At 38.8% G+C, this 117,732-nt stretch overlaps 2 protein-coding genes across 3 annotated transcripts; one reads left to right on the top strand and one right to left on the bottom strand.

The window, feature by feature from the left end:
* Nucleotides 1-22,013: 22,013 nt before the first annotated feature.
* Nucleotides 22,014-117,170, bottom strand: Epc2 (enhancer of polycomb homolog 2). 2 transcript variants are annotated; one of them, XM_041631489.1, is made up of 14 exons: nucleotides 116,730-117,170; nucleotides 91,539-91,698; nucleotides 61,700-61,845; nucleotides 50,371-50,577; nucleotides 44,795-44,943; nucleotides 43,667-43,799; nucleotides 41,538-41,729; nucleotides 38,285-38,374; nucleotides 37,013-37,149; nucleotides 36,554-36,897; nucleotides 27,880-28,016; nucleotides 26,071-26,230; nucleotides 24,959-25,292; nucleotides 22,014-24,035 (listed from the first exon to the last, which is right to left on the bottom strand). In XM_041631489.1, the coding sequence occupies exons 1-14, from the start codon at nucleotides 116,880-116,882 to the stop codon at nucleotides 23,963-23,965; spliced, it is 2,415 nt and encodes an 804-aa protein (XP_041487423.1). In that variant the 5' UTR covers nucleotides 116,883-117,170; the 3' UTR covers nucleotides 22,014-23,962. The 2 variants fall into 2 exon arrangements, with proteins under 2 accessions (XP_041487423.1, XP_041487424.1); XM_041631490.1 differs by lacking the exon at nucleotides 41,538-41,729.
* LOC121433184 (60S ribosomal protein L29-like) lies at nucleotides 104,535-104,999 on the top strand. Its single transcript, XM_041631491.1, has one exon. It carries the CDS (start codon nucleotides 104,535-104,537, stop codon nucleotides 104,976-104,978), a length of 444 nt encoding a protein of 147 aa, XP_041487425.1. The 3' UTR covers nucleotides 104,979-104,999.
* Nucleotides 117,171-117,732: the final 562 nt, after the last annotated feature.

Here is a 117,732-nt window from a genome sequence, read left to right as displayed (position 1 = left end):
GCTTCCTAGGTTGTGTGACTGTGGATACTTATGATGTGTTCTTGGATTTGTTTTTGCAAGTTTTTTGTTTTGGTTTGGTTTAGTTTGATTTTGATTTGGTTTGGTTTTTCAAGACTGGTTTCTCTGTGGAACTGCCTTGGCTCTCCTGGAACTTGCTTTGTAGATCAGGTTGACCTCAAAACTCAGAGTTTCATCTGCTTCTGCTTCCCATGTGCTGGGATTAAAGGCAGGAGCCACCAGCACCCAACAGATTCGCAAGTATTTTTGAATCAATGTTCATAAAAGAGATTTTTCTTTTCTTCTTGCCCCTTTATCTGTTAACTTTGATAAAAGTATGTCAACCTTGTATATCATTTAAAAGAATCTACTTTATTTAATTGACTCCTTAGATTTTTTTTGTGTGTATTTTATTGATTTCAGTCCTGATTTTGATTACTTCTTCCCACACATTATATAAAATGATACAATTTTATACAATTTTCCCAAAGACCCCATTAGGAAATTTGTACAGTTGCTAAACACACTCAACAAAGTATCAGAATACAAAATCATTCTACAAGTGTTGATCAAGAAAATGCACCACAGACATGGACACAGAACAATCTGGTGGAAACAACTTATTGACAGAGGTCCCCTCCTCCCAGGTGACTCTAGCTTGCATCAAGTTAACCAAAACTAACCAGAACACATTGGAGAGCTACTTGTAGAAAAATGAAATTAGGTCTTTAGTTCTCAGCATGCATGAAACTCAATACTAAATGGACCAAGAACCTCAACAGAACCGAGGAAACAGACCGAGACTCGGCTTAGCTTATAAACACAGGAAATGGTGTTCTGAAAGAGACTGATAGCACAGGCATTAAGACCAGCCATTGGTAAGTGAGACCTCATGAAACTGAAAAGATTCTGTGCAGCATCCTTCCCATCATTCAAGTATGTTTACATTGGAGTGCTCATAGAAATTAGAAACCAGTAAGAGACTTGCGCCGACTCTTCTAAGAGAGGGTAGATAGAACTCAGGTGATGGGATAAGAAAATGGGGAATGGAGCAAGAAAAATTAAGTGGGTTAGGAAGGAGATGGGAAGGCACAGAAGATGAGGGAGTGTGGGGAAGGACAACTAACACTAAGGACTTTTGAAAAAGCCAAATGGAACCCTACAACTCTAGAATATATAAGCACATGTATGTTTATATGTATACAATATGTGTTTATATATTACATATCATAATTATATACATATATAAATATATACATGAATGTGTATATATTTCAAAACAGGGTTTCTGTTTGTCAGCCCTGGATGTCTGGAATTCACTCTGTAGACCATACTGGCTACAGACTCAGAGATCTGCCTCTACCTCCTGAGTGCTGGAATTAAAGACACCACTGCATGGATGCATACATATATTTTTAAAGGGGTTTAAATGAAGTTAGCCCTTAACAAGGGCTACAGCACCTCTCCCAGACACAATAGGCTATCAAATATAAAGCCCAGTGCCAACAATGAGTCATCTCTTCAGAAGTTGTTGGTCAGTGGAGTCCCATAGACCCTCAAAAATTATAGGCTATTGCCATTGCTTTTTGTTAACCTCCAGAATTTGATGAGAAGACCCTATTGCTGAAGACCCCACATACGTGAGTCAATGCACACAGAACAATCAAACTGGTACTGACCCAGCACCTTTGTGCCTGCTGGCTAACTATCACGGTGTTGGAAGATGCTATATACACTACCAAGGGAAGAAATTAATCATTAGTCTTATTTACCTGCAACCTACTACAATGGAGGCTGGAAATATGGCTCAGTGGTTGTGGTGGTTTGAATAAAATAGTCTCCATAGGCCCATAGGGAATGGTACTCTTAAGAGTTGTGGCCTTGTTGGAGTAGGTGTGACTCTGTTGGAGGAGGTGTGTTACTAAGGGGTGGCCTTTGAGGTCTCAGAGGCTCGAGCCAGTTCCCTTCCTGCTGCCTGCAGCTGAAGATGCAGAATTCTCAGCTACATCTGAAGCACCACGTCTGCCTGCATGCTGCCATGCTTCCTGCCACGAGGATAATAGGCTAAACCTCTGAAACTGTAAGCCAATCCTAATTAAATGTTTTCCTTTATAAGAGCTGCTGTGGTCATGGTGTTTCTTCACAGTAACAAAATCCCTAACTAAGACAGTGATTATGACCATTGGTTGTTATTCCAGAGGACCAAGGTTCAAAACCCAGCACCTATATGGCAGCTCACAACCATCCACAATTTTGGCCTTCTTGGGTACAGGCAAGCATACAGTACACAAACATGTATGCATCATACACACATTTTTTTTTAAAAAGTAGAAAGATACGCCCAATGGTGCTATTATGGCACAAATGTTATGGGAGTAACCAAACCCTTTCTGATGGAAAACAGGCACTCTCCAGAAGATAGAATGTATGCCTGGCACTGTAAATGGGGACAAGAACCTGAAGCTAGGGTGACAGGACTTAAGGGGAGCTTACTATTATTTTCAGCTGATGGACATAATATTGAACTGACTCATAAATATTTATCATTGTACTCACAGAGAAGTGGGCTCTGAACTCTCAGCAGAGGGTTCTTTCCGTAGCAGATGACAATTGACACAGAGACCCACACGGATCAATGTGTAGAGAATAGAATAAGAGGTTGTAGGGATGCTCAGTGCTAAGTGAGATATCTATATCACAGTCAACCTCCCAAAGCTCAGGGATCACTACCAACAAAAGAGGGGAGTGGGGATTGTAAGAGCAAGAGGATGATTACGGTGTTTGCCAGACACGACAGCACAGTGCACGGGAATTCACATGCATCAGCTGTGGCTGCACGCACAAGACCTGTACAAGACCAAGCCAGACGAAATGCCAGCGTGAAGTGGGAAGGTGGTCAGGAAAGCCTACCCACGCCAGCTAAGGCGCTAGCAGCAATTCATGGCTGCTAGCAGGAAAGTCTGTTTTCTTCAAGGATGTGGCCCCCTGTGCTTTAGCAGATGGGCCTAAATCCATGCCTGTACATATAGCACTGAGGACTCTGTGGGTTTAAAAAAGAGAACTCATGAAACTGAGAAGGAACAATATAGAGGATAGGGGTGGACTTGTTCAAAACACATCTTATGAGCCTATAAAATTCTTCTTTTTTTGAGCTATGCAATGGTGGCACATGCCTTTAATCTCAGCACTCAGGAGGCAGAGGCAGGCAGATCTCTGAGTTTAAGGACAGCCAAGGCTACACAAAAAAAACTCTGTCTTAAAAAAAAAAACTCTTTTTTTTTTCTTTTGCTGAGGCAGGATCTCACAGTGTAGCTCTGGCTGTCCTGGAACTAGCTCTGTAGACCAGGCTGGCCTCAAACTCACAGAGATCTACCTGCCTTTGCTTCCCAAGTGCTGGGATTAAAGGTGTGTGCCAGCATGCCAGGGTCAGTATAAAATTCTTAACCTGTAAAAAAGGAGAGCCTAACTTTATAAAACTAAATGTTATGGGACTGAAGATGTAGCTAAATTAGTAAAGATTGAGTTTGATACTAGATTTGACTCCACACTATACACATACACACACACACACACACACACACACACACACACACACACACTAAACATGCACACAAGGCATGTAGTGATATTTCATTTGTATTTTAATAAATTAAGTTTGCCTGAAGATCAGAGAGTGAAACAGCCCCACTGCTCAGCCTTACAGACCAGGCAGTGGTGACACACACCTTTAATCCCAGTAGCCACAATAGTTGCCATAGAAACTGAGCAGTCGTGGTGCACACTTTTTAATCCCAGCACTAGAGAAGAAAATAAAATGGAGGAGACAGTTCTCAGGCAGTCTCATTCTGAGATTCCTGGCAACAGGATCATTATTTCGGACCAAGGAAGAGGTAAAAGCCAGTGGCTGGCTGTTTTGTTTTTCTGACCTTCAGGTTGAACCCCAATTTCTGTCTCTGGTTTTCATTAATCATGCTACACAGGCACACCCACAGTTATTTATCCTGAAAACTTTTAATCCAGACAAGTATTTACCATGGAGCATAACAAATTCTCAGCAGCTTAAATATGAGGCACATGTACCAACTCATGCCTGATCCATTATTTCTTCCCTGTTATTTTGAGACATATCCCATATATCATACCATTTTATCTGTAAAAATTCCCCCCATTTCAAGGCATATGGATTTTATATATCCAGGTTATACATATGAACCAATGACACTAAATATCTAGAATCTCAAGTGTCTCATAAATGTCATTGTGTTCTTTTTCCTGCAGCTTGTTTGAACTGGGAAACTAAGTTCATACGCTGCAATTGGTTAAAGTAATTGTTTTTTTTTCCAAGACAGGGTTTCTCTGTAGCTTTAGAGCCTGTCCTAGAACTAGCTCTTGTAGACCAGGCTGGCCTCGAACTCACAGAGATCAGCCTGCCTCTGCCTCCCAAGTGCTGGGATTAAAGGCATGTGCCACCACTGCCCGGGTGTTGTAATTGCTTTCTTTTGTTCCATCTTTAGGTTCTCTTCCATGCCCCCCAGTTTATTTGTTGAAAAATATGGGTTGTTTGTGTCATAGTTTCTGAACTTTTTTTAAGGTTTGTTTTATTTTATCTGTGTGAGTGTTTTGCTTGCATGTGTATGCACGCACCACATGTGTGTCTGGTGTACCAGGAGATCGGAAGACGGCATCAGATCCTCTGTTACTACAGCATTTGGTAACTGTGAGCTTCCAGGTGGATGCTGGGAACTGAGCTCAAGTCCTCTGCAAGAATAAGAAATGTTCTTAACCACTGAGCTATCTCTCCAGTGGGCAGTCTGGATTTTGGTGGGTTTGGTCCTTGAATGCAAGACTGAACTATTCTTTCCTCTTTTAATAGTTGGACGGAGCACTATTGAGAAAGTAGCCTCTTGTCTAGAACTGCTTTGCCTTGTGGCACAGTAAATACAAGATTGGATAACACTTAGTTATCTTTCTTACTTAACAGTTTTCCATATGATGGCTGCATTTCCTTCTATCCCCCCAGTGATGGCCATCTAGATTTATTCTTGCTGTCCTTCCATTTTCCTGTTCTTACACACTCGTGCATTTAGATATATTTGGGGTTCTTTGGTCCATTGTGCTTATCCATTGTGGATGTCAGTGATGCCCAGATAGTACATCTTGCTTTGTTCCTGAATACAGGCTAGGTGAAAACAAGACATCAGTGCACCACAGTTTTTAGTCCTTGTCACCATGCAGGGTAAAAATCCACAAGGGAGACTTTCACACTGACAATGATTTCTTTTGTGCAGACCTTAGAGAATGCAAAGGCTCTTAGACTGGCAGGAGGAAGGACTATATGCCTGGAGAGCGTGCCATGCTCCTCTGCAGAGACAAACATCTGGGTTAATGTTCTTTACATGTAAAGCCACTCTACATCTCCTTTCAGGAGGTGCTCCCAATCACCTAGGCAAAAAGCAAGCTATGAACTTGGCAGCGGAGCAATCATCTGCCTCTATCTATTCTTTGCACCGCTGAGAATCTTTGCGAGAAACTGTATCGTCCTCAGATATTCTTTCTAAAGGAGGCATAGCTTGCACACACAGGTCTCATGAGTGTACAGGTTGCTAGTATCATTTTTTTTGCTTTGTTTTGTTTTTGATAAATGCACATTCTGTGTGTCTGTTGCCCTCTCTCCATCCACAAGAAGTCCCCACTCACCTCTTTCCTGTCGATCCTACCCACTCACTCAGAGAGAGTTGTTTTTTTTTTTTTTTTTTTTAAATCACTGCAGACAGCATTTGAATGGGACTCTGTAGTGTTTGGCTTCTTTCTTGTATTTTTTGAGGTCTATCTCTGCTGTTAGTGGCCTGTTTATTTTGAACACCAAGTTGCCAAACATAAGAATTTATTAATCTTTCCACCATCTGATAGTCATTTGAACTGTTTCCAGGTTTTGCCTATGATGAATAAAATTGATACAGGCATTCAAGCACGCATCTTATTATGGACACCTGTCTTCATTTCTCCTGGATGGGAACTGGGCTTGGATTTTCAGTATTATATTCTTTATGAGACACTTCTACCAGTTTTATTTGGAATGGCATCATTCCAAGTGATTGGACCACTGCATCTGGCTACCTTACTAAGCTAACAATCTAATAGTCCCCATCCTCACCAGCACTGGGTGGTACCAGACCATTGAATTCTGGCCGGTAGAGTAGTTACGGAGTAGCTTCCACTGTCTACACTTCCCTCCTGACCCTGCTGATCTGTTTAGGTGCTTGTGAGCTATTCTTGGGTTCTCTGCTGTGGTGTGCCTGTCCTTTGACCCTCGGATGATGTCCTATCTATCTTTCTGCATTCTAGATACAAATCCTTCATTAGATAGATGTATTTTAAGAACTTTCTCGTAAGCCATAGCTTGTTGCTTTCCTTCCTTCTTTTCTTCTTCCCTTCCTTCCTCCTGTCTTGGTAAAGATTGGCATTGCATTCCTAACCACACACATACTACGTACCTGTTTTACCGCTATATTAGTCTCCAGCCTGGTTTTTGTTTTATTTCATGTTATTCTTATAATCCTGGGTCTTCCCTCCACTGTAATCCAAGCCCAAATAGAAGAGTCCATTTCCTGAGCACTAACTTAGGATCCTCTGCTGCGTTCGGTTCTTGATATCCATGTACTACACTTATGGAGGCAAAGAGTGTGTGCAATCAGGCATCAGGGGTAAACAACCTCCCAATGTCTCTAGTCGGGAAGTGGCAGACAGGCCTTGAGCAGTGATTCTCGAACCTGGCTGCAAGTTTGACTGCCTGGCAGCAAGTGAGGTTAAAATGCCTGCTGCCAAAGCACTGATCTCAGCAGCTCAGATTTAAAAGGCCCCGTGGAAGCTCCCAGACACGGATATTTTAAAAAGCTCCTCAGATGATGCTGATGGCCAGAAAGTCTGGTTCAAAATGTTCTTGGAGTCCCCTGCTCAAGGTTTGGCTCCTAAGGGTCGCTCTCCCGTCAGGGCAGGCCAGATTTAAATGGCACGCCCTCCTGAGCCTGTAACCAGCGTCGTCCCCAGACTGTGCGCACCAAGAGCACTCCTAGCTGACGCAGTTCGGCTGTGAGACGGGAACCGCTTTAGGTTTTAATTTAAGAACTCTTGAAAACCAGCTCTGTCTTCCACCCCCACCTCCCAGGAGGCAGCACACCCAGACGTCAGCTCCAGAAACCAGGTCCAATTCTGGAAGCTGCAGCAGCCCCGGGGAGCCATCCAAGGTGTCTCTAAAGTCAGGCAGCCTCCGCTGGTACTCCACAATTGCAGGCGGGTCTCGGTGTTCCGTTGTCAACAGCTCTCTCGTGGACTATTTTCAATTTGCTGTCATTTAATGAGGCTTCAAGGAAGGCTGCTTTGTGGTGGGGGAGGGGCCCCACTTCGCTCTGCAGTGTTCTTCTGACAGGACTGTGGCTTTAGAGACTGAGCTGTATTCCCCAACAGCTAGCAAACATCTTCCTCTAAAATAATACCTGTCGTGATGTACCTCATTGTGATGTTTATAAGCTACTTGCCACGAGCCCCACTGGCCCTCATTTATTCTAGAATCAGAGCCCCACTATCACTTGGTTGAGGCAGGGAGAAGAGGAGTTTCATGAATGACTCCCAGGGAGCACTAAAGAATGTCATCACCACTGGAGTGTCAAAAACACGCGGTATGCAAATGATGCTGGAGGTTTGTTTCCAGGTACCAAGCTCTGCAGTCAGCATGGAAGATTGCTTCAGGGGAACCAAATGAGTCCCGGCAAGACCTGCTCTCTCCAGAAAGCACAGGAGCCTGCTCACCAGAGCAGATCCAGGAGTTATGGGCTGCCCAGGTGGGGTCCCAAGGCCACACATCCAGAGCAATGGTTTTCAAGAGTGATCCATGGGCCTTCGCCGCGCGCATCACCTGGAACACGGCACTCACCGGCTGATTTCAGCTCTCCTACCTCAGAGTTCTGGTTGGGGCTGCCCTCCAGAGATGCTGAGTGCTTATGGACCACTGGTTGAGTCTTGACTGTAGAGAACATCTCTCTTGGAAAGCTTGGGTCCTCCTGAATTGCAAGCAGGAAATCGTCTGAGAGGGTCAACGCCCTGCTCCTGGTGCACCAGGACTGCAGATAGACCCAGAAAGGATGAGCAGAAGTTAGGGAAGTGGGATGATGGGAAGGGGAGTGTCAGAAAGTCTTCCCAGCCCATAGAAACAGACTGAATATCAGCCAGCTGATGGCTGTGAGCCACACGCACAATGGCCAATGGCCGTGCTCAGGAAACAGGAGCTTAAATGAGCTTCGTCCCCAAAGTGGAGAGGCATGGAGAAAAACAGGACAGGCTTGGGGTGAAGATGATCCCCAAATCAGGATACTCTTATGTGCTAGCCGGGTTTAGAAAGACAAACCACAGAGATGGCGACGGTGAAAAAGAAGCTTATTGGCCCTGCAGATTTGGAAACAGAGAGTGAGGGCGTGGTGTCACATAGGGATCTTGGGAAGAAGCCTGGAGGGGGAGAAAGCCTGGGTTAGAGCCTTCTCCTTGGACTCACTGCCTTGCTGTACAGTGTGGTAGGTGGGGCAGGGCCCACAGGCCTAGACCCAGCTCCATGATGGACAGCTCAGGGGCTGTCCTTGGCTGCCTGAGGTAGGTGAAAGGCCTCAGGAGCTGACATTGAAAGGGGTATCAGGTAGCCTCTGCCCGACTGGGGACACTGGAGAGACAAGTGCCCCCATAGGGGTGTGGCTAGGAACCCACAAGGCAGAGCTTCTGGTTCTGTTTCCCTGCAAAAACAAAAGGTCAGTTATTACACAAGGTAGTGAAGTGAGATTCTGAATGCCCGTGCGTGACCACTGTCTTCGCTAGCTGTAGAATCTGCATGCTCTTCAGCCATCACACACTTGGGGCAGGGCCAGTGTGACTGAGGGACTGGATTTTGATTTAGCTTGTGCAGCACGAATTCTAATTGTTCTTAATAATAAAAACCTGGAGTCAGATATTAGGGGGTGAGAGCTGAGCAATCAGAGAAGCTGTGCAGCCAGCCACTAGAGAGACCTTTCACGTTTACCAATGCTCCGATCAAAGGCATTCCTGTCCTCAGATGGGAGTCCTCAAATTGCTTCAAACTGCATCTCAGACTACATCCTTGGACTGCAAGTGTCTCCACCAAACCTCAGACTGAGCTCCTGTCTCCTCCCACCTTTTATATCCTCTCTCTCTGCCCAGCCATATCCCTCCTGTCTCCACCTCCCTAGTGCTGGGATTAAAGGCGTGGGATCCCAAGTGCTGGGATCACCTTTGTGTGAGCTCTGTTTCTCTTTTAGACAGATTCAATCTTGTGTAACCCAGGGTGGCCTTGAACTCACAGAGATCCCTCTGCCTTTGTCTCCCGAGTCCTGGGATTAAATGTGTGTGCCACCACTGCCTGCCTCTAGTGGCCTTTGCATTCTGATCTTCAGGCAAGCTTTATTTGTTAAAACACAAATAAAATATCACCACAGCTTGTATACACACAAACTTGACCAGCGAAGCTGCTAAGGAGACGTCACAAGAGTACAAGGTGTCTAGTCTCCAGGTGAACTCATAGTGAGCACCCAGTCAGGAGAGGCCCTTGGAAAATGGCATACACATCAGGATCCGAAAGGCTTCTGTGCGGTAGGAAGAGGTTGAGAAGGCTGAAAGGGAAAACTCAAATTTCCTAGGCAAGAAAGGGATCTGCCTCGGTGGCTACAAATTGTCAACAGCCGGGAGCCCCAGGCTCAATTCACAGCTTTCTCAGGCTAAGGTAGCCTTCAAGGCAGCAAGCCTGCCTGGACGCATTGTTTGTCTTCCATGGCAGAGGCTGAAACTCTCTGTGTAGAACCAGACCAGCAAAGAGGAACTGACCACAGTTTTTGATGAGCAGAGAACTTCGGTACCCAGCCGCCCCATTTGACCAGCCCTCCCCCAGGCAGCTCTTGTGTGACTGCCAACTCTGGGGAGAGCGTTCGCTCCACAGATGTTCTCAAGGTCAGGTGTTTGGAGCATCGTGTAGAGACATTAGCACAAAAGGTTTCTTGGCGTGATATCCCAGAGCCCTGGCCAAGTTTCAGTAACAGGAACACAGCTCAGCTGATGGGGGTGTGGGAGGCAGAGGAGGCCATGGCATTGGGTGCCAAAGCTGTTAGAACAAGGACAGAGGGCCAGGCTCACTAATGGAGCCCTGAGGTTGAGTAGGGCTGGAGTGGGGTGACTCAGAGGAAAGGTGGTAGAACACACTCCCCTCCCGTGCTCTATTTGGAGGTGAGGCTTGGGGAGGCTGGACTTCTGGCTGGGAACCCTATATATCACGGGCAATGAAGTTGTTTTTCTCACACCTTAAGAAAAACTCACCCAAACAGATCAATGAACCAAGAGCTGACAAACACAAAGATATGACTAAAAAGCCAGAGGATGAAATCTCCATGTCTTTGCATTTGATTATGTACTTTCAGATCATGGGAACCTCAAGTGCATGAGCAACAACAGTGATAATAAACCAAATTTCAAGACTGAAGACTTCCCGTCGGCTTTCTCAGGAAACTAAAAAGGCAAGTGTGGAAAGAGGAAATCATACAGGCCATGCCGCTCTCAACCATCTAATATCCAGGATATAAAGGATTCTCGCGGCCCCCAGCGTGGTGGCAGAGGCTGTGCTACGGCTTTAATGTAATACCATGACCACAAGAAAGTTGGGAAGGAAAGGGTGTATTTGGCTTACACATCCTGACTGATGTTCCTCATCCAAGGAAGTCAGGGCAGGAGCTCAAACAGGGTAGGAATTGGAGGCAGGAGCTGATTCAGAGGGCATAGAGGATGCTGCTTACTGAGTTGCTCCTCGTGGCTTGCTCAGCTTGCTTTCTTATAGAACCCAGGAGCACCAGCCTAGTGATGGCACCACCCACAATGGGCTGGGCCCTCCCCCACAAATCACTAATTGAGAAAATGCGCTACAGGCTTGCCTACCGCTCCATGTTTTAAAGGCATTTTTTAAATTGAGGTTCAATCCTCTCAGATGACTTAGATTTGTGTAAAGTTGACATCAATCTATCCAGCACAGGCCTGTAATCCCAGCACGAGGGAACCAGGGGCAGGAGGCCAACCACGGTTACATAGTGAATATTGTCAACAGACAAAATTCCTATAATTTAACCAAAAAAGGCAAGAAACACAGCCTTTAAAATGCGCAGAGGACTTGAACAGACATTTTTTTTAGAGAACATATACAATTAGTCAACAAGCATATTAAGTATTTGAATTTCATTACTCCTCGGGGAAATGCATAATGGCTATAATTTTTTAAAAGAAAGTTAATCTTGGCAAGGATGTAGGGAAATTGGAAATCTTTACATCAATGATAACAACTTCATATGGTTTGGAAAGAGTTCAGTGAGTCTTCCAAAATTAAACACAGACAGCAACAAATACACACCCACCCCCACACCCCCACAATGTTCATAGTAACATTATCCTAAAGGTGTAAATGGTCCAAAATATCCTCCAACAAATTGGTTAATAATTATGTTTACATATAATATGAAGCCATCAAGAGGATGATGTGCTGAGACATGTTACAAAATCAGTAAATCTTAAAAACGGGGTGCTAAGTAACAAGTGAAGGGAACAGCAGAAAACGAGAGTAGGTGAGAAGATGCTTAGTCTCCTTCATTAGAAGAGAAATTAAACCCACAGAAGCAAACAGGCCTTACTTTTCAGACCGACAAAAACTCCGAAAGTTGAAAAACTCTGTTGGTCATGCTGTGGAGAGCAACCACACACATTCCTGGTGTGAGTGCACACACCCCTTTATTCCCTTCATGGCCACCCGCATGGCTGCTGTATCTGCTTCTAACTGATGGGCTGTCACTGACATGTCAGTCCACACTGGGAGTTCATAAAGATGGAGCCCACAAACAATGGCCTGGGATTTGTTTTCATACGCCGTCACATTGGGGGCTCGGACGTTCCATCTGACTAAAGCCAAGTTTGAGACCAAGGCCATGGCTCCCATTCCATTCTCTCCATCGGTAGACATCCCCGGAGGAGGGGCCGTGCCTTTGGAGCCTTTTTTATTCTCAGTAGTGCCCCCAGGGTGTTTTCATACAGAAACTAGTCAGCAGTTACTGAATAAAATCACAGACAAATAAATAAACGAAGGAAGAAACAGAAGTCACTTTGGTCTGATGTCCATTGCAATCACTTCATCAATCTTAATTTCCGTGTCTTGCCCTGGAGGACTGCCACGCTGCACCACAAACTGCTGTGTGACCTGGAATGCGGCTCAAGCTTACTTTGAACTCATGTTGACCATCCTGCTTCAGTTTCCTAAGTGCTGGGATTATAAGGTGGGCCGCCACAGCAAGAATTTTATAAAGTTTTTTTAAGGTTGTTAGTTGGATTTTAGGCCTGTAGTAATTTACCTCTTCCATTTGAAATATATATGTAATAAAGATAAATATAAAGAAGGGCCTTTAAGCTAATGGAAATTAAGCTAAACTAGTGAATATATTAGAACTTGATTTTTTTTTTTTTTTTTTTTTTTTAAATATTTATTTATTTATTTATTAAGTATACAATATTCTGTCTGTGTGTATGTCTGCAGGCCAGAAGAGGGCACCAGACCTCTTTACAGATGGTTGTGAGCCACCATGTGGTTGCCGGGAATTGAACTCAGGACCTTTGGAAGAGCAGGCAATGCTCTTAACCACTGAGCCATCTCTCCAGCCCCCTTGATTTTTTTTTTATATTTGTTCTAAAAATGGAGTTTGGGCTTGGCATGAGAGTAAATGTTTTTCATTCCTGCTCCCAGGATGCAGAGGCCAGAGAAACTAAGGCCTGAGAGCAACCTGAGCTACTTAGGAAGATTCCACCCAAAAATTAAAACTAGACAAATGAAACTAGATAATTTGACGAGCTTCTACTTAGATATAACAATCTTAAATCTCACTGTAATAGCAAATGTGCATTGAAAAGTATTGAGTTCAAAGCAGTATTTAAGAAGAGTCTCTAACCCGATGATTCTCAACCTGTGAGCCACGACACATTTGGGGGTCAAACAACCCTATCTCAGGGGTCACCTAAGACCATTGGAAGACACAGATATTTACATTATAATTTGTATCACTAGAAAAATTAGTTACGAAGTAGCAACAAGATAATGTTCTGGTTGGGGTCATCACAACAGGAGGAACTGTGTTAAAGGGTCACAGCATTGGGAAAATCAAGAACTACTGCTCTAACCCATACAATATATATGACAAGGTGTTTCAGTGTTATGGGTAATAGTGTCACCTGAATTATAACTAAGAACTGAAAGCCACCGAAGCAATTTATGGGCCTGTCGTTTTGTAAGGGAAGCACGTGGAACTGGCATGTGTTGGCACGGGTCTTGGATTGGGCACATTCAGCCTGGTTCAGATAAGCTCTTTCATTTGTCTGGGGCCCAATTGAGGAACGGATTGCATTATCTGTAGAGTTCTTCTCCAGACATTAAAAAAAAAAAAAAAAATCTATGCCATCTCTTCCCAAAGTCATATGGACGAGAGCAAAGGTTTGAAGGAAAGGGTTTTACACGCGTTTGTAAACACAAAACCAAATTTCCTCAACTCCTTCCGAAGCGGCGAGAGCAGAGCAGTTTATAGATGACAAATCGGCTTGAGCCAAACCAGCTTTGGAGAACCGCTGCTGAGCATCAACCTCTGGAGACAGAGTCCACCCTGCACCCCCTGATGTGGCTTCCCGTGGCTGCAAGCAGCCTCCTTCCACAGAAGTAGAAAGCTGACTGCTCACTGACGGATCACTGTTGCCATGTCACCTTGACAACACCACGCAGAAGGGAACACGGAAGAGGCTGCCACGTGTCTCGCGGGAACCACTGATGAAATGTTACTATCTTACAAACACGACGACCGTAGTGCTGCTGTCAATCTCCCGGATGCTCTCACACTTGAACACAAATACTTAGCCGTATAAATAGAGGCAGAAAACCCACTTTGGGGACTCTTCGGTGCTATTTTCTGCTGCTTTGCACCCACAACCATCTGCTAAACGGTGGAGTAACGAGGCAAAAGATGGTCACTACCTCACAGGAAGGCGTCCCAAGGAAAAGCAAGTTCTGACGCCGAGGGGCAGTCTGTTTCAGTAGGAAACTATTTTAGACCTCAATTCTGCTGGCATAAGATTTGAAGCCATGTTTGGTGGCCACTGCATTTTGGTTTAAAATGATAATAGATTGGGACATGGAAACATCTCCTAAGCTTATTCAAGAGCACTATAGTTATTCTTTCACTTGCTTATTCAACAAAAGTCACAGCAATTACCATGCACCAGGTCCCGTGCCGAGTGCCTGAGGGACAATGGAGAACAAGCCCCTACCACTATGAGGCTCGGGAGACATATGAAAGAGCCAGTGAACGGACAAATAATAGTTATGTTGCTTGTGGTATTCGTAGTAGGATTACCAGGACAGAAAATAATGATCCCCACGCTCCCAAAGGAGGATGGCCAGAGGGCAAATTCTTGAGATGAATCAAGCTGGAGGGGACCAGCAAGAACTAAAAGATAAGAGAAGAAAGAGAAGGGTGCTCTAGGCAGAAGCAAGGAAACAAGCAGGAGGTGGTTAAAGGCAAGGACCAGTTAGGGTGGGAAGCAGAGCGAGGCATAAGAACAGCAGGGGTTTGGCAGTGAAGACAGGATGAGGACTATGAAGGTCTTAAGACCTCGGTGGAAAATGTAATGGGAAGTAATGGGGAGGGAGGAGTTCCAATTATTCCCCTCAATCTGGTTGTTAGAGGGTCATATTTGTTACCAGATTATCAGTGACAGGAGTTGGGAGAAGCACCATGGGGACATGGCTGTAGAAGAGCTGGCCACCACATGGACGAGGCAGAAACAGCATGGACAAGAGAACGGGTGGGCTTAATATATATTTTGGAGCATCTATCAAAAGACTTGAGGCTTGACTGTAAGGGAATGGGGTGGTACCGTACCCTGAGATCGGGAAGTCTAGGAGGGGATAGGATGGAGAGGTGGTGGCCATGACTAGGAAGATAATGGAAAGCCGTGTGTAGGTATGTGTGTGAGATTTTCACACAGAAGTGCCACGGAGGCCTTGGGTGTGAGAGAGTGTGATTTGGAGCAGTTCTGGGCTCAAGATAAACATTTTGAAGCCTCAGGATAAAGATGACAAAACAGATCCTAACCCAAAGTTGTAAGTAATGAAGAATGTCATTCATACTGACTAAAGGAAAAATCCATCCAGAGGACATTACAATTCTAAATATAAACTCACTGAATACAGGTTCAGGAAACTAATACTACTGGACGTGGAGTCGCAGTTCTAGAGGGTAACTTTAATACCTCATCCTCAACGATAGACTTGACTCTCACAAGTCCTCCTCTGATCTCCACACCCTCACCGTGGTGTGTGCAACTCTATGTACACACATGCACACACACTTAGAAAAACACACAATGTAAAAAAGAAAAATGAATGGATTTCTAGATGTATATGACATATCCAAGTCAAGGCAAGATAAGATAAATAAGTTAAACAGATCAATAAGATTGAAGTACTAATTGAATTTTTTCCTCCAACTTAAAAAAGAATCCAGGTCCGGATAGATTCATCGCAGTGTCCTGGTTCTACTTTAAAGATGTACCACTGAGTCTTCTCAAGTTGATCCATAAACTAGAAAAAGAAGGAATGCTTCCAAACTTATTTTTATAAAGCCAGTATTAATTACCTTAACTCCCAAACCAGAAAAAGACACAACAAAAAAGGAAATGATATGCCAATCCACATGTTGAACATAGACACAATGATCCGCAATAAAATACTTGCAAATTGAATGCAAATACACATTTTAAAAAAGAAAAGTCATTGCTGGGCCCAGCAGCATACATCTTAACTCCCTGTACTCGGTGGCAGATCGCTGTGACTCTGAAGCCAGCCTAATCTACATAATGAGTTCTAAGCCAACTATGACTACATAGTGAGACCTTGTCTCTAAATGAATAAATAATTAAAATAATAACATCAAGAGAACATTCATCATGATCAAGTTGGCTTCACTACAGAGATATTGGGAGGGTTCAACACACGCAAATCAATAAATACAATATGTCTAGGTATTCAAGGACTGAAATCTCATGATCATCTCAACAGGTGCTTTAAAAAAAAAAAGGCCTAGCCGGGCGATGGTGGCGCACGCCTTTAATCCCAGCACTCGGGAGGCAGAGGCAGGCGGATCTCTGTGAGTTCGAGACCAGCCTGGTCTACAAGAGCTAGTTCCAGGACAGGCTCCAAAGCCACAGAGAAACCCTGTCTCGAAAAACCAAAAAAAAAAAAAAAAAACCAAAAAAAACCAAAAAAAAAAAAAAAAACCAAAAAAAAAAAAAAGGCCTTTGACAAAATATAACAAAACTTCATGATAAATCCAAGAAGAGAGAGGCTGGAGAGATGACTGAGCAGCTAAGAACACCGGCTGCTCTTTCAGAGGACCCGGGTTCAATTCCCAGCACCCACACACAGCTTACAACTGTCTGTAACTCCAGTTCCAGGGAATCTGGCATGTCATAGAGACATACCTGCATGTAAAACACCAATGCACATAAAAAAATAGGCAAATCATTAAAAATAATAATTTAAAAAGCCCTGAAGGGATGAAAAATGGAGGGAACTTAGAAAAAGCTATATATGACAAACCTACAGCCAAAATCATGCCAAATGAAGAAAAAACTCAAGGCATTCCCACTAGGGTCTGAAGCAAGACAAGCGCTCATTCTCCACTCAGACTCAATTTAATGCCTGAAGTTTTAGCTAGATCAATCAGAGAAGAGCAGGAAATAAAAATGATACAAACGGGAAGAAGTCAAGGTACTTTTATTTGAAGATAATATTATTTTATGCACAAGAGTCCATGAAGAATCAACCAACCTATCCTGATAAATAGTTCAGCTAAGTGGCGGGACACAAAGTTAACACTTGAAAACTAGTAGCTTTTCTGTGTGCTCCTGAGAAACTGAGACAGAAACTAGGGAAACAATTCTATTTATGACAACGTAAAAAACAAAACAAACAAACAAACAAAAAAACAAAAAAACAACCAACACTGAAACAAACCAAGGAGGTGAAACGTTCCGTAATGAAAGTGCTAATGATGAAAACTGAGGAGGCCTATAGAATATGGGAAAACTTCCTATGCTTATGGCTTAGAAGTATATTATAACATGGCCATTTTACCAAAAGCAGCCTAGTGATTCAATGGAGATGTGGTAATTTGAAAGAAAATGGCCCCCAAAGGGAGTGGCACTATTAGGAAGTGTGATCTTGTAGAAGAAAAGTGTGTCACTTGAAGGAAGGGTGTCACTATGAGGGCAGGCTTTCAGGTCTCTTTTGCTCAAGTTTCCCTCAGTGTGACTATTCAGTTGACTTCCTGTTGCCCACAAGATGTAGGACTCTTGTTCTTTCTCCAGCACCACGCCTGCCTGCATGCCATGCTCCTTGTCATGATGATAATGGAATGAACCATCATGATGCCTATGAATCACAAAATAAATGATGCAGTTTTGATTTCAAAAATGGTATTATTTTAAGTATATAAATATATTAAAGTATATGGAAGGGTTTGTGTCAGTCCGTGCAAATTGTTGCGGCATTTTCAGTTGGGACCTGAATATCCAGGATTTTGATACCTACTAGGGTCCTGTGTTGTTGACTTCTTTTTTAACTCTTTGGGGGCTCCACCACTCATCTCCCAAATAATCACACAGAAACTTATTCATGTTTATGAATATCTGGCTTTAGCTTGGCTTATTTCTAGACAGATTTTCTTGAATTTTTCTGTCTACCCTTTGCCTCTGGGCTTTTATCTTTCTCTGTGTCTGTATATATTTTTCTTTTCTTCTTATTCTGTCTGGTTGTATGGCTGGGTGGCTGGATGCTGGCATGCTCCTCTTTATCCTTTTCTCACTCCTTCCTTCTTTTCTCTATCTATTCTCTCTGCCTTCCAGCCCTGCCTGTTTCTCTCTCCTGCCTGCCTATTTGCTACTCAGCTCTTTATTAGAACAATCAGGTGTTTCAGGCAGGCAAAGTAAAACAGAGTTAAACAAATGCAACATAAAAGAATGCAACACATCTTTGCATCATTAAACAAATATCCCACAGCATAAACTAATGTAATACAACTTTGACTAATATTCTACAATAGTCCTGGAACCCATTTGTTTGGTGCCCACTGATTCTGATAACCATTAGGGTCCTGGAACCCATTTCTTTTGCATACCCATTGATGAGCTGAGTAGAGGGTTCCATGCTATCCTGGGCTTCAGGCATCCACTGGAGATCTTGAGATTTATTCCTGGGGACCTAACACAGTGACACACACACACACACACACAGATTAGAGAAGGTATGTGGGCAGAAGTTGGTCTAAAGGGGTTGCAAACCTAGAACACTTGAAAGTGTTCATCATGCTGCCATAGAGGGATAATTCTTTTTTTTTTTTTCTTTTTTTGGTTTTTTGAGACAGAGTTCCTTTGTGGCTTTGGAGCCTGTCCTGGGACTAGCTCTTGTAGACCAGGCTGGCCTTGAACTCACAGAGATCCGCCTCCCTCTGCCTCCCAAGTGCTGGGATTAAAGACGTGCGCCACCACCGCCTGGCTAGAGGGATAATTCTTAGAGCAGAATGTTCTGGAAGAACTTTCCAAGAACGGCATTCAAGAATGTTCATTGGAAGCGTGGATTGCATGGGATGGGTATATCTAACATTTGTGTAGAGAATTTTAACTAACCACATTTTAGATCTGCAATAGATTGCTGAAATAGAGTGTCTCCCCCTAAATCCCAAAAGCTTAAAGTGGGGTAGAGAAAAGCAGTTGTTATAAATCTTTTTATAACCCACATGAATTCTAGTGGCTGGGAACTTGCTCAGTCAGAGGAATTGTCGTATTTCAGGGGAGTTAATGAAGCCAGGGAAATAATTTCCCTCACTTTCACTTGCCAGGCAAGGAAATAAAAATCTGTGCTTCTAAGCAGTAACTTGCATACTAGCGTGAATACAAACCTCAGCTGCAGTCATTATGTGGGAAGGGAACTTGGGAACAAACAGTCAACCCAGCCACGCAACTACGCCAGCAAAGAACTGCAATGATTTAAGCACACACCATTAATACCCTGACTCAATCTTGGTGGCTCCAGTTTAATCAGCCTGGCATGCGAGGGCATATACCTTTCTTCAGTATCTTTACCCCACTTGGATGGGTATTGCTGTGGCCCAGATTCAGCTTCCTAAGTAGCTGGTATTACAGGTGTGCCCTGCCATGTCCTACACACATAGTTCTCAGATCTTTGATGTTCTTGAAGCCCAGGAGTGCTGCACAGAACTGTCCTCAGGCTTTCTCACATCTCCCTACTTGATCATTTCTGTGTCCCAATTTCCTTGCAGATTGCTCCTTTCTCCCACACTGCTTCAGCTGGTTCTATCACCTGGCTTCTTCATTCCTTGGCTACTCCCCCACCGTGCCCACATAGACGCTCAGGCTCTGCTGCTTGCTGTTCTCACTGATTCCAGCTTCCACAAAGGCTTTGGGGTTGTTGATGTCTTTCTTCAGTCCTGACCTTATCGCTTGCCCAATAAAACAGCTGTATTTGTATTTGAGTGTCTTAAATTATTTCTTTATAGAATTTGGCAAATAATTTAAAAGGTATTTTCTCAAGTGACTCTGAACGTTCTAGTGTCCTAATGTCCCGAGTTGAAGGCATGCTGGAATAAATGGTAGCAAGATGCAGTTATCTGATCACTAAGTGGGTGAGGCAGACACACCTTCTAATTCCTGCTATTTATGTCAAAATTGTGCAAGATCACTGACCTGTTTTAAACCAATAGGATATAGCAAATACGAAGGTTTGGAAGATGGGGTTAAAGCCCGAATCACTCAATGGAACTCACCAGGCAGCTGGGTTTGGTTTCATAAACTATGAATTTCACAGCCACAAGGAAAAGAATGGTTACAACCTAAGGAGGTTGGAAATGGACCCTTCTCTATTTGAGCGGCTAGAATAGAACGCAATCCAGGTACCAGGACACTGCAGCAATTCCAAATCTACGCAGTGGTATTATTCAGCAGTGTTAACATACCGGTATTCTATGCTGAAACCCAAAGCCTACATCTTGGCTTTCTTAACCTGACCTCTCTCTGTTACGGAACAAAATCAACTCTCTTCAGTGAGACAAGTGCATCGAACACATTCTTAAAAAGTTGTGTGCCATTATGTCCTGATTGCCCAGATTAAGCGTTCTATATGAGTAGTTACAGGGCTTGAATACCATTGCTCTGGGTGTGTGGCTTTCTGAAATGGTTTGGATTTTCATGCAGAAGATGAAATATTTGATATGGCATCAGACTCTTTTGGAACAACCTAAAATAAGCACCAAATGATTACTGAAATACATGGCTGTTACCTTTCTCTCACCTATGTTAAAACTTTTGACAGCTCTTCAGACAGTATGAAGTATAGGAGGGCACATACCGGACTTGTTATTGATACTGTATGATGGTTTTAAGGCAATGGATACTGACAAGGGCAGGGAAGATAAATTTCTGGAATGCCTTGAGAAGGAGCTGCCTAAATGATACAAATTCAGGAATAAGAGCAGAAAAGGATCAAAACACCCCTCTAAAATTTGTACTCCACATTCTGCATTCTCTGTTGGTTATAGTCATTAAGTTGGTTACAATTACCCTACATGAGTTTATCTAGACGTCTGCTGCAATACACTCACCGTTAGTCAGTTTCTCTGTCATACATGATTCAAAGAGTTCTAGAAACTTAGATCTGACATTGGCAACCTCAGCCAAGTCCTGCTCCCAAAGGTGTATGCAGACTGAAGGTTTTGAAAAACTCATTGGCTACATCTGGAGGACCGGGGACAGCTAGAAGCAAGGCTTGCAAACTCATGCAGCTTGGTGGTGAAGGAGTGGGGGTGAGGTGGAAGTTGTCTGGGGAAAAGCCAAGCACAGGGCAACACAGTGGGGCAGCTCGGGAGGGGACTTTCACATTGGAGGTGGCAGGTATTGACTAGTATGGTAACTACCTGGGTTTATCCCCCGGCTCAGGAGCTCAGCTTGCTCCAAACCTCCTCTGACCAGCAAAATGAGGTATTACCTTGTAAAAAGTGTTTGTCAAAGAGTCAAGGGACAATAAGCACATATTATGTCAGGAGGTGTAATATCATACTCGAATTCAGCTGAACATACCAAGTCAAAGTTTCTAAAAGGTCGACTCTGTTCACTGTTCTCAACTCCAGCCAGCCCGGGCCATATTAACCATAAATTACTCAACAGTCACGGACACTGTGCCCTGTATTTTTCAGCCAGCTACAATGCTATACGTACACACTTAAAACATGCACTGTGCAAATACTTTTATTTCCTTTTGGTCTTTTGCAAAAACATACACTATGTCCTCCGATATACGCGGAGCTGAATGGTAATATTGACTTTGATTTACTGAGAAAGGGGGTATTATGCAGTAAGGCAGAAAAATACAATTTGTCAGATATTCTGCCTACACCAAGTAAAGGATGATCCAGCACACAAGTTACTCTTCTCTAAACCAAGGCACACATACAAGTCAAATCTATTCCTGTCCCCACACCCTCCGAAAGAATGTATTTCCGCAGTATTCTGAAATATTCCAAGAAATGGTGGAGATGGCAGCAGGCTGAGTAGACACACAAGCCACCACCTCTTCCTTTCAGACCTGTTCTGGGAACCACGCACACGAATAACTGGAATACCACTCATGAAGCAGGTACAACCACCAAAGTAAGGGAGGGCTAGATTTTCTATTTTACTTCAAAAGGAACAAATTGGCCATCAGTCTTTGATAAATTCTGGACTTGCTATCACCTCCAGACACTGTACAAATAAAGAGTGCTCTACTTTTAGTTATTTATAACATAAACGCACACACGCACACATACACACATATATCACATAAGGCAAATTAACTTCATGCTTTACTTCAGCAAAATGGGGGAAAAAGCTTTCTCTGAAATTGGCACTGAAGTTTCAAATTCTTAATAGTAAGAAGATACATCCATCTGTAAGCAGAATGAACAGTCATATACATATCAAGCAAACTTATTTCCTTTATATCATCAGCAGTGAACCCCAGAGGTAGTATGGCAGAAACGAGCATGGATCCTAACAGGTCACAACCAATGAAGTAATTTATTTTTTTTTCCCTGTGGTTTTGACCATAAATCGCTTTACATTTAGGATCTGAATAAAAACCACTCTTCAGCAGAAATCCTGGTCCATTAATTTAACTGACAATAAGTTTACAACTTTCAGACTGCAGATATAAAAAAGGTATAAAATTATGTTCAGTTTGAAATGGTTTTAATTGTATTCATTAAAAATATTTACATTTCCCAGGACTTCCAAAACCCCCTTGCAATATAATTCTACACTATATTCTATTTATTTATAAAATGAGGCTCATTTATGAGATTTCAATGACTGCTATACTGCAAATTACCTACATTCTGTAAAATATTTTAAGAACTTTTCATAGCAAAGGTAGTTTATATTGGATTACCTGAAACCCTAAAGTGTCCACAGATGAGCCTCTTAGAACTCTTGGCTTAACGCTTGGGTGCACTGTGAGTGACAAGTGCTACCACGGGCTAGCCTGTCCTTCGGTTTCACTGATCCTGTGTGCACATTGTGAAATAAACACATATGCAGCATGGCCGTGTTTTGATATGTATTTTTTATTTCCCTGCAGTTTTCACTTATCAAGAACAAGTAACAGGGAAAGTTGTCTGAACTAGTGCATAAACAAACATTCTGAAACACCACTACACGTATCTAATTTACAAGAACCGTATAAAAAAAGTCACTAAAACACTACACTATGAAGGTGTCCAACACTTACAGTCAGACTTTTTCCAACCCGTTACTTGCCTTGTAGCCACAGGAAAACTCTCCAAAATTGAAAAGACAATCTTGCCACAACCCTCCCCCCTCCCAAAACCTGGGATGGCTCGATATATAGACTTCCAATAATTATTGCAATGATATAATGCAATACATACCTGGTAAATATCTTTTATGTGGTGTGTTACAGTTTTAAAGCCAGTTAAAATATGCAGTCTTCAGATAAAATGTAATCCATGAAAAATTTTCATATCTGCACAGTTTAAATGTGCTAGATGCATAATTTTCCTAGTCCACTTTTTCTGTGTAATTATTTTTTATAAACTGGTATTATAAATAGAAATATACATTCAAAATATATGGAAAAGTGAGTTACTCCATTAAATTTGCATGTATCGATCCATCCCTTTCCCCTGCACAGTAATAGAAAATACTATTTTGCCTTGAAGTCGTATTTGACAGTGAAATGCCACTAAAGTATTTACCAAAAAGTCCATCTAGTCAAATTGTGAAACAAAATGAACCAAGTGAAAACTTTACAGTTCCTTTAGAAAAAAATTACAAGAATTTCATTTCCTAGCTATGAATCTTTAACTTTTTAGACACAAAGTTGGATTTATTTTTTTTTACAAGATACAAAATGTAAACATGGCAAAATAAATAGTTAAAACAAGTGATGCAGGATCCCATTTCATGCTCATGATCCCATTAAAGAATTATTTTTAAAATCCATTCAGTTGCAAATTCAAGTGCAAAAGCATGATGATGAATATCTACTATTCAAGTAACAGAAATAATATTGATGATACAAATAAACTATTTTACAAGGTAGTGATTTTCCCAATTTTACAAAATATACATCATATATCGATTTAACATCTGATATACTGTAGTCCATTTAGGTCCATTGTTCTGCTCTGTGATCCACAGAGTGTTGCCTTTTGTATTCCGCTGGAATATGAATGACTGCACACCATCCACACAGGTCAAAGCCACATGCTGTAGGTTATGTCACTTCCATAGCTACTGTTGTCTCTGCTATTCCATTTAAACCCAATCTTTCTGGTTCATGGTTCTCTCTATAAGACAAAGAGATAGAATAAGCTTTAGAACTCTTGAGAATTTATGGATAGGCCACATTTTTTAAGTAACTATAACTAAACCTAAAACCCTCAATTTTCATCTTTTCCAGGCAGAAATGAAGATTTTTTTCCTTCAGCCCAAAAATTTTAGTAATTTCTAATACGAGTGATAAAATAGGGAATATATAACATGACTAATCCAAGTTTCTTTTTATTGGCTTATGGTCAAAAACTTATTTACCCGTACAAAGAAATTTACTTTCTGCTTCACTGTCCTTTTTACATAAAAACTTGCCCTGCAAAATATTATTTAGTTTTAGAAAGTTCTTAAAATCTACACACATACACATAATATCAAAATAAAAATTGTTTTTAAAAATATAAAGGTCAAGGTCACAGAGTATGATTTCAATTTAAGCTCTGGTATGAACCAATGACAGCTCCAACCTAGATTATCAGTCTATAAAGATATGATAAAGAGTGGAGAGACGGCTCAGCAGAGGACCCTGGTTCGATTCCTAGCACATAATGTTTTATATCCCTCTGTAACTCCAGTACCAGGGAATCTGGTGCCTTCCACTGGTATCCACAGGTTCCAGGCATGTACACGGTGCACACACATGCATGAGGTCAAACAGTCATACACCTAAAAAAATTATTTATAAAATTAAAAAAAGTATGAGAGTGACTGAAGCTTCTAAAGTATCAGTCAGCTTGACCTTCTCTTTCTACACCTCTGGTTGGCATTTAAGGATGCTACGAGTGTCTGTAAGCACAGACGTTTCTTTCTGTTCTGCAAATCCTCAAGCTTTTTGAAAAATCAAGTCTGTCAGTGCCTTGAGCCGTGAAAAGCCAAAGGCCCTTCTCTTCTTACAGCACGGCTGGTGCAAAGCCCAAGAATGGTCCCCACACCCACACACCTGGCCATGCTGCTGATGGCACTGCTGGGAGTAACCTTTGGCACTCTGTCCATACTGGCAGCAACTGTGGCAAGTTTTAAGGCTGTTGGCGATGGTGCTGAAGTCCGTGTATTGATATGCACATTGACAGGAGAAACAACACTGACGTTATTGAGGTGCACTGCATTGGTCAGGCAGGAATTGTTCATGGGAAGTGGCTGAGGACTGCTTGTGCACAACGCAGGGATCAAGTGGTTTGTAGTAGTGTGGCCAACTGTCCTTACAAGCTGTACAGCCGAAATCCCTGCGCTGGATGATAAAGCCATATTGGTGGAATATAATGTTTTAGACGGTCCTGCAAAAAAGAGGGGAGAAATTATTCAATTGGTGTCATGGGACAAATAAAAAAACTCCTACAAAATTAGGAATTTAGTAATAAAAGTAAATGTACTAATATTCTAGTTCAATAAATTCTAAGCTAACTTTGCATATCACAGTCGTATAAAGAGACTTCACAAAGCATTTTGCCACCTCCTTACATGTCAACTTTGGAGAAAAATATAGTAAGCCAGATGAAAATGATAGCTGTATTGCCCTAAAGATTTACAGGCATACAAGGATGAGCAAGGGTAGACTAAAGGAAGAAAACTTGAGAATTCTGAGTGTGACAGCCGTGAGGAACAGAGCAGCAGTCTCTGGAGCGCAGGAGGTAAGCAGCAGAGAGGCTTTCACAGCCACACTATCACAGGAGGAGGAGTCAGGGGAATTATTCTTATGAACACATGCACATGGGAAAGTAAATGTGACCTCAAGCTTTTCAACTGCGCCATTCTGTATTTGACTTTTTAGTCAATTCATAGATGAATCAATAGGAGTGGCTGATAATGAGCTCAATGGATTTCCTAACATGCGAGACAACTGATAGTCTGAGGATGAAATTGGGATGAATGGAGGCAGGTACACACAAGACAGCGTGAGAATTCTCGGAATCACCCAGCTATTCATCCATATCCGCCCAACACATTCTGAAGAGCATGAACATACACTTCCTCTGTGCACATGATAAAAACCAAACCCAACTTAGTAAGTGGCAACTTCAAGCTACTAAGTATTATGTGAAACCCCAATTGTACCTGAAGGCTGGACGACACCATTCATGTTGTTGTGGCCAGTGTTCTGTTCCTTGGATACCTCACTGCGACTTGGAACGGGAGCACTGACTACTGCAGATGCAGCAAAGTGGGCGCTGGCTGAGTCAAGTGTTTTAGACATACAGTCAGAGGTGCCTGAGCCCTATAGAATGGATAGGAGCAGAGTTCAGTTTTCCATGTTTATTTGTCTGTCTGTCTATCTAATCTAACCCCTCAATAGTAAGGGGGACATCATGTTCATGCAGTAGTCAGAGACAACTGTCAGGAGCTGGTTCTGTCCTTCCACCATGTTAGTTCCAGGAATCCAACTCACGTTGTCAGATTGGCAGCAAGTGCCTTTACCCGCTAGGCCATCTTGCCAGCACCCTATATTCTCAGTTTTGTTAGATGTCATTAATGAGTACATTAAAGAATGTGTGGAACCCAAAATGATATTGTCTAATTGAATAGCTGTATTTAGATTAGAGGCATAAGACTTTAGATTTTTTTGTTTATGAAGCATGAAAATCACTAAAACTAGCAAGTAATTATTTCTGAGAAATAATTTTTCTAAACTGAAAAATCCATGCTCTATTAATTTTTCTAGGTAATAATGAACACTTTTTGATGAGCAGATACCATAAATAAGGTAAAATCACAGACATGATTAATAGGAACTTTTGTCACGCTGTAAAAATCATAGACTACCCCAACTTTGAAGCAGATTGCAAACACTTCAGGTTAGTTATTCAAAGAGACTCACAAAAAAGCAAAGCAAACCAAACACAGTAGCCACTCTTCTATGATTCTGTGTAAAACTGGCCGTTAATAATGCTGACAGTCATAGACTCCAAGTCAAGCCCAGATCTATTGGGACTATCAGAAGTGTGTGGACAGCAACCAGAGTCACCAAGATTTTCATGGTGTTGACTCAAGACTTAAAGGTACCAAGCCATGTGGGCAACATATACTAGAATAATGGGCTAATATAAGTTATAAGAGTTAATAAGAAGCCTGAGCTAATGGGCCAATCAGTTTATAACTTATGTAGACATCTGTGTGATTTTCTTTGGGGCTACACGGCTGTAGGACCTGGTGGGAGGCCAGAAACCCCAACAAGCAGGCCCACATGTTACAATCTACAATGTGAAGTTTATTCTCTGATGATTCAACTTTGAGATTATTTCTTTGTATTCTTGTTTGGCTTTTAATGGTTTAAAACAAAGTATCATATTCTTGCATAGTTCCAGAGGTCACAGTCCACAATGAATCTTATAAGGTTCATGCCAAGTGTTTGCTGTGTTGGTTTCTTGCAATCTTATATAGTATTCTCATTCATATCACTCAAGTCTATATTTAGACGTAGCTATAAACTTCTGGTAGCATTTCTTTTTCCCTTCAGGAAAAAGTGGTTCAGAGAGGCAAGGGGGCTGGCTGTACAGTTTAGATATACTGCACAATTCAATGGAATTCCTTCTCCTTATGCACTATACTGACATAGTACTTAAGCACAAACTTGAGGAAGAGGTTAGAAAAGCCATATTCTTGAAAAAAAAAAAGGAAGTAAGGGTAAGGAGTGATGGTTTCAAAAATATATAATAATTTTATAAAGTCTCAACAATCCTTCCAAGAACTAGTTATTTCTTTCTTAAATCCAAAGTACATTTGGCTCTCAAAATAACCAGAGACTATCCTATAAACTAGCCATTCAAAAATAGGTGAGCTAACTAAGGAAATCTGGGTTATGTCAAACTCCAGAATAGAGGTATAAAATCATCTGGAGGAAATGGGAAAAGAGGAGCAGGAGGTCACCTGTGCTTTTGGATGTGTCTGCTGTGAGGAATGCTGGGATTGCTGCTTTTGTTGAAGCTGCGCAAGTTGCTGCCGTTGCATTTGAACTAGCTGCTGTTGATGTGTCTGGAACTGCTCTTCTGTGATGCCCCCTGTTACTGATGAAGGATAAATAAGCGAGTATTAAAGTATTTTTAATGACATAAGTACAATACAATGCAAACCAATTAAGATAAAAAACCCACAAATCACAATATATATCTGTAAAGTAAAATCATAACGACAAGTCTTTCAGTGTGGTATGCGTTCATGTCTACATCTTCTTCATGCCTTTGCAATTTTGAACTTGATTCTAGCATGAGGAATTTACCATTTACTCAGATTGAATTTTTCTTTTTGACATGATTTGTGTATTTAGCATGTGGGTGTGCATACCACAGTGCACACAATGGAGGTCAGAGACACTTGCAGGAGCAGGTTCTCTCCAGCCACCATCCTGACGACTGGGGGCAAGCCTTCATGGAGGCCTCAGATTTAGTGGATTTATGATTCTCTTAGTTCTCCGCATTAGGGTTCCCGTGGAGTAACAGTAGTAAAGTAACAGTAATAATGATGATAAACTCTCACATTTACTAATGCAAATATTAATAATGACCAAATTACAGCCTTAGTAAGAGAGGGCCACCTGCAAGACAAAGTGACTTCTGCCAGTTTTCATGACACTAAATGAAAATACTTTCCTTTCTGACTCTAAACTGGAGTACAAAACAAAGATATTCAGCAACCATAAGCCCAATACATTCAACACCTAAAATAAATTCTATCAAAGGAAGGGCAGAAAATGAGATTATTTTAAGAAAACTAGAGTCACAATGGACCTTCAGATGCAACCAGCAGTGCTCTGACCAGTGTGTGAAGTTATAGGTTTCAAGTAAAATCAAGAGACCAGTTTTCTTAAGTTGACAGAAGGATCAGCTCAAAAAAGACAATTTTTCTCAAAGAAATGTAAACCAAGTTTCATATTTAAGTGGGTGCTGATAGACTGACTTAGCGAACATAAGGCTCTTCGTAGAAATGAGCACACATTTAGAATCCAATGTCCCACCACACCAGAACACATACATACTTTCAAGACTAATTCTCATTCTTCTTTTCTTTTCTCTTTGCTGTGCTAGGGGCCCACATGCTCAGCTAAGCAGATTCCACCACAGAGCTACATCTCAGTAATAATTTACTATCTATCCCAATGCAGAATGGTGCCCTAGGAATTTCCGTGACTAAAGGGAACGCAGATTAGGAAAAGGGTTAAATAAAGTCCTACAGTTCCTTATGGAAAGAAACAAAGTGCCAGTCAATGTTTGCATATGTGCTAAGGGATCTAGCAATATGAGCTACAGCCAAGGCTACTTTATTCCCCAAAGTTTCTGTTTAGTAAGATCATCAAATGAGAACATTTTAATAGTAATATAGACATATAGCCAAACTGTGTCTAGAAAGTCTTATCTTTTTAAAAAAATATATAAAGAGAATTAGGTCCAGAGATGGACAAAGCTTTAGACATATTTTCAATTCTCTTATATATCATCATAATTTCTACTGAGCTATGAAGGGAAAAATATTTTGTTTCAAGAAGATTTCAAACTCTGCTATATTTATTATACTGTTCACTTTAGAATCTTTACCTGTATTTTTGAAGTACACAATAGTTATTTTACTAAATTAGCAACAAAAATCAAATGTGTTTCTTTGTATATGTTAAATTCAAGTGTTCTATTTTTAAATGAAAAAAAATTAACTCTAAGGTTATAATCTTCAAAATCAAATGAAAATGTTAAGTATTCATGAATTTCCAGTTTGAAAACCTTGGGGAAAAATAGCTTATTAAATATAAAGGCAGGAGGAAAACCCATAAATTTAGCAAGTCTTACATGTCTTCTAGTGCTGGGCCATTTGGAAAGGAAAGGCATGGGATCCAGAGCTAGCTCAGTTCAACGAGACATTGCTCTTTGACTAGAGCTGAGCTTTATATGTTGTGGAAAAGTGTGGCCCATGGTGGTTAACTTATGGATGAAATATAAGACATCACACACAAAAAAGTTGTATTTAAAAACAGATAAGCGGATAAGACTCTTTTTTCCTTTCCAAAGCCTGTGAGGCAGTTGGTAAAAATGGTTCTAATTTAGAATGAAAGACACGTGACTGGCACTGCTAATCAGAAATGCTCTACAGTCCAGAACCTTTTCACTGTACTCAAAGACCTGACACATTCAAAGACTTTTAAGCTGAACACTTTGAATTCCAGATATTCTGACTAGGGATGTTTAATCTGAGCACTGTGAATTCCAGATATTCTGATTAGGAATGTTTAATCACTTAAGTTCGTACAAATATTCAAAAACTTGGAAATTCACAACACTTTGGTCCCCTGAAATATTTCAGATATAGCAGTAAACTATATCTAAATTAGTAAAGAGAATAATTTGTCATTTTTAATCAAATAATTTTTGGCATTGAGTATGGTGGTACCGGGCTGTGATCCCGTTAAAGCAGCAAGGCTAAGGCTAACACAGGGAACAATTATTCCTGAGTTAGTCCATGGCTAACAAAGTACTGCCAACTAAGAGTTCTGCAAGTGGCCTTTTGGGCATATATAGGGTATGTGTTAATGTATGTATATATACATATATATTACTATAAATGCTCATCCCTGATCCCATTTCTGATTAAGAATCACTGATAAAACAACAACAAATAAAACCAACCCCAAAACCTAAAATCAAAGAAAACCTAATTCTACAATATAGACAGGCTTTTAAAATTATACCCTCTCTGCTTTACTCCAAGTTTAGTGTGTTGTTTCCATTCCTGACATCCAGACCTTTACTAAGGTGTTTTGTGTTTCAAACAAACTGATGTTCTTTATCCAGAATTTTCTACAGTACTGTTTAGTATCACTTAAATTCCTTAGAGGAAAATAACAAATGGTAATCAGGATGGAGAGTTACAACAATTATTCCCTCCTAACGCCTTCAAGGCAAGGTTTCACCTCACCCAGGCTGGTCCAGAACTCACTATGCAGTGGAGGATGATCTAGAACCTGTGATCTCCTGCTTCTATTATAAACATGCGCCCACCTACAGCACAAGCATCTTGATTCCTCTGTTACCAGAGAGTGTGGTAAGAGATACAGTTTTCATGCTACAGACATAATAGTGAGCTGTTTCTCAGGGCTCACTACTGGTAGTAAAAGAGTAAAACGTAAGATTAAAAACACTTCCTAAATGGATTATTTTTCCTTTCATAAATTGTTGGATTATTTCGAAGAGATGTGTTTTTTTTTTTTTTTTAACACGGGGTCATCTAGTGGCACAATTAAAATGCATCAGAAAGGTCATAGTTAACAGTGAGTGAATCCACTTGAGATTCAATGCAGGAAAGGAATTCTGCTTTGGTCAGGGTTGTAGTGGCAAAGGCTAAAGTGAGGATGGACCAAATAATAAGCTCCCTTCTCACCTCCAGCCAAATGAACCCTTCTATCTTACAAGTTGGTAGCTTAAGAGGAAATTTAGTTCACTCCCCATAGTTCTATTAGGTCACAATTACTATAAACTTGTCTGTACTGACTGCTTTAAGTAAATGGGAAGCATTCTTTTCCTTAAGTAAATGGCTTTACAAGTCTTCCTGGCAAACATCCTCTGAGAGACTGGTATATCTACTCAAGAATTTCTCCCTTTCTGTATTGAAGTCTGCACAGAGTAGCACCTTTGCATTTCCAGCTGTCTGTGTATTACTGGCAGTGTTCTCCAAAAGCACCCTTTCTATGCACCAAACTTACTACCCCTCTTGTACCAGCATAGTTTTGATTGTTCAAATGAATCCATACACTCTTTACAGCCACCAACCACCATTCTATTCTTTCCTGCTGTATGCTTTCTCTATGGTGCCTTGCTTGGGCTAACCTCCTTGCACTGTTCTCTCCTAGTTTCTGGACAGTGACCCAGGAAAATTACTCTGGGATACTTCAGAGTTTATAGTAACATATTACAAAGTCCTAAGATTGGATCCACAGAGTTATTCTTGTGATTATATGAAATATATCTTAGCATTTCTTAACTGTGTATTGTTGTCCACTGATAAAGAGAAAAAACAGAAACATGTTCTAGATACTCTGCAATAATCATCCTATAACAGAATACTGAATACCAAGCTTTTTTTTTTTAAACTTGTGTCCACCTTTGCTCTTTAATTTTTAACAGTGTTTCTTAAACTGGGCCAAGATGATGTACTCTCGAGAAGGCATGGTTTTTCAAATATTGTCCTAGAATGAGTTTTCAGATTAATGGAAAGAACCTAATGTGGTAAAGATTATGCTATCTTGTATTTTCTATTGGGAAGGTCTTTGTCATGAATTATAGGTTTAAATCAACACTGACTTCACCAGGATTTCATTTTAAAGGACAGATCTGGGTCTGAACTGGGGTAGGCAGATAGGGAGGTTCTGTCTTAAATCTTCAATGTCACAATGCAGAGTAAGTGGCAGTCCTCATAAATGACTAGGGAAGTTAGGGAAGTTGGATTAGCGTATAAGCCTACAAACATTCTATAAACATAACTTCTAGATACAGGAAAATAACTCTAAGTGTTGCAAGGGTCGGGAAATGAGGAACTAATGGATACAAGGATAATGAGAACAGACTTCTGATGCCCAAGCATAGTTGTTAACATTAAAACAGTGCACACTACAATATTTTAATACCTTGGGTCTGAGCCTTTTTCTTACCTTTGAAGGCAATCATAATCTCCCCAAATGCACCTTATAAGTATTTATGTTAGATGTTAAGGCAGTTTCATTTGCTAACACTTTTTACGGTTATAAACACTGCATGGCAATGTAAGAATGGAAAAGAAACTAAGTAAATAAAACCTCAAGAATTCCTCCTGGAACACTGAGCAAATTTTTAATGACAGTGGGGTATCTGTTGGTATCTATTAAAAACGCAAAAGAAAACGGTAGCAAGTTAACTTGACTGTATCAGTGAAACCATGTTACATGTAAATCTGGCCCTTCAAGTTTGAACAAGTAAAGCTGTTTCATGTATTTAACATATTTTTTGAACTTTATACTACAGAAAAAAATCTAAAAAGTTGACAGTATCAGTTAAGTGACTATAAATTAGTATGCTTATATTAAGAATGCAATACTGCCATGTGCTATAAGCTCCTTGAAGATATTTTGTCTTCCTCACTTTTCAACTGTTAAAAACATGCTTGTTGCATAAAACAGAATGTAAACAATTTTGTATTAAATAATTTTTCTGCTTTTTCACTGTAGTAATAAGGGCGGTGGGGCTGCATCCCCAGCACCCCGGCCGACTGCTAGCTTATGCCTGAAATAACAACACACAAACTGTATTCATTTAATCACTGCTTGGCCCATTTCTATCTAGCCTCTTCTAGGCTAATTCTCACATATTAATTTAGCCCATTTCTAATCATCTGTGTAGCGCCCCTAGGTGCGCTTACCGGGAAGATTCTAGCCTATGTCCATCCTGGGTCGGAGCTTCATCGCGTGCGTCTGCCTGGGAGCTGGGAGCATAGCGTCTCTGAGGCGTCTGCTCCGGAGAGGAGAGCTGTGAAGTCTGAGCTCACTTCCTCTTCCTCCCAGCGTTCTGTTCTGTTTACTCCTCCCACCTATCTTCTAACCAATGAGGGCCAAGCAGTTTCTTTTTATTTAACCAATGACCTTCCTCCATCATTTCACTTATTATGTTCAAATACAGCCTGTCTTTACTTCTTCTGTCCTGTTGAGTTTTTAAATTAAGAAAAATTATTTTAGCCGGATGGTGGTGGTGCACGCCTTTAATCCCAGCATTCAGGAGGCAGAAGCAGGTAAACTACTGAGTTTGAGGCCAGCCTGGTCTACAGAGAAGAAGGAAAAAGAAAGAAGAAGAATAAGGAAGAAGGAGGTAGAGGAAGAAGAAAGAAGGAGGAAGATCTTTATGTAGTAATTAATAATGTTTGTCACTTAATTCAAAACAAGTTTTCTGTTTTAGTCTAATACTTAGGGCACACATTTAAATTTTTCTTGAAGCATATAAAAATAATAAATATAAGTTAGATATGAAGGGATACATAGGTAATTAATTCTAGCACTTCAGAAGCTGATGCAGGAAGATCATTGAGTTTGAGGACAGAATGGGCTATACAGAGATCCTGTCTCTAAATAATCAATACATTAAATAAGACATATTTAACACAGTGACTTTAAAGTTAACCATGTTTATTAGTAACATGAAAGTAAGAAGACGCTAGGTCACTTGGCCTCGATGCATAAAATATAGCCCTTACCTGATTTCCTTAACAACTAAGAACATGCCATAACAAACACTACTGCTAAGTACATGAGATTCCATTTCTGCTTAAACACTTCATTTATTAAAATTTCTCAGCTGGGAAAGAAAACTTAGCATTAATAATGTAGAAATATTCTCCAACAGGTAAAAATATGTGCCTGTCTTATTAGTCTTAACAATGTATAGCTTTCAAGACTAAAGCTGACTAAAATGAGTAAATGACGAAATTTAACAATTTAATGGAATTCCCTTCTAGTTGTTATTCAGCTGCTGTTTACAAAAATGACTTCTCATTAGGTAACTACATTCCCATGTCTGACCCTGCCCCTACCCCAGTGGTAAAAGGTCTGCTAGGGAAGTTCTACCACTGAACAACATCGCCAGCCACCAATCCCACTATTTTAAAACAAGTTTTTTAAAATAAAAACTCTCATGATCAAGGATGAAGAGGACCTCAGAAAATCTAGAAGGAAATAAATTCTTTGCATTACCAACAAATACAGAGACCTAATTTTAAGACTGGCTTCTGGGGCTGTGGAGATGGCAGAGCTAGCAAAGTGCTTGCTGTACAACCATGGTGACCCAAATTCAGGTTCGCAGGCTGAAAGCAGGGGGAAGAAGAAAGCACCTGTAATCTCAGTACCCGAGAGACAGACAGGCAGATCGCTGGAATTTACTGGCCAGCCAGCATAGCTAATTTCAGATAAATGGCCATCAGTTTCTTAAAGTTCAGCTAGGAGAAAATAAAATCAGCATATTCGGGTAAATACAGGTCAACTTCCACTCATTCAAACGATTCTAATTTTCTACTGCAATGTTTAAATGGATGAATGTCTACACCAAGTCGGAAAACAGCTCAATACACACAAGATGGTGAACATCAGATTCCAAACTGAAGGATTTCAAAATAACTTTAAAGAAATCTACTATAACTACTATAGCTGCAGATATGCATACATTTGCTTGAAGCCAGCAGCAGTTAATGCAGAGAGACTCAGAGTTAGTCAAGAGGTAAAGAACAACTGACTGCTTTAAACCACACTTGCGAATCACCCCATCCAAGGTTCAGGGAACACCAAGGGAAGGGGATAGAGAGAATTAAGACATGAACAATAGGGAGAGAGGCTGTGAAATATGCCTTATGCTTACAACACTGTGGTCATGTCATTTAGGAAGTCACAACAGCTGTGGCGGACTGCATAGGGTATATACAAGATTGAACCGAAATACAAACATTCACAGAGAGGGGCGGATCTCATGGGCCCTGCACCATCCACAGGAGCTAATGGCAATCTAGGGTTGCTGGAAGAAGTCAGTTGTCTTCAGTGATGTAGCTACTGGTGAGTCATTCACACTCCAGTGGACAGATTCACACCCATGCCCACAGCAGGGACCATGATTAAATCTAGTGAGACCCCAACTAAAAGCACAACAAAACAAAAGGACAGGAAACTGGGATAGGGACTTGGTGGGTAGAAGAGAAGCTTTGAGAGGGCTTGGAGGAAGGCAAGAAAAAGGGAAAAATGAATTATTTTAAAAATAAAATAACACGTTTTATAAGAAAGGCTACTACTTAACAGTATTAAATCACACATTTTACAGAATACCATGCATAATTGCAGTGCACACATTATAAACACATTTATAAATTATATATAGTTGTAAACATGCGATAAGATTATCCACAGAATAAATCAAAACTACATTTTAGAATGTCTAGGTATTGAAATTATTTACAATATATACATCATAAAATCACTAAATTAATTTGACCACAAACTCATATCCTGTGTGTGTATTTTTTTTTGAGCCTCAAACTAGCTATATAATCAAGGATGATCTTGAACTCCTGATCTTCCTGACTTTACCTTCCATCACATCTAGCACAGCACAGTATCTCTTAAAATGAAAAAGATCTTTCTGATCTCAACTAAAAAGGTAAACTATCAGACCAAAATTACTATCCAGTGAGGCTCCTCTAATTTTTTTTTTTTTTTTGCCAGAAAGGCTTTCAAAAGAATTCTCAAGGAGCAATGCTTACATTCCCTCCAAGTTAATGAATATACACTGTTTAAACATAAGTAGACAGCATTGTACGATTATCAGGAGGCAGCTAGTAAGCAGTAAGCTCACAGGGACACTGTTCAGCCCACACATTCGCCATACCAGACATTCACATGCCAAATTCAAGCCATTCAATAGGGTTATGTTTCTTATGCTGAAAACCAAAAATAAATATTTCTTAAGTAGAAGCAGAAAATAAGTCTCCACAATTGATTATGAATTAATTTATCATATAATGGAAATGAAGAGAAGGGTGGCAACAGACCTTTGACGCTCACCTGATATGCCATTCTTGCTGGTGTTCAATAAAGCTACAGATGCTGCAGAAACCCTTCTACTGCTCACAGTCTGCCCTGGTTTTCTTGAGGTACATTCTTCATTTTCAATGTCCTGTACATTTAGTAGCCTTGGCTGGAAACACTGTAGTCGACATGATCTGATATTGCTTAATATTTCAGAAAGGGACAGTCTATTTTCACAAGGTTTACTGGAAGCATTGGTCCGAGAAAAATTAGAAGAAAAGTCTATAGTTTGGGAAGAGCTTGAAGAACCATTCAGCATCTCAGGGTCTATCTGTCTGAGGACTGGGTCATGTTCTGTAGATATTCGGTCCATTAAGACCCTGTAAAACAATAAGACATACATGTGCATGTGTATATCACATATTAAATACATAGCTGTTTTTTTAATCACTTCCCTTTCAGCTAGAAAATGAAAACAAGGTCAAAGTAGCTTACCTTCCACCTCTGCCAATTCGCCTCCGTGCAAACCCTATACATCTTCTTGGAACTGTAAGTGTTGTAAGACAATGCTTATACCTCAACTTATCCAGGTCTGCCAGCTCTGAATTTTCACATGTATGGTCCAAACGAGGCTGTAAAGAGAGAGAGAAAATAGAGTAATTATGAAAGAAAGAAAAGTTAAATCATGATAGAAATGACTGAAGGTAGTATCAGGAGAATAACCAAAATTAAGATGAAAAACTGTAAAACTGGGGTTTAAATGTATTAATTAAACCAGTTAAAATTTATAAAATTATATAAAAAGTTTCCTGTTCAAATTATCTATACCAGATACATTTAGTAATGCATTTTAAAAACCCTAAGAAGAATATATCTTAGTATTTATTTATATACAGGGAGTAGATAAAATTATTAATTAATTTTTTTATGTGATAAACTAGAATGCATTTTTTCAGGGGGTGTGCTAGAGACAACAAAAACTTGAAGCGTATGCACAGGTTAAGCTGAAGCTTTCTCTTTACTTTTAAAGAATGCAGAGCCTATTTCTTGGCCTTCCCATTATATGTATCATTCTGTTTTTCTGTCTTACCACTTTGTCACCCTTCCACAATAATCTTATCTTCTTTTATTATTCTAAATTGAGGACAAATCCCCACCCTTCCTACATTAAGTCTACTTCCCAAAAAGTTGTCTATCTGTACACACAACAATGCAATCACATGGTTTCTATAAACCATGTTAAAAGGGTAAAACCACCTTCACTGTTCTAAATCTCCATGCTTAATGGCATTAGTATTGGAAAGTCAAGGTCATTCTCTCAACACTGCACCCAAAATATGACACTAATAACAAGAGGTTTCTAAATCTGTCTAAAATTTATGGATACAATTATAAGACAACACTCTCATGAAAGAAGTTTAAAAATTATACTTACAGGGAATTTTATACTACACACACACACACACACACACACACACACAATTTCAGTGAAAATCTAGAAACCACCAAAGTTCCAAAAACTACTTAGACATGTGCAATTTTCAAAATTGCTAAAGCTAGAATTAAAGTTCCAAATGAAATAATTTTTAAAATATAAATTGTCTATTTCCAAGTAAAGGATTCTAATATCCTTTGAAAGAATTTGGTATCACATTAAATAAAAAATACCGATGCACTTCCCACTTTTAGACTCAGCCTAAGTTACCTTGATACGAATGCTCTCTTAATTCCAGCTCACAAAAATATCACAAAAAACAAAGTTCTTACAGCGTAATACTGGCATCCTGCCCTCCTTCTGAAAGCACAGGGACCATCAGGATCATTTTCTTCCTCAGGTTCTGATGCTGGAGATGGTACCTGGGTAAAACAGGTGTTCTATTTAGCAGTTATCAAGTTAACTGAAGAATGTACATAATGATCAAAAATAAAATCAGATCACAATACACCTGCCTACGTCCAGTGAGTAGTTAATTTGTCCTAAACATTTAATAACTGGTAAATGTTTTCTGTGGCATTAAATCCATATTTTTAAGATTCCCTCTTGCATCTAAGTACACATGGTATTGTTTTTTTGTTTCTGAATGTAAAGGCTAGACTTAAAAATGATATGTTTATATATCCCATTTTTCTGAACTGTGCAGTCATAAATACTTGATGACAATTATGCTTCCCCTATCAGTAGTTGTATTTTTATCTGAAAACTTGTCAAATGGTAGAAAATAGAGGGTATTAGATTCCTGGGAACCAGAGAAATAGCAGTGAGGCACATTGTAGGTACTGGAAAAAAACTCAGGTCCTCTTTAAGAGTAACAACCACTGAACCATCTTTCTAGCCCTTTAAATCTGTGCTTAAACCTAACAGGTCAGAAACAAAATAGAAGACAGACATTTGCTAAATTATAAACAAGATTCGTTGCTGAGAAAAAGCTTAAGACCACAACAGTAGAGTAAAGTATAAAGACTTGAGTTGCTACATTAAAAAGGATTTTGCCAGGACCAGACGCTACCAGTCAAATATCCTTATATAATCTGATGGGGACTCCTAGGGCAGCATTGACTCACTAGAGCACAATTTATGTCATAAAAACAGGTTAAGTGACATGCAAAATATACTTTGATACATCAGAGAAACAATAAATATAAACATCCTCCCTAATAGTTAAATACCATAGAAACCTTAGCACTTAAGTTTTTGTCCTCTTACTTTACTTTGCAATACATCTTTTTCTCACAGATGTCTGCTTAATCATATTTACTTGGCAGTTTTAAAATCACAAATCCTTTATTCCTTTTTAGAGAGGATTTTCTTTTCTCCACATTAATTGCAAACTGCATTACCTTGGGAAAAGGGCATTTGTTTGAGTTTCCATAGCTGTTCAATTGCCCACAGAGGAGAAAGGCACAGAGAGCCAAGGTTAATTCTCCTTCCTGAGGTATCAATTCCCAACTCAAAACTATAAAGAAACCTTAACTTTACATTTTGATTCCTTTGCAAGTATCTAACTCTTCTAAAACAGATAAGAAGTGATATGAAGTGTCCAACAATTCTTTGCATGAAGCGCTTCTTCCCAACTCACTCTCTCTAGGGAAATACTCCAACATGCACAGAAAGGTAGCACCATAGAGCGATGATGACAGTAGGACCAGAACTATATTCAAAGTAGGCATAGGCCTTCTTCCCAACTACAATATTGTTAGTCAGCCTGGCTACAATGCTCTCTTAAAGTTATTTACTCCTTTGTTCCTTTTCTACTGGACAACATGTTATCTTTTCCTATGTGTCCTGAAATCCACCCCTGGGAGAATTTACAAGAAGAATTTAGACATCACATTATTTAGTGATGCCAAGGAACAGGCAAGCAGTCCTCAGTAACGTGAAAATACCATTAAAAACTAATGAAAGTTGACTAAGACTTAGTAAAAGGTTCCAGAAAACCCTAAAAGTTGTATAATGCAATTTTAATGTGGGGATGGAGGCTGGGGATTATGTGAATAAATATAAAAATTTTGAGCTGAAATGAAGATTCCTTGATATACAAGGAATGTATGCTGAGTGAGCCCTTATCTAAGGCAGTGGATGGAATAGCAATCAGGAACACATTCCCCTTATGGTTACAGTGTCTCATGGCATCCTTTTTATAGAACACAGAGCATATGCAAGACTTTCTAGGTTCTCACAAGTACTGACAGCAATCTACTCTGCAAGTTTTACATGCATTTATTTAACCGTGTCATTTTCTGACTTAAGCTTTTAATAATTTCCCCTTTGCCTACTCTTGATACCTCATCCCTTCCACCTTTTCCTCTCTCTTCTGACTTCAGCAATGCCAAACTGTCGCATTTATCTCACAATGCTGAATCTCTGTTTCCAGTGTCTTTATTTCCTCTACATGGAAGAACTTGATAGATTCACTATTTGTTACATTTCTCATTTCTTCAAAAATCGTCATCTGATGACCGTTCTATGCCTGCAAATGGTTATCCAAGACTAACTGGACAATTCTTCTGACAAATGTAATGACTGGTTTCATTAAGTGGTTCCCAGTAACATATAGAGCGTATTTTTGTGCATTTATTAATACATATGAATATCAGAATATCATTTAGGAGAGAAAAGTCAGTGACATAGCAAAAAAATAATATAGCCACATGAGGCACATTTTTATGAACTGGGATTTTAAATGGCTCGAACATAAAAGTCTTTACAAGCAGTCTTGTAAAGTTATATTTCTGATGTTGGCTTTTAAAAGAAAAGTGATTTTAAGTAAATAAAAATATTAAAATATGACACATTTGATAGCAGATTCAAGCTTTTACAGTATTTTCTTTTTCTTTTGAATGCTTTCTATATCATAATATAGAAAGAAAAATAGATTATTATCAGACCAGGTGCTTTGTGAAAAATAACCTGATCCTTTAATATATAAAATAAAAATCTTGTTTTAAAAATAACACTAATGAAATGAAATTCAAAAAATTAATCCTAAATACTTTGCTATGAAACTGTCGAATATTTGACAAGTTTTCACAAGTAAAAACTTTAATTAGTTCTTTTAAATCTTCTTTAAAGTAAAATAACTATTACCTGACAAATAAATAAAATTTACATTAAATATAAAAAACTACCATGTTGGTAGAATTTGACACAAAGTGAACTACTGGTAAATATTTGTACTCATGTTTAAATGTTTTCAAATACCGACATCTTGGACTCAGTAACATTATTTCTAAAAGGCCACTTTACCAACAGGAAGAAGACAAAGATGCTTGTTTTTATAAAAGGGGAAACCTGAAACTATCCAAATGCCCCACAGAATACATCTCTACAGCTGACAGAAAAACCAGAGTAAACACTGAGTGGCAACATGTGTGTATCCATGTACACTCATGAATATGTAGAAAATGTTTTACACCACTATGTGAGGGAAGCAGAAGAACAACTAGGATGCCAATTACGTTGCAAAACACAGCAAACAAAAGAGTAGGAGGACATGTGTTTAAAACAGTTTCAAACAAGCACCTGTGGAAATTCATCTTCATCTGAGCTCTGAAAGTCATATTGCTTAATGTCACTCTTATTGATCACAGGCAATGTCTCAGGAGTGGGCTGCGGAGGAGCTATCACAGCCTCTGCCTTAGGCTTCTTTGGGTACTTCTTCTTTTGACGAACCACGTCAGAAGCCTCTTCTTTCAAAGACAAATGATGAGGGTGCTGTTTACGTGTCGGATTTTCCCCCAAAAGGAAGAAATGAAAATCATTTTAGAAGTCATGAAAAACTATGCTGCTCTTTGAAAAACATACACTTTTCTTTAGGAGTTAATCTGAATTATTGTTTTAAGTATGAAAACTTTATTATGGTCATAAACTGAAACATGATTTAGATTTACTTTCTGTAATTTATAATGAAAAATAATTATGGTGTTTAAGTTTGTTTTTATAAATAGTTTTAGATTGTTATATTATCAAACCATTCAGTGTTTTAAAGTATTTAAATTTAATTCTTAGTTAAATCCACTGTGCTGGTGAACAAAATTCATTACTTTATTTTAAAAGTAACTGAATAGATCACAAACTTATTAATTTAGTTCTACACTTATGTCCAATTTTAAAACTGTCTACATGTGGTAATCTTTTGAGAAAAACAATTTCTGAGCTAAACAAACACTTTCATTTTTTACAACATATAATTATTGCCTTGACTGAACAATAATCAAATGGTCCTCAAGTACCCCAGGGTTCTGTGGAGTCCATCTGGCAAAGGGGCCTACTGAAGAGCTGGGTCCTCCTTCTTTCTACAAAGCAGAGACCTGTTTCCGTTTTATACACTGGCTGGTATTGCTTTTGATAAAGGGAGAACTGCCACTTAAAAAAAAAAAATGCTGGAAAGACTGTTCTGAGCAACAAAGAAAAAACAATATTAAAAGTGTAAAATTATTAAGGAAATTATATATTGAATCATATAGCCAAGATATTAAAATTACCTTAGAATGAGAAATAGTGCACACATCAGAAATGCTGATTGAGGGACAAATCATACTTAGTGAAATATAAGCTGCTTGATAGAGATGGATAATTGGGTATAAACTATTAGATCAAAAGGAAATCTCCAAATTCTCAGTAATTCTTCATGTTTTAAGGTCGGATGAATGAAAATTAAATATAGTAACTATGTGTGCAGGATAAGACAATAATATATTACACTGTATCTCTAAAAATAATAGTTAGGCTATTTCTATTTACTTAGATAAGATCTAAAGATTGATTCAATGTAATTCTGTCAATAATTATGAGTTAAAATTTTATATTCAAATGCTTAGTAATCATACTCTTAGGAAAGGCTCTGACTAATACAAGGTGGATTAAAAAGTAGTTTTCAAAGTGACATTTGTTGCTGCTAACTTTTTTTGGCTATCTTTGTGAGTGTGATTCAAAGGGAATTCGATGTGGGCTAGATGCCTGTGATTAATAAGAACCTGCTGGTTGAACTGACATGAATTGAATGAGGAGGAGTCATACTGCTCCACATTCTTCCTTGGTGTTTAAAAATGAACCCATAAAAAACAATGACATTTTTAAAAGATGAATTTTCCACAAACACCCCAAGTCACTTATAAAATCTTGCTGCAGAGTAGTCTCTACTTACTGTTCAGATGCTTCAGGTCAATGCTTATCTAAACTTATTAAAGGCTCTATGAATTTTTACATACTCAAGTTAAATAATACTTGAATACAGCAAATGAGCACTAAATAAAAACAATTTTTTAACCTAAAAATAAAATGTTCACCAAGGCTAGCTCTTTTACTTGGAATAAGCCATATTCCAGAACGTAGAGGACTTTCTAAAGTTAACCAAGGTATGTAACTGGCAAATGCTGGTTCTGGCAATGACCCTGTTCTCTACAGAAGCAGACAGCACATCAAAACAATAAACTTTGGTAGACATGACCTCAAACTGTAATGTAAACACTAGCTACGAGAGCTAGTGTCACAGAGGTAGGGTACTGGAGGTGACTAACAGGTCAGCTATATTTAAAGACCTCACTTAGAGTAACGACATGACAACAAACCATGCCATTTACTTCCTTCCTTTACCACCATATTATGTGATTAATATTACCACCCATGATTCTCTCCAAAGAATTATTTACCTTAGTTTTACATTCTTGAACTTTGTGATGGTTTCCATTATGAAGAGTTGCTGGTGTGGCATATAACTCTTTTTCCGATCTATTAACTTTTACTTCATTAAGGATTTCACCCCCATAGTCTCCCAGATGATATCTTGAAAAGATAATAAAGTATAAGAAAATAAAGCAGAGTTTAATGATTAAGAAAAATATATTAAAAATTATGGCATTTAAAGTAACTGTTTTCTGTTTTTTGAGACAGGGATTCTCTGTGTCGCTTTGGAGCCTGGCCTGGAACTCACTCTGTAGACCAGGCTGGTCTCCAACTCACAGAGATCTGCCTGCTTCTGCTTTCCAAGTGCTGGGATTAAAGGCGTGCGCTACCATCTCCAGGCCATTTTAGGTAATTGAATGAGCAAAATAGAACTATCAATTTGGGGGGATGGGAAGGGGTGAGACAGAGCCTCAAGTGTCCAAGTGGCCTCAAACTTGCTTCAACTCCTGATCTTCCTGTGTCAACCTCAACCGCTCAGATTTCAGTTATGGACCACCAAGCCTAGCTTTAGGGTATCAGATTATTGTTAAGAAAAAAGTTACAGAAACAACAAACTTTGTATTTAAAATTCAGTTAAAAACACAACAAGAAACTTTTAAAAAGTCTAAGGCATATGATAAATGAATTTCTCACATAAAGTACTTTTTAATCAGGCACTGCGAATATTCCTTAGAATGTTTACTTCAGCAGTAACACAAACTCCCTAAAAAGTAATGGAACTTCAGTCTATTTAATTATGCAGGAAAATATTTTGTAGATACTAATTCTGAAGAATAGAAACAGGAAATTTTGCCTTTCAACCATTCATTTCCTTTAAACAGTGCTGAAGAAAAACTAATATAAAGAAAAGGGCAAAATAATCCCTCGGTTTTGTTAAAAAAAAAAAAAGAAGTACAATGATTCTGACAATATCTAAAAAGATTAATTCTTTATACCAAAATTCTCCCAAATGAAGTCTAAACCATAGCACGTTTACTTTAAAAACAACTAGTTACTACAAATGTAAGTTAAAAATGAAATTCCACTATACAATCACTCTCTACGGACATAAAGCCTGGCTAGCATGGCCCTAGTATGAACAGTGGCAATGTTACCTTTTCTCCACGACTTCCAGAGTTAAGTGCAATAATTCCCTTTTGGTTTTCTCTCTTCTCTTAATCATTTCCAAAATTGTTATGGCTCTGCTGAACTCCCGCCTCAGCTTCAGCATCTTTTCATAAGAGGCTTCATCATTCTTACGGTTCTTTGGAAATAATAACAATTTTAGAGAATAATGAAATTATCCATGTTTCCAGTTTCATTTAACAAGCTCTTACTAAATCTGAGTAAGTTTTAAATTATTAAAACAAACAAACAAATACCCAAATAGTAACTCCACAAGAACTCATCTGTTTAACTTTGAAAATTTATATATATTGATAACTAATGGCACAAAAAGAATAATTCCAATATAGAAAAAAATCCAACTGACACAAAATGTTGTATATAAAAATTATGAAATCCTTTTACTGCAGTAACATGCTACCCAATGATAAAAACAGTTCTACCAAGATCAAGGTACCTAAAAAATAGACTAAGTCTATATACTCGAGAAGAATGACAAAGCTTCACTTCTAGCAACTCAGAAAACTAAAAACAGTACATTGATAGCACCTCAAGAAATGGCATTCTCATGCTTTGATAGATACATCATTGAAGGGGATCTAGCAAAAACTTTAGACTTCAAAACATTGGTAACTTTTAACTTTTAAGCATAAAACATAACTTCAATAAAAGATGGTTTCATTGTAATAAGCAGTAGTCATGAGAATATAAAATCACCAGTGACGTGTGCTCTCAGTCCATGTCCCCACAGTGTCTGACTTATACAGAGCCACATTTAAATACAGACCCTTCCTACTTTTCATCTAATACTTTCTGCTAGGCAGACCTACACTTATGCAATTTCTCACTCTTGAGTTAACAACTAAATACAATATTAGAAAGAATCTGAAGAATATCAAAGGTTTACAAGAGATTATGAATGAAAATATTAAGTCCTGAGTTTTATTTTTCTTTTTTTGCATAGTTTCTTGGACTTGGAAAATATTCCTCTACTGAAAACAGCATAAATCATATTCCTTTATGTTACTGCATATGAAAATAGCATAAATCATATTCTTTTATGTTACTGCATATGGAGTACTTTTAAATGCTAACAGATTATCTTATTTTATCAAAAGAAAATTGACCTTATCTCCCTCCCCCACATCAGTACTCAGTAACAAAAGGTAGCATGTAGAGCATAGCTGTAAGCAATTTGAGGGTAAACGGGAAATAATTTTTAACTGAAAAAAAATGAACACAATCAACAGCAAACATTAAAATGCCTACTATTCTGCTAATATTCTGTGTGCTTCCCAAATGTGCACAAGAGATACAAAGAATCAAAAAGTGAACATTCACGATGCCACACCCACTTAAATTACCCTTCTTAGCCTTTTCTTTTCTCTGCTCTGTCTGTTCTACTCTTCAAAACATTATTTATTTTAAAATGATTTCAAACATACAAAGTTACAAAAACAGCACAAATATTTTCCATGGATATTTAACCAGATCTCCCAAAGGTTTAAAGTTTAACTACGATTTTTTTAAATCTCTAGTTAGGTGTATAAATATACATAATATTTGCAGTATTTTCCAAATTTGAGATGAACAAATGTCCCTTAATATTCTAATCTGCTTTTCCAAAAATAATGTTTTTATATAATCACAGCAGAGCAACCAAAATCTGGAAACTAAGATCAATAGAAAATTAGTGAGATGGTAATTTTCAAAATTAACGTTTTTTAAGTTTGACTCCAAGGTTAAAGAGAGTTTTTAGTTCCTATGCTTCTAATACTCTTTATTTGGACAAGTTCCTTTTTCGTGATCATCATGACCCCATTTTTTAAATGGAGAATATTTATTTTTATAGTGTATTCTTCAATTTAAGTTTCATTGACGTTTCCCATGATTACATTCAGGTTGTATGTTTTTCACATAATTAACACAGAAATGATATTGACTCTGTCTCACACCCTATCAAGAGTTAGATAACACAATTTGTCCTCTTATTGCTGATTACTCAATTAGGATGGTGCCTGTCAGGTTTACCTGCTAAAATATTATTTTCTCTTTTAAACTAACCTAGTATGCTGTATAATTACATAAGCATTGTTTGTCATTAAATTTTTTCTCACGAGTTTAATGTTCAATGGTTCTTTCACCTGGAGTAATTATTAGTATTATGGCTGCCAAATGGTGAAGTTTAAACTATTTCTATTGATTTTTTAAAGTTATGTATGACATCTAAAAAAGATGTAATAAATGGATAAAGAAAAAGCACATATACATAGTGAAACTTTTTTCAGCTATAAAAATGAAATTAAGTTTAAAAGAAAATGAATAAAATTGGAGATCATTATGTTAAATAAAATAAGCCAGGACTCAGAAAGACAAATACATTTCCTCCAATGTGTAGAATCTAGATTTAAATTTGTGTGTACACAGATGTGTACATGTGTAGTCATGACAACAAAAAAAGGATGAGTAGATCTTGAAAGGAGGCATTAATATGTCATATTAATATGACAAAGAACATAAGGGAAGACTGGTTGTTTGAAAGAAAATGGCCCCTAAAAGGCATGGCACTATTAGGAAGTGTGGCCTTGTTGGAGGAAGTGCGTCAACGTAGGGGCAGACTTTGAGGTCTCTTGTTCAAGCTTCCTGTTGTTTGCAAGATGTTGGACTTTGAACTCCTCCAGCACTACAGCTGTTTACACGCCACCATGCTCCCTGCCATGTTGATATTGAACTAAACTTCTGAAACTTTAAGCAAGCCCTCTCAGTTAAATGTTTTCCTTATAAGAGTTGCCGTGGTCATGGTCTCTTCACAGCAATAGAAACCCTAAGACAAAGACTATCTGCAGGTATTAAGAAGAGGACCAGCAGGTGGAGAACAGTGTTAGAAATGAGGGAAGACATCACTTTGAGTATTGACTTAAAAACATTTACATGTACCCAGTCTCCACCTTAACCTCCCATTTAAGTATGGGCTCACGGGCTATTCTATGAGTTATGATTCATTACTCTCATTATTTTGATGCTCAAACTTTCCCAGATCTCTTCAGGTCGGCTCCTATGTCCTACTATGGCTCCAAGGTTATTTTCTTGCACAGCAGTATTTTTCTCCCAGGCTTATCTTTATGCTTCATCAATATTAAAAACAAGTTCACACTGACACTGTTTCTGTTCTCTTCAAATGGCCTTACTCTCTAGTTTCTAACTCTTTACCCCTTCTTATAACTGTCTCAGCGCCAACTCGTGCTTCTTTTGAAAAACCTTTTCATTTATGTTTTATTTTATCTTAATGGTATGTGTGTGCACCTATGTATATATGAGTGCAGGTGCCCACAGAAGCCCTAGTGTTGAGTCATCCTGGGATTGAAGTTACATAAGTTGTAAACTGCAAGCCAAACTTAGGTCTTCTCTAAGAGCAGCAAGTGCTTTTAACTGCTCCATCTCTCCAGCTCCTCAGGATTAACTCTTCTTATGCAGCTAAAAATTATACTTCTGTACCTACCATCAAATCCCTAGGGAAGTGATTTTTAAACTGCTGTCATTTGAAATCAACTGCATATCTTTTTGTAACAAAAGATGATTCACAGATGATTGATGTGCACAGGTAGAACTGGGAACCTGGGAGTTTCCTTTCCCACCCAATTATTTTTTCTGAGTAAGAGGTAGACAGATGGCACAGGCAATAAATAAGACTGTAACTATGTAGTTACCATATTAAATACACATGTTGATTAGGACTTTCTAACCAGTACATTCAGATAAGATCATCTGATGTAAAAACGCCCTAAAGCACTTATTAATGTCGAAGTTAATTTTAGTTCAGTGACTTATGGCTAAATTCTAGACTGCCATGCAAGCACTGTTGTGCAAACAGTAGTCCTTTTGACCTCTGAACAAGGTATAAGTGTTTTCTAGTTTATTTAATGAAGCAAAGAAAGGGAGCAAGGCCTCATGACCAACAGTATTATCCCTGCATGCCCCACCCTGCCCACCTCTTCTATACCTAGTGTGCATGATCTATGAAGCACTTCCCCATCTTTCTAATTTTGAAACACAATTAACATTTGTTTATAGCACACAGTGCGTGGCAGAGATAATCCATCTAGTCTACAATTGAAGAGAAGAATGAAAAGCAATGAGTACTGAAAAGGAAAATGTAGTACCCTACAGAGGAAAATGAAAATAGTGAGCTAGACAAAGGTGAGAAGCAAAGTCAAGAAAAATTGGTTTGGTGATTGTGGGGTGGTGACATGCCAAATTTAAGAAACAATTACTAGCAATTTTTAACAATACACAGCTAAAAAGGATCTAAGTATACTTTTACATCCGGAATGTCACCTATATGCAAATAAATCATCAATTTCAAAGCTTTCACACCTTCTCACTAGAAGAAGCACAATCCCACTTTCCCTCAAGAAACGATCATTAACAGTCATGTTCACGGTGTAACCCAACCAACAACACTGCTTTCAAAAGACAACTTCAGATTGCCCATGCTGACAAGCCTTTCTTCACAGCCAGTCCACATGCAAACAGTTACTGTGGTCACAAATTTAACTCATCTCAATCTTTTCTAATTAAGATGTTACAACCCCCAAATCCTTAGCTCTTCTCTGTTAAAACTGGGGCACTAAACTACGAAATAGGTCTGTGCTAGTGACAGCCATATATTATTGGGAAATCCATCCTCTTATGTTTAGGAAAACCACATTCATTAAAAAAAACCTCATACAAAAATTCTAATTATTAACCAGTAGGAGAGTTTTTCCTAAAATAATACAAATCCTGGCATCTGCTGTACCTCACAGCTGTTACATTAACAGCTGACAAAGATAAGCTTTCAATGTCAACAGAAACAAGAATCCACAGAAAATGCTTTGTTCCAAATTATAATTCTTCAGTTTTTATCTTAAGTGTTCCTGTTTTCTTGTGAAGTTAACAGACTATGATGCCATATGTTGTATTTACTATTCCTTCCTTATGATAAATGCAAGTCAGCGAACAATCCTCTGAAACAATACTTCCATTTTTATTTTTAATATATCACTCCACAGCCCAAAATTTTAGTTCTTTTAAAATCTGACTCACACTTCTGGAATTCAGATGTAGACATGTCTATTAATTTATAATCTGACACAACTAAAAATTAAGAAAGTGAGGAAAAGATGCCATTGTTACTTTTGGTAATTTTCAGAACAGGTTTTTAAAGAAGTTTTCCTTACTTCCTAAGAGACCATAAAACTTAAAGGCAACAAGACCATTTTCAATTGTACGAACAAGAATGCCATTTCAAAACTCCCCAGCAACCAAGGAAAAGTAGTGTTCAGATTCTTAGCTTCTCCAATAGAAGTGATTCATAAGTGAACTCAAAACCTGCAAGTGTATAGGCACACACAGCTTTTCCTGTACTTACAACTGGGAGTCGAAACTAGTTATTAACAGATTGCTAAGGCAGGCATAACAAATGCTCAAAAGATCAACTGAAAGGCAGGCTTCCAGGTCATCAGTGTCACGGTTTTCTAGTAAACACAATCAAACTACAGTCAATGAAATACAATGTGGATATTACCTTCCGAGTCTGCATTTTCTCCGTTCTCCTCCGAAATGCAACGTAAGGATCATTGTTGGTAGAGCCATCTCTTTTCTCTTGCTTAATCTGGGGGATGAGGGATGGCCCCCTGCAGTTTTTCCGCTTTCTTACCCAGTAGTCATATACAGCTTTAATAAGGTAATCGTCTTCATTTAGCAGCAGTTTTGCTTCTTGAAGCGTTACAAGCTAAACAGAAAGCACAAGATGTCATCAAGGGCAATGCTGAGAAAGAAATCAGTTTAAGCTACAGCAACTGAAGAAAATGGGATCCATTTAAATAATTACAATTAGATATTGGAGTTGCTGGTGAAGATGTAATTCTATTCAACCTAACAAAATACACCTAAGTCGGGATGCTATTTTTTAAAAAAATCAGTATTTTGCCCAGGGAGGTAGTGGTTCTACTATTTAAAATATTTGATAAGGGGCTCAGGACACGGGGTTCAGTAAGGAACTACAACTAGAAAGACAGAGGGTCATTGAAGAAGAAAGCAGGTGTAAACCTCTAGACTATACACACTCACACACACGTATACATACACACGCATACATACAAATACGTACATACACACACATGCAAATATTTAACAAAGTTGGACGAGTGATACTTGGAAGGACTACCATTGATATATCTTGTATAAATGCTGGAATAGAAGATACCTAGAAGTCTTCCAATTTTCTGATATAAGAAGATTCTACAACATTTGAAGTTGCCTAGTTTCAAGTTTATTAGCATCTATCTATCTGTTTGGTTTTCAGTAGAAACTAGAAAATATGAATTTCTTTTTATCTACCTTCAAAATATATTGTGATGACTATTTTGAAACTGATAAATAAAAGGACAGATTTCAAAATTATGCAAGTTTTGAATCCTTTGTACGAATTACATATAAAAGTAACTCCACTAGTAGAGCTAGTTAAACGCTAGAAAACTCTTGTTCTCAACACTTCCGGTTCAAGATACTGACATAAAGCTGATGTTCCTCAAAATTAAAATGTATAAAAATTTGTTTAACCGTATATAGTACTTTGGTCCTTGAGAAGACCAGACCAGTCACTCACTTTTTAGCAGAATGTAATGGGGGTGTCACTTACTTAAATGAACTATAAATTAGAAAAACATAATGCCATTTTAAGGCTGGGAAGCCTTGCTGAAGTGATACCACCCAAGTCACTTTAGAGAAGAGTCTTTTTTCACAAGTTGAGATAGTACCTAAGACATGTTCCCTAGAAGTCAAAAATAAGCAGGGAATTTTCTCACTAATATTACACATTGATCTGTATGATATATATATATATATATATATATATATATATATAGTCATTCAAAAAGATATGACTCAACAAAACATTTCTCATATGAGTTCCTGTGTTGACATAGCTTAACGGAATAAATGCACTAATCACTGCTTTCCCTAAATCTATGCAGTGACTCTGAGTTGCGTAACTGGTCCATTATAATTCGGCTGCCCTACCATATACATGCATATATACTCACACAAGCACACATAAAACTCTTCCTATTGCTATTAATTATGATAAGGTTGCTAGGACATGCGAAACAAATACTGTAAACACATGGTCAAAAGATCAACTGAGGAGTAAGCTTTCAGCAGCTCTTCAATGTCACTGTGCTCAAATGACTAATGATAGCAAACACTACCAAGCTCCACTCAGCCAAACCATTAAAACCTTGCTACATCACTTCAACGTTCCCAGCCTTAAAACAACATAATCTTTTTGTAATTTAGAGATCATTGTAAGCAACTGACACCTGCATTGCATTCTGCCTAAAAAGCTAAATGAATGGTCTGATCTTCTCAAAGAATAAAGCAGTATATATGATTAAGCAAATTTTTTACACATTTTATTTACAGGTACATCACCATTATGCTTGCTGAATTCATAAAGGAGAAATAAACCCTTTAAAGCCTATGTCAGAGCTCTTATGGAAAGCATTTGTCACAAACACGATGGTATCTTGAACCAGGGAACAGTTAAGAACAAGAAATTTCTTGTATTAAGCCAGCCCGAGTATTGGGTTTACCTTTATATATGCAATTCATACAAGGAAGAGAATATACTAATAATAAACACATGTATTCCAGTCCATGTGACAACTGAGTATAAAAAAGGACTAGCATTTCTAAACATGATCTTTTCTTAAAGTTATTTTAAAAATTATGTTTATTTAACTTGTATGAGTCTATGTAAATGAAGGCCTGAGCATGCCATTGCTCCTGTGTGGAGGCAGAGGACAATTTGCAGGAGTAGGTTCTCAATTTCCACCTTGTTGAGGCAGGGTCTTGTTTCTGCTGCTGCACTGTGAACTCTAGGTTAGCAAGCATGTGAGCAAGCTTCTAAGTAAATTTCCTGTCTCTACCTACCATCCTATAGGTATCAGGATTACAGATTAAGGCCACTGCATTTGAGTTCTGAGAACTGAATGATCAGACTTGTTACTGCTTTTACTTGCTAGCCATTTCCCTGACCCTCTAAACATGACCTTAGATCGCTTCAAATTGTTAAAAAAGTTCTTGGAATGGTAACAGAGTACTAAAGTCTACAAGAACAGGACTAGAACAAGAACTGAGCTTTCTCTCCGATTTCTTTGTACATCTATGTGTCTTTGGGAGAGTGTAGTAGATTGAATTTAGGATCTAACGCAGGCTAGGTGAATGCTTATCTACTGACCTACACACTATTATTGTCCAGAGCAGACTTCCTAAAGCTCATAACATCCTACTTCACACTGACAGCATCACAGCAGCATCATGGGCTGCTCTCGTGTTCTAGAAGCCAGGAAAAACAATGCTGTGCTATGTTGTATGTGTTGCTGATACTATTTTGCAATCTTTGCTAATTAAATCAACAACTTAGTCTACTGTAGAAAGAGGAGGAGAACAAGAGCTCCTTTCCAGTCAACAGACCAATAGAGATTCTTATCCCACACCACACTGACTACTAAACCATCTCCATTTACTCCTTTCTGGTGCTCTTTGCTCCAGCTTACAATGTCCTTTAGTTTTCTTTTTAAATATCCTATAGTACAATTAATAATTTAACATACAATTTATAGTTAAACACTGACATTTTTCCAATGTCAGCTATATTTTACAAAAATCTATAAAATCAAAACCCTATGCCATTTACTTATTGGTGCTTGTTGACGTGTGGTCCTCAGCTTCTCACTGTGCAGTTACAGGTAGGCACGAGTATGCTGGGCTTTTCCTAACACTTTGAGAGAATCTTAAAAACCCCTCTCACTTAGCATGCACTTTAGTCACTAAAAAGCAGTGGGAGTGAGTAGGGGCTGGAAAAAGGTCTGCAGTAAATTTACTCTGAGCTGCCTGGTCACCTGGGTATCAACAGACAGGAGGAAACAAGAAGCTCTGTGGTATCAAGGACCATTAAGTCTGCTGGCAAATAAAAACCCAAGGCCTTGCAGTGTCAATATATTTTGAATAAACAAATAAATTACAAAAGAAAATTGAAGTTTTTTTATTTACAGAAGTAAATCGGGCAAAAAAAATATTACCAGCTCACCATTAGTTCAGATTGTAGAGAAGAGGAAAATAAACTAAGATAAATTCTCTAAAGAAACTTACAAAATGTAAATAAAAGCAAGACAAACACAAAATTCTGAAAGAGAATTTAGGAATTTAGAATAGATTATTGGTGAAATCAGATACAGGCAGACAGTGCAAGAGCTCTTCCTCTGGGAGAGGTTGCATTTCTTTTCTGTGAGGGTGACTCACTACAGACCACCTTTGTCTTACCTTTCTTTTTCCAAATCTGCTGGTATAACTATAATTACCTACATTAAATTTAAAGTACTAAATGGTATTTTTTTTACTTTATGTTCTTCAAGAATGAGCAATAAAGGTTGGTTTACATTGAACATAGTGAAGGATGACATAATTTTATTTAGATAACACAATAAACATTTCTACTTATCAAATGACTCCAAATACACAACTATGGAAAGCCAACGTAAGGAAAAAATATCAGCATTCAATTAAGTAGAAATATACACTGTAACACACTAAGTAATATACATGTATTAAATTGAAGAAAAAGCAAGACTTTTATCAAGGGCCCAGAAAATGGAAAAGGTTTTCAAACTACAGCAATGAAGATTTGACATAATCACAAAGTCTCAAGGACAGGATTCCTGAGAAAGCACAGTAACATCAGCCATGAATTACTTTTCAAAAGACTCGCGTTCAAATCAAAAATCTTCTATTTCAATTCTAAGCCTATTAATGAAACAGCTAAGTAACAGTATGTTCCTTGTTCACAGGGAACCAAAACTAATCCATTAAAATTCATATGATTGCCAGGCTTAGTGGCAAAACACCTGTAATCTCAACGGTTAGGAGGTAAAGGCATGAGGATTAGGAGCCTTAGGCTAGCTTGACCTAATGAGACCCTAAAGAAAACAAACAAAAAACCCAAAATGCCAAACAAATAAATCACACTATTCCACTACCTGTATATTTGAGAAAATTACTAAAGAAAAATCTATGTAATCCATCCTTTCATTCAAAGATTTCACTACAGCTTTCATTTATAAAAAAAAATTTTCCTAGCCACATAGTGCTAAGACAACTACCCTCTGCAGCAATGTGAACAATGCTGGTTTCCCAGCAATACAAAGTTAAAACAAACCTGGGGGAAACAACACTTTGAGCTGTAATGGAAACTATAAACACTAAATTTGAGGGCAGGAATGATGGCTCCGCAGTGAACAACACATGTTGCTCTGCTGTGGACCCTGGTTTGTTTCCCAATGCTGCATGGGTATAACAACCACCCTGAACTCCAGTCCCAGCTGATACAACAACTTCTTATGTCTGCAGGCACCAGACATGCACATGGAGCACATACAAACAGGCAAGCAGCACTGTTCATAAAATTTTAAAAATCTAAAAAAATTTAAATTTAGAATTTCTTTCATCGATTTGATAACACACAGCAATAAAACTATCACTGCCTATAGTGCAACTATTAAAAATTATGTTTTGAAAGCCAAAGAGAGGACGAGACAACAAAATAGCCCAGTATCAAGATACTTTTCTTGAAAAAGAACCATTTGACTATTCAAGATGTTCTAGGGGGCTGGAGAGATGGCTCAGTGGTTAAGAGCATTGCCTGCTCTTCCAAAGGTCCTGAGTTCAATTCCCAGCAACCACATGGTGGCTCACAACCATCTGTAGTGACGTCTGGTGCCCTCTTCTGGTCGGCAGACATACAGACAGAATATTGTATACATAATAAATAAATAAATATAAAAAAATATATAATTAAAAAACTGTATACATAATTAATAAATAAATCTTTAAAAAAAAAAGATGTTCTAGGACTCTTCCCAGGAATATGATACAGAAATGATAAAAGGTAGATAATAAAATCTACTTTAACCCCCCAAACACCTGTTAATCTCAAAATACTTTATATTGGTATGGATTTTGGCTAATTGAAAAAAAAATTATTTTTCCATTCCTGTTTAAAATAATTTGTATATTGACACAAATGCAAAATTATGTCATTGTATATATATATTTCTATTTCTCTTAAAAATATTTTGCACATTGTTTTAAGTATAAGATTATTTTTGTCCTATTGTATGTATGTTTATACTTATGTTTAGGATATTTTGTATATTGATGTAAATTAGGGATTTTTTAAAAAGATTTATTTATTTATTTATTTTGTATGCAGTGTTCTATCTGCATGTATGCCTGCAGGCCAGAAGAGGGCACCAGACTGCATTATAGATGGCTGTGAGCCACCATGTGGTTGCTGGGAATTGAACTCAGGACCTCTGGAACCATCTCTCCAGCCCCAAAGTAGGGATACTTATGTCACAGTGCACTACACATTTCTACCTCTGATTGCGATATTTTTGTATACTGTCACAATTTTGAGGTCATTGTCCTCTGTACAGCTGCCTACAGATTGTTTATTTTTATAATGTGAAACTTTAGTTTTTAAAACTATATAGGTTATTAAGAATTACAGATTAATAGTCACCCATATTTGTCATTGGCTAAACAGACTGAGCTCCCACAACACAGGAAGATGCCATAATTCTAGCTTCTCTTCTGTTTCTCATCTCATAGCTTCTGGCAGGAATCTAGCACCAGGAAAATAGAACTGATACAAATCCTGGAACTTCACTATGGATTTTAGCTGAGTAGAAGGAGCAGGATAGAAGTCAGTGTGGCTACTTTTTCAGGCTGTGATGATGGACTTTAAGCAACTGTGAAATGTTTAGTAAAGGTCACCAGACTGAGATTTAGACGACTGCGTACAAACCACAGGTTAGAAATGCAGACCTGGCCTTCTGGGCAAAGGGAACAGGGAAGATCTATAAAGAGGCGCAGAGCATTGGGAGCCAGGTAGAAGAGTCTTTATCATAAACCACTTAATAATTTTTCCTCCTTCTTAAAAAAAAGGTTTTTAATAAAACCACGACTAGCATAATGAAAAGTCCAGATGAGACACCATAAAAATGGAAGAGGTGGATAAGGCAACATGACACTTCAAAACAAAAATCACTGGTTTTATTTAGGATACACAGGCTGTGAGTGGCTATAAAAAAGTCAACCATCGCATACAATGCTGGTCAACTACATGAGAGACAATGCCCTTAATTAAGAAAGAAAGAGATGGGTGTGAAAATGATGAATTTGAAAATTCTGCTATGTTAGAAATGTTATAGAGAAATATTGCCTGGAGCTTAGCAGGTAGAAATAGAACTTGAGGGCCAGCAAGAAGCTGATGGGAACTTAAGATAAAAGAGTAAGCTGAGGACAGGACACCAATGTGAATATTAACGCATGACAGAAAAGGGCAAAGGAAAAGGAGAAAACCAAAATCATCAAATGTGGCTAATATCATCTGATATAACACAGGGACACTGAGGTGAGCACAGGTTGAAAGAGGCTCCTGGATGACAATCTGGAGACTACTTTGAACTTAAAGAATTCAGTGGTATGAGTAAAAGATTATGCTATGTAGAAGGCACTAAGTATTTCAAATTATCCTTTGAAAATTAATATATGACAAAAAGAGAGAGACAAGATGGAAGTTTGTTGGAAAAGATGAGATTAAATGAAAGAGTTATCTTGGCAACAAAGATCCTAGAATACTTTTTTGAGAAGACAAAGACTTAAGAGATGTGAGAAAAGGTAAGTAAAAATGAGATATGTAAGAAATGTTATACAAGCAAATAGGAAGGGCTAGGATTCTGCCTTTGTAAGAGGATAAAAAGAGATACGAAGGTAGGAAGGAAGGAAACTGCAATTCATGGGTGATGGGTCTCTATTTCCCCCACATACTGTTAGAAGCTTTCTAACTGGGGCAGGGGTGGTAGAAGGCAAGAAGTAAATGGTCTTCCTATGAGGAGCAGTGTTAGAAAGCATGTGAGAAGAGGGTGTTAGTTTACGGAGATAACAAGATTTATAACTGAAAACATTAAAAATCATTCTAGAAAATGTTTGCTTTAAAAAATGGGCATGATTCACAAACCAGCAATCCCAACACCCAGCAGGTAAAGCAGGAGGAACTACAGCAACTTTAAGGCCAGCCTAAAAAAGACCTTCTGCTTTACAAAGTATTTTATTAAGGTATTGATATTGAGAGGAAAGTCAAAGAAAGAGAACGCTAGTTAAGGTAGCTTGTGGCAAAACAACAACAAAACCATTTCACTTAGAAATGACTACAAATGTACAAAGAAGCTTACAAGAATAAACCATTTCAAAGAACACCTGTGTACTTTTAGACCTAGACTCATCCACTGTTATCTTTAATACTTTTATCTAAACTAACATCTTTTTCTTTTGATTTTTAGAGACAGTAGCTCTGTAGACCAGGCTGGCCTTGAACTCAAGAGATCCACCTGCCTCTGATTCCCAAGTCTGGGATTAAAGGGGTCCACCACCACCGCCTGGTATTACCAACATGTAATTATCAACATTTATATTTACACTATATATTTATATATTTATAATTTTGCCAAGTAATTAGAAATATGACTCTATTATTTCCCCCTTTTAAGTATGACGTATGATCTAAGTTCCGGAACTGGAATTAGCTGTCTCAAAGTAAAGAGGATTTTAAAAAGACATGGAAGACCATCTGGGATGAGACAGTTAATTTAAAGGGTCTTGGTGGAGATGCCAAGAGGTTTTATGAGAAGAGGGAGAAAAAAAAAATCCAGAAGTCCCTCAAAGAAGTCATGAGCAGAGGTACATGGCTTATTATATCCATTAAAATCAGCAAAAAGATGACATCACTCCCAAATGCACAGGGTAAAAACACTGAGAATAAAATTTCAACAAGTCAGCTGCACTCAAGGAGGCTGAGGCCAACCGGAGCTATACAGGAAGCTCCAGAACAGCCAAACAAGGTGAGAGGTCTTGCCTCAAAGAAATAAAACAAACAGAACAAGAGGAAGCAGAGTACAGCTCAGAGAAATAAAATCAGAAGGGACAAAGCTGCTTAAGAACAACACTGGAGACAGTTGTATGATAAAGAGGAGAGTTTAGTAGTAGCAAAATTTCTTAGCATGCACAAGGTCCTGGGATCAGGCTCCAGCATAAGGGTAAGTGAACAGAAAATAAGCAACAGATGAAGACTGACAGTAACCACAGCATTTGGTAACAGTCTCAAAAAAGACTTCATTGCAGCCACCTCCAGCATGACAGGAGCAGAAACCTTGCCTGTCTTTTTAAGTTTTTCTTCTATTAACCTATTAAATACTAGTTTACTACAAACTCAATTCTCTGCCTTGTGATACCATGACAGCCCTCAAAAGGAATTAATGGAGCAGGGAGTTAGTAGGAGGACAGCTAGCCTTTCGGGGGTAACTCCTTAGTTCTGATAACAGGGTCTTCTCACGGTCCTCTGTTGACAACTCTGCCACTATTTCTTCTGTGTTTTTAAATAGGAGCTATCATGTCCTCGGTTTAGCAACTTGTTTGAAGGCCTAGAATCTAATTCCTAAGCAAAGAGAAAATAAGATGGCACTAAGCATAAGTGCATAATCAACTACCAGGTGTGTGCCTTTCTGTCTATCCTGTTCCTATTTGATAGTTTATTTATTATTTTTTATGTACATTGGTGTTTTGTCTGCATGTATGTCTGTGTGAGGGTGTCAGATCTTGGAATTATAGACAGTTGTCAGCTGCCCTGTGGGTGCTGGGAATTGAACCCAGGCCCTCTGGAAGAGCAGACAGTGCTCTTAAGTGCTGAGCCGGCTCTCCCAGCCCTGTTCCTATTTGAATAAGCTGTACAAAGGTAGAACTTGTTTATCTGTCTCATTCAATGTTATCATCTATTTGTTTGCCTAGACACTAAGATAGTAATCAATTCAGCGGGGAACAGAAGACTTCTGATGCTATAATCTCAGCCATACCAAGTGAGTTCCCATTATGGAAAACTTATGGAATTTTCCATTATGGAAAATTTATTTTGGAATAAATTCCAAAAGACTAGCCTAGCCTAGATTTGCTGGGAACATTTGTATATAAAAGGACCCCAGAAACTGTTTGATACTTGTGGATCTGAACTCAGAGCAACTGTGAGCACAAACTGTGAACATTTTAAAACATGGTCTCATGTTTCGCAGGCTAGTCTTAAATCTGCCATGCTGTGAATCTTTGAATCCTAGTCATACTTCTGACTACCTCTGAAAAGCTGGGATTATACACACATGCCACCACACCTGGTTATAAAGCAGTGTTAGGAATCAAATTCTAGGCCTTGAACATGCTTGCTAAACACACTTTACCAACTGAATTTTAGCTCCATAGAACATTGGGTGTTACTTTCAGTCAAAACAAGGGTAAGATTGGTGAACAGTACAGTCAAATAATTTTTCCAATGGAAAGGTTTTGAAAATGTTCTGAAGAGCTGGTACACTTTAGAGCAGTGGTTCTCAACTTTCCTAAGGCTGCAAACCTTTATAATACAGTTCCTCATGCTATGGTGACCTCCAAACAAAATTATTTTTGTTGCTACTTCATAACTGTAATTTTGCTATTATAAATTGTAATATAAATATGTGATATGCAGGATATCTGGTATGTGGCCCCCCCTAAAAAGGTCATTCATGACCCATAGGTTGAGAACCACTGCCTTAGAGATGTAAAGAATTTAAGTTGTAAGGGGAATCAATTTTTAGGTAAACTAGTGAAAAAATTTAATAATCGATTGTATAGTTTATTTGCAATTTTTGTTATATCCCTAACTTCCTTATAAATAATTAGCACATTAATATACCACACCATACCAAAAGTAATTTTAAGACAGTTTATTTAAAAATCTAATTATGCAAAAATACATCTTTTATTATAGCAAGCTTGCAAGACAAAAATAGCATAAAGAGTACAAAAATCCCCAATAATTTCATCATCCAAATACAACCATTGTGGGCATTTTGTTGTATCTTCTTTTTCTTACTGTACATATGCAAATATGCCTTACCTAAACCTCGTTGCTGAGTAAATTCTATATCCTCTTTTCAAAACTTAGTATCATGCAATAAACAATACCCTCTGATATTAGTCACCTTTCAAACTCATTATTAAAATGCCCGCATTATAGTCCATCATACAGGTAAATGTCTCTCTTTTAATTTTTGTGGTGCAAGGGAGATGATACCAGGTTTTCCACATGTTAAGTAAGAGCATCCCATCTGAACAACATCCCCAGCAATCTATTTATTTTTCTGCAGATAATTCTAGACATGAGGTCATTAAGTCAAAAGGATAAGCACTTAAAGTCTCCTGACATGAGCAGTTTAATTCTTTCTAGAAAGACAGCTACTATTCTAAATTCCTTGTGAAATTTTGCTTACTAAAGAAATTCTCATTACTTTGTGAATGATTTTCTATAACTTAGCATTTTGAATAATATGCCAGTTATTAAATTTAAAACTCATTGAAAATAATGGAAACTTGTATACATTTGGGCAACTGAACAAGATTTAAGATAACTACCTCAGAAATCCAATTAAAACAATATTAGGTGTGGAAATATCAAAAACATAGCAACTACACAAAGGATCAAGGCACTCAAACACTATTCAATCCATATGGAAAAACTCAGGACGTTATTCTCCATGCTCCTATTCAAGAAAATAATGAAATATTTCACACAGAAATTCTAGGATGTCAGAAAAAGAAAGAAATTCAACAAACAGTAAAATGCAGCACATTCCGACAACACACTTGGATGAGGGGAAGCTAAAGTGTTAATTAGTTTAATTATAAAGAGACACCTTTACATGGTACAGTACCTGGTTAGAACTGGCTTTTTCAAGTCTGTCAATCATAATTTCAAATTGCAAAGGTTTAATTTCCATCTTTCTGTTAAGTCTATTTAATAATGTCTCATCTTCCGAATCCATATCATAATCTGGTTGCTCGTTGTCTAGGTTAAAAGCTAGGAAAAAAAGAATAATTCTTTAAACTGAGTTGAAATCATGAAGTTGTACACACACAAATCAGTTTTAGAGACTGTAAAAGGGCAGGCATATGGCTTTACACATGATTTAAAGTTTGACAGAGTAAAACATCAACTGAGAAACTATTTTTAAAGTACCCTACACATAGGACAAAATATAAAATAGTAGTTATACGAAGAACTACAGGAGAACATTAAAAATCTGCAATTAAGCTTAGCATACAACATACAATGCCAATCACTGAAGATAAAATGTAAAATAAAAATGTTTTAATGGTGTTAGAATGGCAAACTAATTACAATATAAATTAAGGCTAATTCCTATTCTTATTATAAAGTTAATAAATTACTCCCTATATCTCCCTCTATTTAAAAAAAAATCAAGATACACTAAAATATAAGAAGAAATTGCAGGAGGAAAATATATGGACAGTTTTAAATTCAAACACCATAATAACTAATTTAAAATACTTGACTACATAAAATTTTAAATTTCTATATATAAATTTTTATAACAATAAGTCAAGAGACAAAGAACTAAGGGTAAAGTAACACATAAAGAGCCACTTTCCTTATGATTTCTCAAAAATATAAGCAAAAAACTAATCTTAAAAAAACTGGCAAAGAATTTTTAGTAGAGAATACCAAAGGATTTTTAAACATGCAAATTAGGCAGACACAGATACAATATTTGTCACACATCAGCTAGATAAGATATAAAAGCTGACATTAAGCTAGTTGGAGGATAAGAGGAGCAAATTATAACTGGTATTTATCAATTAAAATACATATTCTCTGACATAGTAATTCCAATAACTTAAATTTACATAGAAAAAATACATAAAGGATTTTTTTGTGACACTATGAGAAATAAAAAATTGCAAACGAAGCATTCTACAGAGGAAAAGAGAAATGACAGTGGATACATGCTCAGACTGTTAACCAAAGCCCAGGCGGGAATGAGCTGTGAGCAGTCACGATGAGGTGAGGCTGAAAGGACGTGTGCAGAGGGCCAAGGTGTAGAAAGGACATGGGTGGGCATACGCACATGTGTGCAGAGTATTTTGAGAAAAAAAAAAGTTGCTGATAATTTGCTACTTCTGCTCAAGAGAGGCTATTAAGATAGAAGTTCAAGGATGGAAAAGGGAATACCAATTTTTTCTCTGATATGCATTGTTAGGCATTTAAAAATATCTGTGTCTTTACTGAAAAGGCTAACGTGCACAAATAAGTATTGAAAATATGTGGTGAGAATTGAGAACAAAGCAGTAAGAAAAGTCAGTCACTAGCGTGCTGGTTACTTAATGCTGCCTGCACATGAAGGTGAACCCATATGTAACTATCCTCCACATCTGTACTATTTGTACAATTAAGCATGACATTCTTAGGGGTAATTCCCAATACTGACAATAGAAATAGGGGTATATGCTTATTAACTTTAATAAAACCAGTCACTACAGATAAGATTTGAACTCTAATTCATTCTTTAAAATACTTTACCACTAAAAACGATAATAAAAATAAATGTTAGCCAATACTTATATACTTTTATACTAATTACTATGGACTAGGCAATAGCTAATTAGTGTGCTTTATGTCTACTAAATCGACTGTCTCAGCTTCCCAATGTAGTAGGTATTTGATGCCCCAATGAGTCTTAGATTCTGAAATTTTACAATGTGAGTGTATTTAACTTGTACTATATCCTACACAATGAAAACTACAGAGTCAGGATTCTAGACTTTTATTGGTTAACTTAGGACATACTGCTCTGTACTTATGATTGATTTAAAAATACACTTGAAATTTAAAAAATGTAGTTTTTAGCCTTTATAATTATTTTAAATTTACATGATTTCATTTATTCAAAAAGGCAGCCCAATTCATATCAAACTCAATGAGAGACATTATAGAACCTATAAACTATACAGATTACTAAACACTAGTCTTTTTTCCATAAGAAAATGCTATTTGCAGTTGCACACAATGAACACCTTTGTAATGCAGATTAACAACAGTTAACCTGGTAGCTGATACAGTAGAAGCTAAAGAAAGACTTTCTTAACTGCTAAGCAGCATTAACCTAATATGCTACTTTCCAGTCATCAGAAATTCCCAAAAGTTCAAGGGCAAGACTATATATAAAATTTGCATGACCATCTTGTACACACCTACCTAATCTTACTCACCTCTTGTTCCTCCACCTCCTATCTGCTCTATCTTCTGATTCTATGCTGACAAAAGCCAGCACCCCCACTTGTGAGGCGGGGGGAAAGGACAAGAAAAGCTGGGAAATAGTTTAGAAAAATTAATGGTGAGAATTGACAGGAGATCTGACAATGCGCTAAATCAGAATTAGGGCAAAGACTAGCTTAAACTAGCACTCTAATTATTCTAGCACTACCATTTTCCCTTTTATCTGAAAACTATACAAGCGTCATTAGAGACTTCAACTTTCTGCTGGTTCCAAACCAGGTACAGGTGTTTCAGCATTCTGTTTACCCCATGCACGGGTTCTTTATGTTATCAGATAAAAAGGCAGACTCTCTTGTAACAGCTGTTATTTATATAGCTCTACTAGTACTTGGGAAAAATGAATACTAAACGCTGTTGGCTAAAACAGTATTTGTTAAATATGGTATAAGACTCAAACTATAAGCAGAATATTTCTAATTTATTGAGAACTCAGTTTTTGAAACCCAGAAAACATCTTTTCTTGCTATATAACAAATGATATAAACAAACAATGGGTTAGTGTTGCAGGTCAGTCAATTAAACAAAAAAAGTAAACACTCCCTATATAAAAGAAAAAGAGAGGTAGAGAGAGCTGGAAGAGCTAGAAATTTTCTTGTACCTCAGGGAACATTGAGGAAGTGGGGGCAGAAAGATTTTAAAAGCCAGAGGCACAGGGAGCTCACTGATTCTGTGTCTTCTAGTTATGTTAGAAGCTATACCCATAACCTCTCATCAACATGATTGACCAAACATGGGCTGACCAATGACAACAATATATGTCAACGTGGATGGGGCAAAAAGTCCACAAGGTAAACCTACAAGCAAATAAGGAATGCTGGGCAACAGAGAAACCATTTTCTTCAGGGAGGAGCACATCAATTGGTTGTCCAGTGTCAAACAGCCCCAAATATATATATATACACACAAGTAACACAATATGGACCAAACAGATTATATTTAGGAATACCTATGCATACACATATGCATATATGATTGTAATAATAAAAAAGAGGCCATGAATTTGAAGAAGAGTAGGGAGCGACTATGGGAGAGTTTAGAGCTTAGAGGAAAGGGGAAAAATGCTATAGTCATAACCTCAAAAAATAAAATTTAAATAAAAAGGCATCGACAAGGTTAATAGGGACATATATGTCCCTGCATGCAAATGTCTTGTGGTAAAAGTGTATCAGCAACAAAACAAAAAAAGAAACAAGAGGATTTAAAGATGTGCATAATCATGCTAAGAAGGAAAAAATAAAGCGGGAAAGAAAGCAGAAAATTCCCTTCAGTGTCCACCAAGAAAATTTGGTTACTTCTGTAAGAAGAGCAACAGCTGCTGCATTGGAAAAAATTCTGTATAGTCTCTTGACAGAATATATAAATTCTCTTCAAGTTGACTAGTTATATCTTAAGGAATATATGCTTAGTTTAGCTAGGAGTACCTTTCAAAGTCAGTTAGCATTTGGCCATATTCATATCCAAGTATCTAATAAGCACAGTAGCCTAATGGAATGAAAACACATATAACCAGGAAGATCATATTTTCAATAGCTGAAATATGGCGAGATGTTTTCCAAGGGAAGTAGCTAACTAAGCATGGTATAACGCGAGTGGTATCCAATTCAGTGGAGCACAACAGTGAGGCAGCTGCTCTCATCACTTCACAGTACCACTAGCAACATGACAGCTAACTACTATATACTACCATGCTCATTACAGGTTGCATGATATGGGGAAACATTTATTCTCTCCCCCTATTTTTTCCTCTCAATCTCCAGAAGGGAAAGATAAGGAATGGTAATACTAATTAAGTTTCTTTCTACCCCTTCACAGTTTCCTGACTGGTGGAGCTGGGAGAACTTAAGTAGGTATATGATCTCTCGTGTATGTCTATCCTACCTTCCTTTATTCCTCCCTCCCTTCCTTCCTTCTAAGCCTCCACCGAATGGTAAGCAAAAGAGGCTGAAGCACCTACAAGTGAAGACCAGATGCCACCATTGCTTCAGTAACGAGTGGTACAATAAGCGTTTCTAATGAAGGTCTTAATTAGAAAGTCATTTAAGACACATTATTTTTTAACTTCTGATGCTACTTTAAGTACTATTAAAACTGTTTCTCAATTTTAAAGTAGGAAAGGGAAAGGAATGGTATTTTGCCGAATATAGTATTTTTAAACAGTCAATATTTTCTGCTACTCCTTTTTATTTGTTGATATCAAAACGTTTTATTTTCTATAATTTGGTCTCCACCTCATGGTCTTTAGACAATACAACCAACTCTTCCATTTGTTTTACTTATGCTCCTATTATTGACATAAGAGTGCAGCACCATGTGTAGTGTAAGCATTCTCTGACATATTGTACTGCCAATCAGTCCTTAAAAATCAAGGTTTTACAAATAACAAAGCCTGTACTGTTCACCTCTCTACTTATTTGTGAATTCATAGCTCTTTACACAAATTATCTTGTATTTATAGAAGTCTACCCTGCCCTGGACACTTACCCAGTTCTGTCTGATACCTTTTCATAGATTACTTGACAACAAACAGGGGTGCCTATTGTTGCGGTAAAACACCAAGATAATGAGCAACATGGGGAGGAAAGCACTTATTTTAGTTTACAGTTTACAGTCTATCACTGAGGGAGGTTAGGGAAGGAACTCAAGGCAAGGGCTAATGAAGAAGCCATGGAGAAACACTGCTTACTACTGGCTTACTTTCCATGTCTTACTCAGCCTGCTTTCTTATACAACCCAGAACAATATGTTCACGGGTGGCACGTCAATCACTGATTAAGAAAATGCATACAGGCCTGGCTATGGTCCTATTTGATGGGGGCATTTTCTCAGCTGAGGTTCCCTCTCAAATGATTCTAGCTCATGTCAAGTTTATATAAAACTAATCAGCACAGTAATAGATACAAAGAGAAGAAAGCCATTTCCTTTGGAACTACAACTTAAGAAACAACATCAAATCACTGCTAATCACCAGTATCAGCTGAGTATACTGAGACATTTTTGAAAACTAAATTCTAATCTTAAATAGTATGAAGTAAGATTTTTTTTTGGCTTTTTCTAGACAGGGTTTCTCTGTGTAACCATCCTGGCTGTCCTAAAATTCACTTGGTTGACCAGGTTGGCCTGGAACTCACTGAGATCCACCTGCCTCTTCCTCCCAAGTGTTGAGATCAAAGGCTCGGGCCACCACTGCCTGGCTGGAAATAACATTTTTAAAATAGAAGAGAGTAGTACCATTATTTGGAATTTTGAAGACAAACCTTTTCCTATTCTATAATAATATACTGTGACAAAAGCTACTTAAGGGACAAAGGGTTATTCTGGTTCACAATTCCAAGTTACATCACAGTAGGGAAGACAGGAAGGAGCTGAGAGCAATCGGAATGATGCATGCATGCTAGTACTCAGCTAGCTTTATCCACACTCCTACAATCTAGGATTCCCTGTCAATGGAATGATGCCACCCACAGTGGGCAGGCCCAACAAACATACTCATAAGACATGCTAATATAATAGACAATCCCTCTGAGACTCCCTTTTCTGGACATTCAAAATTCTGTTAAATTGACAATTAAAACTAAACATCATATGCTAAGATTAATAGTTGCTACTTCAATAGAGACTGACTTTCTAAGATGTTTTTATTACATACATTATGTATGATAATAGATTTCATAACCTTCATACATCTAATGTACTGAACTCGCACCCCCAGCTCTTACTGTCTCCTTCTCCTACCACTATCTCCAGTCCTCTTTTCTTTCCAACAATCCCACTTCTACTTTCATGTCTTTGGGTATGTGGTTCTATGATTGCATTAAAGGTATTTCTAGGAGCATGTGTTATGATTTGTCTACAGGCACATGGAGCATCTTAATAGTGCTTCTTCCATCAACCTGCCTTATCAACCTTAACTGCATGTTGTTGTGCTTTCCTGTCGCTTTAAGGGACAAGCCACGCCCACTTTCATTACCTGAAAAGTGAAAAGTCTCTTTTCCATCTTCCTCTCTGAGAGGAAGATGGAAAAGAGAGCCTGAGCTCGCTCTCTTTTCCATCTTCCTCTCGGAGAGGCAGCTTTGCTTCTGCCTCTCTCCCCACTTCTCTCTTCCCCCCTTCTCTGTCTCTTTCTCCTCTTCTCTCTCTCTCTCTCTCTCTCTCTCTCTCTCTCTCCCCCCTCCCTGTCTCCCCCTTCACCCTTCCTCCTCCATAACTCCCTGAATAAACATTCAACCTCACCCTGCATGTTGTGTCTATCCATGTTTCTGTCTTCTGCCCGCCCACCATGTGTCTCCCTGCCTAGAACTAGCCATTGCTTAGGGACCAGCAGCCTACTCTGCCTGGGGCCCACTGCCTGCTGCCACATGGCCTGCCACCACTGCTCTGGGACCAGCAGCTGTCTCTGCCTGGGACTGGCTGCTCCCAGGGCCTGCTGTCTGCCGCCACATGGCCCGCCGCCACCGCTCAGGCCGCCGCTCTGGGACCGGCAGCCATTTCTGCCTGGGACTGGCTGCTCCCAGAGCCCGCTGCCTGCCACCACATGGCCCGCTGCCACCATTTGGGACCTACAGCATTTCTGCTGCCTACTGCCGCGGGGATCTTGGAGCATTTTTTTTAAAAAGAACATTTTAGTGCCGTGACTCGGATGATTCGCCCGCCCCAGACTTTCACCTGGGGCCAGAGTTCCAGCTGTAGGCGCTGTCCGGGACTCTGAGCTCCCTCCTGGGGCAGAATCAGGACTCGAGGACCTTCTCTACAATGACCCACGTGTTCCATCTGCCTGGACGCAGCTCCTCCAAACAACAAATCAACTAATCGTGAGTGTCCCCATCTCGGCTAGCTTAACCATCTCTTTTAAACCAAGGGATTGACCATTGAGCTCCCGGCAACCCTTCATGGTTTTTAGGGATGGGGGGACCTCCAACCGCGGGCTTTCAGGGCCTCGGTTGTTCCCTTTGCTGGCATTCAATTTGGCTTGTCTCCTGTGCTAAGCCTGTGCCTGAGACGGCTGGCCTTAGCCAGACCCTCAGCTCACCCGCGCCTGGAGGCCCGGGGTCTCCAGTTCTCCCTCTTTTTCTTCTTTCATTCCTTTTCTTCCTTCTTTTCGTCGTAACTGCTGCTACGGTGCAGCACGCCGCTACGGTGCGGCCTGACCTTGGCTGAATCCCTCCTGCCCGGGAATCCCTCTCCTGTCGGAGGCTCGAGTCGATTCAGCCAGGTTATAGCACCCCCCTGTGAGCTCGGACGCCTGTTCACAGGGCCTGGGTGTTCATGCCATCTGCATCTTGCCTTAACGGGGAGCCGTTCTCGTTGTAGGCTTGAGGTGCCACGGTTTTTGCGGGTGTTTTCACGTCCTTGACCATGGGAGCCAAGCCATCCAGACCTATCACTCTGGCCTCATGCTTTAAATGCCTCACACTTATCAGTCTCTATCCAAAATGGCCCCAACTACCTTAAAAAAATTTAAATGGCCGTTTTTTTTTTTTTTCGGTTCCAGCCTTTTGCTCCTCCCCTCTGCTGCTTTTGTTATGGCATGGCAGGCTCTCCAACAGAGCAGACTACATGTGGTGGTTGCCATCTTGGCTGAGGGCCAGATCACATGACCACACTCTCCTGGTTTTACCCTACCTCTTCACTTGGTTTTCACTAAACTCCTCATGCTAACTCTGTTAAATGTGTTTTGAGCAATGGCATGTCTCTGATAGGGCCCATCAGAGTCGTCCACATTGCCCAATTCCTGCTCACTCTTTCTACACATAATAATACATATATTTTAAACTGGTGAGAGGTTTTGCAAGGTGACCTCACCAAACAAATTTCAAACCAAATTTATCTCTTATGCTACAGTCATTATATGTCTAAAACTTCTGTTTTTCACAAACCCAAGGAGTTCTCGTGAGTTCCAGGGAGCCGAATTAAAGAATCCACCTTAAACAGGGACACCAGACATTCCCATGCCACAGACATCAGTCAGAAGCAAAGAGACCAGCTATGCCAGGATGTGACCAGCACCCAGCCTTCTCTTGCGCCCCCCCCCCAAAGACGACGCCCACAATCAGCCGGAAGCAGTCTTGAGAGTTCGCCGCCCCAGTTCCTTTGGGCTGTGGTGCCTGGTCTCCTGCTTTTTATTATAAGGAAGACCTGGGAATGTGCTTTCCTGTTGCTTTAAGGGACAAGCCACGCCCACTTTCATTACCTCTGACCTGCCCACCGCCATCTTGGGCCCTTCTTTTTCTGCTTCCTTGACGTACGTGCTTTTTATTATAAGGAAGACCTGGGAATGTTATGGTTTTGGTCCCTTTAAGAGACAAGCCACACCCATTCCTCTCCCCATCCGCTGAGGCAGGCTGATTTTCAGCTTCCGGCCTGAGCTCGTTCTCTTTTCCATCTTCCTCTTGGAGAGGCAGCTTCGCTTCTGCCTCTCTCCCCACTTCTCTGCTTCCCCCCTTCTCTGTCTTTTTCTCCTCTCTCTCTCTCTCTCTCTCTCTCTCTCTCTCTCTGTCCCCCCCCCCTTCACCCTTCCTCCTCCATAACCCCCTGATTAAACATTCAACCTCACCCTGCATGTCGTGCCTATCCATGTTTCTGTCTTCTGTCTGCCCACCATGTATCTCCCTGCCTGGAACCAGCCATTGCTCGGGGACCAGCAGCCATCTCTGCCTGGGGCCCACTGCCTGCTGCCACGTGGCCTGCCACCACTACTCTGGGACCGGCAGCCATCTCTGCCTGGGACTGGCTGCTCCCAGGGCCCGCTGTCTGCCGCCACATGGCCCGCCGCCACCGCTCGGGCCACCACTCTGGGACCGGCAGCCATTTCTGCCTGGGACTGGCTGCTCCCAGAGCCCGCTGCCTGCCACCACATGGCCCGCTGCCACCATTTGGGACCTATAGCATTTCTGCTGCCTACTGCCGCGGTTCTTGCAGCATTTTTTAAAAAAGAACAACACATGTAAATCCTCAGAAAGGAGTGGGCCCATGAGGCTTTACAGGGTACAAAAAGGCCCCATCTTGGGTAGATTTTGTACATGCAATCACAGTTGCTATAAGTTCAGGAGTGCAACAGCTGTGCTGTATCTGCAAGTCCAGGTCTGACACCAGACTGACGAATGTGAGAAAAAAAATTAATTAAGTTTAATATATGTATTGCTTTTATTTTTAAATAAATTTAAAGTAAACCCTAAGAGAACAAAACAGACATAATAGTTAATGATGAAAGCAAAGATGCAACTTAAAATAGGGATCATGGAAGATCCAGCTTTGAAGCAGTAAGGATGGGGAGGAAAAAGGAGAAATAATTCTAGATCCAGCTCACAAGCATTAAAAATTGTGGAGGCCCCAAAATGTGAGCCTATTTTCAACCTGTCTGAGGTCCGAGAGTTTGAAGTTGCTCAACTGTTAACAAAAATCAGGGCTATACATTCTGTATCAGGATGTGATTACTTGGTTCTTTTGACATTAAGAAGGCTTATACAGGTAGATTCATTCCAACCTAGTAGATGGTCAGGATATACAAACATACTTCTGCTCCTTCTTTTGTAATATTACCTGGGGAATGGCTGCCTTCAGGATACTTGGTCTAGAGTGGCTTCACTGCCTAAACAACAGAATGCTAATGACTTGATGTTTCAAAGTGTTAAAGCAATTAACTGTCAGAGCTGTCCTTTGTATCATGTTAAAGAAGCAATCTCCCCCTGATGGAGGAAGGTCATTGGTTAAGAAATAAAGAAACTGCTTGGCCTCATAGGTTAAAACATAGGTGGGAGGAATAAACAGAACAGAATGCTGGGAGGAAGAAGAAGTGAGCTCAGACTCAACAGCTCTCCTCTCGGGAGCAGACGCCTCAGAGAGACGCCATGCTCCCCTCTCCCGGGCAGACGCGAAAGCTCTGCTCTCTGAGACACATGCGATGAAGCTCCGACCCAAGATGGACGTAGGCTAGAATCTCCCTGGTAAGCCACCTCGTGGGCTACACAGATTATTAGAAATGGGCTAGTGGGCTAGTCCAGGTGCGAGAGTTAGCCGAAAAGAGGCTAGATATAATGGGCCAAGCAGTGTTTAAAAGAATACAATTTGTGTGCTGCTATTTTGGGGCAAAAGCTAGCCAGGCGGCCGGGGTGCCCCGCCGCTCCTATTACAACATCCCCCCTTTTGTACTGGGGTATAAAACTGTATGCAAAATTAAACATGGGAGATTTCAGTATTCACTGGAACTCCCTCCTAGTACTACTATTCTATGTTTTCTGTTTATTTTTAAACATATCTTCATATTTTTTACTTACATTTTTGATTCCCATGCTCTCACCCTGGCAAGAGCTGTTATTTGTTGAGGCTAGTCCCCAACAAAAAAATCCATTCAACAACCCCTCTTGATTTCTGTTTTCATTACTGGAATAGTTATTAGCCTTATGAAAATTATCCTTAGAAAATATTTTACCCATTTCAAAAGGCTGAACTTTTTTTTCTAATTCTAACAATCTTGGTAAGGATAGAGGGTAGAAGCTATCCTTTGATTTCTTTATAGCCTAAATATTTCTAGTTAAGTACCTAATCGAATCCTAATTCACTAATATTATAATAATACAAATTACAAATACTGTTTACTTCTGATATTTTTCTTTTGTGCACTTGTACATATATTTTTCTTTCATTTTGTTTTGTTTTGTTTTCTGAGACATGGTTTCTCTGTAGCTTTGAGGTCTGTCCTGGAACTGGCTCTTGTAGACCAGGCTGGCCTCGAACTCACGCCTGCCTCTGCCTCCCGAGTGCTGGGATTAAAGGTGTGTGCCACCACTGCCTGACCACATATATTTTTTCTAATCCACAAATCCGGAAAACTATTTTTAATTTCATTTGTATATACTGACAATAAGATTCTAGAAGTGTTTTAATCAGCCTACGTCAAATCACACATTCTTAGCACCCAACCTGGCTGGATTCTGAGGAAAAGATACTTTATTTTCCCTCTACTCCCTGCTGCCTGGAAGATGTGCATTCATTAGTGTCTCCCTCCAGTCTGAGTTCTATAATGTCTTGGTTATCAGAAAGCTAAATTTTAGTAGTCTTTGCCTTTACAGTTTATGTTCTTTGCCTGAAGAATTAGGAGCAAGGGAAATAGCTCAGTGAGTAAAGTGCTTGCCATGTGGGCATTAGGACCTCCTACCTGAGCTTCATCTCTGGCACTCATGTCAACAACCAGGTATTGGCAATCCCTACAAGCTGAGCAGCATGAGGTTGGCTGGGTCTGTCTGCCTTTCTAAGGTCCTAACAGAAGGGTCTTGGAAATATAAATTTTCTTTTCCTTTTTCCTTTTTTTCCCATCCTGTTTCTGCCTTTTAAATACCAGCCAGAATGGAAGTATACTTTTTTGGTGGGGGTACTTTGGGGTTCTCTTACTCTTTCTCTTAAGCTGCCCTCCCCACCATGTAGCTGTTTGTGGGCTATACGCCTGATATCCATGCCAAGCTTAAAGGACACGGTCTTCCCTCCACTTCTCCTCCAGGGTGCTGCTGAGATTTTCAGCTTGCCTGCCCTGTTCGTTTTGTTTTTCTTTTAAACTCCAATAAAACTGTCCTTGAGCTTAAAAAACAAAACGATACCAAAAATTAAAACAGGTATGCTTATAAACTCAGTGTTGAGGATGTAGAAGTAGTGGTTTGCTCATGCTTGCTACCCAGCCATACTAGCCTAACTGGGTAGTCACAGGCCAGCGAGGAGGGAAAAAAATCAATGTGGAGAGTTACAGAGGCTCAACATTTGAGGAAGACTTCAGGCTTCTACATGCACAAACATATGCACACACAAGTACATGTATATATGTTGTCTTCTATATATATCTTGTCTGCACTTTTAAATCATGAAGATAACATTATATAATCTCTTCTAAAACTGTTAGTATTGCCGTTCATATTTATTCTTTGTTTCTGTTATTTTTCATATGAAAAACTAACTGACCTAGTACCACCTACCAAATACTTCAATGAAGTAATAAGTGTGGCGGTGGGGTTGCGTCCCCAACACCCCAGCCGCCTGCCCGGCTACCTTATGCCCCAAAATAATTACACAGACACTGTATTCCTCCAAACACTGCCTGGCCCACTCTCTTCTAGGCTAATTCTCACATATTAATTTAGCCCACCTCTAATCATCTGTATGTAGCACCCCAAGGTGCGCTTACCGGGGAGATTCCAGCCTAGTCCATCCTGGGTCGGAGCTTCATCCCGGGAGCGGGGCATGGCGTCTCTCTCTGAGGCATCTGCTCCCGAGAGGAAAGCGGTCGAGTCTCTGAGCTCACTTCCTCTTCCTACCAGCATTTTGTTCTGTTTACTCCTCCCACCTATCCTCTAACCAATAAAATGGGCCAGGGCAGTGCCTTTATTAGCCAATGACCTTCCTCCATCATTTCCCCTTTTTCGGTTTAAACAAAAAAAAGGCTTTAACATAGCAAAATTACATATAACAAAACAGTTATCAAGTAAAAGTTACAATAATCTTTATCATAACTAAGGAAAACTATAACTATAACTAACTATTCTTAACTCCATCAAAGACTCCAGAAAGATATATTACCTAAGTAAACAAGAACTAAGAAACTTCAAACTCTAGAAATGACAGAGACATCTCGCTGCCTGGACAGTCACCCAAAGTTCTTTTGTACTGTTGGGGCATCCATCTTCAGCCTTCAGGCCCATGGTATCCAGCAGACATTTCCATAAAGCAGGAAAATTCAAAGTCAGTTCACTCACTATCTGTTGTGTCCTGCAGAATGTCTCACAGACTCTTTCAAAATGAATCAGGAACCCTGAAAGATCATCTCACCTTAGGCAAGTTCAGTAGTCTTCTCTTTGCTTTTTCTTTTTGTTGTTTTTTTTATTGTCTTTTTGTTTGTTTGTGCCCACGTGGACAACTGCTTCCACATAAAGCCTGAGACAGCTTGGGAAGTAATTCTAGAACAAAATGAAAGCATTGTGCCTGGTTTCTTGGTAGCAGCAATTTCTCGGTTCTACTCTGCTTGCTAAAGGCAAGCAAGCGCCTCATCTAAGAGAAGCTTCCTGACTCAGCTTTAGCTGCAAAGCCTGCAGCTCATTAAGAGGTCTTGCCACGAAACACTTAAACGGTGTTGACGAAAAGCTGAACGCATGCTTTTCGGTTTTCAGCCGTAGCAGGAAAAAAGCTGTGCCGTTTAAAAATGCCAGCTTTCTGGGCTGTCCTGCCAGGGCAAACTCTGACTATTTGAGGCAGGAGGGCCGGCTACCAAGAGAGGACTTGAGTGTTGTCTGTTGTAGCTCACTTGCTGGCAGGGACCTTGAAATGCCATACAGTTGTTGCAGTAAACATGGCTACAGCCTGTATATCTGCCATGAGGCTGGAAAGCTAAGGAATGGTCTGGATCTAGCTGGCAAAGCCACGCCTTTAGTCCTACTGAGATTGCTTGGTAAATTAAAGATTCATGTGGTCAGAAAAAGAGAGATATACAGTAAAGAGAGATTCAAAGACAAAGAAAATTTTTAAATGGTTTACAGTGTGTTAAAAATATTTGCAGACTAAAAGTTGAAGCTCTTAAAGTAAAAAACAAAAAAAGAAAGAGAGTTGTGTGTGGTAGCACACGCCTTTAATCCCAGTGCCTAGAAGGCAGAGGCAAACAGACCTCTGTGAGTTCAAGGTGTAGTAGCTTACACCTTTAATCCCAATGCCTGGGAGGCAGAGACAGGCGGATCTCTGAGAGTTCAAAGACAGCCTGGTCTACAGAGTTACTTCAGGTCAAAGACACAGAGAACCTGTCTCAAAAAGCAAAGAGTTAAAAGTAAAAATAAACGAAATCGAGGTTAAAACAAAGCTGTACAAAGATGGAAAATACACAGAAAATTTTGATACTGTATGCTATTATGTTCTCTTTAAATTATTTAAATGCTGAGGAAGGAGCAACAGATGCTAAAAGATATTTGTTTATAAATGCTGCTGAACTAATCCAACATAGATACTTTGAAAATGCCTTAACTTTGAAATTTGGATCTAAGGACATGATGCTTTGGAAAGGAGTTTCTTATTTTGTTTTCACAGAGGATGAGACGCTGTTCATTTCTTCTATTCCGATTTGGTATGATGGACCACGCCCTCCTGAAGGGTTGGTGTGAACACCTTCAGAAAATTGCTTCGCTCAACTGCCAACTGAGATGAAACTAGCACACAGGTTATACCATGAAAGACCTAATTAACGACGCCCCCATTCAGCAGGAAGCAGTTTGGAGAGAAAAAACTGCGCCCATGTTCCCAAATATGGTTTATAAACGTCCTTTTACATTTAAAGGGGGATATGATATAGATATGAATAATTTGCATTAGTATAGATTTTGCTTTATTGATAGAGATTTAAGGTCAATTTTGTTATATGTATAAGTGTTTCTGATTTTGATTAAGGTATTGTGATTGTGTAGTTCATTTAAATATGTACTGTATAATTAAGAAATATAGGTTGTTAATGGATAATCATTGATAATAGTAAAGCTTGTAGTTATGTTAGTTAGATTTTCTAGATATATAGAGATGTATTTCAGTTAGATAGACATTCTTCATGTCTTTCAAAGATTACAGAATAGGACATTTAATGTTTTAATAACTGAGGACTTTTCATGACAATGAGACACTCTGCTCCTGGCAGCACCAATCTACTTCAAGAGGAAGATGGGCATCGAAGAGGCTCATTATGGAGTTTTGATAGCCATTTGGGCAAGAAACTGCTCTTGCCTGGACTATTGCATAAACTGGACACAGAGAACCCGCAAAGAGAAGACTACTGAACTTGCCTAAGGTGAGATGATCTTTCAGGGTTCCTGATTCATTTTGAAAGAGTCTGTGAGACATTCTGCAGGACACAACAGATAGTGAGTGAACTGACTTTGAATTTTCCTGCTTTATGGAAATGTCTGCTGGATACCATGGGCCTGAAGGCTGAAGATGGATGCCCCAACAGTACAAAAGAACTTTGGGTGACTGTCCAGGCAGCGAGATGTCTCTGTCATTTCTAGAGTTTGAAGTTTCTTAGTTCTTGTTTACTTAGGTAATATATCTTTCTGGAGTCTTTGATGGAGTTAAGAATAGTTAGTTATAGTTATAGTTTTCCTTAGTTATGATAAAGATTATTGTAACTTTTACTTGATAACTGTTTTGTTATATGTAATTTTGCTATGTTAAAGCCTTTTTTTTGTTTAAACCGAAAAAGGGGAAATGATGGAGGAAGGTCATTGGCTAATAAAGGCACTGCCCTGGCCCATTTTATTGGTTAGAGGATAGGTGGGAGGAGTAAACAGAACAAAATGCTGGTAGGAAGAGGAAGTGAGCTCAGAGACTCCACAGCTCTCTTGGGAGCAGACGCCTCAGAGAGAGACACCATGCCCCGCTCCTGGGATGAAGCTCCGACCCAGGATGGACTAGGCTAGAATCTCCCCGGTAAGCGCACCTTGGGGTGCTACACACAGATGATTAGGAATGGGCTAAATTAATATGTGAGAATTAGCCTAGAAGAGAATGGGCCAAACGGTGTTTAAAAGAATACAGTGTCCGTGTAATTATTTTGGGCATAAGCTAGCCGGGCAGGCGGCCAGGGGTGCTGAGAACGCAGCCCTGCCGCCCTTATTACTTCACTTCAACCCTTTCCCAATGATCTCCAATGGTTATTTGGTCTTTGTGAAGTTCAAAATTGCCAATTTGACAAAATATCAATGAAGATAGGCCTCTAACCATGGTTGTGAAAGAATATTTAAGTTAAGTTAACAGAATTGAAGACACAACCCAAATATGAGTAGCATCATTCTATAGGCTGGATAAAGATAGGGAAAACTAGGTCAACACCAGCAACCATCACTCTCTGTTTCCTGATTACAGATCCAACATGACCTCCTGCCCTTGTCATCTCTAATTTCACTATGGACTGTTTTTCCTGAAACCACAGGCCAATATAAGGCCCTCCTTCCTTATGCTGCCTTTGTCAGGTATTTTGCCACGGCAATAAGAAAGTGACTGAGACTCTCTAATATCAAAGTCCCACTCCTGTGGGAGTCTTCCTGAAATATCTGAATGGAAGTTCAATATCCTAAACCATGATTTTAGGAAGGGATTAATTTACAAGGAAGAAATAGAATGGTGGTAGGGGCAGGAGGTAGAGAAATACAGGGAAACATCTGGTTTTCTTTGAATACAGCCTGTATCATTACATTTAGAACCATTTTACATGCTCAAAAGCAAGCCCACCAAGGCAGACAGAGAAAAAAAAACATCACATATATAATAAAGGAAACATCATCAAAACAAATACATTTATGTAACACATAATTCATACACCGAGATAGTTAGAAGACAAACAAAAGGGGGTGTCAACCATCACATTTGCTAATAGCCTCAACAACGTTGTCAGTAGGAATGTACAAAACCACCTCAGTATGTTTATTCAGAAAAACAAAACCAACAATTTGTCAATATATACTTGTCATCTGTATGAATCCTCTATTCAAACCCAAAGACCAAGAATGGGTCAAGTTGATTAGAGTTCGTCTTTAGAAATGGAGGCTCGTGGTGGAAGAAGGTTAAGAACTCTTAAAAGTGAATAGTCCCTACAGACCAGAGCCCAGATGTTCATATTTGCTGGAAAAACAACAGGTGTGTAGAAAACTATACAATTAACTATGGTCATTCATGTAATCTGTAATAAAGAAAAAAAATCAGTCTTAAACTTGATTGTTGAGATTACTCATTCGTGGAATCCAGTTTAAATAAACTTTTTTATTTTTTATTATTTTCTCCCTACCACCATTTTATTCTGTATGGAATACAGAAACAATCAGAGTATGCCATCCCAAAATACGCCATATTGGCCCTTAAAGTGTTCCCAGGTAAGGTCATTTGGAAAGCAGAAGACCCAAGAAAAGCATGACTACCTTCCCTTTTTCTTTCCCAAAGCAAACAAAGCTCTCATGTGAAGATACCTTCCCAAACAGGAGATGCAGAACAAGATGGTCAAGAGTAATAGTTACAAACAGACCAGTTATCTGCATTTAGTTTCCTCATATATTTAATTACTTTTCTACAACTGCTATTCCATATTCAAAACACCACATCAGTAACTGGATCCATCTATTTTTTCTGGTCTTCATTTACCTATGAAGGTTCCCCATGCAGCTATAATAATCTGTATGCTTTTCTTCTAATACTGTGTTTTATGTGGCTTTAATCCCTAGTCCTATCCAGAGCTCTACAGAGAAGCCATGTTTCACTATATAACTCCTGCTGAGGTCTTATTTTCAAAAGAGCAATGATGTTACAAGAAGGCAGACATAGGAATTTATTTATGTGTTAACACTGCAAAGTTGTATAATTTAAAGTTGAAACACTGCACCTTAAGCTCAGAAAATGGTCAAGAACCCTGTTGAGCTGAGCAAAGGCCTCAGGATCATGATATAAAGACTGGTATTTTAATTATGCACAAAAGCTAAATAACATCCTTCTAGTCTTATTAGCAGTAATGAAAAAGTATTTAGATCATCAAAAGGGAATAAAGACATGAATATGACAAAAGATAGTTTTTGTTTGACTTTGAATTTAAATATTTAAGCTTACAAATTACATTTAATAGCCTAAGACAGTAAAAAGATTAAAGTGGGCTGGTGACACGGCTCTGAAGATCCAGGTGCTTGCCTTATAAGCTGATAACTTGAATTAGAGCCCTGAAACTCATTTAAAGGTGGAAAAAGAAAACTGACTTCACAAAGCTTTCCTCTGACCTTCACACATGTGCTATACTTCCAAAATTTTTTCTATGAATTGTAACAGTTTTAGAATGCATTAGTCATCTCCATCTATTTCCTAAATGCTTACCTATGGAAACTACCTTAAAAATCCCTCTAACTTTAGGCAACAAAGACAGAAACAGCAGTCCATCTTGTCCCGAAAGGCTCATCTTTGAGCACTAATAACAGCGCTTTCCAAGACAAGTATGTGTTTAGACTAACCAGGTTATGTTTTCTGTCCAATTTTTCAGTTCTTTCTAATGACCATTATTACTTCATTTTATCTAATAATAGTTAACATTGACTCCTCAAGTACAACATGTATGACAGGCTCCTCTTGGAAACAAGCAATGTCCCAATACTACAAAACACAGAGAAAGTAAATGCAAAGACATTCTAGAAAGATTAAAAGGATCAAGGATAGAAATGTAGAAGAGACATATTTAACTACAAAATATAAACTGCCAAACATGAGACTGGACAGGTGGCTATGTGACCCAAATCTACCTTCAAAGTAAAACAAGTATCCAGGACTACATAGCCAAAGAAGTTGTATGAGCATAGATGAGACATACATCTGAACCGAATGCTGTACAAGTTTAGCATAAAAACGTTCTATGTATATACATAACATATATATGTGTGTGTGTGTGTGTGTGTGTATATATATATATATATATATATATATATATATATATATATATATTCCAAATCTCAGTTAAGTGGAATAAAACCACCTTCCAAAGATTTCACATAAGATATAAGTCCCTCTTTACATGGCTATCATCAGTCTTGAAATCAGTTTTTTTCTCTCAAACTTAGCCATTCACCAGAAATCACATGGAGGACTTGTTAATTTTGTGATTAATCACTTATCTGCAATCCAGTAGGCTTACAGTGGGGTTTATAAGTCTGTATTTCTAACTCTCCAAGTGATACTGGACTGTGTTCTGAGAACCACAACTCAAGTGGTCTCTAAAACTTCAGAATTATTTTTTGTGTCTAATGTAAAATACACTGAATTTCAAGAATCTGTAGATCTTTCAGGTCTTCTGGGTTAAAATAACTTTTTAAAACAGCTACTGAAAGCTAAGATAGAAGCAAAGAAAGCGCCAGTTTGGAGCTCTCCAAGGTTCTGATTCAACACACAAGACTGGCTGAGATCCATCAAGTGAGTCTGAGTATAGTAATCAGAAGGCAGTGGTTCTCTAACTTATAATCCTTAAAACTATAAGACTTAACCAGGTGGTGCTCATACTCCCATCTCCCACTTATACAGAAAGTGAACTGCAGCCAAGTTTAAAGCTTTTTCTACAATGTTATGTAGTAAAATCCAACCAAACCACTTAAAATTTGATTATTTAAAAGCTCCATAATCAGGATTCTTGGTCATAACTACCTATACTTCTCTCCCACTTCAAAAAGTTCATTTTATATACATAATAAATATCACTGCCCTAAATTAATGGGAATTACAAAAATTAAAAAAAAGAACTATAAGCAACAAAAACGAGTAAGTTGGTATCTTGAATTCTTTCAAGCTGGGACTTTTATCATTACACAGAACACATAGCCTAATATTAAAAAAACTAGAGAATTCAATGATAACCAAAGTAATTTAGTTAAAAGAGTATGGCTGGGCTGCTGAAGCAGGAAGACTGAAAGAAGGAGAGCAGTGTGGTTATATGGTATAGCAAAGAACACCCAGCTCCTCCTCAGAAAGGTGCTGGGCTGCTGGGGTCAGGTATAGAGCACTTGCCCACTATACACAGAACCCTAGGGAATGCTTAGAGCAGTAGAAATTGTTTTCACCATAGAAGAGAACACCAACTGGCTTTCTAGTATCAAATGGTCAGTTCTGAAAACATCACAGAGTTAGAGAGTATGAAGATAATTTTTCTATTTCCCCTCTATGATCTTCTCAGTCTTCCTTCTCTTCTTTTAGAATCTCATTCTTTGGTTATTTTGTTATTCAAGAGAAAATTCTATGGAGGATGGCATTTTTTTTTAAATTAAAAATGCTCCTAACATTTGAAGACATTCAACTTCATCCATAAAAAAATTTAAGTTAAAAAAAAATTTAAGTTAAAATGCTACCAAGAGAAACAGAAGTCACAGGTATTAGAGTAAGAACAAATGTATCACAGTGTACAGGGACCATTTGTACCACTTTTTCTCAAAATAGAAATTCTATTTCCAAAATAAGGGATTTAATAATTTAATTTTAAAAATATCATGCTAGTTTAGGCATGACATATACAGGAGAAAAGTCACTGTGCTGAAAACTAGGAATGCTGAGAGCAGGAGAAATAACTTCCAGGATGAGCAAGAACAGAAACTGGTTATCCAGGATCAAATGGTCAGTCCTGAAAACATGCATAAGTAACATACAGATTAAGACTATGCATTTATGAATATATATGTACATGCATATGCATATATGTATAAATACATATGATGGGGGAGAGTCTTCTGTTTTGTGTTAATTTCATTGGTTAAATAAAGAGACTGCCTTGGCCCTTTAATAGGACATAAAATTAGGTAGGCGGAGTAAACAGAACAGAATGCTGGGAGAAAGAAGCTGAGTCAAGGAGTCACCATGGTTCTCCCACTCCAGACAGATGCAGGTTAAGATCTTCCCTGGTAAGCCACCTCGTGGGCTACACAGATTATTAGAAATGGGTTAGTCCAGGTGCGAGAGTTAGCCGAGAAGAGGCTGGAACTAATGGGCCAGGCAGTGTTTAAAAGAATACAGTTTCCGTGTAATTATTTCGGGTGTAAAGCTAGCTGGGTGGCGGGACCCAGCCCGCCGCCTATTACTACATACATATATCCATGTAACAACTATTAATGTAAAAAGAGATCATGAATTTGAAAAAGCAAGGAGAGGTATGTGGGAGACTTTGGAGGGAGGAAAGCAAAGGAAGAAATGATGTAATTATATTATAATTTAAAAAACAACAGTTACTTAGAGGGGTTCCCAAGTGTCCTAGAAGATGTCCCCAACTTGTTCCTTGGGCAGCTGAGGAGAGCGTGCCTGAACTGGCCCTATACTATAGCCACTCTGATGAATATCTTGCATATCACCATAGAACCTTCATCTGGCGATGGATAAAGATAGAGACAGAAACCCACATTGGAGCACTGGACTGAGCTCCCAAGGTCCAAATGAGGGGCAGGAGAGAGAACATGAGCAAGGAAGTCAGGACTGTGAGGGGTGCGTCCACCCACTGTGACGGCAGGGCTGATGTAATGGGAGCTCACCAAGGCCAGTTGAACTGGGACTGATGGAGCATGTGATCAAACCAGACTCTCTGAACGTGGCTGACAATGAGGGATGACTGGGAAGCCAAGGACAATGGCACTGGGCTTTGATTCTACTGCATGGACTGGCTTTGTGGGAGCCTAGTCTGTTTGGATGCTCACCTTCCTAGACCTGAATGGAGGGGGGAGGACCCTGGACTTCCCATAGGGCAGGGAACCTTGACTGCTCTTTGGACTGGAGAGGGAGGGGGAGGGAAATGGGAGGAGGTGGAAATTTTTAATAAAAAAAAAAATAACAGTTACTGTTCCAAGGCATATAATTTTTCAACAATTAGATCAACAAAATTACAAAAACTAAAAGTAAGCTTTTAATTAAACAATGGAAAAATAACCATTTCACGTCAACATAAAATGGTAAAATCTCCAAGAACACTACATCTAAACTTTGGTGACAAATATATATAATCATGCTTCTATGAAGTCCACGTTCAAGACTTTTCACTAAAGCACTATATGTAACAACAGAAGACCAGAAACACACACATCTGCTTTAACAAGAAACTGGATATTTAACTGGCACACAATACTCTCCACATGCACACAGAGGCCTATTACTCTGGAGTAAACAAAAAGAATAAAGACACCCTATACATGCCAATATATGATTTATTTTCATACTATAACTTTTTAAACTAGTCTTAAACATAAAAAAGCAAGGAGTAGAAAAATACGCACATGCTGGGCAGTGGTAGTGCACACCTTTAAGCCCAGTGGGAGGCAGTGGCAGGTGGATTTCTGTGAGGCCAGCCTGGTCTACAGAGCTAGTTCTAAAACAGCAAAAGAAAAAGAGAAAAAAAAAAAAGGAAGGGAGGGAGGGAGGGAGGGAGGGAGGGAGGGAGGGAAGGAGGTTAGAGAGATGGCTTAGTAGTTAAGAGTACTGGGTGCTTCCAGGTGACCCAGGTTCAATTTCTAGCACCCATATGACAGCTCACAACCTTCTGTAACCCCAGTCCCAGAGAATCTAACATCTTCTGGTCTCTCTAGGCACTGCACATACACGTGGTGCACAGACATACATACAAGCAAAATACGCATGGCAGGTGCCGTGTGTGTGTGTGTGTGTGTGTGTGTGTGTGTGTGTGTGTGTGTGTAATAAGTTTTTAAAAAGAGAGGAATACCCACAGAGTGTAACAGGAGAGTTTATCTGAGAAAGGACAATAGGAATTGATAAAGTAGCTCACCATAAGCATGGCTGCAGTGCAAGATGAGCATGCATGATGTTTGTTTCACATGTCTTTTTTCTTTTAGAATCAAAATGCCATGTTTTATTTAAAGCCATCTTATTTATTTTGTGAACATAAAAATCACTTTGTGTCTTAACAATCCTGGGTCAGTGGTTCCTATTTACTATCTGACACTCTATTTTCCCTCTAGACAATAATCATTCTTGTTCACTCTCCACTTTGGCAAGTAGAGAATGAGAGCAAAAATTTTTACATCTGAGATCAGGGATTGGAGAGATGGTTCAGAGATTAAGGGTCCCGGCTGCTCTTCCAGAGTTCCTAAATTCAATTCCCAGCAACCACATGGTGGCTCACATCCACCTCTACTAGCATCTGATGCCCTCTTCTGGTATGTAGGCAAACAGAACATTGTATACATAATGATAAATCTAAAAAAAAAAAAAAAAAAGGTTTGTCCCCCATTGGTTCTACTACAACCCCTTTAGAATAATAATGTCCACTGTGTATCAGAACTTGGAATTTACAATGATAAGTCACAACTGAGAGACAGTATCAATGATTTTTAAAAAAAAAAAGGCAAACAGTAGAGCTATTAGGTCTCAATTCAAATCTTAACTCTACTTGATTATTAGCTGCATTATCTTGAGCTCTCTGTAAAATCTTGGGCTCTAAACTGGGTGTCAATCTTAAATGAGTGTCAAAATATAAGATGCCTCACAGCCTTCCTTCTATAATTGCTCTGCTAGGAGAGGAGACATCCTAAAGATAATGCCCTTCCTTTATGCATACTGCTGAAACAATGGATCCCAAAGAATTAAAATTTCCAGGAATTCCATGCTGAGGAAAGGGAAAGACTGAAGCCTGGTGCCAGACAGCAGGAGGAGCTGGCCTTCCCAAAAAAGGATTTCCACAGAGTTTTGATAACTTATGGGACCACCTTCAAGAAAGACCAGATCAAAGACAATGATGACTCAGCGATGGGCAAAACAACATCCTAATCAGTACAGTTAATTATGCAAAGCTTTTGCCCTCGATTTAAACCTAAATTTCATGCCCTGTATCCTAAAAACCGCTCTATGGGTCACTAGACACCACCCACATCTATTTCTCTTCCCATTGTGGCAACACTCGACAAATCTGTTCCATACTTTTCACAAAATTACTTGTTCATTTGACATATAGAGGATGGGTGACTGAACTTAGCTTATTGTGGTTGACAGTGTGCAGGCTAATTAATACCCTAAAACTCTGGGCAACCGTATAAGAAACAACTGGCCCAGTATAATTAAAATGTATAACAGCAAACAGAGCCTGGACACAGGTTAGTTAACATGAACTATTTCACTATATAAGAAGAAAGGTTTAGTTTCCTATTAAGAGTCTAAGAAACAAGCATTTTCAGGAAATTTTAGGGCAGAAAACACTTTTATAGGTAGGTATCCAAAGAATTATAAGGCAGGAAAGCAAACTTCCCTTAGATTTTAATCAAGGTAGGGAGTCAAGATATCGAATGGTGCCAACGCCCCAGGTAGCATGGCACAGCATCATCAGGAGAGATGCTAGCTGCTCGGTGAGTGTCCTGGTTAACTCCTACTAGCACAACCAGACATGTTCTGTTTTTCCACAGTATATTCTGTAGGAAGACACACAGGAAGGTTCTAAGTGCTTGCATGTAAACAACAATAGTGCCCCACCCCATCCACCATGCCTGGCACCTTAATCCTTCTCATGCACAATGTTCTGACACTCTGCCAGGCAAGCAAAAAATAAATAAATGAAATAAAAGGTATGTCCCATCAGTTTTTTCTATCAATAGGCAACATGTTCTCTACAACCAATCTTATTTTTTTGTGTGTTTTATATACTTAAATAGCCATAAAACACGTATCACAGCCAGGTGGTGGTGGCGGATGGGAGGCAGATGGATCTCTGAGTTTAGGGCCAGCCTGGTCTACAGAGCAAGTTCCAGGACTGCCAAGGCTACACAGAGAAACCCATCTTGAAAAGCCAAAACAAACAATAAACCACGACCACACACAATAATGCAAGTTAACTATTAGAATGGCTTTAATTTCTGAGTTTTAATCATGATATTTAATCTATTTTCTTTTGCTTTTTAAATTCCATCTCCCTCATTTTAAGTATCAGATATAAAAATTTCACTGAGGTCAAAGAAGCATGTATTCTCCTGAACTCCAGACATTTTCATCTCCCTACCACGATGACCAAAAGATTTATTATTTTGCTTTAACCCAAATACCTTCACTGGGTAGTATCTTCCAGGTTAGGAACATTCTTCCTTACTGAACTAGCAGCCATGCAAACACTTTAAGTTTCAGAGTGGGCTGATCTCAGCAGCAGCTGAGACTACTGTCTGTGTCTGCCTTGCTCACTCTGTCAGTCATCCTTCTAAATGTCTGGGCCAACTTAACCTGGAAGATTGTTTGCCACAAATCTGATAAGAGCTGCCTTGAACTAATGGCACTGTTTTCTAGAATTTGCGTATTTGAATAGGGATGTCCTTGCATTCAACCTATGATCAGTTTGATTTCTTAATATTCAATGACATTTAAAAAAAAGATGCCCCTTGAAATAATTCTTTCTGCCGTGTAATTCTAATGTAGAAATGCAATAAAACTCAGCAACTGCTTTGGACAGTTCTTTCAATCAAAGGAAATTTAGATCATCCCTAACTCTTTTCAATAAAACTATGCTCGCCCCTGTCTCAAGAAAAAGGGTCAATGTTCAGTCCTATTCACTAGAGAAAACAATGAAGAATATTTCAAGGATAACAAAGTAAAATTAGATGTTAGTCTGGCATATATTTCACACATGTGCTGAAAACAAACAATATCACGGTCTAGTTTATACTGGGTGTCGTTTCACCTTTTTCAATGCAGACTGAAAATAATCAACTTCCCAAGGAGCCTACACCAAGTATACTGAAGTGAAAGCAGTGGCCACACATACTTATCTTCCCAGGCGTCAGGATCCTAGGAGCAGATTAGAACAATTCAATTCTCTGAGTGTGTTTCTGACCTGACAGGTAACAAGGAGCTACTTCACCAATTCTTTCTCCTGAACTCTCTTTAGTCTAGCAGGAGAGGGGATCTACAGATATATGGCCAAAGGTATTACAGTGAAAGAAAAGATGGACCTTCCTTTTAAACCAAGGAATAGAGGTTTGCTACTAAGACCATTTAACTAACTGTAAAAGCAGATGCAAAATTAACATTAATGCAACATTTCAAATTTATTCATGTTCTTTAATTCTGACACTTGACAACAACTGTAAAATATTTCCCCACTAAATAAAAGGGGTAATGGGAAATTAAATAACTGACTGCAAGTAACCAACACTGTCCTCAAAAGGGTCCCAAATTTAATTAACTTATTCAAGTCCAAAAGGAATACCCTCATGTGTTATGAGTAAATTCTCAGAATGCCAGTGTACATCCTAGACAAATGTTCTGCCACTAAGCTACATTTCAGGCTTTTGGTTTTATGGGACAGGATCTTACTATGTAGCTCAGACTGGCCTTGATCGCACAAGCTTCCCGCCTCTACCTCCCATATGGTGGGATTATACATATGTGCCATAAAACCTGACCTACTCTCAATTCTTCTACCCTAAAATAATACTGCTGATGAATAGGGGAACACACTTTTTAATTTCTAACTTGGATGCCACAGAGCAAGTCTTCAAATTTCACTGAATGTGTTAATAATTTAGTTTTATATTTAACTCAGTATAAAATTTTTATGTCCTGCAAAATTGCTAAGAACAATCAAGGCATGTATGCATTTATCTTTAATCATTTACTCATTTATTCAACAAACATTCAAGTTAATCAAAATCACGTTAAGTAGCATGCAATGAGATTCAGATTTTAAAAATCTGAGAGACAACAGAAAGCTTTTGCCTTCTTTGCAACTGAAGAGGCTTTTAAGCAAACAGCAACAAAAACTTTGTTGAAAGGAGACATGAAACACTCCTAAAAGCAATTCCAGGGACAACACTTATCTAAAAAATAAGAGTAGAAGGACTAAGAAGGTGCAAGCAAATAAGGTATTTTATATATAAAGTGAGTTTTAGAGAGTTTCCTACCCCTATGGCTCAAAACATGAAAGGTCAGAAGAATTAGCAAACCAAAGTTCACTGAAAGAGCAGCTTCAGACTGCATGGGTAATGGAAATACTCAAGTAAATGTGATGGGCTCCTTCTAATGAGCTTAGAATTCAGAGGAAGAAAAAGAAACCCAATTTTAAAGCAGTTCAATAAAGTTGGCTTTATAGTAAAACCACAGAGCCAAACGTTGTTGGAGAGGTGAAAGAAAGTCATTACAAGTATACTAAATATTCTGTCCTATAGGCAACAGCAAGGTGCTGAGAGATCCGGAAATGGGCGGTCACAATTATAGGAATATGAATGATGGATGCATTCTATGAGTTCTATTCCAAGTAGTCCTCCAGTTAAGCAAACCCACAGTCACAGAAGATTTCAGCCAATGCCTACACCGTGATTTTTTTCCCCTAGCTAGGTAAATGGGATGCTTACAAATCTTTTAGTAAGAAGGAAGGGAAAAATTTAGAGACGTTTTCCAAAATTCATTATATTTATAGGGTTTGTAAGAAGTTGTATTTAGGGCTGAAGAAATGACTCAGCAGGTTAAGAGGACTGATTGTTCTTCCAGAAGACCCGATTCAATTTCCAGGACCCACATGGCAGCTCACATGTGTCTGTAACCCAGTTCCAGAGGAACTGAAACACATGACAAAACACCAATAAATGTAACAAAAAAAGAAGTTATATAAAATTTACGTATAAGCTTAAAATGACAGGTTATATATACACAACCTTAAAATTTAAGGGAGAAACTACCATGTACAATATGATATATAATAAAATACATACTACATTTTGACAAACTTAGAATAAAATAAAATGAAAAAATCAATGTAAGAGACATGTTTGTTGCATCAAATGGGGCAAATGTGTTACACTTAGTTTTAGTGTTTTACTTTTCAAGAAATATTTTTAATAGCTGTTCTTGGTATTTAGCCCCGCTATTAAAATGCAAAACAACTGATTTTTTAGGTTAGGAAAAATGTTTAAGATTCCCACTGTGAAAATCTGTCTCCTTCCTTATTGATATAAAGGTAAAGGCAAATTCAAGAAACTGAAAGGATTAAAAGTCAAAGAACACAGAAAGCAAATCACATAAATAATGTTTGTGAATATATTCTCCCTGAATGCTTCAGAGGAAAGTGGCCCAGTGGTATGGTACTTGCCTAGGTCTATTCCATCCTGAGCACAAAAAGAAAACAAAATGAAAAAAGGTCACTAGAAAATGATTCTTTTCCCACAGGGCTTAATTTTTAGTATCATTTGGAAACGAGTCAATAAGCATATAAACAAGAGAAAACTATCTGCTCACCAGGGGGATCACAGTCTAAAAGACAGAAGAATGATTACCAGTGGTTACTACATATAGAAAATCTGAAAAGGACATACACCCTCACCTCCACACACAAGCACACGATAAACAAAGAGAGACAGAATGAGAAGAGTCAGGGTAAACTTCCTAGGGGAATTTAGTCTTAAATGAACTGTGGGATGGAAAGGAGCTTTTGAGTATGTACAGGTAAGGAAATGTAGGTGAGTTGCAGTACTCCCTAGGACAGAGTGAGGGGAAGAATAATGGGAAATGACACTAAAGATTAAGGGATGACCCAAACCACTAAGAAGATTATATATTTATTATTGATTCTATCTGAACTGTCATTACTATATGGGTCCTAAAGCTTTATGACTGAGTCCTACTACTAAAATGTTTAATAGTTTACATTAAATGTAAGATAAGTCAAACATGCAGAGGGAGAGCAAATAAAAAAATTGAATTGCTCAATTTACTATGGTAGGAGGGGGGGGGCAGGAATCCTTTTGAGAACTGAACTCTGAGTCGGTCTGTAGTATGAATTAAAGCTAACAGTATAGACCAAAGCAAGAGATAGAAAAAAACAAGCAACTGTTTTCAAGTAGTCTTAAGTTGGCAGTACCCTGCTGTCTCTCAGAAATACATGAGGATTCTGTTCAGAGGGGCAAACTTCAGTTAGGGACAACAGCAACTGAAGACAAAAACTCATTTCAAAGATAAAAAACCAAAGATGGACGTTTTAGGATCAATGAAAAAATAATCAATCTTAAGTGTGACATTTCAGAATTACCTAGGAAACTTTATTAAAAATTGTCATTGCTGAGAGGATGGCATCCAAGGGTATAGTACCTGCCAGGCATCAACAAATATAAAACCAGATCTAAAACCCAATGATGTCAAAATATCCATCTCTAGTCCCCATACCCAAGGAGAGTCAGAAAGGTAAGCACTTCAGCAGGAATTCCCAAAATAGAGCCCTGGCGTCTCATCCTAACAAGTCATCCACATGTAAAATGTAAAATTTGTTTACAATTCTGACAAGATATGAAGGCACTGACACTTGTGTCTATAATATTAGCAATAAGGAACAGTAGAATTTTAATCAAGAACATGATTGAATCAGACTGAAAAGGTTGGAAGACCACTCTGGTAGAAGGCAAACTTTGTAGAGCTGACAGAATAGTGTAAGAACAGAAAACAAGGGGTAATAAATGTTATAGTTAGGAGATCATCAAAATAATAAGGTTAAAGATGATGACCATTTATATATTAACAGTGGGAGAAGAGTAGTAAAACAATTAGAGTTTATAAAACGTAAAAACAAAAAATGTTATTTTCAATTTTCTAAAGATAAAGCCCTATTAGTAAGCATTATAAACACTGGCCTTTTAAAAAACAAATCTTATTGAGGAATATAGCCCACCATCTTTTTACCTGAATAATAAACTGTGTTCTATAAAATCATATACTATATAAACATTACATAGTTCAAATATTATTAAAACTCAAAGTTGGAAATTTTTTTCAATAAAAAATTTTTTCAAGCTCAAATGAAAATATAAACAAATTTAAATCTCTAATGTTTAACATTCTATTAATCAGAATATATGAACTGAAAGCTTAAAATCTCAGACAATATAAAAGATTTTCAGTAATTGATAATTTAAAATTACAAACAGAAAACAATCAATTAGCAAACTTACGCTGAATGTGAATGAACTGTTTGGGCTGTTTAAACTCCCCTTTGTACAAGCGATTGTAATAGTTGACGTTGCTCTCTGCCTCGGGAACTGGAATGACCATGCTCTCTTTTTTTTCTCTAAATACTTGCTGTGCTGAAATAGCTCGCTGTAAATGATGTTCCTGGAAAATGTAAAGTAGGCAACATAAGTTGTGTTGGTGATAGTAACTCAAAGCATAATTCTATTTAAAAGCTACTTGGTTAATTAACTGCAAAAAAAAATCAATTATGAATAGTCCCCCTTTGCTAAGTCATAGGATTTTTTTTCTGCATACCCAAGAAAGCTTTCCCATCATTCTCCCTTAATAACTGTGGCTTATTATTAGTATCACAACTTAATAGTTTAAAAAAGACAAACCCATATATGTTCATAACCTAGAATTTTAATATTTCCATTATAAGTCTATATCTTGTTCGCTAAATACGTAGAGGTATTTGTCACCACTACCAGATTAAGAAAAAAAAATTCAAGTCATAGGTATTAATTCTTAAATATCTACACTTTAAACTTAATGAGTATAACATTCTGAATAATTAAAAAACAAAGATGAAATTATGCCCAACAAATAGTATTATAACCATGACAGGAAATATTTAATAAATATTAAACAAATAGTTCCTATAAAATATACACATGTTCTAATAACTTCTCATCAATAGCCTCTGAATATCCTACTATACTCATTCCCATTATAGCAGTTTCCCTTTTGGAAGATAAATCAGATTCACACAAACATTTCTATCGTATCAGTGTAAAGGTTCAAATTCCTCAATGACCTTTAAGGCTCTGTAGTATTTCTCTGACACCTCAACCTCTCATCTTTTGCTCTAGCCACAATGTTTCTTCCTGTTTTCAAGTAGTATCCAAATAGCCTACATTTAAAATCCTTTAGTTTCATCTTCCTAGGATTTCCTCATCTAAAACAGACCTTGCCCATCACACCTTGGAAAGCTTTGTTTTTTTCTCTATTCCACTTAGCTACAGATGATACACACACATACAAAATCTCATTTTTCCATTTACCTACTAAGCATTAAGCATGCTCTTAGGGAGCAGCTATTTCTGCTTCTTCTATAAATATTTACATCTATAAAACAGTACATACTTATTATTAAATATATATTTAATAAATTAAACCTACTATATTCCTAATATTTCAGAGAATGCAAAAATGTATTGTTGACACAAAAACCGAGCTGTTAAATGTGCTTAGTAACTTGTCATGGCTACATAATTCTAAGTGGCGAAACAGATATGAACTTGGCTATATACGAGCAAAGTCAAATTCTTAACACTATCATTTTATACCATTTTAATTTATGAGGTTCTACAGGATCTAAGAAATTAGATAGTAACTTCACTCATGTCTTTTGTGTAGGGGTGTCCAGTCCCAGGCACAGTCACAACCACAGGTTGACAATATACAAGATAACTATGAATATGACCTAACACAAAATCATAACCTTACTTAAAACATTAAGAGATCTTGATAATATTTAATAATTCAAGTGAGTGGTTCTCAACCATGTACTTTATACATTAAATACCATCACAGTGTCATGCAAAATAAACTTTATAGTCTCACTATTTGTATGTATACATGGGTTCAGTCTGAAGGTGGTATGCACCTTTACAGTGTCGCGTTCCAAGCACAATCGAATTTACACCATCAGACATTGCACGTGCTCATGGCGGCATGTAAGTGACATGCAGCAATTATCAATAATATTTTAGCCAACTATTACAAACAATAGGTGTTTAATGTTATTCAAAAGGCAATATACTTGATTATTAAAATACTTCCTTCCACACCTTGGTCATGCCTCAAACATCATCCGCTGCATTCTGTAAGTTGGCAACAACCCATTTGAGCTGCATTGGCAGCTGAGGTGCGGAAGGGCTTTTTGTTTTTCTGTCAATTAATGTTCATAATAAAAGTAAATATAGTCCCTTAGCTATTATTTTTTAAGTACTAGCATGGCTTTTATAAGAGCTGAGAAGAAAAGGAAAGGAAAGCGTCCAAAGGAAACTTGCAGAAGAAAAGGATTAGTCATCAAACAGTGGCAGATGACTAGTATGTCAAAGCACATAGGAAGGCACTGCACTTTTGGGAATCTATCCAAACTTTTGAAAACTATGATTTGAAGAGATATCACATGCATGAATATTGCCAAATGTAGTGAGTATCAAAGATATCATAAAGACAAAATGTTAGAACTGAAAAAAATAATTCAGATGGATTATATTATAAAAGCAAGATATGTGGTAAGACACTTAGAAAAAAATCAAAGTCATTTACTTTGATAGTAGACTTACTAAGCAATCTTTTTTAAGTGTGGTAGGCACACAGAAAAAATCAAAGTCATTTACTTTGACAGTAGACTTACTAAACAATGTGGTAGACATACTATGCTCTGAAAAAATAGGAAGGCATGTCTAAAGTCCGTCTGTCTCACAAGCCTACAGCCAAGGGGAACTGAAGCATAGGGCTAATCACAGATATTTTGGTGATGCCGACAACACTGATGGTACAAATAAGACTTGGCTACTCCCACTTTTATGAGAGATACTGATGAAGATCATGACACAAATAAATCAAGAGTTAATACAAAGCAGTAAATTTCCTTTGTTCATTGTCAAATTATGGTACAGGTGATGGGAGGCAAAAAGAGGGACCTGTAAAATTCTAACATTTTCTACCTTTTCCTCTGCATCCTCCTATCTACCTTTGCCTCTCAAAATCCTGGCCCTCTCCTGAAGAGAAACAATTTCTACTTTCCAACCTTAATTCCACATACATCTCCAACAGTTTGTTCCCCAATTTTAAGAAAAGCTTCAGTTTTTCAACCTCTCCACTTTCCTATGAAACTCACTCATCACCCTCATTCCTTATCCAGGTCTGAAACATACAGCTGAGACTACTCATCTTCTCGCCAGTGCCCTCCTTTCTATGTTTCTTCTTTTCTCCTATTCTATGTGAAAGCACTGACCAATTTAATATAAATATTGTAAGACCTTAAATGCTATTTAAGCTTTTCAAACATATTCAAACACTAATACACACAGCACACACACACATACAAAAATAAACTAAGCTTCAAGACACAGAAGTATACTATACTAATACAAATGAAGATCAGATGATGAAATAGATAAATTTTAAAATTATTTATTATCAATCATCCTTTTAACAAGTTTAAGTGAACCAGTTAGTACACTGATATTATCTTGTCACTCAAAAATGTGAGAGTGAATGAGCACAGCCTCTGCTATTAAGAAGCTTGTTTGATAGAAGTGAAACACTCAGGTTACAATCCTATTTGAACCTGACAAGTATGGCTCCTCTCAATAGTCAAACCACTATTTCAAGAGAACAGAAAAGATGCCCAAAGAATGTAATATATATTATATAATTAGATTATATATCTATATATAATTATATATAGATATATAATATCTATATTGAGACTCTTAGGAAGACTGACAATTTGACAAAGAAAAAAAAAATTCCAGGCAGCAAAAACGACATGAACAAAATGGATAAAGGTGCAGCCTAGCAACAAAAGCTAGGTAGTTGAGGACAGGACTAGTTGTCTCCACACTTTCAATGCACTTTTCTTCACAAGGTAGATCCCAAGCTCACCAATTACATTTTCTCATATACTAACAACTAATACTATGTTATATTGATGGTACAAATTTGAGTCAACCAAATGATTATGAGGATAACATAAAAACAACACAAACTGCATTCTGGAAGGCAAAGCTTTGGATAAGTAATGTCTAGTACCTAAGGCTGTATTTTGTTATAACCTTGCTGAGTAACTCACCTTATGGTCCCAGAAAGTCAGGCCCACAGTAACACCTTCCTACAGTTACATAGTGCTTTCTAGCTTTTAGAGACCATCGACAATCACAAACTCACAATAACCTTAATATTCAAGAAACAAGGAAAGGTATGAAAAACAAAACAATGGAATTTTAAGAAGAGCAAAAAAAAAAAGAAATATTAAAATGTTTAAGTACTTTTGAAAACCTTTCAGTAACTCATCTATATTTAAAATTTCAAACACAGGAACTTCCTCAACTTGATAGAAGACAAACAACCATAGAAAATTCACCTCTAACATCACATTATGTAACCAAAGGTAGCACAAGTCAAATACCGCAAAACTCACTATTTCTGGTCACCATTTTACTTGAGTGTCTAGTTGGTGTAAATAAAAGCATGCAGGTTAAAAATGGAATAAAATCAACATGCACATAATCATTACTGGTGTAGTATTTACAGTGGTATAATCATTACTAAAACACAGAACTGCGCAGGAAATATTGTGTTCAGAGTATTCTATAAAATTCAAGATCTAGGAAAAGAAATCGAGGAAATGAACAAAAAAAAGGTAATATTGTGATGTTACCTTAATAAACTAACAGTTAATTTATTAATCATGCAATTATTGTAACTGGAAGTGACCTATCTATAGTACTAGAGTAATTCTATTTTTGCAGTCCACATGAAACTGTTACACTGCCATTCAAGACTTTTTGAAAAATTTAAGAACTATTTTTGATAAAAGGTCTCACTATGTAGCTATAGACAGCTACAGGTATCTTGGAACTTGCTATATAGGAAAGGATAGACTTGAACTTGGCCAGATCTACCTGCCTCTGCCTCCCAAGTATAAATCTGGCTTAATCTAAAGACATTTTAAAATGATTTTGCATTAAGTAGAGAAAGTAGGAAACCAAGTCATACACCCAGGATAATCTCAGTAAGTAGTGATGTGCACAGAATGAGAGATGGTAATATGCATGAATGAAATATTAAAAAGAAACACAGAAAAAGAGAAAAAAAGGTCTGAGGAAAATGTGCCCAAATATCAGGTATTGTAATTGGTTCCTAGTGTCCTTGTCCAAGTCCTTCAGTGTTTTCTACATTATCTCAAAGGGCAGGTATTACAAAAAACAATCAGCACCAAAGTTTCAAACTATTTACATGTATTTAGCAGTTTTGCTCAAAATCAAAGAAAGGAACACATGAAGAAAGATAGACAAGAAACAAAGACAAACATAACTCTAGAAGTCATTTTCCTATTCAAATTAAATTTGCAGTTCTAGAACATTTTAAATCTGACTTTCAGCCCAGTGGTGAATTAAAATCACCTCCAGCCAAAAATAGATGCAACTGGAAATTAATGCTACAGAAAACGAGACTCAGACAAATACCACATTTTCTCTCAAAGATGAGCAGAAAACAAATTTAAATATGTGTATGCACTTATTTGTGTGTTTGTAGGTCACAACACTAGACAGGGAACATGAGAGAGAAGAAAGAGCTTAAGGAAGGTGGGACAACAGAGTAGATCCAGAATCCTTAACAAATTAATAGAGCAAAACCTAAAGGTATTAAACTATTTACAAGTAATTCAGCTATACCCTCCCCTGAAACAAATGTTAAGAACATTCATGAGAGTACAAAAATATCTACCATCCATCAAAATAAAACTCAATGGGATAAAATTAATTTTTAAAGTGTCAAATCTAAGTGGGTGGTGGCACACGCCTTTTAATCTCAGCACTTGGGAGGCAGAGGCAAGTGGACCTCTGTCAGCTCAAATACGGCTTGGTCTTCAGAGCCAGGGCTATGCAGAGAAAACCTGCTTCATAAAATCAGGAAGAGGGAGGGAGGGAGAGAGGGAGGGAAGGCGGGCGGGCATCCGGGTGGGCACAACAAATGCTGATGAAGATGTGAGAACAGAGGAAACCTTATTCACTGCTAGTGGGAGTGCAAACTAGTACAACCATTATGGAAATCAGTATAGAGGTTACTTTAAAAAACTAGAACTACCATGTGACTCAGCTATATGTATCACTTGTGGTAATCTGAGTAAGAAATGCTCCCCACCTCTTCCAGGCTCACATATCTGAACACTTGGTTCCTGATTGGTGATGCTGTTTGGGGAGGATGTAGAACCTGTAGGAGGTAGAGCCTTGCTGGAGATCATCCATATGCGGCGGTGCGGGTTTGAGAGGTCACAACCTCACCCCATTTCCGGTTTACACTCTGTGGTTCTGTTTTGCATTTGAACATGTACTCTTTAAGCTTCCTATTACAGCCACATATTGTGATGCTTCCCCTGTCACTGGGGACACTATTTCTGGAATAACAAGGCCAAAAAATCTCTTCTTTCTGTAAATTGTCTTGGTCATGGTGCTTTTGCACAGCAACAGAAAAGTAACTGATACAGCATCTGGCACCAGAAGAGTGGGTTGTTGCTGTGAAAAAACTGAACCATGTTCTTTCCTGGAGGAAGACTCTGGAAGTGTGAACTTAAGAAGGGGTTCAATGCTGTAAGTAAAGCTTATGCAGCTGTTCCATTAGCAGTCTGGAAGATAGCAAGGCTGAGAATAATTCTGGTAGCATAAGTCCTACTGAAGAGGTTTCATAGGGGAGCAATATTAATAACTGGGGTAGAAGCCATTTATTTGGCATGTTGGCAAAGAATCTGGCTGCCTTCTGCCCTTGTCCTAAGAACTTATCTGGGCAAAATTAAAGATAATTTTTTGGCAAATTCAAGAAACATAAGTTTAATCAGTGGTATAGTTATTACCAATAGCTCTTACGCAGATTTGCAATGAAATATAACAAGAGGTACAGAAAGAAATACAGATCATATTGTATGGTTGTACAACTGTATAATTTGGAGAGAAAAAGTGCAATAGGAAGCTTACGGCGGGAAGACAGGTACAGAAAGACTGTAACATAAAGGAGAGTGATGCCATTAGGGAGATGCCTACTCTGCACTGGAACAAAGGGAAGTGCCCTGAGGGCAAGGACCTATGCAGCTAAGCTTCCAACCTGTGAAAGAAAAAGGCCTAAGAGTTTTCAGCTCCTAGAAAATAACAGCACACTAAAGCTCATGCTAATATGACCTAAGAGGACAAGAGTTCATCCCAAGCCGGCAGTCAAATGTGGCAGTGTCATCCATATGATATATATGGCTTTGGAAGATTAAAAAGTGACAAAAAGTGATGGTGGAGCTGGGGGTCATGACTCTTCATGATCCTAGAGGGATAAGGCTTGACTCTTCCTTTTCACTTAGCACATAGTTCAACAGTATAATCTTGAATTCTAATTACACCTATTATTTTCTAAGAATCTGTTAACAGGGCTGTGGCCCAGTGATAAAGCACTCACATAACTAAGGCCCTGGTTTAATCTCCAAAACTTGTACAGATGCAGGCATGCGTGTGCACGTGTGTATGTGTGTGTGTGTGTGTGTGTGTATGATTAAAATGTCATAACCAGGGCTGGGGAGATGTCTCAGCGGTTAAGAGCACTGCCTGCTCTTCCAAAGGTCCTGAGTTCAATTCCCAGCAACCACATGGTGGCTCACAACCATCTGTAATGAGGTCTAGTGCCCTCTTCTGGCCTGCAGGCATACATGACAGATAGAATATTGTATACATAATAAATTATATATCTAAAAAAAATGTCATAACCAACCCAACCTTTAAGTCTTCTATTTACAAAATCGGCATTCAAAGAATTAAGACTTAGTAAGAGTGATCTCCAGTTCTGACTAAGCACATCCTAGATGGATGATCAGCATCTTGAAATGGAGAAAATCCAATCATGGCTCTCAAACATTTGTGACCGTTAGGATGATCTGACGAATTGTTTCAACAAACTCTAATATGAACTTTCAGTCTTTGATTTAGGACATCTGGGATGAAATTAGACATTGCACACTTCTAACAAGTTCCCACAAGATAATGATGCTGGGGGTTGAAGACACTCTGAGAACCACCAGTTTAAGAACCACTCGATTAAAGCAGAACAGCTCATAGAATGTGGTCCTCTGTAATCACAAAACTTCCGAATAAACATTTGGAAACTTTAAAAGCAATCTGGTAGCAATTTGGTGCAACCAAATGTTTAAAATATGTGCTTTTGTATTTTCTATCTCTTTTACTTAATTTTCTAGTAACATATTTGTATTTTGACAAAGGTTGTAGTGAGGAGCCGCTTGTTGGTTCCCAGCCGCTTAGCTCTGAAATAATCACACAGAAACTGTATTCTTTAAATCACTACTTGGCCGATTTGCTCTAGCTTCTTATTGGCTAACTCTTACAAATTAATTTAACTCATTTCCATTAATCTGTGTATCACCATGAGGTCGTGGCCTACCAGCAAAGTTTCAGCACACCTGTCTCTGGCAGCTCCATGGCTTCTGTTTGACTCTGCCTCCTTTCTCCCAGCATTCCCTTTAGTTCCACCCCCACAGCTCTGTTCCCCTATAGCTTTGCTATAGGCCCAAAGCAGTTCCTTTATTAACCAATGATATTCACAACACACAGAGGGAAATCCCACATATCAAAAGGTATAGCCATAAAATTATTAAAATTAATGTTTATAAAAATGTTCCTCAAAATATCTGGGGGCTATTTTTTTAACCATACACTGTCTTTGAAGGTAACATTTACTTATTTCATTAATATTGCCACCTTAAGAAACATGCAAGTGCTCGGTGGTGACGCAGGCTTTTAATCCCAGCACTTGGGAGGCAGAGGCAGGTGGAGCTCTGAGTTGAAACTAGCCCAATCTACAAAGTGAATTTCAGAGCAGCCAGGGCTACACAAAGAAACCCTGTCTCAAAAAAAAAGGAGGAGGAGGAGGAGGAGGAGGAGGGAGAAAGAAGAGGGAGGAAGAGAGGGAGGGAAAGAAACAGGTTTTAGTTTGAAATAATTATATTACTAAACTTTGTTCTTTTTGTTAATGTATATTTAAGGATGTTTATCAAGAAAACTAAGTATTCATTTGCAATGAATTCCCTTTAGATTGAAGAACAGGGTAGAGATTTTTCTCTCTTGAAAAATAGCTGATAACATTTTAAGTGACTGAGAACTGAATCATCCTCAGCTTCTCTTTTTATTGTAATTAGCTGGGAAGTGTATGATGGCAAGGTGGGAGTAAGGGACTTTAGTGTAGTGTGTTACATTGTAAACATAAATGGAAAACTGGAAGCAATCCCACTGTGTGGAAATGTCATTCTAAACAATTTGACTTATAGATCAACATTTGAAAAACCTATTATGTTACTTTAACATTAACTTGCTCCTCTTGATAAAGTAACAAATATCTGTCCTTTGTTACTGTATCCAACTTTCTGAAACCTTGTTTTGAATCACGTATTTCCTAATTCTATTTAAGAACAAAATCTTCAACACCAACAACAGGAAACACAAACAACATCCATGTCATTTAGTCTAATCATTTACTCAACAGAGAAATGAGCAAAAGATTCAAACCAACAGGCAAGTTACTGACATTTGTTTTAAAAAAGACTTATTTGATGATTAATTTATGCAATGCTTTATACTTATTTCTGAAATTATCTTCCATCCTTTTAACACTAAGAATAGACACATAATCCCATACAGTATTTCAAGACCTACATTTAAAAACAGCCAAGAGACGTGTGGTCTGGGAGATGGCTTAGTGGGCAGGTGCTCAACAAGCATGAAGACAATAATTTGAAGTCAGTTGTAGACATGTGTGCCTATAACCACAGTGCTTGGGAAGGCAGAAGAGGATGGAGACAAGAGGATTATCCCTGCTGGCTGGCCAAGCCAACCTAACCAAAACAAAGGGAGTGGGGTGTTCAGTAAGACACCCTATCCTGAGGAGATAAGGTGGAAAGTGGTAGCACAGGATACCTGACATCCTTCTCTAGCTTCCACACAGCTGCTGGCACACTCAAACATACCTACTACAACACACAAATAAAAAAGAACAGAGGCGGGTCTCAGGGAGTTTGAGGTCAGCCTGGTCTACAAAGTGAGTTCCAGGACAGCCAGAACTACATGGTAAGTCCTTGTCTTGAAAAACCAAAATTTAAAACAAAACAAAAAAAGAATTTTAACTAAGAATTGCAGTACTGTATGGTGGTTTGAATTAAGATTGGTCCCCCATAGGCTCATATATTTGAATATTTGAATGTTTATTTCCCAGTTGGTAGACCGTTTAGAAAAGGTACGGACTTGCTAGAGAAGTTGTCACTGGAACTGGGCTTTGAGGTTTCAAAAACCCATAAGGGGCCCAGTCTCTCCCCACACTCCCTCTTCCTGCAACGTGTTGATCAGATGTAAACTTTGTGCCTTGCCTGCCATCATGTTTCCAACAATGACGGATATGAACTAATCCTCCAAACTAAGAACAACCTCCAATTAAATGCTGTCTGTTGTAAGCTACCCTAGTCATGACGAACCTTCACAGCAACAGAAGAGGAACTAAGGCACAGTGGTTGGGAGAGAGCTGGAAAGGGTATGGCCAGCAGGCAGTCTGACACACCAGCTGTGGCTGTTTGAATGAGAATGGCCCTACAGGCTTAGGTTTCAATACTTCCTCTCTAGTTGGTGGAAATGTTGAGATGTTCTGGGAATGTTCTGGACATGCCCAGAAACCAGTCTTCCAGGTGATTCTAGATCCTGTCAAACTGACAATTAACCTTAGCCACAACACACTCTCCATTACCAATATTATATCATACTTTTTAAATTAAAAGAATTTTTTACAACTTTTTACAATCTTACAACTACCCCCAAACATGTGTCAAAGCCTTTATGTGTTCTTTAGCAGAAAAACAACAACAAACAAACAGAAACGTGAGAAGTTCTGCTCTCCAATCAAAGATTCTTAAATCCTAACAAGCATTTGAACTACCTAGGGAATCATAACAATATAAAATTACATTATAAAGTGCACATTTTGACTGTCTACCCTTAGGATTGGACCTGATATTTAATATATTAAACATTCTCCCAGGTAAGACCAAATCTCTATCCCAAATTTTTGCATAACAAGGTTTTCAACTATATACACACCTCAAAAAAGTATCACTATGATAGAAACACTATGAAAACAGTTTGCCACTTCAAACTTTTGCTACCATTACCTGAAGTCATTTCGCTTAAGGCATTTATTTACCAAAAGTCATTATTCTCATAGCAAATTTATTTTTTAACAGTCAAATGTCACCTAACAGGTTCCTACTGTACAAAAACTATAAAATGGAGTACTATTCAGCAAGAGAAAAAAGAATAAAGCTTCCTTTCAGAAGTGAGAAGGCTTTTTGGAAACGGTGTCTCACTATGTATCACTGCCAGGCCTGTAACTTCAAATTTGTGGTAATCCTCCTGCCTGTCTCCTGAGGATGAAAGTCATAATACATATGGATCTTAAAAACAATAAAATGCTGAATAATCCCATAAGAGGGTTAAAAATGTGCTACATTTACATAAAACTCTAGAAAGTGCCATTAATCTCCAGTGATAGGAAGACTGTTTATTTACAACTCAAGGTAGAAGGGAGAACAGTTATATTCATGATTCTGACTGTGGCATGGTTTTACAGGGACACAAATGCCAACACTATCCAATTACATAGCTTCATATATATACTATTTCAAGTATAAATAAGTTTATCATTCAAATACTAAATTCCAGCTTAAATAGGTTATTGTATATAATATAGGTATATGCTAATTCTTTGAAAACCACATAGTATTCAAAAGTATGCCTCAACTAAGAATATAAGAGGTCTTTTAAAGGGTTGAGGGAAGGTGGTTGACTCTGAAGGTCATTTAGAAATGAAGAACTAAGTTACCATAAAGCACATATATTGTGAAGTAAAATAGCCAGTCATCGGTGATCCAGGTGTCTGACACCAGTTACCAGGAAGAGAAACAACAATCCGGATAGTCAAACTGGCATTAATAGCTTTAGCTTTAAATTCTGTACTACCAAATATAAAATTGCAGTAGGTATCTCTTCAGGCGTCTGTCCATTCTTTAAACGCCCATTCTCTCCCACAAATTATGGCCATCAACCAATCACCTCACATGCCCAAAGTCACAGTTAACTGAATCAACTAGATATATGACCTGAACTAGCCACTCATATTCCATCTGTCAGTAATTTAGAAGAATGAATTACAGAAGCTTTGAGGTGACCATATTTGGTCAAGAAGATGTGAAAGCTCTGTTAAGACCCTTTGTCGATAATAAAACTAAATTAATTTTTGAAAAGGGTAAACATCTCATTGCCAAATAGACTGCATTCCAAGAAGGCTAGGATAGTGCAGTCTCACAATATTCATCATTAGTGAAGGGAAAACTCATGTGGCAAATCTACAGAAACAAAAAGCATTTAAAGATATTTACACTCATTTACAATAGACATATAAAAGACTTTATATACACTTTACATTTTATGTACCACATAACATGTACAACATGTAGTATTTTCTGTTATTAATACGTAAAGTAACTATTTTCTTTTCCACATCTATAAATCAATGAAGAATAACCTACATCTCATTTAACAGAGAAATACTATCGGGGCATATAATCTGGTGATATTACAACACAACACTGTTATTTTCAAAGTTCACCCTCAAGAACTACATAGTAGGAACTAGAGAGAGGATGGCTCAGCTATTAAGACCACTTCCTGTGTTCCCAGTACACACAGCAGGTGCTCATCAACCTGTCACTCTAGCCCTAGAGAATCCAATTTCCTCTTCCGGCCTCCACAGGCACCACACATATGTGACATACACTCAGACACACATACAAAATAAATTAGTTAATTAAAAGAAAAATAAAAAACACACAATAGAATTACAAAATAAAAAAAAATCCAATTTGAAGAAATTTACAGTTTATTTTTGAATACAATCAAAGTTACCCTTGGCTGCATGCCCAGCCCCTGGGTTGTACATACTTGCTTAGAGACAGACATTCATATAAATGTCATTAAATAAGAATGCTCATTATTCTCCACAATTTTTCAACCTAAAGTTAGACGTATTTACCAACAGAATTAAAAAGGGAAAAATACTCTCTTTCTCTTCCGGTCGCAGGCGTTTCGGGAGCCGCCGATTACCGTCCAGCCATGGCCAAGTCCAAAAACCACACCACACACAACCAGTCCCGGAAATGGCACAGAAACGGCATCAAGAAACCCCGGTCACAAAGATACGGATCTCTCAAGGGGGTTGACCCCAAGTTCCTGAAGAACATGCGCTTTGCCAAGAAGCACAAGAAAGGCCTGAAGAAGATGCAGGCAAATAATGCAAAGGCCATGAGCGCACGTGTGGAGGCCATCAAGGCCCTGGTGAAGCCCCAGGTGGTGAAGCCCAAGGGGCCAAAGGGCCCCAGCCACAAACTCACCTGTCTGGCTTTAATTGCTCACCCCAAGCTTGGGAAGCGGATTAGAAGCGACATGGCCAGGGGTCATAGGCTCCAAAAAACAAAGCCCAAGGTTCAAGCCAAAGCAGAGGCCTCAGCTGCAGCTCAGGCTCCCAAAGGTGCCCAGGCCCCTGTGAAGGCCCCATAAAAAAGGTCGCAGTCTGCCAATGTGAAGACAGATGGACTGGTGTGAACACCTACACAGTATTTGCAGATGTTCAGGACCTTATGCTGTTTTTACAAATAAACTTGAGGCAAGTTCTGTTAAAAAAAAAAAAAGGGAAAAACAATCTGAGGCCTAGTGTTTGAGAAGTAGAGGTAAACGATGTATATTAGCAGATATCTAACTCAATAAACCCAAGGGAATCAATGCAAAACCTAGTACAATTAGGTAATTTAGTTATGTTATAGAATTTGAAATTAACATATAGAAATCTATGGGCTAAAGAGATGGCTCAGTGGTTAAAAGTACTTGCTACTCCTGCATACAACCTAGGGTTGGTTCAGAACACCTTCATCAGGCAGCTCACAACGGTCTATATAACTGTCATTCCAGGGAATGCCCTCTTCAGGCTTCCAAGGGCATCAGGCATGCACAGGGTGCACATACATATGTTTAGGCACTCACAGTACACATACAAAACTTTTTTACAAGAAATCAATCACGTTCATAATTATAATGACAAGTGGGAAGGAATATTGAAATGCTATTTACAAAAAAAAACACATAAAACTCCTTCAAATAAGTCAACGAAAACATAAAAAAAAAAAAAATCTGGAACAACATTCCTCAAAGATAAGCAGGCTTCATAAAGAGACAATCTATGTTCTTGGATGAAAAGTCAATTCTCTGTAAGTTGATTTATCAATGTATGTAGAGTCCTAACAAAAACACTGTGGTGGTTTGAAAGAAAATGGCCTCCAGACATGGTATTGCTGGAATAGGTGCCGTCTTATTGAAGGAAGTGTGTCACTATGGAGGCGGGCTTTGAGGTCTCATATATGCTCAAGCCACTTCCAATGAGACAGACCATTGCTTTTAGATCAAGATGTAAGAGCACCATGTCTGCCTGAATGCTACCTTGCTTCCCGCCATGATGATAAAGGACTTAAGCCCCTGAAAATGGTAAGCTACCTAATTAAATGTTTTCCTTTATAAGAGTTGTTGCAGTCATGGTGTCTCTTCATAGCAATAAAAATCCTAACTAAGACAAATATAAACGCTATTGTCTGGATTCTGGCAAAATAATTATAAAATTCACATGGAAAACTATGCAATGGTAAGGTACTTAGGAAATCTCTTTTTTCAGAGCGGTGAGAGGCAATGATGAAAAGTCCTATAAGAGGTAAAATAATAATGGAATGGAATGATGAAATTATAAACAACAATGAAAGCAGTAAACATTCTGCTCAATAAATCAGCAAAGAGAAAGTTATGTTAGGCATAAAAGGGGTGTGCTGGCATACACCTATAACCTACACTCCAGGCTCACATATCAGCTTGGATATGATAGAAGAGCAACACAAGAATCCTATCTCAAGAAACTCAAAGGCCCCAACACCTAAGAAACTTCAGACAAATGACTTTGTTTTTTCTTTAAACAACTGAATATCCATCTGGATTGGGCAGGGTGGATATTGGAAAGTTTAGGGGCTTAGGATGTGACTCAGTGAAGAGCACTACGTCTAGCATAAGCAAAGAACTGGATTTGATCCCAGTACAAACAAACAAAATAGCACATACTAGAAACCATGGAAATTCTATAATAAAGTTTAAGGTAATTAATAATCATAGAGAGGGACCTTTAACTTTAATTGCATTAACTAATTTTTTTAAATGAGCATAGTATTTTGCCTGTTGTATGTCCTTGTGAGGGTATCAAGACCCCTGAAACTGAGGTTACAGTTATGAGGCACCATGTAGGTGCTGGGAATTGAACCCAGGTCCTCTGAAAGAGCAGTCATCTCTCCAGCCCCAGAAACATTTTTTTTATTCAGAACTAAACTTACTGACTGCATGTCAATACTTTTGAGAACCACTATTCATCCCAAGCGCAAGTTAGAGCAATGATCCAAAGACAAGCTGGATTGTTTCTGCACCACCCGCGTCATAGGCATCAGTGACTAGACTAACCCAACATGACAAGACGCCACAGACTTAATCAAAGAGATTCTTTTCTCAGATTTTCAATCTAACAGAAACAAGTTAAAAAGCAAAACAAAATAGGCATCTGTTCCCCTCTCTCTTATTAAAGGGATACCTATACAGAAAAAGGCAAAGATAGCAGTACATTCACTCTCAAAATCCAATCATGGACTTCTCAAGGTGGCTGAGATCTACGGGTTTTGTTTTTACCCCTCATACTTTTCTGGTATATTCTGGACATCTTTACACATATACAATATTGTTATGATGGAAAAATGGGTAAGGATTCATGAATCTAATCTGGAAACCCAAAAGGATACCACATGTGGAAAACTCCACACCTGTAGTTCAAGGCGTGCAAGTTAATAAAAGTGACACTCCACCATAAACAAACTGAAGGTTATAAATCTATATGATCAGCTCAACAGATGCAAAAAAAGGCACTTAAGAAAATTCAAACCTTCATAGACAGGTGCTAAATAAATTAGGATCAGAAGAAACAGACGGCAATATTTAATGGTAGCCTACACTAAGCCAACCCCTATCACTAAAGGAATGAGGACATGTTTAAAGCTTTCACACCAAGATCTGTTACAAGACAAATGTGCCACTTTCACTGCTTTTACTCAACACAATGCTAGACGTCAAAGTAATCAAGAAAAAGAAGAGCATCTAAACTGTCACTCTACAGATGATATGATCTTATACACAAGAAGCGCCAACAACACCAAAACACTAGAATGCATCAAAATTGCAGAATGCAAAATCAACAAAATAAAATCAATAGCAGAGCAATACACCATAAGTATCTCCAGTAGTAAAATGACAAAACCAATACCATTTACAACAACTACCAAAAAAAAGGGGTGGGGGGACCACAAAACAAATGCCTAGGACTAAATATATTTAATGAAAGAAATACATCTCTCCAGTAAGAACCATCAAACACTGATAAAGAAATCCGGCAATTAGAAAATTAAATATTTAGAGGCTGGAGAGACAGCCCAATAGTTAGCATATACTGCTCTTGAATGTGACCTAAGTCCCAGAATGACTTCGCCTAGAGTTTTCAGAAAGGTTTAAGTGAGTGAACTGAAAAAAACATACCTCCAGCATTCTTCTGTGCTTCCGGGCTGGTCGGTCACAATGTGACCAACCCACCACCCCCCACTCCTGCTGTGCACTGCCTTTGCCCTCACAGTGCAAGGCATCTCTCCTTAAATCATGAATCAAATAGAAACCCTACCCTCCATAAGTTGTTTTTGTAAATTATTTTGTCACACCAGGAATAAAAAAAAAAACTAGTACACTTGGGAAAGTCTTAAAAATGAAAATTCTTAAGCTACATATTAGACCTATTGATTGAGACACTGGAGAATACAACCCCCAAAATCTGTTTTAATAAACCTTCCAAAGAATCTGACACATGGAAGCACTTGAGAATTGCTGAACAAACCATTTACACTAGCTTGGGGTGCTACAGAAGCCCTGACAAGTCCTGCTAAGCTAGTTCCTACCTACCAGGTACTGCATGTGAACAACCTCATTCTCCGTCTAGGAAATCAGCCACTGCGCTGTATGGTAAAGGACGGGAAATCAATGCATCTCCTATATGACAGGCAAGCAACAGAGTTTCTTATGTCATCCTTCATAAATTTCTTTTCCTTGGGAATCATAGATCGCCAAAAAAGTCACAGAAAATAACTGAAGGGCCCTCAGAATGGATGAGAAAATAATAATCTTTTAATTGCCCTAACCTCAAGCAAATTTAACATTTCTTTTGGTTTTACTAATGTGATTGACAGTAAGAAGCAGTATAAGTCTTTTTATGTCATATTACAATGCTACTTGTCAAAATACTGTTTATACCCTTCACTACTCAAATTTAACATAACCAGATCCAACTCTGCATCCTGCTTTAATGTTAATATTATTTCAATTTTTCCAATATAACTTTCCTATGATTTTGTATATTTAAGGTATCATTCTAAGAAGTTTCATCAGACTGCCAAAAGAATTCATCACACAAAAAAAGCTGAGAATCCCAAGATAAAGGTTCTCACATCAAGTGTAACAGCTTCCATTTGAAAACTAGAGAGAAATCGTTTCTTAATTATCCAAACTGGAATGCGACCAGAAATTAATGAGCAGTGGGTAGATGTAAAAACTTCTCATTTTGCCTGCAATAGTCACTACAGACTGAACTGCTAATAATGTTCCAGCTGAAAAATATTACAAGAATAAAATATGTAGCATAGCTACCCTCATCAGTAACCTTGTTTTCCAGCTTTCTAAATATGCTAACACTGGAACTCACTAGTATACCAGACTGTCTTCTCCAGCCACTCTTCTTGTGTTTACCAAGCACTGGAGAGGCTGTCCTCACACAAATCTACTTTCTCTCATGACTATATACTTATCCAATCTTTAAAATTAAAAAAAAACCTGAAAAACAAATACTCAACTATTAATTTAGAGCCCAATTACTGCTTTAGAAGTAGCTAAAAAATTAGTTCTCTTAGTCAGTAATTTCAAAACTTTTAATTTTTAAGTCAATTTAACAATTACTGTCATAAAACAGAGAAGGAAAGAGAAAAATATACATTATTAATTTGCTAGTGCTTTTAAAACTAAAGTTTTTAAAAACAAAAATAGTTTTTCAATCAGCAGGTGAAAGAGAAACTAGGAGAAACTATAGGAAAGAATGTGTTTGGGGATACTTTATATTTTATTCTTCCCATTCCTTCCTACTTTGTTATAATAAAACAGCGTATAAGGCAGATTTAAGTCTTGCTAAAAATAAACTCTTAAAATTTAAAACTATCCTCTGAGAGGCTGGCGAGACGGCTCAGTGGTGAAGAGCACTTGCTATTCTTGCAAATGACTGGGGTTTAGTCCAGCACCACATGGCAACTCATGACCACCTGTAACTCCTGGTCCAGAGGATTGGACACTCTTCTGGTCTCTGGGGTCACTAGATATGTACCAGTTTACTTACATACACTCGAACAAAAACACTCATACGCATTAAATAAAAATAAATCTTAACAAAAACGACCCTTTAAAAGTTATCACTTAATTTTGTCCATGAGAAGAGGCAAAGGCCAAGGATATTTTGTCATATTTATAGTACTATTGACTACCTTTGTAGTTCAACCAAAGTCTTACACCCTTTGCCCAAGGAGGGTCAAATAAAAATGACAGACTGATTTTCACTCTACAGTCTTCTGATTTCAACACAATATTAGTTTATGGGAAAAGGGAGCCTAAGAGTAGATGGCTAAAGAAAATGCTGCTGAGGGAAACCTGGAAGTGATCACCATTTACTTTCACAATATTAACTCCACAAAGAACAGTCCTGTTCCATTTATATAGTACAGTTGTCTTCTATTTATATAGTACAGGCAAGGCAAATAATCAAAGACTAACTTTAAGCCAAAATTGTAAGAAACCTTCTGCCATCTGTACTAGCCTCCCTCGTGACTTATTCCTATCAGCTCTTCCTCCTCTATTGGTCCTATCATTTTTTACCATCTTTCCATTTCCACTCTACTTAAAATGAAGATGCAGGGATGTATGTTCAATCATACAATCAAATTCAACCAAGTAGCTATGACCATGGCAATGCCTATATTAAAAGTCCTCCATCATATAAAGTAGCTGTGACAGAAGTTCCTGCTGGATACCAAGCTTGTGTAAGGTAGTTAATAAAACAAACATAATAACTTTCTTATGCCAATTAGTCTAATTGGGAAAATGTATATTCATTCTCTCCCCTCACACAATTTTACACTCAAACCGTGCTGGCCTTGACTACTCAACCATTTCTTGGAGTCTCTGGACAATTAATTCCCAGGACTCCTTAAAGTAGCTTTGTTTTCTGCTACCTGAAACCAACAAAATCAATTGTAAATGTTAATATAGGGCCTCATTTTAAGAGACCAGAAACAAATATTTAAACTCACACCACAGATCAAGCACTCCTTAACATTTTTAAGGAATGTATGTACAAAAGCAATTTAGTGTCTTCAATAATACCGTTTTAAATACTAATTTAAGAGATGAAGCAATGCAAAAGTGAGGTTCGAGTACCTAAGTCAGACATAAGACCTCAGCCTTTGACACTAATGCATTTTAACTTAGATAGTTGGTGTTGGACAAGTCATTTAATTTCTGTTTTTTTTTTTTTTTTTTTTTTTTTTTTTTTCGAGACAGGGTTTCTCCGTAGCTTTTGGTTCCTGTCCTGGAACTAGCTCTTGTAGACCAGGCTGGCCTCGAACTCACAGAGATCCGCCTGCCTCTGCCTCCCGAGTGCTGGGATTAAAGGCGTGCGCCACCACCGCCCGGCAAGTCATTTAATTTCTAAAGTGCTATTTCTGCCCTCTGGAAATAAGACATTTGCACATATATATCCTAGTGCTATAATGAGCTCTAAACCCTGAACTTAACAAAGACCTGGCACACATTCAATCCATGTGTTAACACATTGGCGGGGTTACATACGATGAGCAATCTGAGACTCAGACAAGGTAGGCAACTTCCCTCATTAAAATCCATGGAATGACCAGAACTAGAAAAGTTGACTCCAGAACCACATCAGAAAAATCCCTTCCAGACTATTCTATCAGCTCCTGGGCCACCTAGAATCTGGTGCAGTTCCATGCTTTGCTCAATTTACATCAATCACTTACCAAATATTTACTGAATTTCTACGATACTTTAAACATCACTGAGGAGAGGAAGCATTCAGATAGGATGAGTTAGAAAATAAATAAAAAATGTCTATATATCCAAAAATAAGAAAAAGTTAAAAGAATAATAAAATTAGAAACAGCACTGCCCTCTCCTAAATTCTGGATCAGCGAGAGGAAAGTGAGGGCTGCACAGGCCCAAGAGGCTCTGGAGGGGCTTTCCTTTTGTCTGTGTAATAGCCACAGACCTTTCTTTAAATACCTCATGCTCAAGTATTTGCACCAACATATATTGTACAGCCAAGCTTGAAAGCTCAAATGGGGGGGGGGGGGGGAGCAAGATGGCACACTGAGTAAAGACACTTGCTACACAAGCCTGGTGCCCTGAGTTTGATCCCCAGATCCCACATGAATGTGGGAAGAGAATGATATAACAAAGCTGTCTCCATGCTCACAGGAACACCCTGGCATGTATGCACTAGTCACACAAATATATTTTTTAAAAGAAAACAAATTCTCTTTCTGCATGTAGCCTGCTCTATACATCAGGAAGTTTCACTCATGCCTCACAACTGTAGTGGCATTTAACTTTTTCTGACATGCCCTGATTTCTGCCATGTTAACCTGACCCCCTAGTTTTTGCTAACTTTCCCAATATTGTAATGATTTTTACTTCAAATGACTAATTTTAATTCTATGAAATAAAAATATGTATTTTTTGAAGAACAAAGAATATTTCAGCACACCGGCATATATATATATATATATATATATATATATATATATATATATATATATATAAAACTTGGATGTCCAATGTTTCAATAACTAACATCCCAATGTCTTATTTAGGTAATACTTGGCATATAACACTTTTGTTGAAAAAAATACTTCATGTTTTTTACAATATCAACTTATAAAACTGTACTTTACATTCTATTATAAATCATGAAAAATATCAGTGCCTGAGTTAATTCTGAAGAGATATTAAGACTCAATATATTTCTTACACTGGAATATCACTTAAAAGACAAATGATAAAAATCAAGAAATAATGGGGAAAATTACAACTTTAAATGAGCTGTGTTCTTTTTCTTTGAAATAAGCTAAAAGGTGCAGAGGACACTGCTATAAATTCATGGTAAGAGGATGCAGGAGGACAGTGAGTCTGAGGCCAAGATGGCCACAAACCAAGACTCTTCTTGTCTTAAAAACACTGTACATGCATGTATGTATGCATATGTATGTGAATGAATATTGAATCATGATTCATGTAGACTTTTGCTTGGGCGCATATAAAGATCTCTTTCACAGAAACCTGCTTATAATTATAAAATAGTTATTTAACACAGAACAAAAAAAATAATACTTCGGTCACACCTATGTGTTCAAAAAAAACAACTGAGGGGGGCTGGAGAGATGGCTCAGCTGTTAAGAACATTGACTGGTTCTCCAGAGGACCCGGGTTCAATTCCCAGCACCCACATGGCAGCTCACAACTGTCTGTAACTCCACTTCCAGGGGATCTGACACCCTTACACAGGCAAAACAACAATGTACAATAAACAAATTAATTTTTAAAAACTGAGTAGCAAAATGGCCTCAAATTTAATAGGAAAAATGAAAGTATCATATTTGGTTGTGTGCAGCATGAAAGTAAAGCAACAAAAGAAGGCTTCTACAACCTCCTAGTTTTTGTTGAATTTTCTATATACATGCACACAGAGGCAGAAAATGTATATGAGTAAGTACAAGAGTAAATGTCCATAGAAAAACAGGTCTCAATATTGAAAAGAGTATCCAACAAACATTTACCAAGCATATACATTATGTGCTAGGCACAGTTCTAGGCACTTGGAATATATTAATGAACAAAATCGGCAGAATATTACAAAAGTTATATTCTAGCCGGGCGGTGGTGGCGCACGCCTTTAATTCCAGCACTCAGGAGGCAGAGGCAGGCGGATCTCTGTGAGTTTGAGGCCAGCATGGTCTACAAGAGCTAGTTCCAGGACAGGAACCAGAAGCTACAGAGAAACCCTGTCTCGAAAATCAAAGTTATATTCTAACAAGAGAAAAATCTAAATAATAAACTAGGATTGTTTCCCACACATTTCTTTTTTTTTTTTTTTTTTTATTTTTCGAGACAGGGTTTCTCCGTAGCTTTTTTGTTCCTGTCCTGGAACTAGCTCTTGTAGACCAGGCTGCACTTAAGGAAACAAGATGTCTGATATAATGGTGTCAATAAGAAGCAAACTCAAGTAACTACTAGTAAAAAAGAGAATCTGAACAACAAAGAGCAAAGCAGAGCAGAGGAAACTGCTCAATGGAAGAGTGCAGAGCCCATGGTTCTATCCCAAGCCCTGCGAAAGAAAATAAAGCAGCCAAGCCAGAGTTAAGTGATGAAAAAACCCAACTTAATAACTTAATAGTCTGAGCAAGTCAGTATCAGTTCTGAAAGTTCTCAGAATTATAAAATATATTATTTACAAAAATTCTAATAAGTAGACTAGTATAGATAATTCTGAAAGCTAATAAATATATATATATAATAGTATAGATAACTCGGGATCTAATAAATATAATAGTATAGATAATTCTGGGATCTATAAGAATCCTAAGTATGAAAGAATGGGGATTCTGACAATGGGGTTTTGCGTCATCAAAGGCAAGGATTTGATGACCATTACTATCTAGCCTTTAAAAGGTTATCTATAAAAAGAAAACTGCAGCAACTCACTAGGCTGTCATTACTAGGACTAAGAAATAATCATAAACCAGGAAAAAACTCAAATATCTAGTAACAAGTACATATGGATTATATATTATTTGTAATTATGCAGCAATAAAAAGGAATACATGATGCAGGGAACAAGAGAGAGGATTATTAATAGCATCATGCTGGGCAAAAGAAGCCATACACATATAGGCATCCTCCATTTAGACAAAACTTCAAAATGCAGCGCCAATCTACAGTAAAGCAAGTTGATAGTTTCCTGGAATTATAGTCCCGGGATTAGCTACAGAGACAAGAACACTTTCTGAAGTTGGAAATGTTTCTTATTCTTGCACGTATACATTTGTGAAACCTCATTAAATCTTTATTGTAAACTGCTGCATCTTTCCGAACTTATAGCTCAGGAAAATAGATGTTTAAAAAATGTTTATATTAAAATACCTAGAATTCTTAGCACAGTGTCTGAGATCTAAATATTCGACAAGCAATAATTTTCTTCTTCTTTTTTTTTTTTTTTTTTTGGTTTTTCGAGACAGGGTTTCTCTGTGGCTTTGGAGCTCGTCCTGGAACTAGCTCTGTAGACCAAGCTGGTCTCGAACTCACAGAGATCCACCTGCCTCTGCCTCCCGAGTACTTGGATGGGAGACAAGCAATAATTTTAAAAAACAATAGCTACCACTATACAACATTCATGAAGAAACAGAATAACTGATAACCTGATTTTCAGGTTTTGAGTAAAAATAAATTACAGAGCTTTAGACCAAGCACCATGAGGAGCCCTACTGGGATGAAGACTCAGGTCGACAATTGGCAAACCTTAGACAAAGACATAAGGAGGAGAACAAAACAATGGAAAGACACTCACATGTCCAAAAGAAATGGTTACGAGAAATATGTGGCCAGCACCGACAGTAAATGCTACCAAAAGCAACTAACTTCTAAATTACCATAGCAAGACACTGCCAGAAGGTAGCTCAAAACTGAGTCAATGACTACCTAAGTAAATTTGCCAAACACGACTAAGCTCTAAATCTTAGGTATAAAAACTTGCCCTTTAAAAAAAAATTGGAGGTTTAAAAAGAGGCTTTATTTTATCTTCTATTGAAAACGTTAAGTCAGGTAAGCAAACACCAAAGAGAAATGTGATTAACTCAAAGCACCAACACAATGAGGTCAGAATTCGAGCAGCCAATCAAAGACTTTAATGCATTTCCTGCACTATTAATAGTCAAAAGAGAAAACCAATCACAGAAACCTCCAGCTTTCTTTTGACAGTCACAGAAGCAAGGGAACCAATCCACACACACCCGAGGTTGACAATAAGGCGGGACTGAAGGTTCATTGAAGAAATTCTTCAGGGTGCAGTTACTATGAACTTCGCACGCAAGTAACAACACTCCAGAGTCGTAAACACTGTCAAACCAGAGGAAAGTCATTCTTAGGTAAAATTTAACCCCTGGGAAGAGGGAAACAGCATTTTTGCCAAAAAAAAAAAAAAATTAGCATCCGGTCAAAAATGCAACTGTCAATGTGGACGCGCTGAGTCTTTCAACTTGGAAATGGCCATCTCGCATGCTAGCTACCTCCCCGGATGCTGCACCGAGAAGCGCGGGCCCGGAGGCTGGTTTCTAGCGCTTGGGCTCCGTCCTAACGCCGTGCAACCGAGCTGGGCCAGCCCGACAGGCAAAGCCCGCGCGCGGTGCAGCAGCGGGCTCGCTAACGCAGAGTCCCGCTCGGGAGCCCCTGCTCCGGAGCAGGGTTGCACCGCTTCGTCCCGCCGCATCTCCTCCAGCGGGCAGCGCAGACCGTCATCTGGCCAGCACGGACCGTCCCCCTGCTAGCACCAAGGCTGTTTGTCTGGAAAGGGCTTTACTTTTCCTAAGCCATTTTAAAAGCACTCGAATGCACACAAAAATTTTTAAAATGTAACGAAAAGATCTCCTAGCTAAACGACTCCCCCTCCACCTCGCCATCAATTAAACCCGCGCCGGGGACCGGTCTACAAGGTAAACAGAGGCCATACGCCAAGTGCGGCCCGGCGGAGCCCTGCGCCATTCCCGGCCGCTGCTTACGGCAGAGCCCCCTTACGGCAGCGTAAGCGCCGCCGAGAGCTAATCACAACACTGGGACGCAACAACATGGCGGCCGCGGGCGGGCGCTGCGCCGGCCGACAGGTTTACGCTACTCCGCCGGCGTAGGGTCCCGAGCGCGCAGCGGCAGCGGCGCCCTCCAGCGAGCGTAGAGCGCTCTGTGAATGGCGAGGCCCGGCTGACAAAGGGGAGGGGGGAGGAGGGAAGGGGGGGTAATAAACACTCGAGTCCCTACCGATTCCTCCTCCTTCTCCATCCCGGTGGGCATCTGGGGCACGGCCCGGTTGATGGAGACGCAGTCGTTGAGATCAGGCATGTCCTTGCCGCGGTAGATGGGCAGCGGTTTGGCGGCGTCCAGCGCCCGCGCTCGGAAGGAGAGTTTACTCATTGTCTCCCCGCCTTACAGGAACAGCCCGGGCGGCGGCGGCGGGGCGGGCGGGGAGGGGGGGGAGCACTCCCGCCGCCTCCTCCACCTCCTTCCTCAGTGCAGCGCGGCCGGCCCGCTCCTCCTCCTCCTCCGCACTGCCCCCGGCCCCAGCATGGGCGCCCACCCCGCCCCAGAACAGCCCCCCGCCGCCCGCGGCCGCTTCCACACTCTAGATCCGCCGCTCGCCCGCCCGATCCGCTCCCTGCGCCATGGCCAACATGGCGGACATTACCACAGCGGCGGCGAGCGATCCCGGCAGCCCGCGCGAGAGCGCGCCCCCGCCGCGGGGACGCGCGTCGCCCTCTCCCTCCCTCCCTCCCTCCTTCCTCTCCCTTTCCCTCCCCTGCCTGCCCACCCACTCTCTCCGCGGCGCGGCGCGGCGCGGCTCGGCTCGGCTCGGCGCGCCCGGCCGGCTGGCCAGCGGGCGACAACGAGCCGAAGCCGGGTGCCCGGCCGCTCGGCGCGCAGGCGGGGCGGCAGGTGCCAGGTGCGCTCTCCCGGGCGCCGGAGCAGGCGCCTCTGCCTCGGCCGCCGAGTCGTCCGGCGCGCAGGGCTCCCTCGGGAAGGCGCGGCGCTCAGGACCGCCCGCCCCAGGGGGTAAGGGGGCCGGGCCAACCGGGGCCACCGGCCGCCACTCGAGCCTGCGCTTCGAGAGCTCGGGTCTCCGGGGCGCCTGCTGCCGGATTCGCGCCCCGGGGTTGCGCATCCCGGGGAAGATACGAAAAGTCCGTTGCGGCTGCCCACGCCGAGAGGCACACAGCCCTGCTGCGTCTCGCGCCCGGAGGAAAAAAAAAAATCGGGCAGCCCCCCC

This window comes from Microtus oregoni, unplaced genomic scaffold (assembly GCF_018167655.1).
Source record: "Microtus oregoni isolate MIOR12 unplaced genomic scaffold, Mior012 000037F_ref0000500, whole genome shotgun sequence".
Taxonomy (NCBI): domain Eukaryota; kingdom Metazoa; phylum Chordata; class Mammalia; order Rodentia; family Cricetidae; genus Microtus; species Microtus oregoni.
This window is presented reverse-complemented; position numbering and strand designations above follow the sequence as displayed.

Bases quoted from the DNA above. Each gene is read 5' to 3' on its own strand.
- Epc2 (XM_041631489.1), bottom strand. From the start codon at position 116,882: ATGAGTAAACTCTCCTTCCGAGCGCGGGCGCTGGACGCCGCCAAACCG. The intron at 61,846-91,538 runs GTAAGTTTGCTA...TTTTTTTCCTAG, and splicing joins ACAGTTCATTCACATTCAGC to CTTTTAACCTAGACAACGAG. The intron at 24,036-24,958 runs GTGTGTGGGTGT...TTTGTCTTATAG, and splicing joins GCCATCAGCAGCATGGCCAG to AGAGAACCATGAACCAGAAA.
- LOC121433184 (XM_041631491.1), top strand. From the start codon at position 104,535: ATGGCCAAGTCCAAAAACCACACCACACACAACCAGTCCCGGAAATGG.